The sequence below is a fragment of the Glycine max genome, chromosome 20 (genome assembly GCF_000004515.6).
Source record: "Glycine max cultivar Williams 82 chromosome 20, Glycine_max_v4.0, whole genome shotgun sequence".
Classification (NCBI taxonomy): domain Eukaryota; kingdom Viridiplantae; phylum Streptophyta; class Magnoliopsida; order Fabales; family Fabaceae; genus Glycine; species Glycine max.
Window position 1 is genome coordinate 43,090,316 of NC_038256.2, and position 102,829 is coordinate 43,193,144.

Genomic DNA, 102,829 nt, shown 5'->3' on the forward strand with positions numbered 1-102,829 from the left:
TTTTGGGATTTTCTGAGCATTAGGAGAGAAAAGCAGAAGCTTGCACTTGAGAAGAGATAGCATATTGCAGCTAATGAACAACTTTGTTATCTATTTGTCCTTTCAGACTTTGGCTGTAGCTTTTTGTTAATATGTAAATCACAATAGTATAAGGCTAGGGCGTAAAACATGGTCTATATTTACTTCTAAGATTGTTAGGGGTAAAAAAGACCATGTCCATAAGCCATAGCCTTATACTATTTATATTTACATATTAGCAAAATAAACAGTCAAATCTGCATGACAAATAGTTAAGAAAGTTGTTCATTAGCTGCAAATATGCTTCCCTCCTCAAGTGCAAGCTTCTTGCGTAGCCCCTCTTGGTGCTCAGAAAATCCCAAAAACAAATCCCTCTTATTATAGCTATTTTGAATTCTTTAGTTCCTGAATGTACAACCTTCAAATTGTTGCTCGTTCCCCTCTTTGTTTTCTGCAAGAAAGAAAATCAATATCAAACAATTCAGGCTGAATTGTTATCGTTATTATTACTCGAACCATAACGAATAACAACTAAACAAGTCTCTCTTATTCAAATGGAAATGGATGTTGTTCCACCAGCATCATCAGCTTTGGAACAGGATTTTGGTCTCCAAATACCATGGTTGGAGGGGATTAGATCAAGGGCCTAAAAAGCACTATTTTTCTACTTGGTGGGATGACCTAAGAGCCATCATCCAACACCAGAGTATGAATCCTCCTCTTAACCAAATTTGCTGGAAGGTGGGTAGGGGAGATCAGTTCCTCTTTTGGGAAGATCCTTGGGCTGATGAGGGGACTCCCTTAAAAGACCAATTCCCTGAACTTTTCAGAATTTCTTCCCAAAGACTTTGTAGGCTGGGAGACGTGGGGTTTTGCTCTGAAAATGAGTGGGTCTGGAACCTTTCTTGGAGAAGACATCTATTTCATAATGAGATGGAGACAGCTTCAAAATTTATTGATCAAATATCAGCAATTAAGCTTAACATCAATCTGCAGGACACATGGACATGGAGAGCTGAACCTAATGGGAATTTATCTACTAAAACTGCATATCAAGTTATCAAATCTGAGCAATTTTATGAAGGCCAGCACCTGGGTTTTCAGCAACTTTGGGAGATTAAAATTCCTCCTAAAGCCTTAACTTTTGCTTGGAGATTGTTATGGGATAGACTCCCTACTAAGGACAATTTAATTAAGAGACAAATCCTCATTGACAATGGCCTTTGTCCCTTCTGGCATAGCCAACCTGAATCCGCTTCTCATTTGTTCTTCTCATGTGCTAAGGTTCTGCCTCTCTGGTGGGATTTCTTTTCTTGGGTGAAGGAAGATAGGGTCATCCATTGTAGGCCCATCGATAACTTCCTCCAGCATCATCCTTTAGCAGGATCAAAGAGGTCTAATAGAATATGGAAGATGTGGTGGATAGCAGTTACAAATACAATCTGGAAGTTCAGAAATGAGTTGATTTTTCATAATCAACCCTTCGATATCTCTAAGCTGGCTGATTCAACTCTTTTTCTCATGTGGACTTGGCTGTGGGGTTGGGAAAGGGACTTCAAGGTTCCTTTCCAGTGGTGGTCTTCAGCAATGCGTCTAGTATTTAATTAATGTTTTCATTGTAGGGCAGGGTGGGGGCTTGTTGTTTTTTGTTTGTTTTTGTTCCTGCTTGTACAGGATCCCTTACTTTTTATGTTGTAGTACCTCTGGTACTTTTTTAGTAATATAAATTATCTTTGCATTTCAAAAAAAAAAATAAAACTTACTTTTATAAATATTAATAAATTTATAATAAGACAATTTTTTAACATGTGCCTGCAGTTATATAATACCGTGATATGTATTTATGTGTATGAACATACAATCATTAATGCATAATTAAGAATTAGACCTAGGCTGCAGTGATATTATTGTAGAGGATATCAACATATATATGGGTGCTTTATTGTGATATTATTCAATATATCTGTTTTTTTTTTATGTTCTGCCAGTGCTATGTCTAGTATTATCTATTTTCATATCTAGGATGCTATTCTAGATAGACAGAAATGTAATGCAATTAGTTTGGCAGTGCACACATTAGTAGAGATTTGTTTAGATACAGACCATAGTGATATTCTGTTAGATAACCCATAGTGGAATAGTTAGTTACTTAGTGGCATTAGTTCGTCATGTAGGAAAAGAAGGAGACTGCACCTGCAACTAATTAAGCCCATTAAGGATGGGTTTTGGTTATGAATTGTAGACCAGCAACTGCATATAAATAGGAATAACTGTAAAGCGCTTTATATTGTATGGATTTTAATAATTCTGAAGTTGGGTGGGTTTGAAGCAAATTTAAGTACAGCCCCGATGTGCTTGGGTGTATTGTTAGATACCCTGTTATGCCCTGTTATGGTTCAAATTTTTTTATTTTCCATTAGTATAGTAGTTTGTAAAGTTTCCTTTTCAAATCATTTGCCCCAAGGGCAACATATCCCAATTCATTCATATCTTTCAATAATTTCTGTCTACAATTATTTAATATGCTGAAACAATATTATGCCACCATCAGCTGGAAATACCAAATTAACACACATTACAACAGAATCAAAGATAAAATTAGATTTATTTAGCCACTTTAGAAAAGCTACATATGGATCAAACTATATGCAATGCACTAATTTGGTAAATGAAACTCAGAGTAAGCAAAAAAGCCTAGGACCCACCAATTGAATACATAAAACCAGCCGATCCACCACACCACATACAAACCCCAGGGCAAATTTAAGCATGCTGACTTAAACCAGTTTGTGCAATATTAGTAGACTATTGAACACCTCTACTGCAATATGTCCACAAAAGAATTGAAACAAGATCACAATGTATTCATTAATTCATCTCCTTTTCAAAGACACACAGTTGCTTTCTAGTTTTTTATAATGCAGTCAATCATTAAAACTAACTATAGAATATGGCAAGTGACTGCTCATGAAATACAGGGGATAACATAGCAAGTCAACAAGAAGATGCTACAGTATCAACAACAGGGGTACACCAACCAAACAAAGAGGTGCAATTAGTGAGTAAAACTAAAAAGAGGATTGTCAGTCCCACGTACCTAAAAGACTTGGTTTGAAGTTCTGAAGCCCTGCACTCGTGTCAATGAAATGGAAATGCTGCAAGGATTTGGTGGTAGTAATTAGGGAACAACAATAACGAGTTGCTGATAGTCTGAAATGACAAAAGACAAATTCTGTTATGACAATTTCAGTTTACATATACCATTACTTGTTCAATTTATGTTCAAATTAATAGAAATAAGAGTTAATTGGAGTCTAAATTGGTTGAATCTTGTTTAGCTTTGACTTTTACGATTAAACTTTGAAAAATTTTGTTATTTCTTTTGGCTCTTACTCTTGTCAACATTCTTTCATCCCTTGCAAATGATATTTTCATTTATTACAGCTTCATACATTTATATCATATAGAGTTAAAGTGTTGGACAATATGTTGTTGAATCATCTATTTACTTGCTATTTGAGTATATGGTGTATGACTTGAATGATATTTTTGTTTCGCTGCCTAATAAGCGGACTTGTTTTAAAAAACACAATCTTCAAATGGGAAAGTTAGATATGAATGTAGGTATAAAATCCCTTGATGTTCGTCGGTCTTGCCGTGCTAATCGCTTGTAAATCAGACATTAAAAAAGATAAATTTTCTTCCTAGTCATTTGTCATATATCATATTGGCTAAAGTTTTGACAGTTTCTGCGAAGGCTGAACCATGTTCTTAACAAACCATGAAAACAAGTTTTGATAGGAATTCATACTTTAAGGCAATAACTGTTATCAGTTTAACAAAATTTTTTATTACATTTATTATTTCTTCAATTTGGATGTTAAATTTGAAGGCTGTCATTGCATGCTAAACTTACATTATATGCTGATTGCATGCTTTTGCTTTACTGGGTGTATTGTGGCAGAACATTATCATTGACTACTTGTTAATCTGGCTGCCTTTAACCCTTTATTTTGACTAATGTATTTATGTAGGCAAAGTTTGATATCGGAGAAGCTACGAAGGTGAAGACGAAGGTTATGTCAACAGTAGCGACGAGATGGCGGCAATTTAAGTCCACATTGACTAGCAAATTTGTGTTTGCTAAGAGTGAAGGTCAACAAACACAGGATGTTGTCACAAAATATGGACTAGATCCTGAAGCATGGAAACAATTTGAAGAAACCCGGCTCACACCTAACTGGGAGGTTAGTTGAATCTGTTTATGGTAACTTAAAATGAATATTTGTTTACCAATTTGATTATTTAAATTTGGAAAAAATCTCCGCAATTATGTATGTCACATTACAGGGTATTAGGAAACGAGCACAATCAATTCAAAAACACAATGACTGCCCCCACGTACTTTCACGTGGGGGATATGATTTGCTGGAGAAGAAATTGTTAGACCAGAAACGAAAAAGGATACAAGAGGAAGCATTGTTGAGTGAAAATGCAGCAAGCCTTGATGAACCCCCATCTCCAATAAAAAGACATGTTAAGTGGAAGGTTGCTCGGACCAGGGCTGTTGGCAATATGACATCTGAGTCCGCACAGGAAATTGCAGATAAAATAGTAGGTTCACCAATATGTTGCAATGTTCATATGTTTAAGTATTTTGAATAGAACAATGACTGCACGTGGTGTATTTTTGTGTCACTTGTTTTGTGTAGGACTCCTTAGAAGAGCAGGTAACGCAGGGCTCGTTTGTACCCCATGGTCGGCAAGACATTCTGAACACTGCGATTGGCCGACCTGAGCATGGGGGTCGCGTTCGGGCAGCAGGCTCAGGTGTCACTATTACTCAGTACTACGGAAGGGCATCAAGGACATGCAGCAGCTCATCCACATCCATCAGCCAACAACAACTAGATGAAGTTGTTGCAAGGCTTAGGGAAGACATGACTGGGCAGATTAGGGAAGAATTGAGGACTCAAATTAAGGAAGAATTGAGGACTCAGCTAGAAGAGGAAAATAAGAGGAGCTTGGAAATAATGACCAATGCATTGAAAGAGGCTATTAAAAAAGAGTTGTCAAATAAAGGATCCCCAGAGCTACTCCAAATTCAGTCGGACATACAACAAGTAGCTGCGCGTGTCAGCACACAGGGAAGTAATGTTGTTACCAATGTCCAGGCTTCACAAGAACATCATGCTGATGCCATACCATTGATGGGACTGTATGTGCAGCTTAAGGATGGTACAACAAGGTTTGTAGAAATATTACCTTACTTACAATTTAATCGGACTTTTGTTTTTTCTTGCAGCTGTAATTGTTGGGTTTGGTTTGTGTTTTGTTCATCGTTTAGTTTCTGTTTTATATGCATTAATTTTTGCTTTGTTTATGGTTCATTTAAGGTTGGTGGCCATGGGGAAAATAATGGAGGGGGATTCAGTCATACACACAGTGGCATATGCAGATGATGTTGTCAGGGTAAGTGTAGAAACAGTTATTGATCCTGAGGCTGAGGTCCCCTATGCCACGTCAGAAATACAATATGTGAAGCAGGCCGTCGATACATTTGTAGCTTGGCCCACACACCTTGTGAAAGCTGTATTAGATGAGGTAACATGTTTGATTTGACATACATAAAGTAAAACATTGAGACATTACAGTACAAATACTCACCCACTTTCATTAACCATGTAGGTTCCACAAAGTATTCCACACAACGAGGATGCACATGTGCCGAAGCCGACTAATGTGGACGCAGATGATCCGTTGCGTGGATTGATAAAGTATAGTTTCGATATTTACGACAACCCACTTGAAATCAACTTTGATGGGAGGTTTCTTGGAATTGTAGATGCATCTGCATCGATATTCATTACATATTCAGATGTTAGTGAAATAATAGCAGGAGACAAAAGTCTGAACATATCTGTCATACAATTATGGTTAATGTAAGTCAAATCCTTCATTTATTTATTCGTCATTCATTCTATATCATGATCCACTACAATACTTTCAAATCATGTGAATAGGTATATTCATGAGTGGAGTCAGATATTCAGTCAAGGTTTCATGTATGCATTCCTTGAGCCACAGTCGTTGGTTTGTTCAAAGGAAAGACGCAGCGAATGCGAACAATATCTTCTAAGATGGCTTAAGGAATCTGACCGAGAGGTGTACATTGGACCTTACTTCCATCAGTAAGTGTTATTTAACAAACATACTTCAAATGATGTTTGGGTGTATACGTATCTAATGTGCATCACATGCAGGGCACATTGGCAACTCGTAGTTTTGTGTCCTAGGCAACATGTTGTTGTTTGGTTCTGTTCCTTGCGTAGGAAACCTGATATGCATATCAAAGCTACAATTAATAGGTTATCTCATACCATATAAATTTTTACAAGCCTTCTTTAATGGGCATTATTGATTGACATGTTGTATATGTGTTGATGTGGTTTTTTAAAAGCAGTGTAATGACGAAATTGAAGACGACCTTGTCTCCTGAAACTAAGGCAGTTGCACCTAAGTGGATTGAAGTAAAGGTTAGTCAGCTATGTACCATGCGTTATTGTTGTCTAGGTAAGTCATGAAATTATGTAATGTATACGATGTTCAAATGTTTTCCATATGTAGAGTCACGTTCAAACCGGCTGTTATGAATGTGGATATTATGTAATGCATTGGATCTGGAACATCATAGCCAGCGACATAAAGAGTGACTGGTCCATGGTATGCATAAACTTCAGTGCAATTGGAACTGAATTTTTATATTTGCAGTACTAACTAACAATTATGAATACTTGCAGTGGTTTGCTAATGACACACCGTTGGACATCGACATGATCACCACAATTCGAAAAAAATGGGCAACATTTTTTTTAAAGATGGCAATAAGTAAAAACGGCTAATGATGGCGTAGGAGTATTTCTTTTTTCCTGTATTTGAGACAATTGTTATGTTATTTTACACAGCGGCTATTTTATTTTCGGTCATGCTACTGTGATTCATAATGAATCACAAATCCTATAATGGTGATTGCGTGCAATGGTTTTCTGTTCATATAATTGTAGTAATATATTGTCTTTACCCCCTTCTACTGCATTGCATCTGCATTTGATTACCACAGCAACAATTAAGTGCAGCTATAGTACCACCAAGCTTGGCACTACAGCAGTTAACTGAACAAATGAAGTGTCCACAGTCATTGGATGGTTGCCTGGTAGAGGTACATGTTATAAACTAATAAGATTTCCTACGTGTTAGGTATAATTATTAAGAAGAGGCACTATATATATAGACTTTTATATATAAAGCTTATTAGAGTTTTAACACACTCTCCACTGTTGGTCCTCAATTTATTGAGAATTATAAAATCAGAATAATGACTCATCATATGAGTAGTTGGACCTGTAAAATTTGTGATTTTTAAGAAATTTGAGCCAACAAAAAAGAGTGTTCAAGAGAATGTGTTAGAGACAGTGTTGCTACCATTTCTCTGTTTAGGAATGGTGTTTGTAGTTATTAGTGAAAATAGAAATAGAAAATACTTTCCTTATGTCAAACAGGCTTCTGCATTACTATTTTTAGTTTTTACAACATTATGATAGATCATTATATATTTTTTCTTTCTCTAAAACAAATGATTTGTTTATTGTCTTGGGGTGGTGTATATAAAAACTGATCAACACATTTTACTTTTCTTTTTTTGCCTGTTCATTCCAATGTACAAATGATTGGCTTATGATGCAACAAAATCTAAATCAGGAACTAAGTAGCTCTTTTAATATAAAACATGTTTTCTTTATCTTTTACTTTTCTACAACATTCATGTCCCTTTCCCTTGATGTCTAGGCTGATGTGCTTGTTGATATATTGAAGATCTATTGAAGATTGTTGATATAATGCTCTCTCATCAGGTATGAAATTTTATAACATGTTCTGTTGGGTGTTTTGCTTCCTGGATTTTGTGATTTTCAGTGAATTTCATGTAAAAATAAGCTGATCTTGCAACTGATGGATAACTTGGTATAACCCAAATTACACTTTATGTTTATTTTAGTTTATTTCCTAATATAATTATACTTTCTGCGTGAATGGTATAACCCAGTTTTGTAAGCAGGGCAACTAAAACAACGACGGTCGTTAGTCGACCCGTCTTTATAGCCTTATAAAACAACGACGGTCGTTAGTCGACTCGTCTTTATAGCGTTCTCCAACAACGACGGTCGTTCCAAGACCCGTCTTTATACCTTCCTTCAACAATGACGGGTGTGCGTAAGCCCGATGTTGAAATTTTTAAAAGCAACAACGGGTGCAACTTCCACCCGTCTTTATAGATTTCTGAAACAACGTCGGGCCCAAATCACACCCGACGTTGAAATCGATCCGAACAACAACGGTGCTCCTGAAAATCCGTCGTTGACTTATGTTATATAACGACTATTGTTAATTGCGCACTGACGTCGTCTTCTGACATTACAAAGACGGTGGTTAGGCTGACCGATGTCGTTGTTGTCGACTTACAACGACATCTGTAACAAAGACGGTGGGAGGCCCGACGTAGATAGCTTAGTTTGACCGATGTAGAATCTGCTTTTTGTAGTAGTGAATAAAGCTCCATAATAAAGATACTTACGATTTATTCTTGATTTTACACACTTTAACCATAATAATATATTATTTTGATCAAACCCTTAGACATGTTTATTTCTCTTTAAAATCTTTTAGATGTTTCTTTTTGTTTTACGCACGCCTTTTTAAGGAGATCCTTGCTTTATCAAATACTTAAGAAACAAAATACAGGGCAAGTGTGAACGTACTAGACAATAAGGGTTAAAACTAAAAAGGCAAAGGCAAAGAAAGGTAAAGGAATGTTCAATTATTTCTGTAAATAAGAAGAGATCTGAAAAGTCCATGTAATGTTGATAACTGAATCAAGAAGGGTAAAGGCCAAAATGATGACAACAAATGTAAATGTAAAACAAAGCTTTTATTTATAGTTAGTTGGGTTTACTTCTTTAAGAAGCAAATTTATGGGTCGGGTGGAGAAAAACTAAACCCACACATACTATTATATATTAATTTTGTTTTGTTTTGGCAACATTTACAGTATTTATACATTATTGACCCTGGATCGAGCACGGTCGGGTCATTATGTAAATAACCTAACATGTATATTCTATTATTAGTTTCTTGTTTTGGTCACATTGCCACCTCCTCATCCTTTTCTTTTTCTTTCTTTCTATCACGGATACAGAAGGGGTGAGAGAGGCAAGTGAGTATCGGGTTTTTATTTATTTATCAAGTAACGATGTTTGGATATTTACTTTCTATACATTTCAGTAACATCTTTTTTTTTTTTCCTACAACACTTCTCCTGTTATAGCTATATGTATCGAATATGTTATTGGCTGTACAAGAACCATGCATTTTTGTTTTTCAAGTACAGCAATTAATGAGCAACCTCACCTCACTAGCACGTACACTTTTTCTCTCACCCGGACATGATTTTCTCTGTCTCTCTTGCTTCTATTTTCTCACAAACAGAATGACATTAGTATTATATCACATTACATACAACACTCACAGTCACAAAGAACACATGAATGTGAAGACTGAAGAACTTATGCATTGAGCTGGCATGCATGGCCCTGCATCGCATCTTTTTGTTTTCTTCATTTGGTTAAATACCACATTGTGTGTTCCAAGGCCCTGCAAGTCATTAGGATCATTTTATAATAAAGCCTGAATTATGTCATTTGAATTAACTAGCGAGGATAAATGACTCTTATATGAAAATGTGTGCTTTCTATATATAATACGTGTTCTTGTGCGCAGCTGAGTTTCCATGCCACTTCTTTGTTTCTTTCATTTCACATGATGATGATGATGTTAGTTTTATTCGTTTATTCACTGTGTGAGGTCTCATGCATCCTTTATTTGGTTAATGTTTGTCATATATATGCGTCATGTGTCTTCTCTATTTACTTTGTTTCATCAATGCCCTCAGTCCTGTTCGTCTTGGATAGAACCTTCTTTATTATTTTTTTTTACTGTAGTTGCTTTCATTTTCTTAATTATGCTTAGTGAATACAAGAATAAATCATCAACTTTGTATTTAAAGTATTATTCTCTCGAATAAATATTTAAATGTTAAAAATCATCTTCACTAATCTAATATTAAGAAAATGGTCCTTGAACATTAGTAAAAAATGATATTTTTTGAAATTTTGTTTATATATATACATACATATTATTAAGTTAATTAATATAAAATTATATAAATTAATTTTACATATAAATTATGTAAAATTAGTTGCATTTATGATTTTATTGTAATGATTAAAGTGATAACTAATATAAAATTGTATAAAATTACTTGTATGTTTGTCATTTTTATAATAATAATTAAGGTTATCATCAATTAATATGAAAATTAGTTTTAATTTATGTAAAAGTAATAATTTTTTTAAAAATAATTATTTATTAAAAATTAGACATTTAAATAATTACAAAAGAAGAAAAAAAATTTCAGTCTCCTTTATAAGGTTTGGATCCGTCATCCCTGAGTAAATTAATAAATAAACTTAGATATTAGATTGATGAATATTCAACGATCTAGAGACATTTTATAAATCAAACGTGGTTCATTGGTAACAAACGTGGAACTTTCTCCCTTCCCTTCCGGTGTGTATGACGTGAAAGCAATACGAGTGTATAATAAACATTTTGTTGTTATTTTATTTTTATTTAATATTATTTTATAATGTTAAATACTAAATTGAATCTGTTTTTGTTATCATGTTGTATGTGTGCAGAAATTACTAAAAGAAATAAGAAAAATATGAATCAACATAATAAAAATTTAAAACCATTTTTAAGAATGCTTCCTTTTTATAAAATAATTATAAAGATTGTGGTAAAATTTATATTTCAGAAGTATGATAAAAAATTAGAACAATTAGAATCAAGTAATTTTATGAAAAAATAAAATAATCAGGATATTTGTATCCAAGAAAATAAAAACTGTACGTTATCTAAAAAAAATACCGAACCAAAAGATAATCAGGATCTACTTTTTTATTACTTGATCATTAAATGAATTAATGAAATATTTAAATAGAGAAAAGGTCAGTTGTAGTAATTTAATAGTCATAATTTTTAAAAATATTTTATTATGGCTATTAAAATTCAGCTCTTATAGTTTTTTTTTAAATTAATTAAAACAAAGGTTCAACGATTACTTTGGCAGTAAAAAAAAAAAAACTATAGCCACTTTGATGCAATTCTGATTTAGTTGCCACGAAAGTCTAATAAGATCAATGATAACTACTTTGGATATCTATTTCTAAGTTGTTTATCATGGGAGCCTTTAAATAAAAGATTAAATATTTTTAAAAAAAAACATACAAATATTTTTTACAAAAGAACGTATAACTCCAAGTTTTTCATTGTCGAAGCATACATAGGAACAAATATTATCCTGATCAATGTCAAAATATATTTTCAAAAATTATTTTTATTTCATAGATATTTTCATAATCTAAAAATAATGAAAATCTTCCTTTTCATAATAATTTTGCAAATAAAAGGGGTTAATTAATGTTTTTCTTACCGAATGTCCATACGAATATGTTTGGATGAGACAATTTAAAATTCTAAAAAATTTTAAATTCTGAGAATTTCAAATGCTTCAATTTAAATTCTTTTATTTTTAAAATTTTGTGTTTGGATACAACCTCTCTCTTCAATAATTACAAAATTACCACCAAATCACAAAATTACCTCCGGTTAAACCTCTCCGACGACATCAGTGCCTTGGGATCTTCGCACCTCAGCTAGCTCGACGAGAACGCCACTGCGGCTGCCACCCCCGACGACCGCAGAAACATCGGACTCAGCTCCCCCCGCTGCCATACCTCACGCTCGACTCCGACAACGGGAAAAACCCCTCCTCCGGAAGAACGGTGACTTCATCCCTCTATAATAACTGAACGAAAACACCCTTGACTTCTCCAATGATCCGAATGGCGAAGGCCTCTTGCTCCAGAAACTACTACTCCCTCTTCGGTACCGCCACATCGACGCCGTTGCTGATTCCATCACCATCCTCTCCGACGCCAGACTCCATTCAAATCCAAACGAGTAAGACCTCTTGAGCAGAAAATCCCTAAAACAATTCTCTGAGTTAACGTTAGCCGGAGAGCATGTTGTTGGAGAGGTCGTTGCCGGCAAGCTTGTTGCCGAAAAGGGCAAGGTACTAGAGGTGCTACCAGGTGTCATACTCGAGAGGGATCTGACCGGAGAAGAAGTTGTCGCCGAGGTGAAGGTGGCAGAGGAGGGGCATGGTAGCAAGGGAGAGAAGAATTTCCAAATTCACTCACTTAAAGATAGAATTTGAAATTCTATTCTTTCAACTAACTAAAATCCCTTTTAAAATTCTAAAATTTTGAATTTCTTTTACTAAAATATCCAAATAGTTACTTTTAATAAAAAAGAATTTAATTTCCTATAAAAATATATTACCTAATTAAATTATCCTATCCAAACACACTCTAAAAGAATTATCGATTCTGCTATTTTCAGCTATCAAATTGAGATGCTAACATGGCCATATTTTCACAACAATGGGAAACTGAAAGTCATATGATACACGATGACAAGTTTAAAATAAGTTTAGCCAAAGAAACGAACTACAATTCTTACTCAGAAAAATAAGAAAATATCCGGAAGACTGAGCTTCATTACTCAGTTGTAACTAACTTACACTGATACAAGGGCATGACATTGCCAATTCCTATGGATTTTGGGCCACCATCCTCTTCAAATCCTCATTTTCTTTGCTGAGAACGTCGATGCGAGACTGGAGAATGTTAATCATCGCTTGTGCGCTCATCATCTCAAACCTTATCGTCTCCTTTTCAACTGAAAGCTTCTGCATCTCACTCTGCATTTGCTTGATGAACTTTGCGCAACTTGGAGGCATGGATGACTCGAGATTTTCAGTGTCAAAATCCGGTGCCTTAATTGAAGCAAGGTTGTCCTTTGATTCAAGGGATTCTAGCAGGGAAAACTCCACCAGTGCAGACAGAAAATGTTTTTTCGGTGCAGTGTTGGTGGCTGTGCCAGCAACAGTTGCGGTTGGGAGTGCAGTTGCAGCGGTAGTTATTGTAGAGGAGCACGGATCCTGGCTGGTTCGGACTGAATCTCCAGAAACATTAGAGTTGTTGGAGTTCAAGTTATGACGCCTTCGTTTGTATATTTGAGAGAAAGGCTTTGGATTATCTGTTTGAGGTGAAGGGTAGTCATCCATGTGCTTACAATTATTATCATCCTTTTCAGGTGATGGATACTCAGCCATGCTTTCCCTCTTGCACACAGCTAGAAGATTTTGAGTTTCTATAGGAAGCTTGTTCACATCAAATGGAGCTTTGTTGAAAGATTGAGTGTCCTACAACAATTAAAACAAAAAGACTATATAAAACAGAAGTTGTATTGCAATGGTCAGAACAAAGAAATATTTCTTTATAAAACAGCATATATGTGCGAATAGACATGTTACAAATAAACTTAAGAATCCATCATCCACAATTGAGTCACTCATCTTTTAATAAGTTGTAAAAACTGGAAATCTTAAGAAACAAGAAAGACTACTAAAACACAACTTGAAAAATACACATTTGATGAGTCAAATTCCAAATCAGTGAATCAATGTTGGCAGATAAACCACAAAAATGTAGAAGCTAATTCTTCTACTAATAAAATCAACAGCATCAAACGTTCTTTGTGATAGAAAGGTGACTTTTAAGCTTAAAGGGGAATTTTACCAAACAACAATAAGACTAGAGCTGTATCACTATACTAAATGTTGGGTGCTTTTGAAATTATAGGGATTTAGATAGAGAAGGAATAAAGAGAACAGTAATATCATTTAATATTGATATATGATGTGTAATGATATGATACAGGCAGAGGATAAACCCATATTAACTGGTACTAGACTCCTAATCCTTATCAAATCAAATAAGGAAGCATAATGAAATCTAGAAACCAGTCTTAAAAGGGTGCTATGAATCTAATGATGATGATTGACATCTGCAAGATTTCTTGTCCTGTGGAATCCTTAGGTCTTGCTTCTGAAGACATGATTCCCATAGATTCATACCTTTCTTATTACACACATAAACTTTAGAGTCCTTTCCAATATACCCAAAAAACGATTATAGTGAGCTCAAGATTCACACCAATGGCCTTTTTCATCTCAAATACAAAACTTCAGATTTTGTCTCATCTAAAATTTGCTGTCACTGAATTTCTCCACCAATCACTGTACCAAAGCCTTAGTAATCTTTATCACCCTTAACCAACCAGCACAAAGACATGGAAGACCCCTACTTGAAATTAGAGAAGAGACAGAAAGACTGAATTGTTTCTCTTGACTAAAATGTAGAAAAACTGTACACACATGTATAAATCCGAATGAGGATACACTAATAAAAGAAATAAGGAAACCAATCACAGATTAAAACTGTACACAATCAACCCCTAATTACAATAATTACACTCACGATCCTACTTAATTACAGGTCGTATCTAATCATACATAGCCATCTGTCATTCTTATCTTGCAAGTAAGAATTTGAAATCATTCTGTGGAGAGACCCGTTTAAAGCACATCCACCAACTGAAGCCCCGAAAAGGATGTGTGCGGTAGTTAGTTATTAGACCACTCTCTAACTTTTCTTTGATGAAGTGTTGGTCTATTTTTATATGTTTGGTTTTGTTATGTTTCAGATTGTGTTCAATATTGATGGCAAAATTATTATCACAATATAGCCTTATAGGTTTCTCATACTTTATCCTGATGTCATCAAATATGTTCTTCATCTATAGCACCTCACAAATTCTATGATCCATAGCTTGAAACACTACCTCTGCACTCAACCTTGCAACCACAGTTTCTTTTTACTCCAAGTCACCAAGTTTCCAACCAAGAACATGTAATATCCTAAGGTGGATCTTCTATCTATATTGGCCTGCATAGTCTGCATAGTATTGAAGAATCTTATTTACTGTTTGTAGATGTCCTTCACGTGGATCATGCATGAATTGAGTGACCACACTTGTCACATAAGCAATATATGATCTAGTATGGGCCAAGTAAATAATTCTCCCTGCCAGTCTCTTATATCATGCCTTCTCTATACCTGAGCTCTCCTTTTCACTTCCTATTCGGTGATTCTACTCAATGGACACTCTAGGGATGATAACACTTGTATCCCTTTTTGTTTGATGCATACCCAATGAAAACAGACTTGACAACCCAAGGGTCTAACTTGCAACGATTTTGGTTGTAAACATAAGCAAAGGAAGCAAAACCAAACACATGAGGTGGAAGACAAGTTGTGATATGAGAGGAAGGAAAGAAGGACAACATGTATTGTATCAAAATACTGCCAATCAGGACATGAGAGATTGAGAGGGCAGCCTATCGATCACACAAGTGGTAATTAACATTGCTTCTCCCTGGTAAACTTTGGGAACAAACATTTGGAAGAGTGTGACATTTTCTCTGAATCCGAACCCTGCTGAAAGTGTGTGAAAGAACCTAAGATAGTAGAGTTGTGCAGTCACTTCACATATGCTTTATTTTTCATGCAGTGTTCAGACTTTATTTGAGAAGAGAAAGAACAATGCAGTCACTTTTGAAATTTCATTTTTCTCCGTCTCTCTTCTTTCTGACTTTCTCATCAGGTGGAAAAGGCCTCAAACTCATCTTCTTTCTGACTTTCTCATTAGGTGGAAAAGGCCTCAAACTCACCCTCAACCTCAACTCGCTATGTCACATCATTGTTGCAAAAAACTTCACCAGATGCAAATCTTCAGCCAGTGGCGACATCCAAAATCGACCATTGCTCGACCTTAATGACACCTAAGTTGAGTATCTAGATATCCTCAGTCACATTACTAGAGACATTAAGAGAACTCTTACCAGTAATGGTGATAAACCCTTATTTTATGCATCACATGGTCAAAGAGCAAGTGTAAGATGCCTTATTAAAGGAGATAGATTTCTTTTCTATGGTTAAGAAATCGTAACCAGCTCAAAGAGGGAGAAACCCAAGGGCTTTCAATATCCAAGAAAGGGGTGGGAGTTGGAGCAAGATGAACCCTGAAATGGAACAATGGGTTGTTGATTTTGTGGCAGCGCGATCATGAACAAAAGACAAGATGGCAGCTTGTGGCTTACATGCACCAGTAGCTCTACTTGCGATTGGCAACATATCAGAACTTCGATGACAACATCTATCAGATCAACCAAGGAAGCAGTCAACGGTGTGGCAATGGTGGTGGTTAAGGGTGCTGATAGTGCTACCTTGGTTGTTTGCACTTCTAAAGGTGCCAAAAAAATCCTGTAATGAAGGAGGGTAGGGTTTGAATGCACAAGCAGAGCCCCCTAGAATCGGTAGCTTTAATACCGACTTGAAGATAGAGAAGAAAGATTGAATTGTTTCTCTTGATTAAAATGTAGAAAAATGCCCCCCCCCCCCCCCCCCCCACACACACACACATAGAGAGAGAGAGATCCTAATAAGGCTACACTAAGGAAACAAGACACAAATTAAATGTACACAATCAACCCCCTAATTACAATCACAATCCTACTTAATTACAAATAATATCTAATATTATCATATACAACCACACCAACACCCCTAACACCCATGATTGTTAAAGTCATCTAGGTAACTTGGTTCTGTGATATTTAGGATGAGATACCTATGGCTTCTTTAATTTGTTAGCAACAAAAACATTATCAATCCATGCAAGTTGCAAACTTATCATAACTAATGGCACCCTTAGTATTTACTCTGGATAATATCCAAAATTTTATGGATTTTATCCGTTCTATAAAGGAACAATTCTTCCCCAAAGTTCACTTTTCCTTACCAACCTAACTCCTACAGAGGTACAACCTCACAAAGAAACCACAAAATTTTCTAAGAATGCAAAAAAGAAAAGGTAAGGTCCTCTTGGTCACAAACTCACAATTAGGACTCTCAAATTCTCGATGTTGGGTTTGTTGGTAGAGCTAGAAAGGTTGTTCCTTGAATATCTGTCACTATATAAAATCTTTGTACATTTATTTCAATGGTGCAAAATGGGTCTCTTTAGTACTCATCCTTTATAGCCAATTTGTGGATTAAGGTTGTTGGAGTTGCAGCATCTTCTTCATCATTGTGTTGATGGTAACACCACGCCCAACTAAATCAATGGCCTTGGACAAACTTGATAACCACATCTGGTTTTGTCTTTGGAAGGGTTCACACCTTCACAGTAAAGAGGAAGGCCGGTGAAACAGATTAGTTCCTACAAATGTACCCACAAATTTAAGATCTTTCATTTTCACCTTGTTTCAAGCTAAAATGGCCCTTCACTCTAAAATGAGTGCTTGCTCAATTCTTTCCAATTGTCTTTGGAATCCAATTGGTAGTTTAAAGAATCCCATAATCTTCCACAAACTCTTAAATAGAACAACTTTCCACAATTCCACAACCTGCATTGAGAATTTTCATGTTGCAAGATTCCTCTGAAGATAAGTATATAAGGTAAGAAAAAGCAATCACCTATCTTAGAAAGGTCAATGAACATCCAACATTCAAGATGAAAAATCGTGCCACTCAAAAGCAATCACCCATTCAAGAAAGCAATGTGACCAGAGAAAGATGAAGTATTGTGTCACTTGAAAGTGATTCTGGCATACAGTATCTACTAAAATTTTATTAGTGCATGTATCGATTTTCAATGGTCAAAATCTTGGTCTTTTGAAAAACGAATAGCAAAATCCACTGAATCAATTGATCATTTTTATTTGAATTGAATCAACTTATATATAATAGACTAAGACAAATACCCAAAAAAACATAACTTACGGCATATAATTTTTTAGCTTTGGAAAAAAGAAAAAGAAAACATTAAGACAAAAATAGACAAAGTAGGAGAATATGAAGGATAAAGAATCCACCTCGGGGAGAAAAGAGAAACGGACAAAATACCGATGTAGCATGGGGAACACTATTATTGCACATTTACAACTGACATATGATCAACATATTAAATTGAAACTGACTGTTATATTACTATTGTTTTAAAAAAAGAACAAAAGAATCATTATGGCAAAAAGGAAGAAAATACAATGAGTTTGGAGGATAAAGAGTCCTCCTTAACAAGGAAGGCTCAAAATAACTAGAGTAAAAAAAAAAAAAAAGCAACAAAGCTTCTCAAACCCATGGCAGAATGGTTTGGGATTTGTTGCATTTTTTTGCAATAGCAGTGCCATGGCCACCATGGTGGAATGATGTGGCAGATTTTTTGCCAACCACCATAGGCATTTTGTGAAGGGAGGCCAGCTATACCGATGCCATTGGCCGCAATGGCATGTTTATATGATGGAAATTGGCCTTCCACCATTGATAACACTTTTTTTTAACGAATAATCAATGATCGTAAATAAATTAAATGCAAAGCAACAATAAATTTATTCCAAGATGAATCCACAAAATTAATTATTAATAACAAATATTGAATATAAACCCAAAAAACTTGGAGGGAACTAACCTGTACAACACCATTTCTCCCTTCAGCGCATAAAACACCACCATTGCCTTCAACACGTGGTTGGTGGGCAAAAGAGCGGTTATCCACATGGTCTGCCCCTGGAACCATTCCTGATGCGTCATCCCACTCTTCTTCAATGAAGGGCGCATACCGTTGCCCATTTGGAGGTCCTATGTTATTTTTGTGAAACACTCTACACAAAACATACGCATCCTTCTCCATCGAACAGAGAAATGCAAAAAAATTATTAACCATTTGTAACATAATAACAATGTCCATATTGCAGTACATAGCAAGCTATTCTTTCGACATTTACTAAAGAACAAAGCTCAAACACCTGCATCCAAGTGTCATATACACAATTTTCAGTTCGCCAGGGTTCGGGAACCACATAAAATAACTAAGCTAAGCTCCTCATTTTATCAACAAGAAAATGGGAAGAGCTCACAGTTGCAGCAAGGAAACAGCACAAATCCACAGTTTAAGCCTATCTCAGGCTTCAATTTCTAAAAATTAATTCTGTAATCTCACTCACCTGAGGCTGACAGGATCCAGTCCCAGCCCTCTCAAGCTCCTCTTCAACAAGCCTGTACTCATGCATGACCCAGTTAGTCCTCTTCCCATCAGGAGCTCTGCCACTATGAAACACCAACGTTTTCTTCAGCCCCACGGTCCTTTGGTCATGCCTCACCGGTCGATCATTCCCAGTGGCTTTCCAGTACCCTTTGCTGGTAGCCCTGTTCATCCTCCCACCATTCCCATATTTCTTGTCCAATGCACTGAAAAAATACCACTCCTGGTCCCTAGTCTTCAACCTTGACTTGTCTATTCAAACATTCAACCCACAAACATCCACAGGAGTCAAAAAAACAAAAACATCATTGAAAAAAACCCAGAAACCCCATTAAGGTAAAGCACTTGAAAAACCAAAAAAAAAACCCAGAGAAATAAAACAACAAAGATTTCAAATTTAAGCACAGAAAGGTGGAAATAAAGTGAAATAAAGTGGAAACAGAGGGAGTGACCTGCTAGGTCCCAGGGTTCGCTCCTGTATATGTCAACCTCAGATATGGCATCAAATCGGAAGCTTTTGCCAGAAACCTTGCGCTTGAGGTAATAAATAACAAGCTCCTCATCAGTTGGGTGGAACCTGAAGCCTGGAGCAAGAGAGGTAGGTGGTGCTGGTGGCGGTGGCGGCACTGGGTTCACTGTGGTGGTGGCAGTGGTTGGTGGTGGGGTTGAAAGGCACATAGTTTCGCGACCCATGTTGGAGAAGAAGCAGCAAAAGGAGTGTGTGCTGCGGTGGATGGATACGGTGGATTAGGGCTTCAGTGGTGAAGTTCCCTACGCCAAACGGAAAAGATGGGTCTTTGATTGAGGGTCAAGCAACAAAAAGAGGGTACCTTCAATGACAAGAAATTCTAACACTTGGTGACCTCCAGGGATTGAGATTTTATATTTTTCATCTTTTTATATTTTAATTTCTTCCAAATGAAAACTTGTTTTTAGGTTGCATTGTGCTGTCTTTTGAAACTCAACAAATCAAAAATAATCTGACCCCTTTATTTTGTTTGGATTTTTTTTTACTTTAGTTGGATTGCATACTGTAAATGAATAAAATAATTAAATGGTGTGGATATGGATTCAACGGGACTTTTTGGGAAAACGCAAGATTTGGTTTTTCTTTTCTCTTTTACCGTTTTACTGCTATCGAATTCGGAAGTGAATAAATGAGCTGATTTCCTTCTTTTTATTCTTGGGAGGAAATCATTTGGGACCATCCTCAGTCACATTTCCCATATATGGCCCATTCTTATTAGGGTTATCATCTTGTTTCAGGACCAAATAAGCATTGTGCCCCTCAAATTATATTATTCTACTTTTTTTATATAGTTTTATACCTCAAACATTTTTTTTAAAATTTTTACGTAGTCATTTTTTTATATGGTAGTTTTACATGCATACTTCATCTTAGCAAAAAATCTAACTCATTTTTTTACATGGTAGTTTTATAGCCTTTTTGTTGTTAAGAGGAGTTATGAATTTATGATAATGTGATTTTCTTGTGACGAAATTTTTATCTTTTATGCAGCATAGTCGAGTTTGTATTTGAATTATTCTAAATCGATAGAAGATTGTCGTTAATGCTACTGGGAGTTGTTTCAAGCTTTAATGTACAGTTGAGATCAAAGCAGGGGGGGTCAAACTGTTGCTGGTAAAACTTATTAAGTTTAGGATATGTTCGGTTAAGAATAGTCCTTAAGTCAGTAAATCAATGCCAAGAAATGTTGACTTATATTCGACTTAAGGGCTTGAATTAATAGGTTCAAAATATAAGAAGCGTGAATGTGATTTATTCATCAATTTATATTATTTTGAAATTTGTTAAATGTTGAGTTATTAAAAAAAAAGTCATCTAAATCAATGGTTCAAATAATATTGAATATGACTTTTATGGTAAAGTATTTAATGCTAAGAATTCAATTCATATTTCATATTTTCTGGTCTTTTTTATTTTTTATTTTTTATTAGATTGATATGTATGATACGGGACAAATTTAACTATTCTTATCTTTTTTCCTGAAAAAAGCGGGTCAGTTTAGGTTTAAAAAAGACAGGATCAAAATTTTAAAATTCATTCCCCAATCTTCATTCTCCTCAGATTTTTTAGGTTCATGGAAACTCACAAATCTTCATTCTCCTCAGATTTTTTAGGTTCATGGAAACTCACAAAGAAGTAATTATTTTTTTAAAAAAATCATTAAGCTTTGAGTTATTGAAATAATGGTGAAATAATATTAACCATGTCTTTTATGATAAAAAATTTAAAATATTTAATGCTAAGAATTCAATTTCTGTTCGAATGTTTTGCCTTTTTCATTTTTATTAGATTGATATGCACGGAAAGGGATGAATTTGAATATCCCCGTCTTTTTGCTTGCAAAAATGGTGGGGTTAAAAAAATTATAAGATTTTTAAATTCATCCTCTTCCATGTGAAGCTTTATTAGGTTTGAAAAAAGTCCACAAAAATCCCATTACAATAATTTTAATTTTATTGAATATTGAGCTATTAAAATAATAAAATGTCATTTAAATAAATGATCCATATAATGTTGACTATGACTTTTATGATAGAGTTTGTAAAGTATTTGATGTCAAGAATTTAATTTTTGTCTCGTAATTTTCTTCTCGTTCTTTCTCATTTTTATTAGATTGACATGCATGATAAGGGACAAATTTAACTACTTGTCTCTTTCACATTTGATTTTGAAAATCAATTTAATCCGGTACAAACCAAATTTATACATACATGTATTTTTTATTTTTAAATTATGAATTCACTCACATTTTTATTTATTTTTAAAATATTGCATAACTTACGTATGAAAAATATATTTAATGAAATATATTTTTTCTAGTAATTAGTAAAATAAAAATATATAAATATAATTATCAAGTTGCTTGAAGTTTTTTAATAATATATATTTTCAGAGCTATACTACAATCAGCCATACAATGATTTATAAATGGGATATTTAGTATTTTAAATTATTTCCTACTATATTTATTATATATATCTCATAATTCATTAAACATATTCTCTAAAGGAAAAAATAAAAAATTGATACAATCCAAACTGCTTAAATTATATTGGACTAAATCAAATTTAAATTCTAAATGAAAGTGACTACATGATGAATCAAGGAAATCAAAATAATTGAATTCAATGATTTTTTTTCTAACCAACTCAACCAAACCCGCAAACATCCTAAATAGAAGTGTTTTTAGGCATGCCAAAAAAAAGAAGAAAAAGAAGTGTTTTTTAAAAAAAAAATATCGAATAAAATCGTTTCTAAAAAGTATTTTCACTGTTATGGAGTAATTTGTTTTATCTCAATCTTATACATTGAACATCTTATTTGTATTTTGTATTCATTTAAAATATATTTATAAATTTTAATTTTATTTTACAACTAGTCTAAAGAATTTTTTTTTCAATCATCTCAGACGACTATTTTTATCTTTATCGCCATACTTAATCTTCTATACTACTTATTTATAATTGAAAGGTTAAATTAATTATTTTATTCATTTGGTAGGTTTACTTGGTCCTTTATTTTTAAAAATATATAATTAGATCTCTTATTTTCTTAAAATGATTTAATTTGGTTCTATTTTCCTTTCATTAGCTCTGAGCATTTTAAAAAACGAGACCAATTTGTATGACTAATCACGAAGAGTGAACAAAAATATTTGTAATTAATTATTTTTATAACTTTTACCAAAATCACTATACAAATTAACAAAGTTTTAATTTATTGGGATTTGTAATTGAATTACAAAAGAAATACAAAATAATTTTACTCATAACTTTTTAATTTTCAATAAATTCCAACCAACAATAATCCATACATTAATACTATATTTTTTTTACATTACCATTCAACCACAAATTAACATGTATAATAAATTTGTTGACTTCTATCATAATTATCTTAAAATCATATATAATACTAATAATTTTTATTGGTTGACACTGTAATTTTTTTTTTACATTAATATTACATAGCAATTAAATTATTCTCAATAATCACATTAATTAAAATCCATATTTATCATGATTTTTTTTATTAATTTACAGTGTAGTTTTTTATATTAATATTACATGTAAATTGAACTCAAAGTTTTATGGAGTGCTAACAAATACTATTGTTTAACACTGTCAGCATGATATTGTTGTAAAGTATTAATTAGGTTCATTGAAAATTAATTTTTGTTAAAAAAAAATAGTTGAATAATCTCTAGTTGAGTTTTCACTCTCAAATATTTTTTTTTTCATGAGCCTTAAAAACAATACAATATCTTACTTAAAAAATTTAAGTATAAATTTATTTAGATTAATAAAAAAATTAGTCCTAAAAAAAACATTTAATTGTTATGCACTATTAATATAAATATTTTTATTAAAAATAATGCCACTTTGTATTATTGATTAAATTTTATTAAAAATTAAAAAATTATGAACTTTAATTGTTATGCACTATTAATATAAAAAAAATTAAACTATCAATTAATAAAAATATGCGATATATATAATTTTTAAAGATAATTATTATAAAAACCAATAAATTTATAAAAATAACATTTCTCTTACTTATTTTTCCAGCTTTATTTTTGAAAATTCCCCCCGAATTTTATTGGAAAACATTAATCATCCGCATTGAGGCTTGTAAATTGTCGTTGGGCAATAAATAATAATTTGATGCTAATACCCAAAAGGCAACAAAGAAAAGGGTGAGAAATTTTTAACCTTTGGCAAATGGCAATGATCAAAGATGAAAGAAGGAAAGAGTAAAGAGAAAAAGTCACTGGTGGTTGGTTGGGTTGAGTGCAAGGTGTGTGTGGTTGTGTAGCCCTATCCAAATTGTACTACAGCCTTTTCCTACTTGTCTATATGATTTTACTGTTCAGTTGAGTTGTTCGAGGATCTATCCCTGTAATCTGTTATCCAACCATACACGTTCCAATCACTTACCACATTCACATTAGCATTTAGAGTGAGTTTGAAAGAGAAAATATAAAAAATAATATTAAAAAGAAATTTTATATTTTTTATATTTTACTTTACTTTAATTTTTATTTATTTTCATTTTTATGTTTTTATCTTCTAAATCATATACACCATTATAGTAACTATATTCTTTATTCACTATTAAGATTACTATCCATAAATACTCCATGTTTATTTACTTATAATTACAAGACAAATGTTAGCTTGTGTTTTTAAAATGAATTAAGAAATTAAATGATTTTTCTATATTGAAGTAAAATTATGTTATTTATGATTTTTTAAAATATTATTTTAATGATTTTTATAATAAATATTTTTTTAGTTCTTTAATTAAATCTCAAAGATATTGATTAACAAGATTCTAATTATAATTAGGTTATTGGTTAAAAAATTTAAAATTGAAATATTTTTATTAGAAGCTCGAAAAATTATATTATTTATGATCTTTTGTATTTTTTATGATTTAAATAATATTAAAAGATTAAAATCTAAAAACTTTTTTAAAAAACTAAAGTAGAAAATCTTTTATTTATTAGGAACTAAAAAGTTATCAAGAAAAAAAAACTCTTCATATTAGTGTCTTTGTTTTCTTGCTAAAAGATAATTTACTTGTTTAAAAGTAGTGTGAAGTGAAAATGGTGGTCTTATTGCTTGGGAGACAGAACTCGGAAAAATAGTGCCCGTGGGCCTTTGTTGCTTAGATTTTATAATCATGCCTGAGTGGCATGTGTTGCACGTGTACTCATCCTGTTGCATATGCCCCACGTGTCCTTATCCTTATTTTTTTTTTCTAACTCTATCTTTAATATAGTAGTAGTAAGTATTGGTTTAATAAGCTTTGATTAAATAATAGCATATTTTTTTAATATTATTAATATATTTTAATTAAATTTTAAAAATATTATACATACTCTAATATTTAAAATTTAAGTTCATTTTAGTCACATGCTTATGACGACAACTACAGTGGGTCCCAGAGTACTTATACTTGGAATTCAGGTGTTTGACCACAAATATTTACTTGCCCCTTGTTCGCAAAATAATGGATTTTCTTTTAAGAAGGAATTAGTAATATTTTGTATTATTAAGAAATTTTTTCAGAAATGCCGCGATACCTTACCTTCAGGAATATGCATAAGCTGCCCCCTTTCACCATTTCGAATTGATTGGAGCTTAATTTTGATGGTCTAAATTTTTGAAATTAGACTTGTATCTTGAACATGAGTTTATATTATATTTTAAGTTGTCGTAACTCCGTCTGAGATATTCTGTATTCTTTTAAAAATATATAATTTTTTTAATAAGATAAATAATATTTTATTTATTTAACAGATGTTGTTTTGTTCCTTTGTCTCGTATTGATTAGTCTAAAATGAGTGAGAAAAGACGGGTAAAATAAAATGTACAAGTTATTTTTAAAAAATAATTTAGCTTATTTATGTTATAAATAGATAATGTTTTGTTTCTTTGTCTCGCATTTGATTATGTTATTTAATAAATTATTCTTTGTTTCTTTGTTTTCATCCTTTGATTTTTGAAGGATTCTCTTTTCCCTAAATGTATCATGTAACTTTTTTTTTTCTTTTTAAAAGGAAAAAACTAAACCAAACACTAACAAGTTTTATTAATAATTTTGTGTCTTAATAAATTTCAATTAATAAAAAAATGCATTCTAAAAAAGGTTACTACATTACTCATCTAATTTCTTACACAACATAAAATTCAATACAAATGGGTATTTTCAACTCATCTAAATTACTCAGTAAATATATTAATTTTTAGGTCCTTGAAATGAAATATATTTTTTTAGTTTTAATCGTATAAAATTGGGTTCATTCCTAATTCTTATATTTAATAAAAATATCATATATAGTTTAGCTTCATACTAAAAAAATCTAAAAATACATCATTTTTGTAAATTTTAGAAACAACAAATAAATATTTTTTTTTCAAAAAAAAAATCATATCTTTAACAATAAAAATATACTTAATCCTTTTTATAAAAATCTATAAAATTATTTTGTTGCAATCTAGATATAAATTCCATACAATATGAGTGGAAATGGGTGCTTGAGATCATTCTCAACGGGTCAAATATTAGCACTTAAATAGTATAGAAGAGCAGGTTGATTGGTGATTAGTGACGTTGAATAAATGAAACATATATGCCACGTATGTCACTGTCCCATTATATTTCCTGTCCCCAGCACGGCATCATATCTTCATTCTTCAACATCTTAGGTTTCATTTTCTTATTTGTGTATTCTGCTTCCTCTGAAATCGTGGCTTCATTATTATTTGGGCGATGTGGGTCGCTTTCTTCATCTGTCATGGCTCTAAATTCTCAACCCTTAATAATTGAGAAAGATCCATTCATGTTATGTGATAAATCTGTGTAATTGCTGCATCATATAAAATTAATTCAATCGATAAATTAGTTAATGTTGTTTTTTTTAATTTTATATAAATTCAACGTATGTTTGTATATCATCTAAAAATATATAGTTACTTCTGTTTTAAATAATAATATATATCTATTAAATTAAAGTAATATTATGGAGTATTAGTTAGTTCTTGACTTATATAAAGTTTATAATGTTAATATATTTTATGACAGCAGTAGCTGTAAAAAAAGAAGAAGCTATAACTGCAGTTTAATTGTAAAAATTTGATATCTATTACATATTTTAAGGGAATAATTTAATTAAAATTTATACGATTATTATGAGAAAAATATAAACATTTAACCACACTGATTTAACAGTGTTTGTGAGACAAAACCATTAAAAAAAAAGAGTCAAAATATGTAATAAAGATTCATTCGAAAAGAGCTATATTTTCCATTTCTTTTAAAGGTCACACACCTTGAACAACATTTACTTAAAATATAACTTTATTAAAGATTGTTAAACCATAGCAAAAAGAAAAACCATTACCTACTATAAAAAATGAATCCACACTATCGATTTGTGTATAGAATATTCAAATCTCAACAATACATCCCTATCCAAATGATTTATGCTTCTCTCATCCCTAAACACTTTCAATTAAATTATTTTATTCTCTTCCTTTTTCCCTTTTGTTTCCCTTTTCTTCCTTTCTTAGACCTAACCTATACTCCCCTTTCCACCTCTTTGGAGCATTGTGCCTCATCATTAGAGTCGCTTTAAATAAAAGTATTAATAGCTATATAGCAACACCTCCATTATGCTACCCAACCATTGACACAATCGATCTTCACTGTCCAATCTCTTGCTTAGCTTTGTGCATTGCACCCATGGATGAAGCTTGTTAAACCCCCTTAATTGTTGCATGACTATAAAACTGCCCCACCAAGTTGTCGCAGCCTAAACCCTTCTAATCCACTTTCTTTTTTTCAACAAAAGACAATGTCTCTACTATGGAAACACTATCTTAGGCATGGCTAGCTAGCTAAGATAACATTGGCCTTAAAGACAATGCTTCCAAAGCATTATCTTTGTTCGTGCATTTAAAAGTACTTGAAAAAAACAACTTTTAAGGATGATTAAATGTCACATGAAAGCTTCCTTCTTTATTATAAACCTTTTATTTTATCGATATAGAATAACCGATGAATAGGGGTAAGAATATGTTAGACCAGACCAGACTTTGAAAAGTCTGAGCCTAGTCTACGATTAATTTTTGAGGCCTGAGTCTGAAACTTTTTTAAAAACCTTATTCACATTAAATCTTTAATATTCTTTTGCTCAATAATGAGGAATATAAAGGGGCACATGACTCACACCTAAATTATAATTAAAGTCTTACTTGATTATAGGAATAGTTTCAAAAAAATAATATATATATATATATATATATATAGGTCGATCTATCAGGCTTATTAATAAGAATTTTTAATAAATTTAAGTCTGATCTATTTAATTTAATAGACTTAAAAAGCCTAAGCCTAACCTTTTAATTAAATAGGTCAGTCCAGACCAGGTCGTAGGCCCCTGTAGGCCGGCCTGACTTATTCCCACCCTACCGATCAATTAGCCTACGTTTATGGTTAACATGTTATAATTATAAGATTCTTTTTACTAATTTATATTATTTAAGAAAAATAATTAATTTAATTAATTATATTAAAATTGTCAATTATATTATTATTTTAAAATTATTATTTTCTTATTTTTTTATTTAGTTAATTGTTGATTATTAATGTTTAGAGAAAAAGTAATTAAGTAAGATATGTACGGAAATAATTAATACATTTAAAAATTAAAAAAATAATTTTATAAAAAAGGACAAATGAATTTCTGAAAAAAGTTCAAGATCATCCCTTTATAAAAATATTTTTATGCAATTCTTAAATTAATATTTACTCCCTCTGTTCCTTTTTAATTATTATTATTTTTTAGGAATTTTTGTTCCTATTTAAGATCACGTTAAACATTATCTTATTAATTATGTCTTTACTTATTTTCTTATTTTTAATTAATTTATACGTATATTTATTATGGAATGAAAAGAGAAATAAGTGAAATAAATAACTTCACAATTATTTTATTAGAAAAAAATTATTGTATTTTTTTTTCTCCAAAACAATCTTCAAATACATATAAAAAGTAACGGAAGTAGTATGATATAAAACGTTTATACCTAAAAAAAAACTTTTAAAATGAAAAACTTCACTACTAGAGAATGAGACCCCAGAAAGCATGATTCTCTCTATTAAAAATGAAGCACTCAACATAAATAATTCGGAAATGTTTATGAGTATTCGGCGCTTTACTGCCCTTTATTTCTTGTCTATAATGACTTAAAGGCAAAATTTTGCCCACTTATCGCTTAACTTATTATACTTTGTGTTCGAAAATCAACTCAGTATTACAAACACATGCATAACAAATCATAAATGTGTTAAAACATTAATTGTTTTTTTCTTCTCATTAATGTTTTATAGGAGGCAAATTCGATTGAACAAATTAATAGTGTAAAAATTCTTTCACCATCAATGTATTCTAATGAAATTGTATTTTAATAATAAAAGCGACAAGTTTCATATTTTTCTATAATTGCTTATTATTAGTAAGTAAATATATGGATTTTTTGTAATTTGAATACATTAATAATAATAATAATAATGTGGAGTTTTGAGGTTGTTTGTTATTTATTTAGTTTGAGGAAATTAATGATAATTTTTTTCCTTTAAGATGATGGTAATTCTTAATTTCATCTTTTTTTATTAATCTTAATTTCATCTTTACCCTTGGTTGTAGAAATATTTGGAAATTAAAAGATTCATTGTTCGTGTGGGCATGCAAAGTTGTTGTGTGGATATGATGGAGGAAATGAATTTTAGGAAATATAATTTAAGTTGTTGCGTGGAGTCTGTGGACACACAACAGTAACATGTGGTCACAGGAATAATTAATAAATACGATATTCATTTTGGGCAAATTGTGTGGGTACATGGCCATCCTCTATTGTTGCACGAGTTGACTAAAATACATCTTTTTTAGAGAGAGATATAGCTTGCCACAAAATTGGCTTGTGTGACCACAATTAGAAAATATATTATAAATACTTAAATTGACTTTCATATTTTGTACTTTTTACCTTAGAAACTCAATCTAGTACTCTCTAGTCTTTACCATTTTGTGAGGTTGTGCAATGCTTAAAACTTGAGGAATCAAAATGAAGTTATTTCTCAACTTTTCATCTTTTCTACATTATGTGTAATTAAATTCTCATGTCGGGGAAGGATGGATTTTTTTTTTTTTTTTTTATGAATTGATTATGTTTTAATTTAAGTTTAGATCTTTTAATTGTGTGGTTCCTTTCTGCCAAAGTTTCCTTATTTAATACTTAATTAGTTTAGATTCACCCAAGGGCTTAAGATTATTGAGTTCCATAAATTGACGAGGTTAAGTGTTAAGGAATTGAATTTGATCTAATTATTTGAATTTAGTATTCAATTAAGAGGCATATATTGAGTCGAGAGGGATATTAATTAGAATACACACGAAGAAGAGTAAAAAGATTCTAACTCTGATATTTGTTGACCATTATTTCTCAATTGTTGTGCCATACATTCCATAAATTCTTTGTGTGTATATTGTTTATTGTAGAGCTCCCTGATAAAATAAAATTGATTAAATTATCTATTTGGTTATTTAATTTTATTTAATTTGATTTTTAATTTTTTAAATATTCAATTTAGTCATTTATCTTATTTTTGGATTTATTTTAATCTTTTATCTTTTAAAAAAATTATTTTGGTCATTTATCTTATTTTTTTAATTTAGTTTGATCATTTATATTATTTTATTTTTATTTTAGTCTTTTAGTCTAATTAAGATCCATATCATTAATCATTTAAAAATAAACTCTTTTGATTCAATCTTCAATGATATCAATTTTAAATAAATTAAAGAATCTGAAAAAAAGTTAAGATAAATTATTAAAATAAACTTTTTAAAAGATAAAATACTAAAGTAAAAAAATGATCAAACTAAACTTTTTAAAAAATAAATTACCAAACATATAAAAAAGTTAAATGGCCAATAAAATTCTTTCATCTATTATTATTTAAAACAAATGATACACTTGTTAATTTTACGCACATCAAAGAGTTGATTTTTAATAATTTTTTTCTTCAATTTTATTATTTTTATTAATATTCTAATTGAAAATAATGAGGTTATAAAAGTGAAAAAAGACCAAATTAAAATTGAGATCATTATGATCTAATGCTTTGTTTTCTACCGTACTTTATCACTTATTGCAAGATATGAGATTTAAGTTTCAAATTCAAGTAAGATATCATGATATATTAATTTATATGGATTAGTCTCTGGACACGTAATAACTAACATTCTTTTTCTATGTGCCATTTTTAAATTTAGTACTATTCTGTTCATTACTCTTAGTAGTGAAGATATAATGTGACAAAATGCATTGAAGATAAATAAACAGAATACCATTTTATTGGAAAATACGTTTATGCTAAAAAGGTTTACTAATACAAATTTAGACCCTCAAATTGAAGAAAAGGATTTTTTTTGAAACAAAGTATTCCTAATCGAAAAATATTGAATAATCTCTTGAAGTATTAACATTTATTTAAGAAATTAACATATCTCAACGGATATTTTTCTATACATACAAATCAAGAATCAAATCCATAATTATATAATGACGTAAGAAAAGAAAATATATAATATAAAATAACATCAAATATATTTCATCATATTTTATTCAATTTTAAATAATCTAAACGCTCATTAGTGTCATATCATTAAACTTGACCTAATTTGGTTCAAAATTCAAATCCATAATCGAAGCAGTGATATATCAGTTAGCACTGCGCTGTTTGTTGCCCAGAAGGGTTAGTGCAATAGTGCATAGAATCAAACATGAGTCCTTAGGAGAGTATGACGTGGAGTTTCCATGACTTTTGGCTATCCCACTTCAATGGACTTTTCTGTGGTTATCCCAAATGTTGTATAACTTGTAGTATTTCTTTGATGTGCTAAAAATTCTGGGTTTAATATTCTAGTGTTGCTATTCTTTCGGAGTTTGCAAAGGAGGAGTGGATAAAAATGTACAGCATCTTAATCACAATTACCTTGTGTTAATTTTTCTTTCTTTCTAGAAACACCTGTATTTTGATTTTGGACATTATTCGGGCAATTTCAAACACATTAACTGTTAATTTGAATATACTAGTATTTTTTAGTTTTTAATTAAGAATTAGTTTACCAATATTAAGAATCACATTATTAATACGTGTAAAGAGACGAGCATAAGACGGAGAGAATTTTTCTTCCAATATAGAAATGACAAATGTGGAAACTTCCATAAGCACGGAATTGATATTGCTTTTGCTTTAGTTCTATGTTTATTTTTTTGATGTATTAGTTTATATTTGCTTTGTTTCTGGTTTGTTGCGTTGTTTGGAATTTCCTTATAGGAAGGAAATTTCTGTAGAAAATGACGCACTATACGGCTTCCATGAAAATGACATTAATTTACGTCTTCTCAAGAAAAATAAAAATCTGGTGCCGTGGAATTATGTTAATTAATTTCAATAATTTGATAGAGGAAACTAAACATTTTTAGTACATTATCATTTCACTTCTTGTGAGCTTATAAATCACTCTACCTAAATTTTACTAACTAATCAAGTCACCTAGATTTGGTTTAAGATTTAAGAATCATTTATAAAAAAATAAAGAATTGTTTTGATCAAATTTTTATACTAAATTGCAGCCTTTTCTGATAATTTTAAAACACATTCCAACACCAATTCAATACTCCATTCATTTCATTATAATTATCAAGTTAATTTTTTTTATCTCAAAATAATTATCATTTTAATTTTTTAGTATAATAATAATTATTTCTTTTCACTTATATTTCTTATAATAATAATGATAGACTACAAAATTTATAGATACATCAATGATGATATTAGATTATTTTCATAAAATTATTATCCTGATTCATCTATTTATTATATTTTCTTAATCTTTGTAAAATAAATTAGGACAACAATTATTTTTGTATTTTGGAATAAAGAGAGTACATTTTAAAAAATAATTTTATTTAAATGTTGTCCAAAGTTTGAACCAAAATAATAATTGATATAGAACACATTTGTTTAAGCATGAAGTCACCTTTCTATCAAACATGTACGTATAAAACATTTTTAGTGAATGTGGATAAGTATATAGGTAAATGAACCTCAAGGAAGAATTGATTTTTTTAATTAATTGTTATACAAGGACACAAAGGAAAATATATTTTAAAAGTAAAATGGAGGGAGTAGTTAAGAAGAAGGAAGTAGTAAAAATGATGTTGGTGAAGTTAATCAAGTGGGAAGTGTGTTTTGTTTCACAAGAGACAAAACATTACCAATATGGCCGGCATACTTAAAAGAAATGTTGTGTGCAACAAGAAACGGCGCGTGGACTCAATCCAATCTATGACACATTAAAAAAAAGTGCATAAGAAAGAAAGAAAGAGGAGATTTGTCCTAACCATTCTGAATGAATGAATAGATTTTCTTTAGACCAAACTCTCAACCGCTTGGACTACTTGCCAGCTTCACCTTCTTGTCTCAATTCTTCACCCTATTCTTGAAAGTGAGAGATAATCATGGTGGAATTATTCTGATTTCTGGCTCATTTTGGAAGCTGCAAAAAGAAAAAGAAAACATGGGTTCTGATTCAAGAGTTGGAAGTAGCAACTACGATTACTCCTTTAAGGTTTTATTGGTTGGTGATTCTGGTGTTGGCAAGAGTAGTCTTCTCCTCAGCTTCATCTCCAACTCTAACTCCATCAATCACCTCTCCCCCACCATTGGTACTTCTTTTTTTCTTTCTTAGGAAAATGGAACAAGGTGGCCTAGGATCATACTACGTTCTTAAATTCCATCAAACCATGAGAGGGTCTTTTTGTTGACAAGTGAAATGTTTCATAGAGTCATGCATTCTTGGGGAAAGTACTTACACTTCCTTTCACTTTTCAGTTATATTATTATGGACTTTTTGGTCTTTTAGGAATTTTATTCCAATTTGTGGTTCGGTTATTTCATTTTATTTTTCGATATCCGCATCTTCTTGTTGAACCTTATGCCTATCTTGCTTCTATTTGACTTATGCCGGAGGAATAGTATGTCAAAGCCATTTTACAAACAACTTTTCTGATTGTAAAAAAAAATCTCTTTAGATGGTCTACATAGAATTGAAAATTGATGTCTAAAGAAGTACCATATTGTTTTCATTATATTTTCAAGATTTTGTTTTCATTACATTTTCAAGATTCTGTGAAGGAAGTTTTCTTCCCAAAATCTTGAAAACAGAAATTGATGTGAAAAATAACGTGGCATTTTTTTTTATTATCAGTGAAAAGATATCTATTGCAAAAGAAAACATGAAACAGACTAAACACTTGCTTAACTTTTTTGGTGTTCAATGTCATTCGTTTAAATTTGCTAAATCACTCCATTCATTTTTTGAGGATTTTTTTGTTTGTTTTCATGATCACAATATCTTACTTGAAACTTTAACTAATTGATCCATTGCATATGGTTAAATGGTGCATTTGTCTAGTGAGGTGATGTTTAGGCCTTAGACCTTCTTTGTTCATAGTCTTTTATTTGTCTGATACTTTAAGCTGGTTATGGTTTATTAATTTTGAGGCATTTGACTTTGAAGTTTATACTTCCTTTATGATTGAGTGCTTCGTAGCATAAGCTATTTCGCTCTGTAGTTTTTGGTGTCATCACCTTGTTACATACTGAGCTGTTGGTTCTTTAATCATTTAAGGTGTGGATTTCAAGATAAAGCTTTTTACTGTTGGTGGTAAAAGATTGAAGCTTACTATTTGGGATACAGGTAATTGATCACATTTTCTTTTTTTGTTTAGCTGAAGAGTTTTCTTATATGTATGTATGTAGTTAAGTATTTTCCTTTTTCTAACTCAGTTGTCTGTTCATCTGGGAAAATTCTAGTATTAATAATATTGCTTTCTTGTCTTTGTCATTTATAAACTAATATTTCTATTAGAAGTGATGTTTTTAAGATCTCATTTTGTCCTTAGTTAGGTCTTTAGCAAAGGACAGGGAGATAGATGTCAGTACAACATTAGTTCTTTACCAAATTAAATATTGAGTAAGATTGGGAAAACATGAAAATAACTGACATATGAGGATAGAGTAAGTGGGAATGGTAATTCCTTCTACCTCTTGCTGAAACAGAAAGAATTACATTAAATTATACTTTTATCTTGCTGAAACAGAAAGAATTACATTAAATTATACTTTTATCTGAACACTCAGACAATTTTGAAAGGAGTAAAATATAATGTCAATGAAATTCTGTTTTATTAGTAAATAAACTCTAGAAATGGTTCCTCTTCTTCTCTATATCATCTGGGTTGTTAATCATGATGGAAGCAATTAAAGAGCCTTGCACCATACGAACACAAGCATAATTTTGTTGCTTCGATTTGAATATTATCTGTTTCTTAAAACTCACTAGGACTATGGTACTGATAAGTAATGACAAGATGTCATTAGTCTCTTACAAAACAAATTTTACAGGTCAGAGCCTGACTTTTTGTCTCTTCTCCCTCCCTTTCATCCAATACCAAAGCTTTTGAAGCTAAATTTAGTGATGCAAAACTTTATTCTTTTAATTTGAATGCATTTTCAAGTCTGAAGTTAAAGGTTATAGCGTGAATGTGGTAGTCCAAAAGTTACTGAAGATTTAGACCCGGTAAAGTAATTGAAAGTTACTACAACCCAAACATGTATAGGATAATGTTACGGGAAGAAGGTGATATCGTAGTTTAGTTTCTACATTCCAGTCTTGGTTAGGATTAGATTCTGTCTCTGATTGCAGAAGAAGTTATCTTTCCCATACTGTCAAGATCTCTGGGGGTACATGTTGATCTCTATTACTTTCAAGTTGCATTCTGTTTAGTGAAATCTTAGATTATAATCTTCATTTATTTATTTTTTGCAGCTGGACAAGAGAGGTTTGGAACAGTTATAGGTTCTTATTACAGAGGTGCACATGGAATCATTCTTGGTATTCTTTCTATCTATATATGAAAAATAAATTTATTTATTTTAATATATACTTAGATTTATGACCTTTCATATCGAGTGTATAATGTGAGAGGCCTAACTCAACCCCAAAAATTAGCTCAAGGGATGAGGGAAAGAATATTTTTCTCTCCCCTTTCCTTAAGCATCACTAGCTTATATAAATGATTACAAGCTTAAAGATAAACTAAAAATAATGATAGAATATCTTATCTTATATTTTGATAATATATTCTATCAAATACAAATTGATTAGCTAGGTTAAGAATACTGATAGAATATCTTATCATATATTTTAATAATATATTCTATCAAATACAAACTGATTAGTTAGGCTAAGAATACTGATAGAATATCTTATCATATTTTCTATCACATATGTATTTTTATGGAGGTTATTTTTACAATTTGCGCTGTAGATGGCTTTTTTTCTTCTTTTTAACTTTATATTTAGTCATTTATAGTATCAATGTTTATATTTTGTAAAAGTAATTTTGAAATGCACACTTATTACAGGTTATTATTAAATAAAACAGTGAAAAATTAAACATCACTTTTTTTTTTCTTTTGTCTTATGTTTTGATCATTTGTCCTGTAAGCTATGCAGCACTACTCTTATTCGTATTGTAATGCTTGGATGTACTAATATCCTCTGGAGGTGTAATTTTTAGTATAAATGTGCGTGATAAACTTATATGTTTTCTCTAAATAGCTTGCTCCCCCTTCCCCTTTTCCTGTTTCACTGCTTGTTCATGTTGATTACCGTTTTGAATACTTGATACTACTAGACAGAGACAATTTTTAGGCTGTTGGTTGAAGCACTTTGCATTGCTCTCTAACCTGAACTAGTATTCAAAACCTGAACAAGTATTCAATTCACTTGTGTTTATATAGTTATAACCAATCACCGCTTAATCAACTCCAACCAAATGACCTAAAACCCATACTCTTACTCAGTCAATTGCATTTGATTTTATCATCAGCACTTCCTAAATTCATAGAACATTCCTTAATGGTTTTCTATACTATTTAAATGGTTAAGCTCTTAAAAAGAATGCTTGTACTTGCAAAAATGTGCTGCTCATTCTTTATGCTTTTCAGTATTGCCTTTATTGTTGACATCTAATAGTTTTTTAACTTCAATTTTCTATTTAGTCTATGATGTGACACGGCGTGAGACATTTACAAACCTCATCGATATATGGGCAAAAGAAGTTGAGCTTTATTCAACTAATCATGATAGCATCAAAATTCTTGTTGGCAATAAGGTGGATAAGGTAAATTTTATAGTGAATGGTTTACTCCTTTCCTTACTCAGGAAAAGACAGACAGAAACCATACATATTATGCTATCTTTTTTTCATACTAACTGATTTTGAAGTAATAATTTTTTCCACAATATTATTTTCTTGCTTTTCATTGTTTGGATTTTGAAGACTGTCAGTTGTATTACTTTTCAGGAGAGTGAAAGAGCTGTAAGCAAAGAAGAGGGTATGGCTCTTGCACAGCAACATAGATGTTTGTTCCTAGAGTGTAGTGCTAAAACTAGAGAAAATGTTCAGCAATGCTTTAATGATCTCACATTAAAGGTATATATGATCTTATTACATTTCTGGTGCTCTAGTTGCTTCCTTGTACTCTGCTTTAGCAATATTCCATTTGTTATATTGTGTGTATAATAAAAGCTTGATCATTTCTCCTCATTTTCATATAAATTTAAAAGTTTACATTCAGCAGCTTCTAGTGTCCTTAAGATTTTGAACTTTAAGTTTATGTTTCGAAAATTTATTTTACAAATTTAACCCAAATGATAATAGTATCAAATTATAGATCACCAAAGCAAGAGCTGAAATTTAAAGCATCAACCTCCATTTTCATAAAACCCTACTATTCATTAATCTATTGAAATAATAATCTTATTTTTTATATATTTGTGTCTGGTTGGGTAAGTTAGTAATTATTACTTGCAGAGCACAGAGTAATATGTCTTTTCACGGTTATAATTTTAGTAGAAATAAAGTTCTTAATCAGTGTTATTTAGTACTATGATTTAGAGTATTAAAGTGAAATGTATAACATTGTGTTGCCTCACTATCACTCTTTTCCATTCTCCAATTTTTAACAACTTGTCACCTGCTAAATTCTTTGTTCTTCCATTTGACATTTACAGATATTAGATGTGCCGAGTTTAAGGGAAAGGGGGTCTGTTGCAGTGAAAAGACAAAAGCAGAAACACATATATGAGACATCTAAAAGCGGTGGTTGCTGTTCTTAGTAAATATTCTGCAACATGATTGTGCAATAGATTTTACAATAGGGACTACTATAGTTACTAGTAGGTCTTTTGCATCATATCAGGTGTCACAATCACATAGTTTGGACGATCATATGCTCCAATATTTTTTCCAAGCCTATTTCCATAACTTCCACAAGATGATGCTTGAGATGGATATATTGTTCTCTCATTATCTTGTGGAGCCACAGCATAACAAATTTTGTGTTTTTCAATATATTGTGCTTTTTTTCCCCCCTTCTGTTATAGTTTTGGAAACACCTACACGGTATTGTACATCTTGTGTAAATATATCTCCACTATGAATGTATTAGGGCTGGTTTGAGATTTGGTTAGAATAGGATATACAGCAAAGTTACGAGTACTATTTTTGGGTTTGGTTTACCCCCTTATTTTTGGTACATGGTTTACCCCCTGATAACTTTGGCTGAGAAAACATTTTGTATTCATATCATATGTCTGCATTTGTTTTCAAACCTCAAAAGCACTGGAAGTTGATGTCTTGTTTTTAAAATTTCTTCGTAGTACTAAGAATTATCATGGCGTGGAAACGAAGCTCATCAAATACTTGTGTTGAATTGCCTTAAGGATACCAACCATCATTCTCTCTCTTTTTTCACTTGAATTTAATACCTTTAAATTATAACCATAATACAAAAAAGAAACTAAGTCATTTAATTCAAAAATCTTAACATTTTTGTCCAACAAAAATTGTAAAATTATTAACTCTGCGTGAAAGTATGGAACTTCCTCCCTCCCCTCCAACACAAATATAGTGATGTTTTTCCTAAATTTTAAATAAATTCCCGTCTGACAAAGATTCATTCTGGTGAAATTCAAAATGTGAAATAAACATTCATATCTCCTTGGTGATTTTTTTTAATAGTCTTTTTGGTGAAATTGAATATATCTCGTATTCACGTCGGTGAAATTGAATATACTTAACATCTACTCCCTCCATTAAAAAAAAAAAACTGATATTTCAGCATTAAGCAAAAATTTCATATTAATTGATGTTTTTAATTTTCAATAGAATTTGTACCTTTTATTCCAAATTTACCCCAAATAAGTTATATCAATATAATCATTATAAATCAATATAATGATTTTTAAGTCACTGCTATTAATTACTCAATAGTTACAGGTAATACATATGAATGTTTTAGTAAAATTATTTCAATAAATAATATTCACTATTATTCTCTGTCTATATTTTTTTCACCCATCATAATTAGAATCTGACTTCTTGGTGGAACCACTAAATATCCTTACAAACTGTGATACTTTAAGTTTTTAATATGATTAATCCTCAATTCGGACTAAATCACATTTAAAGTTGTTCACTCCTTTTAATAATGTATCCTGTGAAATTGAATCTTGATTATTTTTCACAAACTCAACATATGTTACCATACAGATTAACACCTATTAGTTTCTTAATATCCAAGCTTTGTATCACTGAAGTTCTTTATTTGAAATTTCATACAGATTAACACCTATTAGTTTCTTAATATCCAAGCTTTGTATCACTGAAGTTCTTTATTTGAAATTTCATACAGATTAACACCTATTAGTTTCTTAATGTCCAAGCTTTAATTTGTATCACTGAAGTTCTTTATTTGAAAGTTCATTGTTGGGATATTTTTACGTGGCAACCCGAGACAACTGTTAGTATTGTATAAGCGGGGTGATTAATGGTATTGTTGGGTGGTCGCTGGTAAATCTCTCTCTCTCTCTCTCTCTCTCTGATATAACTGGTAAGTCTTAGTCTGTGTGTATTTGGGTTACTTCTGGTGCCTTTTTTTTAATATTAAATGTAGTACTTTCTTTCGTTGAGAAAAAAAATGTTCTTGATCTGTGTGAATATTTCAAAAATTAATTATTTTAGAACAGGGAAGTAATATTGTTTCAGATTTTTTCCGTGATACAACTGCTATAAATAATATTTTCTATAAAATACAATGAATATTTTTACTCCACACGTTTTTTTATATATATTTTTATTGATTTATAGCAACAACTACAACATTAGTTGTCACATATACCTAGTTTGATACTCCTTTCGATATCGAAAAGGTAAGAAAAAAATATTTTCTTGTTTATTAATTTTAAATATAAATAAATTTCAATATTAACTTTATCTTAATTAACGAGATATTTCTTAAAAATCCTCCATTCATCTCAGTGAGATTGTGTTTTCAACCACTCATCTATTTTTTATACAAGTTTTAAAGAAGGGTATTTTAAGAAAAATTATTTATTTTTTAAATAAAATTGGTATAATTTAATGATGTTAGTTTTTTAAAAAGTACCGTATAAGTTTTTTATTTATTTTACTTTTTATATTTAAAAGACATTGCGCACAAGTTAATAAATTACCCCATCTGTCTGTTTTATTAATTCATGTGACGTGTTTGTGAGTGAATTCTGATTGAAATCTATACACTAGAAATTCTGCATCAAGTTTTAATTATTGATCGATCTCATTCATCACTATTATGAAAATCATATAAAAAATGAGTTTCATGAACACAATTAAAAAAATATGTTAATAAATTTTTTGTTGTTGTTGAATTCATTTTTCACTCAATGTTTATGACATTTTTTGCTTAGAACATTAGTTGTATTCAAAAGTTTTCATGTATGTAAATTTAATGAGACAAAATTCATGTCTCCAATCAACCAAAAAAATTTAAAATTGTGTGTCAAAATAAAAATAATAATTCTTTTGAAAGAAATATTTTGACTCACTTTAAAAACATAAAAGAATATTTTTTTGAAAAAACAAATTAAATATAATTGAAAACATAAAAGATTTAACCAATTTTCTGCCACATTTTCTTGATGGACAATTGAGCACTTGAATTATATTGATTTTCCAAATGGTGATTCTTTTCATTTTTAGAATTTATGGATACTTTATATAAATTCAACGTTTTCTTTTTCTTTTCACTATGATATATTATCCGGTTTATCCCATATCCCTGTAAAACTCGAAAAAGACTAAAATGAAAAGGACTTTTATGCAGATCGATCCAATATATTCTAATGCCTAAAATGAACTTTATGTTTAAGGTGAGCCTTTTTTTTTATAAAATTAATAAAAATAACAAAAAAAAATTAAGGGCTTTATAAATAACAAAATTGATTTTTTCTCGAGCAGTTTTCGAACCCGACCTATTTACCAAAGGAAAAACACATTTTAGTTACTACTACACTCAAGCAATTAATAGCAATTTTTTTCTCCCGGAGAGCCTAAAATAAGGACTTGGATCACCTTATATTTGGCTTGATCCTGCTTTACCTATATGTATAATGAAAACTTACAAATATCTCAAAAAAATTAATAAGCCAAGTTAATGAACCAACATCCGTTATTTCCATAAAATCATAATACTCCAGGTCCTTCTAAAAACTTAATTTACATTACTTTTAAGTATTATTTTAATCAAGTTATAAATAGGTTGATATAGTTTAATTTTTTGAGACATGTCCTTCTAAAAACTTCTAATGATTTTTTTTATCGATTTATGGTACTTTAAAATTCGTTAATGAGCATTTACAATTGTTTACCAACCATTTTGCATGAATTATTTACCAACCATTTTGCATGTACTGCTATGACAGATTCTAGAGACTTAATTAAGTTTCATAATACGGCTGATCAAAATTTATAATTTGGGCATGCACGACGTTGTAAAGAATGAGATCGAGAGTTGAAATCTAGACAATTGTTCTTTTGATTGTTTTTGGTATAAAAAAAAAATCTAGACAATTTTTTCTTGACACAAAATCTAGACAAATTTTATTACCACTGTACTTAATGCCTAAGAAATTAAGTGCATTTTTTAAATATTTATTCTATTTCACAATGAACTCAACCTACAAATTTAAAATAGATCCAAACACTTACTACAAAATTATTTATTATATGCTTAAGACTAATAAATGTACAAAACTATTAAATAAATAGAAATGCTTAATATATGTGGTAATAAGATGCAATCCTCATTAGTTGCACAAGACTATTATAACTGCATTTGCGTAAATAAATAAGGGGCAGAAAGGTGCATAATTGACAACACATGCACCTTCATGGCTTCAACCAATCCACAGTTGCGAACATGTAATCTAGGTCATGCACTACCAAAGGCATCATATATACTATAAGAAACTATAACGTATTTTCTCCAAATTAAACTAATACAGGAGTGATACACCATTATATTAATTCATTAACGAGACATTTAATTCATATGATATCAAACTCCTTATTTGACGAGCAACAATGGTATTACAATTTTTATTAGCTTAATTTACCAAAAAGAAAGTGACTAGACGGGAAAAAAACTTTCAGTAAAAATCTGACTACAAGTCTTCAGCTCTTGCTAGAGATCTATCTTTTACTCTTCTTCAAATGAAAAATATTTATAGGCTAATTCAACATGTGATATGGGACTTGAATTCATTAAATAGGTCAATTCTATTCTGTAAGGACCATATTAAACGATTTATTCCACCAAAAAGAAATAACAGGATCATCCTGCATCCAACCGCTGCTTGAAAACTGATTCCATCACAACTAAAGAACATTCAACATCTTGACTCAATTCAAGACTTGACCAAACCATTGTCATACTTATCATAAAATGTATACTTTATTCATAGTATAGATGGCAAATGCATCTGAAACACAAAATCACAGCCACCAAAGTACGTACAACCCGATTCGGGCATTGGAAAGAATGTGTCAACTGCAGTGACCACATGCAAATTATAAAATAACTGCAACTTATGCAGGCCCTTTTTTTGTGTGAAATGCAACTTAATTTCTCATAGAACCCTGCCATATTGCAATAGAATATGCAAAAAGTTAGAACAAATAGAAGCAACATACAATCTTATAAAATGTGAACATCAAAGACCAAAGGGGGTATGTGTTTAAGCAAAGGGAATAAGTGGATAAAATCCCCTGGCTAGGATGATATAATAAGCCTTTGATTCAATTCAAACTTTAGTTTTTATTAATTCTTACAATTAAGCATCCAAAGCATAAAAATCGGAAAATCTTCATAAAAGTGGAACAAGATAGACCACAAACTTGAAATTAACAAGTGAACAGATCAACGGATCCCAAAGATAATATCTTAAACGTTAAAGATTGCAGGCTAAATTGATATCTTACGCATAATTATTTCACTTCAGCAATAAAACCACATATCAGTATGTTCACAGTGTAGGCTAGACAGACAGAATAAGCCCGCAAGAATTATGGTAAAATTCATCTTATTTTGAGTTTTTTTTAATGAAAAGATAAAGTGGTTATATAGTAAAATAAGGTTTTAAATAATTTTTTTTTTGCAAGGCTTATGTGTGTGTGGTGTGTCCTAGTGTCCTATATTTGGGACGTTAGTCATGTTGGAGGAGTGTCTGTGTCAAAATCCATGCTTCATAGCTTAAATAATTCATTGCTATTCTAGGATATTCTTGGGAAAATTTAGCTCACATCATGTATTTAAAGTATTACTTGGATAAAAAAATGTGATGTAGAGTCACGGTGCATATTTTGCTAATGTTCTAAAGGAGAAAATTTGTTCTTTTACATCAGTGCTAAATACCTAACTTTCTTGATCATAATGACCTTAAGTTTCCTAGCAAGATCTTCAGATCGAATCTTCCACTCCAAGTTCTTTTGAGCACTGAATCGCCTAAACTCATGGTAGGGTTCATTGCTTCCAATTGAGTCATCAACTTGGAAACCTCAAAATGAACCCGTTCAGCTGCGGCGGTGCTTACATCTCCTCAAAAGAGTCAATGTTGTGTGATGTGCAATGAAATCCTGAGTTAGTGCTGAGGCTTGTTGGGACATGAGGAGGCGTTGGAGGAGAGAAGGTTTCATCTTAGGGTTTGAAATTTCGGGATGAGAGAGTTTGAGGGAAAGCATGCCTATTGTGTACGCTGTTTCAGGAGAACAATTTGAAAGTGAGTGTCAACGTGAGAATGAAAAGAGTTTTAGAAAAATTACAACGATTTTTTAAACAACAATTGTTAAGGCGCGTAAAATAACATTGTTAACAAACATCAAATAACATCAATTTTATTAAAAAAATCGATATTAATAAAATTAATTTATATATCACCATATTTTTAACATTAATTTTAATAAAACCAATATTAAAATAATAATGTTAAAAATATATTTTCTTATGCGTGTTAAATTAAATGTGATTGGTAGTTGAGTGTAACTATATAACAATCACAACATAATTTGGCAATTAATTTTATAAAAAGGGTAAAATTATGCTCCATTGGCTTCAAGCTACGTGGATGCATTTATGATCACCTTGCATTTGCGCAAGTTGGTGCAACAAATTAATAACAAGCTTGGACTTTTTGTACCCGAATTTATTTGGACAAAAAAAGAAAACAAAATTCCTTAAATAACACTCTTTAAAAATTATTTGCCCATTCTGTCGAATTATTATTATTTCCACAACTACACTATTCATGCTGTAACAGAAGAAAATGTTGAGTTTGTTGAGAGGGGAAAAGTGGTTTAGTGACAATAGATTGGGCACATGAAATATGAGATTAGTTTGGTCAGGTGTCCATTCTTGTCAATTAATGTTCTTCTACAGCTTACATTGTTTTATTGTCAATTAAAGGGTTATACAGTTTAATTATTTTTAATATTACTTTTAAAAAAATCTTATTTTTTTTATCATCATAACATTGGTGCAGAAAATTTATAAGACTCAAATTCAAAATTTTATTTAAGAATATCAACTTCAATACTATTCAAATCAACAACTTATTAATAAAAAAATTTAATTTAAAACTTTAAGATAATATTAATCATTAATTTTCAATTATATATTATAATCTTCAAGAAGCTATAATATTAATTACTATTTCTAATTAAAAAAATAAATAATAGTGAGGAAATATATAAAAAAATTGATGCCATACAAAAAAATTTAAAATAATATATTGATTATATTTATTAATCTATTTGCAAAAATCTTAAACATAGATTAAAAGAAATAGAGAGAGTCAAAATGAAATTTCTATTGAAAATATCATATTTATTTATTACCAGTGCATTTTTATCATATTTTTAATAAAAATATTTTTTTTATCAATATATTAAATATTGTTTTGATAATTTAACAAAACCCATTACACTCATATGGTGATTCTACCATTAAAAAGGCTTTTTTCTATTATATGCTCATAGAGATATAGTGTAAAACCATTCATTAAATACATCCTATTAGCGTTTTAATTAAATTACTTAGAAAATAAGTTTTGAATTATTTATATAAAATATATATATATTTTAAATTTTGACCTATTATAGGTATTCACGAGAACCACTACCAAAAAAAGATATTCACGAGAATACAGTAAGAATTAACCCTTTAACAAATTAGTATGTGCGAGCTAGGGTTTGTATATATACAGGAATAATTCTTGCATAAAATTAAAAATCAATACCGCTTTTATTTATTAAGTTTATGACTAATGTGCTCTCAAAATTAATTAAGCTATTCAATTATAATATGTTATGGGTCTCCCTAACTATGTCTTTAGGATATAAGTTAAGAAACTAAAAAATATTTATTGTAAAAACTATAGGAAAATATAAAAAAAATTATAAATAACAAAATTTTGGATATCTTAATAAAAAAATTTCTCCTAACCAATAAATACTTTATTAATTATGGCCCTGATTAGCATTTTGCATATTCTTTTTCAATGTTGTGTTAGTCCGTGTTGATCATGACTTTTATTCATCAAATATATATATTGGGATTCTCCGTTTCAACAAATTCATTATTGCACCCGTGCGGAGGTTGAAAATACCAACTAGCTATTCACAACACAATTAATTAAATAACAGTAGTCTTACTAATCATTGTTATTAAAAAACTAGTTAAGGAATTAAAAAAAAACATTTAGTGTTCAAATCATAGGAGAGAACAAAAATAATTATTAGCACAATCTTGTACCTCTCAATAAAAATATTTATATTTTAAGTTTCTTAATTAATATCCCAAATATACTAATTTATATTTGTCATTAAATAATAAATTATTTTAAGACAATTGTTAGCTTGTGAACTTAGGATATTGATTATGGAATTAGAAGGAAATATTTTTTATTAAGATGTGTAAAATTAAATTCCTCATAATTTTTTTAAATTCTTTTATAATTTTCACAATATATATTTTTTTTCTTTTAATTATTTAATCAATGCATTAAAAACACTTGCTACACCCTCAATATATATATATATATACCCCTCTCTGGTCTTTCCTCTTCATCGTGACACACACGGGCAAGTTTCTGTTCTGCAAGTGTATGTGGAAACCTCCATTATTCCTTTGTATTAGAGGCTTTTCTTTTCCAAATCTTCTCAGCACTGCACTGCTTGCGTATCCATCTCTCGATTCCCCAATTTCATTTCATATCGAGTTCGTAATAATATAGCTAGCTAATTTGTTGAGCTTTTACATGCATGTTTAATTATCATAAATATATATATATATATATATATATATATATATATATATATATATATATATATATATATATATATATATATATATAGCTAGATCCAATTCTATAATTTCTACTTCCAGTACTCTATAATCTATATTTCCTCCTATCTGATCATCTGTTTGCTTTAACCTTATATCTTGTAATATTATTTTCTTAATTTGTTAGACCTGTGATTATATATTAAACTTGTGTTTGATGGAATGTTATAAGGTAATAGGGCAGAGGAATATGTGGAAGTTGAAGATAGCAGAAGGAGGAAAGGGGTTGATATCCGTGAACGATTTCATCGGGCGTCAACACTGGATATTTGATCCAAATGCAGGAACGCCGCAAGAACGCGCTGAGGTAGAAAGGCTACGCCATCAATTCACAAAAAACCGATTTTCCATCAAACAAAGCGCGGATCTCTTGATGAGAATGCAGGTACCTACCTACACCTCTCTCTCTCTCTCTCTATATATATAGGAACTAATTTACTCCAATATTGTTATTCAAAATATAATTCTTGTTTATAAATTTCATATGGATGTCACATGTTATATGTTATATGTTATGAGTATTTTTTTTTTCTTCTAAAGTGTTTAATTTATAAGTAATTAAACGTTACGACAAACCTACCTCTTCTTCACACATTATTTTTGGGATTAAAAAAATCGATTTTATCAATAATTAATATTCATTTAAAAACCTATTTGACTATTTTTTACGGGAACTAAAAACCTAATAAAATCATCTTTAATGTGATATTTTTTTTTAATTAATTATATTTTTTTCTTTCACATGACTCAAATCAAAAGATGTTACTTAAATGATCTGAGTATAATTCAACTTGTCTTTAGTATGATATAAATTTGATTAAAATACATAATTAATTAGTATAAAATATTTTATACACACCTTCAATAAAATTTGACTATTTTATTATGTCATTTATAGATATCTTTAAATTGTTAGTGTATGTATTTTTTTTATTCTTAATTTTTATATTTAATTTTCATTGCATATTTAGATGAGCTAGACAAAAAATGATTTGAAATGAAATTAATTTTGAGATGATATTAGTAATATTTGGATATGTATATTTTAAAAGTAAGTTGGTAACAAAATTTAATATAACCTTTTGATTCAATATAAGAGTTTTAACTCAAAAATAATTTAAAACCTAAATTAATTCTTTAATATGAAAGTGTGAAACCAAACATCTACTCTGATTTCGGAGTAGTGTATAATCTAAAACACGTGTGAGTTATAAAAAAGGTTGATGTAGATCCCTTTGATTTGAAAGTGAAAGCAATTAAATTACATTAATTTCAGTAGGGCATGGCGTTTGGGCTTAATACGTGGAGTATAAAAAGAGGTGAATGTGGATCCCTTTGCATTGAAGCTTGAAAGTGAAAACAAACATGCTGTGTCGAGTTCGATCCAATCTTAGAAAAGCATTTATTACTACCTACGCATTTTGCCGTTTCTTTTAAATTGGCTTTTAACGTTAGTTATCGAAGGAAGAAGCTACCATAACTCCAAAAAGCTTTAAGACCCGTACTGTCATTTTCCTTTTTCCTTCCCAACTGCCAACTAACACGAAGGAGAGCAATAACTACCATACTTAACATTTTTTTCCCGTACAACAAATACAATTAATGATGAATAATGCATTGAACATTCTAATTACATATAATTTATAAGATGTGGATTTTTCAAAATAAGATACATTTTAAAGATAAAATGTAAAATCATGATTATTTATTAAAACATCAACAATTGATATTTTAACCGTGCATATAATGTGTAGTTTTTGAAAAACAAAATGTATTATCACTTCAATATATGTTGACAATTAAAATATATTTCTTCACTTTTGAAACAATTTGAAAGCGTTTAAATCTGCTCATATATTATAGATTTAAATCTTCATCTTGAATGAGTATTTTTTTTATAAGTTATTTTTAAACTACAACGTTATTAATATTGAACTTTAAACTCTAAAGTGCATTTCTCTCAAAACTAATTAAATCCCATATAATAAAATATTCTTACAATAATATCTTTAACGGTTAATTAAGACTTTTTTTTTTATAGTTTTTTTTCCCCTTTACCATTTCCAATTATGGTGGTGTTTAAATAGCTCACAAAGGAGAACCAGTGTGGTCCCATTCCACCAGCAGTGAAAGTGAGAGACACAGAAAATATAACGATGGAAGACATGATTACTACAATTAGAAGGGGCATCAGTTTCTATTCATCAATTCAAGCCCATGATGGGCACTGGCCTGCAGAATCAGCTGGCCCTTTGTTTTTCCTTCAACCTTTGGTGAGCTTCAAATTCAACATAATTTTGTTTTTCCCTTTCCTTTTTTAATTGATTGGAGCCTGGTTTTAACATTGATATTTGGAATTATAATGTATATAGGTAATGGCATTATACATTACAGGATCCCTTGATGTTGTTTTAGGACCTGAACACAAGAAGGAAATTGTTCGATATTTGTACAATCATCAGGTATAAATCATGTGTTGAATTTTTATTTTTTTTAGAGTAAATAAGATTCCATGTTATCTCTCTTACTTTTTTAATAAACGGGCAAAGATCCAAACACGTGCAAATTATGGGATTTGGATTGCCTGCAGTCGGCGATACCATACATTCACGCAATCAGCAATTTGTATTGTGTACTATTGACAAAGATCGGATGGCTCACATTTTATCTAGATGAATCATATTTAAAACATGTATTTAAAATTTACAGCAGCTTTTTTTTTTACAAGAACAAAAACAAAAAAAAACCGTTATATATTTTAATAACTAAAATATATTTAAGTTTATATATTATATTGATTGTTTTTGTCAAATTTTATTAAAAATATATATTACATCGAATTTTTTATTTATATGAATGAAGTATCAAATATTTTTTATAAAAATAAATTTGATAAATGATTAAAGTATATTTTTTTTTACATAAATTAATTCAATTAAAAGTTATCAAATGAATAAATTACACATAAGATCAACCGTGGACCTAGGTTAAAGGATAATTGATAAATATACATAAGCTCAATCATGGAGTCTATGATATAACATGTTTAAAGTTTGACTATTCGTCTTTTTTAATAAAAAAGATAAGTTTAAACTTTTTAAAAAGTTTATTTAGTTAAATAGGTTAAACTTGGACTTATAAAAAAGCCTATTAAGTCTCATAGGCATAGGTTAACTTGTTTATTTATTTAAATATAATATATATATATATATATATATGTTATTTTTATATTTAATATCTTAATAAATTAATAATCTTATACCATAAATTAAATAAATATTTGAGATAAAGATCTTTAAGTAGGTTAATAAGTTATATCAAACTTTTAAAGATATCAAATCAAGTTTAGCGGAGAGTCTTTGATAAATTAATAAAATAGGTCATATCTTAATTTTTTAAATGAGATCAAACGTATTTATGCAAAGTTTAATATGACCTTACTTATTCTCACCCTTAATGGACACACATACATACAAGAAGCACATATATACTTTTCTTTATTACCTATTCATTTTTAAATTAAACTTAATCTTATATCACAATTTAAATTATTTATCAAAAACTAAAATGTCATTTATATATTTAAAAATATTTATTCGCTATAATTTATAATTATATAAAAATGTTTATCTTGTGCAAATAAAATACTAGTTAAAACTAAAAAAATATTTTAATTTATAAATTTTTATAATTAGATAAAAAAATTAATTACTTGTGATGTGGTAGTACATAAGAAATATTGTTTACAATATTGATCAAGGAAGAAAATGATATAATGGTTCATTCTTTTGTTATTGTCTTTAAGATCATGGGTTGAAGTCCCTATGATATTTTGAACCAAAATTACAAATTCAGTATTATAAGAAGGACCAAAAGTAAATGTTAGCTTAAATTATATTTATGGTTCTTATTTTTCGAAATGGCAAGAGTTCTCACTTAGTACGTTTTCGATATATGGAATTGGTGGATCAAAACCCTAGTAATATGCAAAGTTTTCTTGTTGTTGTTGTGAATCAAACCTTTTCTACGCACACTACAATTGCAAAAATGATTTTGGGATAACGAAAAGGTGATGTACCTACGAGAACTCTAATGTTTAAGTAAGCAATTACTTAATTAAGGAATTATAAGGTTTACCATAATAGATTGGATGATCACATTTATGCAACCATTTACCATGATGGAATAAGGAAAGTAGTGTCCTTATATATCGATAAGAAAATTTATACTATTCGATGAGACAAGGATTTTGAAAAGGTAAGAAGGTTTATCTTTAAATAATTAATTGATAGCTATAAAGTGATTATCCTTAATCAATAATGAGAGTAAAGTTAAACATGTTTCCACGAGACATCACTTCTGTTGACCAATTATTAATTGACATTTTCTCTTGAGATAGAATGAAGATGGTGGTTGGGGATTCCATATAGAGGGTCATAGTTCGATGTTTGGATCAGCATTGAGCTACATTGCCTTAAGGATACTCGGAGAAGGGTCTCAAGATGGTGAGGAACGAGCAATGGACAGAGCTAGAAAATGGATCCTTGATCATGGTGGTTTAGTGGCTATTCCATCATGGGGAAAGTTCTGGGTCACGGTAAATTTATTATTTGCATGTCGCTTTGACTTTTATAGGAACATCAAAGTAAGCACTCACATGTAATATATATGATTTTTCTATAGGTACTTGGTGTTTATGAATGGTCAGGCTGTAATCCACTTCCACCAGAGTTTTGGTTGCTACCCAAATGTAGTCCTATTCATCCAGGTAAGCCTCAGAGACATACTTTTGGAGTTCCTTTCTTCTTACAAATTTGACTAATTTAATTCTTTTTTTTATTCAGCTACTTATCCTTATTTTGGTCTTATATATAAATAAAAATAATTAAATTTATACTAATTAAAAAAGTTAATTGATATAATTTAATTTTTTAATCTCAAATAAAAAATAAGATTATTATTAAAATATCATTTACTGAAACTTACTATCATAAATAAAAAAGGTCATTAAAAATAAAAATAAAATTAAATAAAGAATATTTTAGGAATAATAACATTAAATACAATAGAATTAATTAAATTTATTTATATTTAAATCAAATATAGAAGACTATTTTTTTTTTGGTTATATAAGTTCAGTTGAGGAAGTACTGTATTTCATATGGTGTACAATGGAGGTGTGAAGAAAAGTGACATGAGACAAATATTTATCTTCCTTTTCCAACCATTTCCTATTCTCTTTTGCAATGGACATTTGTCAACTATGCAGGGAAAATGTTGTGCTACTGTCGCTTGGTTTATATGCCTATGTCATATTTATATGGGAAGAAGTTTGTGGGCCCCATCACTAGCTTAATCAGATCCTTGAGAGAAGAAGTATACAACGAGCCTTATGATCAAATCAACTGGAATAAGGCCCGGAACATTGTTGCTAAGGTCCACAAAATCTTTATATTTCATCTTTAATTAATGTATATTTCTTTTTTTTTTTTTTGTTACGTGGCCAATGTCCCATAAAAGTTTCAGTATAAAATTTACCACTAACGAACAATCCTTTGAGATGGAATATAATAAGAGGAATTGACAGTATGTTGATTGATTATCTTTGATCAAGTACATAATTTAAGATTATATTTGGTCCAATTTATTTATAACTTTTTTTTTCTCCTTAAATGGAGAAACTGAGCCAACAATTTTCAGAATAAGTTCTTAAAAAAATAAGTTAGTTATTTTTTAGTAGAAAAATAAAATATAAGTAGCTTTTGCAAAAGCTGTTTTGAGGTACTTATTTCTAGCTTGTGCGGACCTTCAAGGACCTCCCTTCGACTTATGCTATTAACATTTTGTTTTTATTTTTTTTTATTTTTAACTAAAACAAAACGTCACATCTTCCTTCTTTGTGATTTTTTTTAAAGAACTTTATTTGTGAATCAAAACACTTAAATATGGTAGCCAGCTATAGTTAATAGTTATGTTCTTTTTCGTTTTCTAATTTATTTATTTTTTGCTTACTACTCTTAATTTCTGTTGTAAGTTTTTATTTATTAATTTCTCAAATATCTCATTTTGTAATCAATAAACTTCAATGAATATTAAATAATTTATTTGGATCAAGCATATGGTTGAGTATTTAAGTAACTTTTGCCTCAACTAAAATATATAATTTCTAAAAACAATTAGTAAATGAATGTATTAATCAAGAATAGTTCAAATAAAATTAAACATCCTATTTTGTTCACTAAATAGTTTTTAGTTAAGGAGCTTTTAAGTTAAAAGAAATAAAAATTACCAAACAACTTCTACTTTTATTTTTAAGCTCTTATTTTGAGATTTAATTTTAAAGTAGCTTTTAAGCTTGAAAAAGCTATGCCATTTGAGCTCTTATTTTGAGTTTTAATTTAAATTATACAATAAGTGATAGGGTCATAGGGATCACAAATTGATTTTCTAACTAGATAAAACTACATGTACTCAAATATGATAAAATAATTATATTACAAGTTCAAGTTCCTGATATAAACTTCACAAGTTGATTTTCTAACTAGTTAAAAGTTTATGTACTAAAAAATAGTGTGAGTTTCACTTATAAGCTAAACTTAAGTTATGCATCTTAATTTTTGGAAAAGTTAAGTGAAAAGAGTTTTTATAAAAGTTAAGTGCACAAGTAGATTTTAATTTAAAAAAGAAGTTCAATTTATTTTACTTTCTTATTCCTTTTCTTATAAATATTTATAAAAGAAATTATTCAAATAGAACTAGTAATTAAATTATTTACATTATAAATAATTTTTATTCTTGACTAGCTGCACTCCTGATCACTAGCAACCAAACCTCGATCTTATCCTAACTTTGGGCATACTTAATTAGGACAAATTTTGGCTTAAATATGGTCTAATTCTTAATAAATTAGTAAATTTTATTTTGAGTTTTTAATAATTTTTTTTTGTGTTGAGTGTTTAATGAAACAGAATTTTTATTTTTAATCTTTGTTATTTTATTTTAGTCCTTCTAATATATTTATTTTTTTACTTTAGTTCTTATAATACTTTGTTCATTTGTATTAATTCTTTTGAAAAATATTTGATAAAGACTAATAACAAATAATCTACATATTTTAAGAACTAAAATGAAAATATATGAGAAGTAAATAACATAAAAAGTCAAATTCATATTTTTAATGTATCAATAAAAATTTATGGATATCCCAATGCTATTTTACACTTTAAGAGAGAAAGAAAGAAATGTAGGTAAGATAAGTGATATATAATTTGATAAAAAGAGAGATAGAAAGAAATAAAGAATATTAAATAGATATGAATGATATATATGACTGTGTATGTATATATGTGAAACCCAAAATGGAGTGCAATTTCAGGAGGATCTCTACTATCCCCATCCTATGATCCAAGATATGCTATGGGGATTTCTTCATCACGTGGGAGAACGTGTTATGAATTGCTGGCCCTTTTCTATGCTTAGACAGAAGGCATTAGAAATCGCAATAAATCATGTACGTTACGAGGACGAGAATAGTAGATACCTTTGCATTGGAAGTGTAGAGAAGGTAAAGAACAACCATTGCCATTAAATAATTAATAGAAGGTTGATCCATAAGCACAATTTGTCCTTACAAATTGGAAATTATTTAGGTGTTATGTTTGATTGCGCGTTGGGTTGAAGACCCCAACTCAGAGGCATACAAACTTCATTTAGCCCGAATCCCTGATTACTTTTGGCTGGCTGAAGATGGCTTGAAGATTCAGGTAGCATTACCCTTTTTAATAATTAATTCAATCAACGAATATTTAAGTATGTTAAAATATTCTTGACATTAGACTCGTAAAAAAATATTTATAGGTAAATATTATTTACTTACTTCTTTTGAATGAACTCAACCTTTAAGTCAGTATTCACTATAAATTTGACGCCCTTGGTAATTGTTATCTAGTTTTCCTAGTGTAAAGTGTTTAATTTTGTTTTTTGAGCTTATAAAATGCTGAATTCATTAAGAAAAAAAAAACTACTCCACAAAGGACGTCAATTATTTTGAAATGGAGGGAATAGTTATGTAATAAGAAAAGTAATTTTTTATTTAAATTTAGCTATTGTAATTATCATTAGGAAACTATTATAATCTGTTAATAAAATATTTATCTTAACAAGGATTAAAATGGAATATTTGTTTGACTCAACTATTTCACTATGAGTATTTTAGAGAAAGAAAAATAAAAGTTAGACAATTAATAATAATGGACAAGTTATAATTTTAATAATTATTAATTTTAAAAAAAATATAAATAGAGTGGTTTGTTTGGAGTTAGCAAGCCTCAAATGTCCATTCAACGGAAAAATGACAAATTGTTATTTCTCATTTTGCGTATTGAAAAATGGAAATTTCCGTATTGAAAACGGGTTCCTAAACATACTTAGTGTAGTTAGTAACTTGGATGCACTAAACAAAAGCATTAACGCATCATTAAGACATTGTAACACTGAAAAACAAGTATTTCTATGTATTATTATAGTTGCTTTATTCTTATCACATCATTCGGTTCAACAAGTAATTGTAGATTATTGAAGGGGTTGAACTTGAACTAAAGTTCTATTGATTCATTATCAAGTTTGATTTAAAAAACATTTGTAGGGGTTTATTCATGAATCTCTATAATCATTGAAGAATGTTACTAAATGGCACTACTTGTTAATTAAATTGAATGCAGAGTTTTGGGTGCCAGATGTGGGATGCAGCATTTGCTATTCAAGCAATACTTGCTTGTAATGTGAGTGAAGAATACGGGCCTACACTTCGGAAAGCACACTCCTTCGTGAAGGCTTCGCAGGTAACTGACTAACTATTTGTCATATAATATTCCGACTTATTGACCAAAATGGATTAAAAAAGAAAACTATTTCCTGATTTAGCCTAATTTGAAATAATTTATCTAACATATTCTGTTTTTGTCACATAGAAAATCTTATCTTAAAAGATATTTTATACTCATTTTTTAAAGTGGCTTTACTATAAGATAAAGTAAGCATAAAATGATATTCAGAGTGACTCCTCCTGTATGTCTCAAAAACAATCCATGTTAGGGGAATTGTTTTAAAACTGCACCAAATCAATAAATAATTTTCTTTTTTAACCTATGTTGGTCAGTAAGTCTAATATTCCTTCTTGACTTGGCATAATGGCGGCTGAAAGAGACCTTAACTTAATGACATGTTTAAGGTCCGTGAAAACCCATCTGGTGATTTCAAAGCAATGTACAGACACATATCCAAAGGATCGTGGACATTCTCAATGCATGATCACGGTTGGCAAGTCTCCGACTGCACGGCAGAAGGACTCAAGGTTCACCTTAATGATTCCATGATACGATTGACAAACAAAGAATGAATGTGATGTTTTGTTTTTATTTGCAAGAATTGAACTCTAGTATTATTGGAGGTTTATAATAACTAACGCATCCTGTTCAACCAACTAAATCAGATTGACCATGCCGAATGAATGTGAAGTTTGGTAATATATATTGGGAGGACTAAAATTATAGATGTTGTGGGAAATTTTTTTAATATCATGATGGTTTTGAACAAGGACTAAAGTTTGACATTCATGCACAGGCTGCACTCCTATTGTCAGAAATGGCTACTGATCTAGTTGGGGAAGAAATGGAAGCAGAGCGATTATATGACGCTGTTAATGTCATCCTTTCTTTACAAGTACGGTTTTCTAATTAGCTCCTTTGTGTTAAAATTTATGGACGTAACTTTTAATAGGTAATTAGATGCAACTCACACATATCCCGTTTAACTACAGAGCAGTAATGGTGGTTTCCCTGCTTGGGAGCCTCAAAGAGCATACCGTTGGTTAGAGGTAAGAAAAATATAAGGACACTCTAATTAACTAACAAAAGATTAAGGATTTTGCCATAACTAAGTGAGAACTTTTCATGTGTATTGCCTACCAAAAAAACTTTTCATGTGTTGCAGAAATTCAATCCAACTGAATTCTTTGAAGACACCCTCATTGAGATGGAGTAAGATTACAGTGGCACAATTGACAGACATGTTGCACCTGATCACTACATTGACCAACTTTGGCACTGACTATGTTCATTGTTACATGATGTCAAATAGGTATGTGGAATGCACTGGATCAGCAATGCAAGGTCTGGCTCTCTTCAGAAAGCTATACCCAAAGCACAGAAGAAAGGAAATAGATCACTGTATTTCCAATGCAATCCATTACATTGAAAACACACAAAATCCTGATGGCTCTTGGTATTGCATCTTGTGTATTTTTGTCTTTTCTACTTTGCTAATAATATGTTATGCACCATGCTCTAATCTACATCTACTGTACAGTTCTAGGTTCTAGTTTTACCATTCGAATTGTTGCGTATTAGGTGTTATATAGATATTGGTTGGGACGATGAAAAGGTGGTAACCCAGGGGATTACTTACAACTGCTACAATTATGCTGTCTATAAAAAAAAATTGTTACATGAACACCCACTATGTTATTTGACACTTGAAGAGAGGGAGAAAAAAAGAGAAAAATATAGGTATGATAATTTATGATATAATAGGAAGAAAAAGATAAAAAGAAATAAGAGATATTTAAGGGATATTTAAAATAATAAAGTGTTTGTGTATCATACTTCTATTTAACTTTGTAGCAATAATTGGTTCAGAAAAAGATGAAATTCATTGGTAACTTACTATAGATAAGGACTTGAACAGGTACGGTTGTTGGGGTATTTGCTATACCTATGGTACCTGGTTTGCTGTAGTGGGACTAACAGCCTGTGGAAAGAACTACCATAATAGTCCTTCCCTACGCAAAGCTTGCAAATTTTTGTTATCAAAGCAGCTTCCAAATGGTGGATGGGGAGAGAGTTACTTGTCGAGCCAAAACAAGGTACATTTCATTCTTTTAGCTTTGAATATATATCCCCAAACTATGAAGATAAAATAAATGAAATAAAGATTATACATGAGAATTATGCTCACATGTTTTACCCTGTCAAATAGGTTTATACAAACTTAGAAGGCAACCGTGCAAACTTAGTTCAAACTTCATGGGCTTTGTTGTCCCTTATTGATGCAGGACAGGTTAGTAATAAAGCTCTATGTTTTGAATTTTTAGCATATCATAAATTTAAACCTCCTCACTCCTTAGGCCCTATGGAAAAACCCTGCAAAGTGCAATGGTCCTCTAGTTAGTAAAGTGCATTGTACCCCTTGTCAAAGATGGGACTATTACTTGAACAACTTAAAAAATATTTTATATAATTGGTCTTGAAATCTTCTATTTACCTGATTACAGCTTAGTTTTTGTGTAATTATGTTCCATTCATGGACAAACAAAAACAAGGATGAAGAAAAATATTGAAATATATGCTAAACAGAGAGAAATGCATGATATGAAAGGAAGTATAGGATATTCCAAAAAAAAAGTATAATATAGTTCTGAATTGGAATGAAAGAACCATGCTTCTTAGCAAATTTATAGAGTATGTTGTTGTGCTAATTGTGAATGTTTTGTTTGAAAAAAAAAGGCTGAGATAGATCCGACACCCATACACCGTGGAATAAAGTTACTAATCAATTCACAAATGGAAGATGGAGATTTCCCACAACAGGTAATTGATAGATTTAATAATCATATGCTTGCATGTTTCTCTTCTCTGATCAACATTTTTTTTATTGGGTGATAGGAAATCACAGGAGTATTTATGAGGAACTGTACCCTTAACTACTCATCGTATCGAAACATCTTTCCGATATGGGCCCTGGGAGAGTATCGTTGCCGAGTCTTGTGTGGTTAAGGTCTCCAAATTCCTCAAACTTGTCTGCAAGTGTTTGGTTTGGTTGTACACATCAAGTCGTTAGATGTGAAATTTAATTTCTATTTCAATGAATTTTATGTATGAATGCAACATATAAAATAAATCGGTGTGATTGTGATCACTCAATTAGTCTTTCCTCGAGAACAATGTCTTTAACTGCAAGCATACTGTTGCTATATAAATATACTCAATTTCAAGTTAATTTCCTTTTCAGTAAATAAATGGCATGATTTCTTCAGCATTTTAGACTCTTGGACTTTGATTAATTCCCTAAATTCAAAATCCCTGTGGTAGGGAAGGGAATTCGATATGAGTAACACTTTTGTAGAAGGGAAAATGGTAACAACAATGAAATGACACGTCATTAAAAACATTAAACAAAGTAAAAATAGTTTTTGTTGTATTTTGTATTTATTTATTAGAATAATAACAAGAGAGGGAAAAAATCAACTAAAACTATCTCTTAACAAAAGGGTGCTTTCATTCTGTTCTCTCAACATAATAGAAATATCATCATAAAAAAGTTATATGTAAATATTCCTCAACACATATCGGATGTTCCTCTTTTGCTCGTAAAAAATCCATTGTTCCTCCATCTCCATATTCACCATAATGCTGAAGCCAAAAAAAAAGAAAAAAAGAGCCATGACTTTAGAATCGATTTGACTCTTATCCAATCAAGCAGATTGTTGGAAAGGAAGTTGGGCTTGGAAACAAGTTGCAGCTGAATCCAGATTTTTGTTTTGCACAAGACATACACTCATATATCTATAAAATTGATGATTAATCTTCTGACATGTATCTCTTCTAATAAATATTTTTTCATAAGCATGAGCTCATCTCTTCTAATAAATATTTTTTTTATATGCATGAGTTCGGGAGCACAAGGGTGGATGCATTAATTTGATCGGTAACTTGACAAATATATTTTTAAACACGCGTACAAATAAAATTTACTCAATCACACTCTTGAAAAATACCATTTCATATTTGGGGATATGAGAAAAAATTGTCTTGACATGGATGTTATTTGAGTTTTTACTTGATACGTGTATATATATATATATATATATATATATATATATATATATATATATATATAATAAGAGGAGAAATAAAATTATTTCAAGAGTAATTGTAGAGAGTAAATACATATATATCATAACAATAAAGTGGTATTGAAGGCTTTCAATATTGAGATAGCAATGTTATTTACATAATACTATAATAAGAAATATTATCATAGTTAAGAATCCAAATAATACATATCTTAAATATCATTAAATTAATTAAATTTACATATACCATAATGTTCTAAATAAAAAGAATAATTACTCCATATGTTTTCTATTTTTGTTATTTCTAACTACGGTTAAGTTTAAAGAAAAAACAGTTAAGGTGCTTGCAAAATGCAAGCAAGTCTATATCTAGTTTTGTGATTATTCTTATGCCATTGGATAAGATGACATAACTAGGGAACAAACTGTAGGCTGGCAAGACGAGCACTAAATTACTTGCACGTTGGGGTGTTACTTTTACTTCTTTACGTGCACGTTGGGATGATATGATAGTATATTTTAATATTTAGTATTCTATCAATTTTTTTTTTCTTTTTGTTTGGACAGGGATGGATGTTTGAACCACGATTCTAATGAACTTCCAGTCTTAAAATTACAGGCACTTTGTCTGATCTATCAAACAGATATATTAATTGAAAACAGGTTATGATATGACTATTTTATTTTTCACAGGTTCAATTAATATATATATAGAGAGAGATGGGAGATCAAGTTAGGTATGTTGTTTTTCAGTTTGGACTACATTGAACATTGTTTTTCCACTTCCCAAGATGGAAAAGGAGAAGAAAGTAAGAGGTTAATTGGATTCACGGTGAATTAGTTGAAACTTGAAATTATCAGAAAAATAAACACACATTTATTCTAAAAACATTTTGTTGATAACGTTAATTTTCTAATACTAACTATTTATATGTTAACTAAATTGTTGCACATACCAAGTCTTAGATAAACAAGACATTGGTAGATATGTTATTTTATACTCTTTCCGTTTCTGTGTCTACTTTATTTTTTTATAAGATTTTTTTAAGTTGTCTTTTACATTAATTATTTTTTATTTAAATACCTTTAATTGCTTTACAATAAATACTATATATTAAAAATATAAATATATTATTTTTCTTATAAGAATTAAATAAGAAGATTAACACACAATAATTAATTAAGTGAAAATAAAGAGATTGAGTAGTCTCAATAATTTTAATGATAATTTTGATAATATAATACAAATTGTTAACCTATTTAATGCCACAAACTATATTAACCAACTTTTTTAAAGGGTGTAAATTAATTAAAAGACTATTATATTTAGAGATAGAGAAAATAGTAAATATTTACTTATATTTTAAAAAAATGTATTATTACTCAACAAATTTTATAAAATTTTAAAATGATTGATAGTATAAAACTGTTTTATACTTTCCCAGCATAATCTTTCTTTTCATATCATTAAATAAATTCAATTTACGAAAACCAACATTGATCTGATATATAATGTTGCACTTTGGCCGGCTGTTGTATTTAAATTTAACTGAACCTCTGGAACTTTTCTCTCTAACTTTTTAGCAGTTGATAAATTCAAAGCTATTTAAACTGTTAACGCCTTGTTCTTCAAGTGTAACAATCCAAACCAAGAAGCTGTGGTCACGTCTCAATGGCTGCAGGTTCTGCTGGTCCTCAACTGAAACATGTTACATGTGCAATTGTGCTGCTACCATTCTTTGTTACAATGACCACTAGTGCTGATATATTCCTTGATTGGCACGTTTCCGCTGACTTCAATTTAAAGCCTGTGTCCACTGATCAACCGGTGGGGATTATAAATGCCTTTGATCTATTCATCTTTATATTTGTTTGAGTCATGCATTGTTGACTAATTTCATTGCTTATATGATTGGCAGGTAATTACAATCAATGGCATGTTCCCTGGACCCCTTATAAATGCAACAACAAATGATAATATTCATGTCAATGTTTTCAATGATTTGGATGATCCCTTGCTGTTTACATGGTATTTATTATTTAATACGTACTCCTCTCTTTCTTTCCCGCTTATAATAATATTAATGGCCTTGGACAAATACTCAATAGTTTTACTATTTGGTGAGGCATTAGAAAGCCACACCTAATGGTTTCTATACAAAAGGAGGAACAAGTCTGTTATTTTCTATTCCGCTTGATGTAACAACCCTTTGCTATGCCTTAATTTATAGCAGCTGCCAAGGGTGCTTTTTGCTATACATTATCTCACATCTCATTTGATATGAGATAGGTATTTTTTGATGTATATTGCAGATGTATTTCTTGTACTTATCTGCTTTCTCTATACTTATAATATACTTCCTTTGCCTTTGAAAAAAAATATTTTGATTGTTTTGTATTGATTCAGTTTTAGGAGTAGCGCTAAACTTAAAGAATTTTGGTTCTGGTGTAGGAATGGCATACAGCAAAGGCTAGACTCATGGCAAGATGGAGTGTCTGGCACAAACTGCCCTATCCAACCTGGCAAGAATTGGACTTATGATTTCCAAGCCAAAGACCAGATTGGCACATTCTTCTACTTTCCTTCCATCAATTTCCTTAAGGCTGGTGGAGGGTTTGGTCCAATTCGAGTCAACAATCGACCCTTGATTAGCGTTCCTTTTCCAAAACCTGAGGCAGAGTTTGATCTTCTAATTGGTGACTGGTACATCAGTAGCTACAAGGTAACTGGCCGCTTTCTTGTCATTTGACCATTGATACTCACTTTTGAACATTCATATTATTATGCTTTTATCAATTCCTTAGAATGCTACTTCTTTTACTTATCTTTAATTTATAGTAGTTATATTTTTGGATTTGCTATACTGAAAAATGAAATATATTTGATATAATTTCAACTAGGACATTAGGTCCAGGTTGAATACGGCAGATGTTCCTTCTCCTGATTGGATGCTAATAAACGGAAAAGGACCATATATGAACAATCTTTCTCAATCATATGAGACCTTCAATGTTACACAAGGTAAAAAGTCAATAAGAGAAGTATTAGTGACTCACACTCTATAGACATGGTGTCAATTAATTTAATTCCTTTATGGTAATGTCTCACAGGCAAGACATATTTGCTTAGGATATCAAACGTAGGGACAGCCTGGAGCTTCAATTTCAGGATTCAAAATCATCAACTGGTTTTGGTTGAAACTGAAGGTTCTTATGTCAATCAAATAGAGCTGGAGTCTCTTGATGTTCATGTAGGCCAATCCTACTCAGTTCTTGTCACAGCAAACCAAAATGCTGTTGATTACTACATAGTAGCCTCTCCTAAACTGAGTAATGCCACAAATAATAACACTCTTGTTGGCGTTGCTGTGCTTCATTATGACAACTCTACCACACCGGCTAATGGGTCTCTTCCAAGTGGTCCAGATCCATTTGATCTGCAATTCTCCATCAACCAAGCAAAATCCATTAGGTAATTGCATTTCACAAAATGGTGCTCTGTATGCCAAAGAAGAGTTTTTCCAATTTTCTTTCTTTGCTTGCTCAATGTCAACATACTATAAAGTGAGCAATATTAATAATGCCTCTAAACAGTTTTGAGCAGTATGAAAATTAAATCTGACTTTGAGTTCACATTTAGAACATATGCAAAACATTCACATTGTGGGTTTATTTGAATTGAAGGTGGAACCTCACCACTGGAGCTGCAAGGCCTAATCCCCAGGGAATGTTCAATGTAACAAATGTGACAATAATTGAAACTTTCATTCTAAACGCATCAACAGCAACTATTGATGGATTATCTCGCTATTCTGTCAACAATGTGTCTTACTTGATCCCAGATACACCACTGAAACTAGCTGATTTCTTTTCCAATGGAACTGGTGTATATGAACTTGATGCTTTTTCTAAGAACACTTCAAATGCTAACGCCGTGCGTGGAGTTTTCGTAGCTAGTGCATTACATAAAGGGTGGACTGAGATAGTGCTAGAAAACAATTTAGACATCATTGATACTTGGCATTTGGATGGATATAGCTTCTTTGTTGTTGGGTAAGTGATTATGTAATCTTCTTAATTTGAGAAGTGTTACTATAAAGTCAGGTTCATGTAGAATGAAGACCATACCTGATGACATTAGATAATTTGGAAGGGCACGTCAAAATTATAATATAAAATTGTCTCTCTCTCTCTATATGTGTGTGTACATTGACATGTTATTATGAACTAGAGTTCATTGGTAGCTCCACATCAGCATATTTTGTTGTATATGAAATTTTCTAGTTGATAAATAACAAATGTTTCTGTTTAGAATGGGGGAAGGAGATTGGAATCCAGAATCCCGGTCAAGTTATAACCTTTATGATCCTGTTGCTCGCTCCACTGTGCAAGTGTACCCTGGAGGGTGGAGTTCAGTGTATGTGTACCCTGACAACCCTGGAATGTGGAACCTAAGATCACAGAACTTGCAAAGCTGGTATTTAGGTGAAGAGCTCTATGTGAGGGTTTATGATGCTGATCCCAACCCTGCCAAGGAGAAGCCACCTCCACAGAATCTCCTTCTATGTGGTTAGTCATGTTAAAACCTCCAAGTTTCTTCTACTTGGTTGTCCTCTTTTACTCCTTTACAAACTTTCACTATTGAACGTTCTCAGGCAAGTATCAGCCACCAACCCCTCCTCCCTCAGTGTCCCCAGCACCAAATGCTCCATCATCCAACGCATATGCATATAATCCACATAGAACAAGGTATTAGTGCATTATGTGTTGTTACATCATTTATGTTAAATGCTTATAACTGATATGCTGACCTCAGGAGGTGTGTTGGATGATTAAGGAAGAAGGAAAGAGGGGAAAGGTTGCTGGTTTGATCCCCTTTGCTAACAAAACTAACATTCTAACAAATTCTAACAAATTAACATTTACCGATATAAAAAAAATAAAAAATATGCTGATCTCACCTAATGACATAAGGCTTGGTTATTGTTATTGTTATAGACTAATATGTGTTGTTTCTGTGTATTCTTTGTTATAATAGGTCTCTGATTGCTATGATCACCACTGCTATATGTTTGTTCTATATTGATCTCCATTAATTGAGACGGTCCACCCTTTGCTAAGGAGTTGGAGATATGCACAGACCAGCATAAGGATAAAATTTCTACAGTATTCTTTTTTTTCTTTTTAAGTTTGAACTGTCAAGAATGAAATGTATACATAATATTGGTTACTTATTACTACAGTCATGCTACTTGTTTCAATATATACATGTTAAGATTTGCAGTGTCATTCTTTGGCCACACTTGTTGGATGTTTCTTAATCTATAGAACGGTGGAAAATGATGCATGTTTTAGGTTCAACATGCAAGGCCATCTTGGTTGACATATTACTATGTACTTGCAAACATTTCTCTTTGATACATTCTACATTGTCCACTGTCACTAAACTGATCTAATAACTCACTACAACCTACAATCATAGGTAGAAATATGGTTTTAAGCTATTGCTAATGCAACTGTTGCCCCTTCCCCCCTCCTCTATACTCTTGTTCTCATTAATACAGCTGCAACTATATTTCATTCACACCTTAATGAAATCGAAATTGATCTTGCTATTACCGATTGCAACTATTTCAAGACTACACATGGCTGAAAATAAAACTGACAGCGAAATCCTAATATCAATTACCCGCAACTAGATCTGTTACCTAGACTGAAAATAAGTTAATTTGCCGCAAAATTAAAAAATAATGACAAGTTCAGGACCTAATTGAAACAAAAAAAAATGTTTAGAAACCTAATTAAAAATTCTGTAAAAGTTCATGGACCAACAGATTAATTGAACCTTAAAATTACAGGCACTTTGACTCTATCAAAGAGATATATTAATTGAAAACAGATATGATGCATGTGTGAGAGAGGAGAATGAACTGCACTTTGATGAAAAAGAGAAGAAAGCTTGAAAAATATCAAATTTATGAAATGCTCTAAAGTTATAATAATAATAATAATAATAATAATAATAAATTAAATAATTATACAATTTACTACTTTGACAAGAACTGAGACAGAAAGAGTAAACTCACACTGCAATCGTCATTTTCATCCTTACTTTACTAGTTTCATGACTCTACATGTATGTCTGTGTAAATTTACACACTCATTTACTTAAGGAGTGGAAAGTGGAAACTAACATACTTGTTTGTGGGAAATGTAAAACAAGAAGGCACTTCTATGTTATAAATTAGAATATATAATTTGAAGATTGAAACTTTCAGTTTTTTAGTCCTTCGTTTAGGCTCTCACATTTGGATGTGCATTTCATTTCATATGCTACTTTTGTTAGATACAAAATTTAATCAATCTCTCAATTATCTTCATTTTATCTTTATTTATATTTGATCTTTTTAATCGTTTATACCTTTAAATTTATCAACTTTTATAATTGTTAAAATTTAATTTCTATTATTAGAGGATGAGAGATGGCAATCAAGTTTAATAAAGATAGAGAGGAACTTTTTTTTTACGTTGAACCATTAATTCTTTATTCTTTAAGAAAGCGTTTTTAGGCATTTTTCTTCCACAATATTGTTTTTAGGAATTTTCTTAACCTTTAATATTTTTTAATATATCAATTTCTTCTTTATTTTAAAGTTGAATTTTAATATTTGTTTAAAAAATATCAATCAGTATAAATTATTTATCAAATTTAAAATATAATTCATATATTAAAATATATTTTTTTATGATTTATTATTCATATTTTAAAAAATGTTTACGTGTGATTTTAAATCAACTTATCCTTCTCTTGACTTATATGATAAACACAGATTTTAAGAAAAAACGGTGAATATCAATTTGATAACAAAACATGGAGATATTGTGAAGTTACGAAACAAGTCCATGAACTGGCATGGGAAGGAGGAGGGTAAATCATGTTGGAGGCAAAGTAGTTTCAGGAGATTAATTAGACCAAGAACTCATGCAATACATTTTTTTTTTATAGATAATAGGCTCTTCTAACATAAAGCTAAAAAATTAGTAATTTTAAAATTATCAAAAAGAGATTACTTTTTTTCCGATAAAAGATTACAAAAATTAACATTAATCCAACAAATTCAAAATGTTACACATTGGCCGACTATTCTATTTGAATTTAATCAAATATTTCGGACTTTTCTTCTTTATTATTTTAGTTTATGTGGTGTTCGTGATAAATGTTTATTTTAAATGATTAAAATATATAATAATTTTTAATTTTAAATATATAGATTATACTATAATTAAAATTTATAATAAATAATATTTATGAATATAAATTATGTTTTAGATTTATGATAAATAATTTATATTATGATAAAAAGTATTTTTACTGGTGATAGTTGCTTTTAAAATTTTAATTTAAAGATAAAGATAAAAACGATACATTAGAAAGATAAGATATTAAAAAAAGACCATATGTTGTTAAATATATCTATTGTACTTTATATATTCAGGATTCAAAGCTATTCAAATTGTGAAGGCCTGGCTCTTGAAATTTAACGATTAAGAGGCACTAGTAGTCACATACAAAGCAAGAAGAAGGTGTGGTTGCGTCTCAATGGCTGCAGGTTCTGCTGGTGATCGACTCAAACTTGTAACATGTGCAATTGTGCTGCTACCATTCCTTGTCACAATAGCCTCAAGTGCTGATATATTCCTTGATTGGCACGTTTCCACTGACATTAATTTAAAGCCTGTGTCTACTGATCAACCAGTAGGGATCATAGCCTTTGATCTATTCATCTTTTTATCTGTCTTTAGTCATGCATTGTTTCCTAATTTCATTGCTGATATGATTGGCAGGTCATAACAATCAATGGCATGTTCCCTGGACCCCTTATAAATGCAACAACAAATGATGTTGTTCATGTCAATGTTTTCAACGATTTGGATGATCCCTTGCTGTTTACATGGTATATAATATGCACTCTCTTTCTTTGTCTAACAAATAATCGTTTTACTATTTGGAGAGGCATTCTAATGGCAACTTCCAAAATTCGTATATTTTAATTATTTTTGTATTGCTTTAATTATAGTAGTTGGATTATGCACTAAACATATGGAATTTTGGTTCTGATGTAGGAATGGCATACAGCAAAGGCTAGATTCATGGGAAGATGGAGTGTCTGGCACAAACTGTCCCATCCAACCAGGCAGGAATTGGACTTATGAATTCCAAACCAAAGACCAGATTGGCACATTCTTCTACTTTCCTTCCATCAATTTCCTCAAAGCTGGTGGAGGGTTTGGTCCAATTCGAGTCAACAATCGACCCGTGATAAGTGTTCCTTTTCCAAAACCTGAGGCAGAGTTTGATTTTCTAATTGGTGACTGGCACAGCAGTAGCTACAAGGTAACTGGCTGCTTTCTTATCATTTGACCATTGATATTATTGTGGCTTTAGCAATTCCTTAGAATGCTACTCAACTTTCTGATATTTTTATATTTACTAATCGTGAATAATGAATATATATGAAATTATTTCAATCAGGATATTAGGTCCAGGTTGGATGCGTCGGATGTTCTTCCTCCTGATTGGATGCTAATAAACGGAAAAGGACCATATATGAACAATTTATCTCTATCATATGAGACCTTCAATGTTACACAAGGTAAGAAGTTCATAAGAGATGTGTGAGTGACTCACACTTTATGATCATGTTGTCTGTTAATTTAAATCCATTTATGGTCATGTGTCACAGGTAAAACATATTTGCTCAGGATATCAAACGTAGGGACAGCCTGGAGCTTCAATTTCAGGATTCAAAACCATCAAATGGTTTTGGCTGAAACTGAAGGTTCTTATGTCAATCAAATAGAGTTGGAGTCTCTTGATGTTCATGTAGGCCAATCCTACTCAGTTCTTGTCACAGCAAACCAAAGTGCTGCTGATTACTACATAGTGGCCTCTCCCAAAATGAGTAATGCCACAAATAATAACACTCTTGTCGGTGTCGCTGTGCTTCATTATGATAACTCTACCACACCGGCTACTGGTTCTCTGCCAAGTGGTCCAGATCCATTTGATCTGCAATTCTCCATCAACCAAGCAAAATCCATTAGGTAATTGCATGCCACAAAATGGTGCTCTGTATGCTTAAGAAGAGTTTTTCCAATTTCCTCTTTTTCTTTCTTTACTTAATGTCAACATACTATAATGTTAGCAATAGCATTAATGCCTCTTAACTGTTTTGAGCAGTTATGAAAACTTAATCTGACTTTGAGGTTATAGTTAGAACATATGCAAACATTCACATTGTGGGATTATTTATATTGTAGGTGGAACCTCACTACTGGAGCTGCAAGGCCTAATCCTCAGGGAACGTTCAATGTAAAAAATGTGGCAATATCTGAGACTTTCATTTTCCAGGCATCAACAGCAGTGGTTGATGGTTTATATCGCTACACTGTCAACAATGTGTCTTACTTGACCCCAAATACACCACTGAAGCTAGCTGATTACTTTTCTAACGGAACTGGAGTATATGAACTTGATGCTTATTCTAAGAACAGTTCAAATGTTAATGCTGTGCGTGGAGTTTTCGTAGCCAGTGCATTACATAAAGGGTGGACGGAGATAGTGCTCAAAAACAATTTAGACATCATTGATACTTGGCATTTGGATGGATACAGCTTCTTTGTTGTCGGGTGAGTGTAACAAACAAATACTTCATTAAGTCTATTTTAAGGCAAGTGGTTAAGTAAATTGTTTTTCTTAACATGTCGTGTCACTATACAACCTGATCATATAAAACTTATACATGTAAGGAAACACATGCATGGCATGGCATGACAACATTTAGATAATTCCAAAGGACAAGTCAAAGTTATAGATATATTGACACATTATTATGAACTTGAATTCTTAGTCAGCCCAACATCAGCATATTTTGTTGTATATGAAATTTTCTAGTTGCTAAATAAATGTTTGTGACTAATGTTTGTGTTTAGGATTGGGGAAGGAGAATGGAATCCAGAATCACGGTCAAGTTATAACCTTAATGATCCTGTTGCTCGCTCCACTGTGCAAGTGTACCCTGGAGGGTGGAGTGCAGTGTATGTGTACCCTGACAACCCTGGAATGTGGAACCTGCGATCACAGAACTTGCAAAGCTGGTATTTAGGTGAAGAGCTCTATGTGAGGGTTTATGATGCTGATCCCAACCCTGCCAAGGAGAAGCCACCTCCACAGAATCTCCTTCTATGTGGTCAGTTCATGTTAAAACTTCAGAGTTTCTTCTACTTGTTTGTCCTTTTTATCTCCTTTATTACAAACTTTCATTCTTGAATGATGATGAAGTAGAAAGCTAAGGCTATGGTATTGACTATTGATGCTTGTGAATGTTCACAGGCTTTTTTCAACCTTCACCTCCACCATTAAACGAACATAATCCAAATGCTCCTTCAGTGTCCCCAGCACCAAATTCTCCATCATCCAAAGCATGCAAGCAAAATGCTCCTTCAGTGTCCCCAGAACCAAATGCTCCATCGCCCAAGGCATATAATCCAAATTCTCCCTCAGTGTCCCCAGCACCAAATGCTCCATCGCCCGAGGCATATAATCCAAATTCTCCCTCAGTGTCCCCAGCACCAAATGCTCCATCATCCAAGGCATATAATCCACATAGAACAAGGTATTAACGTATTTTGTATTGTGACACCATTTATGTGAAATGCTTATAGGCTAATATGTGTTCTTTGTAATAACAACAATAGGTCTCTGATTGCTGTGATCACCACTGCCTTGTGTTTCCTCTATATTGGTCTCCATTAATTGAGAAGGCGCACCCCTTTGCTAAGGAGATGGAAGATATGCATACCAGCATAAGGATAGAATTTCTACAGTGTTTTTTTTTCTCTTCTTTTTTAAGTTTAGTACTTGGTACATCAAGAATTGCAGTGTTAATCTTTGGCCACACTTGGTGGATGTTTCTTAATCTGCAGAACGATTGAAAGTGATGCATGTTTTAGGTTCAACAGTATGCAAGGGCGTCTTGATTGGAATATTACTAACAAACATTTTTCACATCTTTATGCTTCATCTTGTATCTTTTAGTTCCCATGTAATTATCTCCATTCTATAATTAAGTCTTGATGTTTCCATTTTCTTTTGATAGATTCTTTTAATGTTCGCTCTCACTAAACTGACTTATCAACTCACTACAACGTACAATCATATAGGTAGAAACGTGGTTTTAAGTTATTTCTAATGCAACTACCCTTCCTCTATACTCTCACATTAATACAACTGCAACTATATTTCACCAATACCTTAATGAAAACGAAATTACTCTATGCTATCGCCAATTGCAACTATTTCAAGACTACACAAGGCTGAAAATATATAATAAAAAAATATTTGTGACTAGCAATAGGTGGTTGAGATGTTGATATATAAATTGTATGCACGAGTACAATAATTCGTGATTATTTTTTTTTTGTTTAGGACCACTTGTATTTTAACACCACCATGTTGGACATCAGATTTAGCCAGATCGTCCCAACGAATAGCGGTTATGCAGTTTTAGCCAATTCTAAATTTACATATTGTATAAGTAACCCTGTTTCAATAACTTATTTACAAAAGACCAGTAAATTAAATAATATAATTTGCTGTAGTTGTACCATATTTTGAAAATGAAATGGTATTTATGATGCTGTGTAAGTTATATATACCCAACTGAAAAAAGAAAAAGACCAAGACACCTGTAACTTGAAAGAGATTCTTAGCGATGAAAAATATACTAATATAGTTATTAAAACAGTATGCTGAGTAAGACATGCATTCTTAACACAGAAAAAATGGAGTGTCTATATAGTTAGGAACTTAGGATTTGAAGAATCATTCACACGCAAAAAAGTGGTGGGTAAAAGTGTGCGGTAGAGGCAAAGTATATTGAAGTGTGATGTATTGTGTATACTCTGCGTATAGTCTACAGTTTGCCTTCAGAAATAGTTTTGAGTATACTCTTTTGTCTTAGCATAAATGTGGGTGTAATCTAAAGGCAAAGTATGCTTCAACAAAAAAGCTTTGTCTACTCTAAGTATAGCAGTAGCTGCAAAAGCAAGCTCTATAATAGTTTCACAAAGAATGTTTTTTCTAATAAAATCAAGAACCCAGAAATATGAATATAAATAAAAGAAGGGGTTAAACAAGGTTAGGAAAGTAGTATAGCTTCCATTTTAGATAGCACCGCGCGTATTCGTATAGGACACTATGGATACTTCAAATATTCCCAGGTGTATTTTGTGTTCTTTTACTTTCAATTTTTTACATCAATATAAATGGAAATATTATAATTATAATATATTAAATAAGAATTATAATATGAAAACGATTTATGTTTATTTTAATATATTAATCTTTTCTGGTGAAATTAAGATTTATTTTAATTATATATATTACATTTTTTGTGTCTTATATTTTTAAATTTTCTGTATGTTCATGTTTTTTTTAACCAAAAACATATCGAAACAAAAGTGCTATCTTTCCTTGTCTGGATCTCATCGTAAAACGACATCGTTCCGGGTCAAGTATTGAGTATTCTAGGTAGACGAGCTTGATGAATCAAGAGGACCACATGACACCAATTAAATCTGACACATAAAAGTTAGACTTCAATTTTCATCCCCATCCAACTATATAGTGACTTCAATCTTTTAAATTCATTTTATTTGTAGGGAAAAAATTCATCCGATGTTTTCTTAAATTAAGAACTGATCGATTTATTTCTAATTAGAAAAACCGAACTATATTAAAATAATCTCATTTGATTGCATTTGGTTCCATCTATTTTTGTCCAATAATTTTTTTTTCTTTAGAAAATATTATCCAAATTCACCTTTTTCTTTTCATGATCATTTATAAAAAATTGGCAAGTGAACCCCTGATTAGCAACCTACTCAACTTGGTAAAAGTTTAGTTAAGTCACCAGTGCCCTTCTGTTCAATTTTAGCATATTTATTTGTTATAAACTAATTCTGAGTAATTATAAATAAATCCTCAACTTGTATTGACGTGATCTCATGCTGCGTTTGACTTCTTAACAAAAAAAAAATCATAAAAAGAAAATAATGGAAAAGGAACTTTGGTTATACAATATTTGCATATTAATTAATCTTACAAATACAATGACCTAAATGATAATAGGTTGAGTGTAAATCTACACTTGCGGAGTAACACAGTTTTCTTCAACGCCTCTTTATACTTCATCAGAAAGAAAAGAAAGCAATGAAATTTAAAATCTCACATAGTTTATTAATATGTTAAATAACTTAATTCAACATAACTATGATCTTTACTTTTGGTTTGTGGATTTGATCCACTCCAATTTTGACACTTGTTATTAGCTGTATCTAAGCCAATTGTGAGGATTCGGAGAAATTGAGGGTCGTGAATGATGAATGATGAAGCACTGGGTGGTTTCATGAGGTTGCTTAGGTAATTAACTAGCACAGGGAGAGAGAACAAGCAAAGAAAAGAACAAAATTATCTGAACAATAATAATATTTTTAATGACAACATATTGGTAAAGGAGAAAAAGGACACCTTGAGGATTCATGTGAGAATAGCAGTTACTTACTGGCTTTCGCTACTTTTATTCTATTTCCATGACCAATATGAGGGGACACACACTGTGAAAAAGAGAGAGAGAGATAGAAAAAAAATGTTGTGTTTAATGTTTTCTTGTGGACAAAACAATGAAACTTAAACAAAGACTTTTTTGGATAGTACCACTACCAACACCCTCTCTGCCTCTCTTTCTCTCTGCAGTCATAATACATCACATTCTTTGGCTGGCCTAACACCAATGAAAAAAGAAGTGAAAAAAAGATACCCCAACATGCGCTATCCATGAGTTGGAGAGGTCTTTGCAGAGAAAATATTAAAACTTTTCTCCAATAAACAACTGAGCTCACCCTTAATCACCATGGGCCATGGCTTCATCAAGTTTACAAAGAATCAAAAGAATCATGTAAAGTAAATTTTGATTATCAAAAAAGAAATAAAGAAAAAAAATCAAATCAGACGACAACCGTATCGCTAAACTTGCACATCAACCCCGGTTTTGTTTTGTGATCATCTTGGGAAATGCCAATCTAAAACCTTGTTAGTAATGGCAATCCACCAAAGCTGGTGCGGGGAAGACAAGACTTGTTTGTGGCTGTTGCTGTTGTTGTGGTTGTTGATGTTGTTGTTGCTTGGATGTGAAGGCAAACTTGGATTCTCTATGATCATCTTCTGGGGCAGGAAGGTTGAGATCCAAATCCAAATTCAACACATTCCTTTTCTTTCTGGGGTGATCTTCTTCTGGTTCCAAAGCCAAAGGGGTGAAGGAGAGTGTGGCGGGGGTGGTGGTTCCGACCGGAGCGCGGTGGCGTCTCATGTGACCACCCAATGCCTGTCCTGATGTGAATTCAGCACCACAGATGGAGCACTCGTGCACCTTGGACTTGTTGTTGTTGCTGTACAAATTCCCCTTTGTATTCAATTGAAGGGAAAATGGTGACTTATTGGTCTTCAATTGAAACTCTTCCTCATCTGTTGACAAAAGGTGTTGCTGTTTCTTCTCTAGGCCAATAGCCATCAATGCCTTAGGCTTCTTGTGACTGGCCCTGTGGCCTCCAAGTGCTTGAAATGAAGGGTAGGTTCTGTTACATGTCTTGCATTCATAGACATAGTACCCTGCCCTGCTAGACCCCAAGGTAGCAGCTTCCAAGAATTTTCTACTGCTGTACTTGGCGGAGTTCATGCCGGCGTCCTCCTCCGCGTGTTTCGGGGATTCCCGTGATTGCCCTTGAGCTAGAAGGATGAGGCAATTCGCCATGTCCTCCTCTTCATCTGTGCTGTCTTGTAATCCTGCAGAAGAGGTGGGAGAGCTGTTGATGTTATTGATATCTTCATTTTTCATGTTGTTGTTGTCATCATCACCGTTGTTGCAACCTTCTTCTTTTTCTCCTTCTCCGGTGGAAGAATTGGAGGTGATGGAGAATGGCATAGGGGATTGTGGCCTTACCCTTTTGGTTCTTTTTCCTTTGACAATGTTGGTGTGATCTTTTGAGCCCCCCAAAGAGAGTTCTTCTGGTGCTTCCATGTTGATTCTTTTCTGACACCACCAAAGAGAGAGAGAGAGAGAGAGAGAGAGGCTAGGAGGGTTGTAATTGTAAGGTAGCAGAGAAAGGAGAGTGGGGGTTGGATATTATATATAGATAGGGAGTGAAGGATATAATAAGTCGGGGGGAGTCAAAAGCCACCCCATACAACAGTAACTGTGAATAAGCCCTGCAATCCAAGTTTTGGAAGCGTTTATTTATAGGCCTGTGGGGATTGGAAAAATTTAGAAATGAAAAGAGAGAACATAGCACTCGAGAAAAAGATAGACCAAAAATAATGCAATTTTAACAGAAAGTGGCCAAATTTGGAGAGTGTGGTGAAGGGGGGAACAGATTGGAAAAGAGTGGTTGTTAAAAACACAGAGTCCGTCTCACACTCTCTTTCTCACACTTTGCCAACGCACTTTCACGAAATGAAAAAACTACCCCAACCAAAGCTTATATTAGCATGCTTCTTTATTACCTTTATTTATTCAATTTCATCACATTACATTGGACTCCTAGTCCAAGTATTTACTATTTACCACCCCCACTCTCCATGGGATGGATTTCCCTATTTCTCATTCTATATATAACTCGCATGTGACTCCAGCCTCTCAATCTTTTTTCACTACCTATTTGGTTCAATTGTAAACCATACAATACAATCCAAATTTTAAATCTACAAATTGAAGCTCTCTTCACTCAATGGCTAATCTAAACCGCATAAAGGTTCAATTGTAAAATTCATGCCCACAATTAATTAACCTTGTTAGTTACTAGAACTACTAAATTGAACTTCTCATCAATCAATACAATGATTGTTTGTTTCACTTTAATGGCATCTACTTTAATGAATGTGAGATATGAGTTAGCACAAAAGGATTTGTTGTCCTGAAGGCGCGTGAGGGGCAATATATTTGGTTTAGTTACTAACACGTATTGGTGAAGAAAGACATATAGAGTGCAAGATAGAGGTTGATATACATGTGTGTACTAATTTTAGAGAGAGAAAGAGAGAGGGGGTGGGGGTGTGAAGGAAGCAATAGCCCATTACTTTGGCTCAACGATTTGTGCACGAGATGATTGGAGTGCAAGCCTGGAACCACGGAATCTGCGGTGCTCCCTTCACTTAACTTTTTAATTTATATTTATATGACTCTTTCTTATTATGCTTTTGCATTCTGTCATGCCTGCATGACCACACATTCCATGGACTTCTTGTGCTTCCCACTCTCTCTTCTCTTTTATTCCTGAATTCTAGTAAAAGACACATCTCAAAGAGGGACTGTAACTTTAACTAAAATTTCAGCCCTTCTTTTCCCCCTTTACTTTCCAAAATTCGGTTTCTAAAACACTATTATAAATAAGCCAAAACATATGTAAGATGTGTAACATGCTCTAATCTTAATTTCAAACAAGATCTCCTCTCCTTCCATACATTTTCAAAACTATGATTCTTCACAATTTATTCAGGCATGGTCAAGGTAATTGATTAGTTGACAATGTTGTTTTAAATATAGTATACTAATATTAGAATTCTAAATAGTTTGTTTCTCTTATAAAATTAAAATATTTTTTACTCTTTTTTAAATAGCTATGGAGATAAGTGTGTTACTCAGTATCCACCCAGCTAGCTACTAAAACAGGGCAAGATAGGGACAAGAGATTTTTTTTTTCCCAAAAGATTTCACTGAAATGTTTCACTTGTCGAGTTTAAATAAAGTACAATAAGGTAGACATCACTTCCTAATTGTCCTTTCATCTTCAAGTTATTTTCAGAAAGTGAGATTAGAACACGAGTTAACTGATATTTCTTTCCATCTTATGTCACAGAAGTTTCCAATAATTTTTGCATATAAAAGAAGATTCAGATCTCTGTTTTCAATACTTTAATTAGGAAAGAAGAGTTGCTGGATACGAAACATGCTTTATGAGTCTATCACTCCCTTTATTTGTAACAAAAGGTTAACATCAAATTTGGATTAACTTTTCATTTATAAGAACTTTTTAATCAAGACGAGTTTTTTATTCTTAACTTTTTTTTATAAAAAAAAAGTACTCATGAACTTGTGACTTGTAAGTGATTATAGGAAAGTTGGACGTGGATTTTTTTTTTTTATAAAGGAAAACAAAAATATAATTTATTTTAATTTATCTGAAAAGTTTGATTTATAATATTTCTTTAATTAATTTTATTTTCCTATAAATATAATGTTTATTAATAAGTTTATCCAAATTAATTTTAATGATAAATGATAATAATAAAAAGCTTATAATCAATCAAGAAATTTAACACAGCTAGTTGAATAGAAAGCATGAGTCCATTATAAATCTGTGTTATATCTTCAATTCTTACAAATTATAATATAAAAAAAACTCACGATTAGTTTTCCTCCCTTCCTTTTCTGCAGAACTACATGAAATATTTTTATACAAACATTTTGCTCCCAATCATTGAGTTCATGTGAAGTTTACTCACATGTAGATCTAATTTTATAAACTATATCCTGACATCCATCCTCGTACTATATGATTAATGACCAAAACCTACTTAAATTCATGTGAGATATTAAAAAAAAAAAAAGCATACCCAGATTAATCTATAAGGATCATCAATTTATTGTAGGATGAAAAGTACGTGACTCAAAGTTGTTCTGCCGTTTTCATTTGAGTAACGTTACTTGGTTAACTCAGATTCATGAAACCCAAATAACTAAAGTGAGTGAATCCAATCATGCAAGTTGTATTCACCTAAACCCAAATTGCTTTTCAGTTTTAACTAACAGGAAACACTTTTCTATAATTAATGGGCATCTCTTTATCTTTTTAGCATGAGCCTTTTATTAATGACATTTCCCCCCTCAAAACTATAGTAATGATATTGACATCATACACAGTAACCTTAAAGTATGAGGTATTATGAGAAACAAGTTGATCATGAAATTAAGTGAGAAATAACGTACACCTATGGATTTGAAAGAAAATGACTACTGCATTAATTAGTCCAAAATCATTGTAACCAAGCAATATGAGAATCTCTTCTAAATAATTTTCTCAAAACACATATTCTAATTAGAAAGAAGGCTTTTCTGTGTTTAGGAAAATTAATAAGGTGATGTTTTGGCTTTTTTTTTTATCAAAATGGATTAAAAATGAAAATTAATTATCATGAGGTCAATAAAGTATTTATTAAATATGAGGCGTTATCCTAAATAATATCTTATATTTTTTGTTTGTCCTGTAATAAGAGTTGTTAGTTCAAATTTCTCAAATTTTTAGGGCAATCAAATCAACACTAAATACATATTTAATAATTAAAGTTTAAGTATATTTTCATTCAATATAATATCGGCTAAACTGACATGACACAAAATACAAGAATATTAACACTTGAACTATAGTATTTCAATTATTATTTAACCTTTCACGATATAAATATATTTATTGGTAAACTTTGAAAAATATAACAATGAATCTAGTCATTAAATATATTTTCACCAACGTTAAGTTTCATTTTCACTTAATTTGCTAGGGTATCACCTCCTATATTTCTATATGACAAAAATTACTCATTTTGCTAAATATTCTATTGAACAACTTATTATGATAATTAGTTTTAGTTTTCAACCTATTTTGGTTTTATAAAAAAAAAAAGCCATATGTTTCAATGATATGAATAAAAAGAAAGAAAATTATTAGGAAAAGGGGTGAAGTATTCTTCTCCCTTCTTTCAAATAAAATATATTTGATCCGGAATAAGGATATAGGCAGGCAAAGAGCTTAGAAGACTGCAAATAAATGACAAAAATTGAATGCAGACTCGTGCATCCTAATGGATGACTTTTTTTTTTTTTTTTCCTGCAAATTAAGTGTTTGACAACGATGAAAGAGAAGGTGATAGTTTACTTGCAAACTAGGGGAAAAGTCAGATACAAAGGACAGTATTCTAATATTATTTTATTCAAAGAAATAGTTGGGTAAGAGGATAATATGTTTTTCTTTATTTCTAAACTTGATTATGTTAAATAGCTATTATTATATGGGTAATATAGAATAAAGATTTAGCAAATAAAAAATACTAAAAATAATGTATACTAATAATTTTAAATGTTTATTTTTTAACAATTTTTTATTTTTATAATTACTACCCTTAAAACAACAGTTAATGATTTTTAAATGACAAATTTTCTTCTAAAGATTTTTTTCTGTTAAATATATAAAAAAAAGCTTGATTTGATGAAATAAATTTATTACTGTCTATATTATGTCAAGTTTTTCTTAATATATCACTACTTCTTCACGAATGTCATATAGAGTGAAATTTTTGTCTTATCATTAGTTACTTAATTATTTTGTCTTTAAAGAATGTGTAGGCCTTTGAAAAAACTTTTATAGAACTTCTGTAGACTTAAAAAATAGTTTAGAATTTCTAAAAAATAATTTATTTCAATAATATTTTGATGGAATTATTAAAATAAACTCATTGCAACTTATCTTAATAAATTTGATCTCGCCCATTAAAAACAAGTAGCAATTATAATATCATTTGGTGATAAATGTTTTTTCTGTGATGACCTTTTAGTGCGTGTTTCGTGTAAATTAAGATTGGTCTATTTAGCACCGCAATCCTCCATGATTCAACACTGTAAAGCCAACATGCTAGTCGCTACCCTGCGTTTACTTGGGAATTTGAACAACTTGTTATATATTGTTATCATTTCTGTGAAGTTATTCTTTTATCCCTAAATTATCATCACTATTTTTCTTACTACTGTCTTTTGTATAAATATTTTTTTTCCTTCCCATTACGTACTTATTTTGGAACATAAAATTTTTCTGAATTGTATCCTTGTTTTTAGTCTTGACATCATTCTTCAAATGGATAACTTGTTGTCCCAGTTGACAATTAAATTCTGTCATGCATCCCAATCTAAAAATCCGCTTACAAGTTACAACTAACTCAAATTATTTAACTTGGGAATTTCAATAACCTTTCAACTTGGATTTTTTTTTAGATCAAGTTGAACGAGTTTTTAAAATATTTTATAGAAAGGCTCCTCAAAAACCAAAAATAAAGACTTCATAAAAATATAATATTCAAGGTTAAGATTTCCCAAGCGTATGTTACATTAATGTCACGAAATAGACGAGTTTACAAGATGTGAGATTATATCTTTTTAGCATGATACCAAGATGCTGCAGCACGTTATGACATCGACATCCTGCATATTTGCTTGATTTTACATCGATGTACCTTTTTGTAAGGTAACAAAAAAAAAAATGTAATAGAATTACACCTGTAAAATATTGTAAGAAGTAAATAACAAATATATGGTAGTAATTAAAGCAACGGAAACATACAAGAAACACTAAGTCTCAATACAAAAAAACTCTCTTAATGTGAGAGATAAAAATCACATGTTCAAAACTAATAAAAATAAGTACATTAGAGTATTAAACAAATGTGCGAGTGTGTGTTGATAACAATCAATCAAACAACAAAGCACCAACATGCCGTTGGCCCTAGCAAAACAGGACTCAGATCCCTTAAGATGACTAAAAAAGGTAGAGCATAATATTAGAGATGCACAAGGACTATTAAGTTGAATCAAGTTTAATTAGAGTTGCCATCTAAACCAAGTAAAATCTTTTAGTTGAATTTGGGTTAGGCTCATTTTTATTTTTGAACCAAACCAATTCAATAATGGTTTGGGTTGGATCTATGAGTGAGGGATCATTCTAAAACTTCTAGCATTTTATAGAATCAAACAATTCTAGAAATTTAAATCATACAACAAATTTAAAAAGTAATAATATCTTTAATAAAATAAATGAAGTGTAAAAAATCAAATATTTTTTAAATAATAGTTTATGTATGATTGGGTTAAGTTATAGTTTATGTAATTATATATGATTGTCAGTCGGATTTGTCACTAACAAACCGAAGACTGGAACAAAACAAAATTTGGTTTGGACGAGTTAGATCAGGTTGGACATGAACAACATAAAAAACTGAAACAATTACATGGCTAGGGTAAAAAAAATCTACATGAAATATAATGATACAAAATTATTTTGACTATTTCTTAATGCCGAGCCAATCATTGAAATGATTCAATTAACGAGGCCCAATTATTAACATGAAGAATTGTTTTTGGCGGTTGGTTGTGTCATGTGTGTAGCACGCAAAAAGAAAACCATAACCAAGAAATTGTACTTAGAAGGAAGAAATTATTCCCTTTTGATTATGGATTCCTCTACTACGTCTGGCTTAGATCTTCTACTTCTTTATTGCCACTACTTCGTACTTATACTCAATCTTCAACGCCAAAGCATATTATTGAGACGTGGAATCTTAATAAAGAAACAGTTCCATATCAGATGATAAATAACTAAGAGGAAACTAAGAACTACCTCCAATGCTCTTGCTTCCGAAACATTGTGAAGTATTCTACTCCAGTTAATGTAGCTGACTTTCAAATATTTTATGGTACTATTATTATTCTGCTTGTGCCTCAGAAACTCATCCACGAGAGAGATTCTTTAGTAGCTTCTGGGACACTCAAAAAGTCACCATCTAAACTAGGAAAGCTATACAAAAGTTACTAAATAAATGAATTTCAGAATAGATTACAAAAGGAATCAATTAAACAAGTCCCAAGTCAAGCGCTACAATAATTCCTTGTTGGGTATAAAATACTTGTTCATTTAATGGATAATTAGATAGTCAATTTAATCGAAAATAACGCAGCCAAGTTTGTGTTACTTCTAAGTTGGATAAAAAGATAAAAAATAATTAAGAACATGAAAATCAAAAACCACAAAAAAGAAAAGATCAATCAGATTTCTTCGAAATTATGTTTCAATGGTGGAGACGTCCAGCACTACAAGCTTCTTATACATTAAAAGCTTGAAGCGTAACCATGTTCTTAACATCAAAGTAAGCAGCTTTAATGCACACATCATCTAAGAGCTAAGATCAAAGTGAAGCTAGTTATAACCCCAAAGTTTAGAAAAGTGCACATAAGAGCTTTAATTAAGCATCAATGATAAAGTAAATTAAAACTACATGGAGAGGAAAATGGGAAAGGGATGAGGTGAAATTTAAAACTAATCATCCTATAATATTTGTTTCAACCGTTAGAAGGGAACAAAAAGAAAATGAGACTTTCAAAATAATATTATATCCTTAGACAAAATATCTCAACAAAGTAAGATAAACGCTGAAAGGTACATATCAATCATACAGAAGCAAAAAACTATTGTTATTTCAAAGCATACATGATTACCATAATGCTATGTTCAAGGATTCCAAAACTGAAACCGTTTGAAGGCTAGAGAGACCTAGAGTGAATCATTGAGCGGACAAGGTGTAGCCAATGTACATCTGAGTCCTAGACTTCATGAAATCACCTAAGATTATTTGAGTTATTTAGACTTCTTTCCTTGTTTTTTCTTGATAACTTCATCAACATACATTAAGCCCTTGCCTTTGTAAACTTCAGGTGGCTTACAAGTCCGAACAGTAGCAGCAAACTGGTGCACCCTTTGTTTGTCTATTCCAGTGCAGCAAATTACATTGTTTTTGAAGCAGAAAACACGGACAGCAGGAGGGACAGCTAGTTCCACATCATGACTGTACCCCAATTTGAGATACAACAGACGCCCTGCAGCTTCAGCTCTGGCTTTGTATCCAACACCCACAATCTTGAGAAAGCGAAAAAATTTGGCCTCCATCAATTCCAAAGCAAATATGTTGCCTAAAATTGCCAGAGAACCAAAATTATGGTTGCATTTGTTTCAAGGAATAATGCCACATTCTCAGGAATAACATGCCAAGGAATGATATTATTGAAAACATACTATGCCCATGTTTTGGTATTTTGTATCATTTAAAACTTATTTCTAGGAATATGTAATTATAAGACAATACATATCCCTATAAAAAAAAATTCTCTTTTCCTCCCAATACTCACTAAAACCACCCACTACCTATTCTTGTAAGAGTTCAATCATTCCATGGTAATAAATTATACCCACCTCTATGGGAATGAATTGGTGAGAAATTGGAAAAATGCTCGAAACATGTCTGGGAATCAAAATTCCTGGGAATGTTATATAAAACTTAAAACAAAAATAGGAATGTTATATACCCATCTCAAAATTCCTGGGAATGTAAATCTAAACCCTCAAAGAAAAGTCCCCTGTAGAAAACTAAAAGTTTTTCAAATGAATCAAAGCAGAGGGAAGAAAATACAAGAGAGCAAGAGGCTGCATCCTATCTGGTATAGAGAATGTCATACCCATCATAACATAGAAATATATTGATTATCATTTTCGAGTAAGCCATTGCAGACAAGAGATCAGGCACAAGTAAAACAAGTAACAATTATCAAAATCATAGTATGCTACAAGGTAAATACTAAATAGTATGCATTCTATAAGAGCAGGTGTAAATTACTATATAAAGGGAAGCAGATGTATAATCGAAAATTTGCATAATCAAATGCATCAATAATAATCACAACATAGCTCTATCAGAATGCTCATTCTCAACTAGAGCAGGTGTTGTTGTTTCTTTTCCCCATAGTTCATTCAAGGATTGAACATCCAACTAAACAGCACAGTCCTTGATTTTCTCACAGGGGAAAAAAGATTGAGAAGAAACAAAAAAAAAAAAAAATTGAAGACAAATCGGAAAAAAATAAAAATTCTGTCACGTGCTGAGATTCCAAGGGTTTTATCAGACATTGATTCATTCAGTTGCATTTTAAGAAAGAACTCTCTGGAGTTGAGATTTTCGAATAGAGAGAGTGAAAAAGGGAAGTTACCTCTGAGAGGTGCAGCTCACGTCTCACGAATCGCATCGCACGCTTCCTACGCTGCACTCTCGCCTGAACACACATAACTATTTGGGCTGGGCCGATAGTCCAAGGGCCCACTTCGGCTTTCTACTTACATGGCAATTACTTAACGCACCTAACGCACCAATGTATTTGTTATGCAATCGGGGTGCACCAAAACAATATACTGGTGCGTTAAGTAATTGCCTACTTACTAAGGACAAAAACAAAAATCTTCGTTTTTAAACATGGGTCTAGGAGTCTCTTATACACTCACCGTCATGATTTCGTTTTAAAACATTTTTTCATTGACAAAAATAAAATAAAAATCTTAGAAAATTCTTGAAAATAGAAAGAAACGTGTATAATACGTTTGTCATTATACACAAGAAAAGGTATTAATGAAGCTATGCCAACAATAGTAATGCCTAAAAACATATCAAACACACCTTTAAGAAAGAAAAGTAAAGAAAATGCAACATCTCAATAAAAAAGGAACACATAAAACGTAGATAGATAATATCATTATTTATACTTTTTTAGAAAAATGATTTTTTATATTATTGAAATTTATTTTAGAAAAATATTGGATGTGTTATTTTACATGGAATTTGAGAAAGAGTATTGGAGAGTCGATAGGACTTAGATACTGTTCAATATTTCCAATACTATTAGAATTAACTGCAATGTAAAGGCCCGATAACCCCCACGAAATTCAGGTTGCACAGAGAGGTTACTGGCACTGTGGCAGCAAGCAAAAGGTGACCAGAATTCATAATGGGAAGAAAATGCCACATAAAAACTCAAAGCAAACAGAACTTCCAAGTGATACATGTAAAAACTAAGCACAATAATTAATTGCTTTAAAGATTATGGAAATAGGCTCATATGTTGTGACTACAAGCAACATACTAGGAAATACAAGTCTAAAGCTATCTGGAGAAGTCAAGAGAAATGAAAATCAATAAAACTAACAGAGAAACAACAGAAGTTATTTACTTTCCCCTAAAAATTGTATACTGTGTGTCAGAGAGCTACATGGCAGCAGAGCTTGTCTCTTTGTTCTTTCTAAGGAACCAAACTACAAAATCACAAGTATCCATTTCAGTATGTAGGAGTATTCAAGAATAATTTTTTGGGCATTACGCTAAAAACAGAATCATAAATTTCAAAGAGATTTTCATATCACATAATGAGAGGGCATTATGAAAATTCTATTTTCATACACGAAATTTAAAAAATTATTTTAATTCTAATTTGAAGGCTCAAGGCATACTCATTAATTTTTCAAAGTCACCTAGATCGTCTGGATTTCTGGATTCTAGAAAACATCCAATATTTTAAACTTTTAAAAATAAAACACAAGATTGATCCTCAAATAAAATTACAGATGTCATTAAATAGTTACCTGAAATCCCATACATAAAAAGAGGGGTTAAAACACACAAATCATTTAGGAAATTAAACTTTATATTAATCTAATCATTTAAAATATGTATCACTAAATGTTACTCATGAATGCTAGAATCCAGATTGTTAAAAAACTGTTCCAGAATTATTAATCCAGAATATATAAAGAAATTTGTAAATGTGTGATTTTACATTTTAAGTAATTCACCGTATTTAATTCATTATTTTGGATTATGTTTACCCAGATTATATTTTTTGTATTTTGGATTGCTTAATATGAAATTATCGAAAAGTAATTCTGAATTTGCTTTGGAAGGCTTCACCAATTTGTATGTGTTCCAAATTTGTCGTTCTAAAAATAACCAAATAGCAATAATTATATGCTGCAAGTTAGTTTTGCAAATATGATTTTTTTTTAAGTTAACAGATGTGCAAAAAGCAATTTATGGGTGCAAGAAACAATTGTCCGATTTTGGGACCTGTTACCCTCACGTGAGATAGCTCGAGGCCCAACCACAGGGATTGGGGAACAGCACATCGTTCCTTACTCCACAAAAGAACAACCTTTCCAAGTTCGTTTTTGGAAGGCTAAGGTTAAATATAACCCTTAACTGATAAATGTACCTCTTTTATAATTTGGGTAATTTTTTTCCTCTAAAAAACACTCATTTCCATAACCTAATTTTTTAAGGTATTGAAATAAGCTACTTTTATAAGAATGTGCTCTATTCAATTTTTTTTCTTTGTATATTTTAGTGACTGGAATAAAATTCTATTATCGATGTAATATTTGTTTACTTGACTAATATAATTTATATCATATATTTATCATTAACCTTCTTCTAATATATTTATATTTTTATTGAAGAATTTTAATATATACTGACCTATATTAAATTAATATTTAATATTATTAATAGTTATAAATTAGAATATGATTATAGGATATTAACGAAAGTGTGAGCATGCATGTTAGCAATCCATATATATATATATATATATATATATATATATATATATATATATATATATATATATATATATATATATATATTGAAATTGAATTCTAATATTCAATTACATAGTATTAAATCATTCAATTGATATTAAAATTTTATAACATAAGAGGATATATTGTATGCATGCGTGCTAGTAGAGTGAAGTTCACCATTGATAGAAGGTATTCACATAAAAGTGAATGTGAAAAAAGAGTGAGAAGAATAGAGACCTAAGAAAACAAAAACTTATATATATATATATATATATATATATATATATATATATATATATATATATATAGAGAGAGAGAGAGAGAGAGAGAGAGAGAGAGAGAGATTTAGTTCTAATAAATATATGCACAATTTCTTTTGATTTTTATAGTTGCAACAACTTTTCCATTTAGTTCTTGATTTTCTATAGTTTAAAACATCCCACTTTGGTCTCCCAATAGTCAAATTTTTTTAATTCTATTAATTAGTCTTCGGTGTCGAAAATCACCTAACGTCGTTATATTTAAAAACATCTACAAAACTAAAATGGAAGATGAAAAATCATAAAAATATTAGATGGTTGCAGGTTTATAACATTTTTAAAGGATTTCAATAAAATGATGTTAGACTGCAATGACCAAAAGAGTTAAAAAAAATTACAATTATAGAGATCAAGAGGAGATATTTTAAACTATAAAGAATAGAAAAAAGTTATTAAAACTGTAGAGACTATAAAGAGAATTAAATCATACAATTTTCATTTACATGTCAAATAAACACTTTGTTCAGTGGGTTTGAAAGTGAAAACGCATGGGTTCAAATTATACCATAAACACTTTGTAAATTTCTTGCGACATAAAATTCATGTTTTTTTTAATCTCTGGTTATGTTATGTAACCTTTTAAAATTATTTTGTATTTTTTTCTTAGATTAAAGATCACAAATGTTTCTTAATTTACTGGGATAAAAATTAATTCTACTTGCACCGTGTGTATTGTAGCTGACCAATAGGAAATTTATAGAATGAACAAATTAAACACAAATTTTTGTCATTAAATAGATCATTTATCATATGTGAACATAAAAGAATCTTACACTATGGGACAATAATTTTTCTAATTTATTCATTTCATGTTTTATTTAATGACTTTTGCTAAAAATAGTGATCATCAACTACAACAAAGAATGTAAGTTAAATTGGATAGTTCCCATTAAATGTCATATAATTTGTTATAATAAAGGAATATATAGACAGAGAAAATTAAAAAAAAAAATCTAGGGAGACTTTTGCTCAATAAAAAATTATATGATTACCAACTACCACATACAAGGGTACAAGTGTACAACAATTGTAAATTAAGTTTGATCCGTCCCGTGATCTGCCATATAATAAACGAATAGATAAAAAAACCAACAAATTGAAACTCTAAAATATAATTTCAAAGGAGAGTTTTGATCAATAACTAATAACATCGTAAAAAAAACCCAATAATTGTAAATTAAGTTTGATCATTCCCATGGCATGCCATATTTTTTTTTTATGGTAATGCCATATATTATTATTATTATTATTATTATAAATAAACGAATAGATAAAAAAACAATTGTAGTGCGCACCTGTGTTTGTGCTATATCATGGTGTGGATTTTTTTAACAACTTGACATGAGGGAGAAGGCAAGCATGAGCAGAGTTAGAAAAAGTTTTTTTTTTTAATAATAACATTACGTCACGATTTAAATATTTCTGCACCTCGGATTCTTGTGTTTTATATTAGTTTTTGTTGCAACTAAAACTAATATAGTGTTATTTCTATCAATTTAAATTCCGGTAAATTCAATGTTCTGCCAAAATTCATTGACTTTTCTATCTCTTAATTCATTTTTTTTGTGTGAATTATGTTAATTCATTGAAGTCTTTAAAAAATATTTTAAGGAGACTTCAATTTGCTCAATAAACAATGATATGATTACCAACTAGCATGTAAAACAATTGTAAGTTATCCTTCCTTGTTAAAATAAATATTTATTTTGATAAAATAACTAATTTTTTATTCTTTTAATGTATTTATCTAAATTACTTATACTTTTAAAAAATAATTTTTTATTTATTTTAAAAAATAAATCCTATATATTTCTTAAAAAACTTATTTTAAAATTATTTTTTAAAAATTTAAACAAACTCACCATATATATCATGCATTATTATAATAATAAAATCAATAAAAAGAAGGGAAAAAAAAAAAGAAAACTTTAAAATATAATTTAAAGGAGACTTTACTTTGCTCAATAAACAATGATATGATTACCAACCAATGGCGGATTCACATTACTGTACAACCCTTGAAAGAAAAGAGACAGTGGTAATATAAAGTTATGAAAGACAATGACAGATACAAATTCTCATCATCTTACAAACTTAAAATAATTATGTTAAAATTTAAATATTAATTTAAATCGTTAAAAAAATAAAATGATAAATTTAAAAAATATAAAACATAAAAATAAAAATTTAAAAACTTAATATATCAAAATAAAATTAAAGTAAAATTTAATGGATGGAATATATTAAGTTTAGGGTTAGATTAAAACAAAAAGAATAAAACGTAAATAAAATTGAGAATTTGATCAAAATTATAAATTTTTTAAGATAGGAGAATTAAATATTTTTATTTTAAAATAAAAAGACAAAAATCATTAATCTTTTAAAATAAAAAAATTAAATGTCTCAATTTTAAAATGAATGATCAAAATTGTGGGTGGAGAATAAAATAAGGGACCATAGTTGTAATTTAAGTAAAAAGTTTAGACAATTTTACTTTTAACTAACTTAAAAATATATATTTATATACATTTGTGTGCTTACGTTTTTTGTGACTCTTCGTTTACGTTTCTTGTTGATTTACTCTTCTTTCAATTAATATCAATTTATATTCCGGTAAAATTACTTTTATGTCAAATTCGCTAAAAAAAATTCTAATTTTTTTTCGGGTAAAGAAAAGTTTAAGTAAATTGGATCATAAATGAAGAATACAAGCTGATTAAACATGCAAGAGATTATTATACATTACAAAATATCATTATTATTGGATACAATACACAAATTACAAGTTACTATATTAGAACACAACATATATAGTGTGATACGGTTAAAAGGTTTTTTAAATTGTGGCCACTTTCTTGACATTGTGGAAAATTAAATATGATCAATACAGTCACAATTGCAACAGCAATGCATGGACGACACACATAAACCTTAATGTTGTAGATAAAATGGTGGTCGAAGGCCGTTCTTTAAAACCTTGGACACTGCAGATAAGAAATGTTCCGAGTTAGAGAAAAGCATAGAAAATCTAGAGTGAGCATAATAATGGAAGTGACAAGAGCTTGTTTAACCATACTCACCAAAACAATTTTAGCTGTGTATCAACTTTGCCCTTGCGTGACCTTGTGAAATCTGAAACTGTTCAGTTATACCTAAATGAGCCATTAAAAACCAGACATGGGTAAGCAATTCGCCACCTCTGCTAAGCTGCTTGGCATGATGAAACCCTCTACACTGGCTTGCTGCATGACACAACATCTCCACCCAAACACGACTTATCATTTCCCATTTCTGTTCTTTCGACCATTTCTTTTCCTCTTCTAAAGACTTTATCGACTTTGCAAGCCTACATGCATCAAACAGCACAGACTTGCTTCTATCTCCTTTAACCTTTGACGGTAGGAACTTTTCATCTACACTCACTCCACCAATCACTTCGCAAACTTGATCTGTTTGCGATATGTACTTCCTTTCTTGCAAAAGTTCACTCGCCTCGGCACACGTGTCTTCAAATCTGATCTGTCCTATTCCGTTGGGTAACATAAAAGGACATTTAACAAGGAGATATAACATATAATCTGACATCAATCTGCTTATTTCATAATTTTTGAGCTTGTCACAATCTTTATCTGAATAACAACAAAGATCTGTAGCAATATGCCAAATCAGAAGGCTTTGATCAAACTCCACCTCAGTGCTCCAGGCAATGGAACGGCACTTCCATTTGTTAAGAACTTGATCACCCCTGTGAGCGCAAAAGTTTTTACATGCCTTAATGTGTTTTGCACCCTTAGACTTCTCCCGAATGTGTTCAAAAATGAGTTCTTTCAATTTCTCGGGGACAGTTTCTTGGTCTTGGTGGTAAAGTATCCTGAAAATCTGATACATGAATTGGTAATTCCAGATTTTGATGCGTTTTGCTGGCTCACCTTTCAAGCAAAAACTTATGAGATTGAATTGTGATATAAGATTAGACCACCTCTTAGCATGTGAGAGTTTATAGCATGTTTGAAAACATGAGATGAGAAGATTCACGATCCAATTCTTATGCTTGCTTAACCAATGCATTGTCCAACTTGAAGAAAGTAAAACGATGCCTGCGTATATCTCAAGAAAAATAGCCCCAGCGAAAAGCACAACAGTTATAATTTGGTCACAATCTATGTGTGCTTTATCTATCAGACATAAAAATGCAATAAATGCAGAGAGGGTGCAGAAAAAGGTCACAATTTTGAGGAAAAGGCCAAGGCGAGAGTATGTTACCACTGCCTTTGTATATAGCTTATCATACATCAATCCAAGCTCAACCTCAATTACTTTATACGCATGTTCCCATGATTTGTTCTGAAAGAAATGTTGGCTTTCTTGGAGTTCTTGAAAACCAAGGATGAGATCTGCAAATAGGCACTCGAAAATTTCAAGGAAATAGAATCCATAGTGCAAACGCAAAGCATCTGGTACACTTTCATTTGCTATTGCCGCTAGAGAGTGATCCGACAATATGGGAGTAGATTCAACCTTCAATTCAACTTTATATCCTTCAGCTATTTTTGCAGTGCAGTCATCCATGAATTTGGCATAATTTGGTCCTGGGTCTGGTGGACGGTGAATGGATTCTCTGAACTTTTTGCTGCTTCCCAACCACAAGGACAAAGTCCTCTCAGTATATTTGATTATTCCTGCCACCATAACTGGAATGGTAACATAGTTAAGGTTTCTGTCATTCCATGAACTGTAAACAACATAAACTGCTCCAAATAGCTGGGAGATTAACCCAAGAAAGTGTCGTAGCCATAGCTCATTATCCTCGAGGGAGTAGGCAGTGATTGTGTCAGGGCCACCAAGATGCACAAGAAGGAAGGGTGCCCAGATGGCCATGATTATGGAGTTGGTGGGGTCTGTTGAAGGATTTTTGCTGTCTTTGGAAAGAATGCCCAGCACAAAGGTCGCAGCCCAATCTGCTGACAGATAGGTAAACCACACACCGAATTGTAGCACCCAACCTGCTTTGTACTTTCTTTGGTTGCCACAAACTATAAGGATTATTTGCAAGATCAAACTGAATAAAACCAGAACTCGGATTTCCAGTACATTCCAGACCACTGAAAAACATATGCAATCACCATCAATCAATTTGCATACAAAGGAAATCAAGGAGGATCTAACGTTAATTTCTGAAACCATATAGAATCATAAATCGTTAATTTTGCAACAATCATAGTCATTCATTTTTGCATATAATGGAAGAATTTAATTAAAATACACTATCATTCAATTACATTTTCATGACAACTTAGTCTTACCAGCAAGCAACATAGTTTTTGTGCTTCTCTTTGATTGCTAGTTTCAAGCAATGCACTTGCTGCTTAAACGGTGTAATTAAGATAAGCCACTTTAAGAGATCAATTTGACCAATCATTACAATTTTAAAGATAAATTAGTGATTTTCTCATTTTTGAAAATAAAGGGATTAAATTAAATTTTTTAATAATAAGAAAAGTAAATTGAACTAGAAAAATGAGCAGACAGATTCCTTCAAGGAAAAAAAAAAAAGAACAGACAAACAAACAATAATTCAACCTTTTTCTATACTTTTCTTCATTTAACCGCATGATACAGCCGAGCAAATACCATAAAAATTTTGCCACTTGCAACTTCCAAGTGAGCTACTATGTAGTTTACATCTCTGCTTTCATGGCAGGGTCTCTGTCACCGTGATTATTAAAAATAAAAGTCTAACCGAATAGCTTAATTTATTTTGTTTGGTTTGACTTGATTGTACTAAGGTATTTCTAAAATTGTGAAATTAACCGAAGTAGCCAGGAAGCTGCTGGATCGCAGAAAATCCAGTTGATTTGTTGATAATGAGTAATGCCTGTTAAGATCAATTTGCTTTGATTAGAAACCAAGGATTCCTATACGTAGCATGATGAAGAAAGAGGCATTGGAAAGGCCATCTCCAGCAAATTAAGAAGAGCAGAGGTTGAATCACATCGTCAGCATGGCTCAACTTGCAGTAAGTTTCATCGTACCAAGGGTTGCGAGAAAACTATCCGATGTCCTCATTCAAGAATCGGCACGATTGGTGGAGGTTGCGGATCGAATTCGTTGGATTGTAAAAGAGCTGGAGTACATGCAGAAATTCGTACAAGACCTTGAACGCTCCAATTCCAATCAGTTGGAGGAGATGTTTGAGGAGATAACAAATGTTGTTGCGCGCCAAGCAGAAGATGTCATAGACACTTTCCTCAACAAGTCAGTCAATAGAAGGAAGAAAGGAGTTCAGTATTTGTTAGAGAAATACGACATTGCCAAAGAACTGGAGCCGATCTGCGACAGGGTGCGAGAAATCTCTGAGAGAATAAGTAACTATTTGAATGAGCCAATAGCTGTGACCATTGAAACTCCACGAGTAAGAGCCACCACAATAGTATCCCCAGCGCTGGAGGAGCTTGATCACATTCTGACCCAAAATTTAATTATCCTGGATGAGGAGCTGATCGAGATAGTAGAGCATGTGAGAGATAAGGACCTTGGCGACACACACAACATTGTGTCTAAATTAAACTCAGCAGAGGAATCCATTCACAGTCAGAGTCAGAGAGCAAGGGTGTGGTTGAAAGATATAGAGAACATTTGTGCTGATACAGTTGCTGTTGCTGAAAATTTCATCGCCACAAGAAGAAAAAGGCTGTCAAGAACCGGGTGGCTTTGGCAGGTTTTCTATTTTTTTGAGCAACGTGTTTCCGAGAGGAAATTTAAGCAGCAGATGGAATATATCCGCACTCAGCTTGAAGATGCACTTTACAGAAGGTGGACTTTCGGAGATGGAGGGAAGGACATGGGAGACAAAATAGGATCAAGATCAAGACCTGCTCCGAGTTTGTCACTAGTACGGTTGACACTGGCAAAAGTCCCACTCTTCCTTTTCAACAGCTCCTTTGCCCCTTTGTTGTTTGTCGCCGTTATAACTACCATCGACTTTTTCATGTTTGGTCGAAAACGCAGAGCAAGAGAGCATAAACTTAAGGAGAAAAAAAAATCAAGACAGCTTACCCCTTTCTTGTGGTTCGATTTAGTTGATTTTATGGTTTACGTCTTCTTCTATGCTTTTCCTGCCGAATTATGGATAGTCTTACAATTCGTCTGGATAGTCTATACAGTTATTCCCTTGTCTGTGTCTTTGGAGAGGAGTTTGGACGAGAATTTGGAGACAATCCGAAGATACTTAGCTCTAATGGATGCGTTATTCAGTGACATAAACACTGAAAGCGCAGAGGGCCTGAATAAAAGACAGCAGGTGTGGGTGAACCAATTAAGACTCGTGGCACATAAGGTTCATTCTCTTTCTGCGTATCCAAAGCCAAGGGGTTGGAATATCGTTAACAAAATTATATTTGCGGAGGACATCACCGACTTTTTGAATGAAATTCTTGATATTTCAGACAAGAAAAACATTTATGGATTTGCAAGTATACAAGGAAGAAAGGAGTTGGTATCAACAGTCCAAAGGAGCGAGAGCAAAGACATTGCTGAACATTCCGGTGCCCATCCACAGCCGTATGCCTCCTCTTCCTCATATCAGCGTGTCACAGGGCTCAGATCGAAATACCAATTAATCAAAGACGAAATGGACTTGATGAATGCACTGATTGATGATGTAGGAGAGCTTGGAAAACTAGAGGGAAGATCCGAAATCTGGGTTGAGCAAATGAAAGGTATTGCCTCAGAGGCCGAAGCTGTCATCCGCGAGTGTGATAGTGAATTGGAGAGTAACCACTATTTCAAACACCTGCTGGTGCGGTATAAAATTATGGGCAAGATAGACCGGATCACAGAGGAAATTGAAGATGCCTCGAGAAGAAGAAACGCATATGGCTTGGTTCAACTTCAATCCCGAGATGAGTCACTGTCCACGGTTCAAATGTTACGTCGAAAGTCAGAACAACCATCTCTCATTGGCAAAGAATCCATAATCGTTGGTAAAGAATTCACAATCATTGGCTTCAATGAAGACGTGGATTTTTTGACGGACCACTTACTCTCGAATGAGGAAAGTTGCTGCGTTACTTCAATAGTAGGAATTGAAGGCACGGGTAAGACAACACTAGCCAGATTGATTTTTGACAACAAAGCTGTTGAAGATGGTTTTACTTGTCGAGTACCAGTGTCAGTGTCTCCAGGTTGCACAGTTGACAAACTTTTAGAAGAAATAGCGAAGGAGGCTGCCACACAAATTATGGGAGGCCAACGGAACAAATGGACAATACAAGAAGCACTCAGAGCCTTGGGGAGTACAAAGTATCTCATACTTGTTGATGGCATTGAAACTTGCCAGCTTTTGGACAGCTTGACAGAGGCCATACCTGACAAGTCAAAAGGAAGCAGATTTCTTCTTACCACTCGCAATGCAAATATTGTAGCCCGACAACCAGGTACAAGATCCTTTGTTTACCATCTACAGTTATTGGACGATGAAAATAGTTGGATTCTTTTCAAAAAAAAGTTGAAAGTTCCCATTCCCTCAGAACCAAAACTAATAGAGGTTGCAAAAAAAATTGTGGCCAAATGCGGGGGCCTGCCATTGGAAATATTAAAAATGAGTGAATTACTATCAAATAAAGATGTCACAGAAGAGCAGTGGTCAAGGGTGCAAGAGCAGCCCAATCCAAGTCAAAACCCATGGTCTGAAACACTTAGCTCAGTCACCATCAGCTTACCTTCACATCTGAGGAGATGCTTATTTTATCTTGAATTATTCCCTGCTAATTTTGGGATTCCTGCAAGAAGATTGGTTGTCTTGTGGGTTGCAGAGGGTTTAGTGCAGCATGGGGAGAACCAAGAGCCACCAGAGCAAGTCGCAGAGAGATACTTGACAAAGCTGATAGATCTGAACTTGGTTCAAATTGCCAAGAGAAGGCCCAATGGCAAGGTCAAAACATGCCGTCTCCCTAATGCTTTGCGTGAAATTTTGGTGGAAGAAGTCCAGGCTAGAAAGGATTTGAATTCAGTCTCAAATATTTCTAGAATACGTCAGGTGGCTGATCGTCTTGACAGAAAAGATAAATGGGACAAACATATGCATGGTATCACTACAAGTGATTCAGCTTCCTTGGGAATCTACAAGGATGTTTTCTCCTTCCTGTCCTTTGATTTTCGAGAAGGAAGTAAACCTGGCCAAGACATAAGTAACTTTCTGAACCTGTGTATTTCTAGCAAGTGTCTTTTACTGCTTCGGGTGCTTGATCTCGAAGGCGTTCACAAGCCTGAGTTGCCCGAAAACATTAAAAAGCTTGCTCGATTGAGGTATCTTGGCCTAAGATGGACTTATTTGGAGTCACTTCCATCATCTATAAGCAAATTGCTGAAACTCCAAACTCTTGATCTGAAGCATACTTACATACATACTCTAACCAACTCCATCTGGAAGATGGAACTGAGACACCTGTTCTTGAGTGAGACTTATCGTACCAGATTTCCACCCAAACCAAGAGCTGCAGGTGATTCTCTGTCTGACCTCCAAACATTGTGGGGACTTTTTGTAGATGAAGAGACTCCGGTGAAGGGTGGTCTGGACAAATTGGTCAATATCAGAAAACTGGGAATAGCATGCCAATCAATGTCACCAGAACAAGGGGCAATGCAATCACAACTTGATGCAGTAGCTGACTGGATTGTGAAATTAGAATACCTTCAATCACTGAGGCTAAAATCAAGAGATGAGAAAGGTCGACCTTGGAATTTACACTTGAAGTCTTTGAAAAATCATATTAATCTCACTGACATATATTTGCTGGGAAACTTGAACGGTCCATCTATTCTGACTCAGTTACCTCCAAATCTTGTTGAACTTACCCTATCACATTCAAAACTTGAGGAAGACCCCATGAAAATTTTGAAAGATCTTCCAAATCTCCGCTCATTGTCTTTACATGCAGAATCCTACATAGGAATAAAATTGGTCTGCAATTCTAAAAGCTTTCCTCAGCTTTATGTTCTAAAAGTTTGGAAGCTGGAACAATTGAAGGACTGGGAAGTAAAGCAACAAGCACTTCCCTCTCTTAGACAACTGGAAATCCGATCATGTCTGCGCATGACAAAGCTTCCTGATGGACTAAAGCATGTTAACAGTCTCCTTGAGTTGAAATTGACAAATATGCCAGTGGAAATTAATACTGACAAGCATAACATTCCGCCCAATTGTGAAGTCCACAGAGATGACTCCGCCCAATTGTGAAGTCCACAGAGATGATTCCACCCAATTGTGAGTTGCCTCCCTTTTGTATGTTTGTTTTCTTTCTTTTTCAGCTGACACCTTACTTACGAAAACTTGAATATGTTTGGCAGTGAGGAGGGTTTGTCTACAATGGCTTGTCATGAAGGAAGCCTTATGGGCATCAGTGATTGAAGGTAAGTTTGGTTCTTCTCATTGAAGGCTATTTCTTGAAAGAATTTGTATTGGGGCATGTATTTTCCTTGACTATGTTGTGTAATCCAAATCCTGATTGAGGGAGTTGTTGTCATTTGTGTGTGGGACAAGAATTTGTAACAAGACATATTTTCCTTGCATGTGTTGTGTAATCCAAATCTGAACTGACTTTGTGCTAGTTGTTCTGATTCTTGTGAGAGACAAGAATTTGTGTTTGGATGTGTTTTTTCTTTTATTATATTGTGTAATCCAAATCTCTCCTGATGACTGAAGGCCGGGAGTGATGGTTTGATTGTGTAATCCAAACCTTGATTCATGAGTGAAGTGTCTGAATTATTGAATTTTCTTATACTTTATTAGTCTGTAGTGTTTAATAACTTTCTGTGTTGAATTTCCGTAATCAAACATTTAGAATGAAAATATTAATGTGGATCAAGTTTACAACCTACAAATTACAAATTATAAAATTTAAAATTAAATAATACATCATTGCAATATTTGATTCCAACAAATAATTTATTATTGTTATGTTTGAAAGAAATTATTTTCTTTTTAAAATTAAACCGCATGATTTATCTTGTATTGAGTATTTTATTTTATTTCTATTTATAACTTTTTATTCCTTTTAGACACCATTACCTAAATTTATAGGCCCAATAGTATTACAAGAAAAATAATAGCAATATATTATTTTAAACATACTTTTTTAAAGATTTTTAAACATGTTTTTTTTTATTTAAACATACTTGACTATATTAGATCAAATTTATCAAAAACTTTTAAAAGTCTTACTTCATTTATATTCAAACATAAGTAAAAAAAAAAAAAAGATATTTTGTACGGTGAGCTTAAATATAAATAGATATAATCAATTTAATCCTATTTTATGATTTTATTATTAAAATATCTTTCATTTAATTAATTCTATTTTTTATTATTGATATCAAGTTTCAATGCATAATATTTTAAGATAAAATTATTTTCCAGTAAAAAAAGAATAATATCATTTTTTTTAATTGAGATAGTGAAATTAAATAATACGAACTAACTTTCTAAATTAATATGAAATTATTTATTTTTTGTTTATATTTGAATCTAAAAGAAATAATTCTTACTTAATAACTTTTTGTTATCAGTAAATTTTAATCAATTATAAAATCTATATTAAAAAAGTATGTTAAAAATATGGGATAAACTACCACGTAAAAAAAGTAATTTCAAAGGAGACTTTTTGTTCATAAATAATGATTGGTCATCAACTATCACGTAAAAAAAATGTTAAAGTTGTTGGATCTTCCTCCTTAGATGCCATATATTATGATAAATTTATAATAAAGGAAGAAGATAAAAATAAACAAAGAAAACTACAGTATTAAAACTTTAACAATAATTTCTACGGAGACTTTTCCTAAATAAATAACGATATCATTACCAACCTACCGTACGGAAAAGACACTAATTAAACACCTCGTACAACAATTGTAAATTAAGTTTGATCTTTCCCATGATATGTAATATTATAATGATGGAAATAAATGATATTGAAACTTTAAAATATGATTTCTAAGTTAAATAACTAATGAACTTTTTTCTAAGTTAAATTTATCTTATACACTTAATTGAGCTCTCATGTCTAGCTCTCACTATCACTTATTGCATTTCATTCAAAATGGTAACATATATAAATACACATGCGAATATGCTCAAAAGACATAATAACTAACATGGAAACCTACAAGTTCTTGTTAGATTATAAACAACTTGATTAACTTGTCTCTTAACTAAACTTATTCTTGCGTTTGAAAAAATCACTTTAAAAAAAATGGCAACTTGCAGTCAGATTATAAAATCATGGAACTCCTCTAACATTGACTTGTAAACCATCAACTTGCTCTTAAAAAAATAAACAATGATGCTCACTCTCTGCCTTTGTTGTTATTTGTGTTTCGGCTCAACGTCATTTGTAAGTAATGTGTATCCGTATCCACAGCAGGATGATAGAGGAGCAACATAGTTATTTACTTATATAGTTTTTATGTTTATCTTTTACGGGACTATGTGCTTTCATAGATTGCCACATTGAGTATCTTATGGACAATGATTTGATTTTAAATTGAGATGTATGACTTTCGGAGTGCCAACTTTTGTTAATTATGTTTTTGGTTTATGAAGTTTAAGTTTATTTTGGACTTGAGATTAGAGTAACCATGTATGTGATGTCTTCTACCGCAAAAAGAATTTTAAAAAATTTAACTTTAATTATTTTCTTAATATTTTATTTTTAATTAAGAGAAATATGCTGTTGTTCCTTAAAAAAATTAGAGATTTTGCATTTGATCCTTAATATATTTTTTTCTTAACTTTACGTTCTTGAAAACTTTTTTATTTTTTATTTGATTCCTACTTTTATATGAATTCTGTTAACTTAAGCGTCACTTTCTCATAAAAAATATGACAACAATTGGAATAAAAAACATTTAGTGATCAAAAGAAAAATTCAAAAACATTTTAGGAATCACTTAAAATAGAATAAACTTAATGACTGACCAAATATAAAAAACATTTTTTAGGAATCAAATATAAAATTAGTAAATTTTTCAAAGAACACAAACATATCTTAAGTCTTTAATTAATTAACTATGGATACAAGGTGTTACCGTAGACATAACTAAGGAATCCCATATTTAGAAAAACTACACTGACTCTTTGAACATTTGCAGACAAGTAGCACTGGATATTTGATAATCCAAACCTTAAATCAAACGATTCATGAGAAATTTAACAAGATAGTACAAGACAAGAGCATAAGATTTCACCGGCCACCGCCATCTGTCAGTAACAAATCAATAATCCAGCATTGTACAATGTCACGCTGAATGCAGCTGAACGCAGAATACAAGCTAAACACACAAGGAATTATTTTACATCATTATATAGTATTATTATTATTGGATACAACACACAAATTACAAGCTATTATAATAGAACACAACATATGTAGTGTAACATGGCCAAGGCTTTAAATTGCGGCCACTTTTGTCATTGCAGCTTCATTGTGCTTCTTGATATTATGGATAATTACAGACAAATGCGATCAATATGGCCAAAATTGTGGTTGCATTGCAGTGGTAGACACTCACAAAAATCTCAATCTTGCAGATAAAATGGACTGTTGCAGATAAGAAATGTTGGGAGTTTAGAGACAAAGCATAGGAAATCTAAAGTGAGCACAATAATGGAAGTGGCAATAAGAACTTGTCCAAGCATACTCACCTAAACAATTTTAGCTGAGTAACAACTTTGCCCTTGCGTGACCTTTTGAAATCTGCAACTGTTCAGTTATACCTAAATGAGCCATTAAAAGCCAGACATGGGTAAGCAACTCGCCACCTCGGCTAAGCTGTTTGGCATGATGAAACCCTCTACACTGGCTTGCTGCATGACACAACATCTCCACCCAAACACGACTTATCATTCTCCATTTCTCTTCTTTCGACCATTTCATTTCCTGTTCTAAAGACTTTATGGATTTAGCAAGTCTCTGTGCATCAAACAACACAGACTTGCTTCGGTCTCCTTTAACCTTTGTCGGTGGAAACTCTTCATCTACACTCACTCGATCTAGCACTTTGCAAATTTGATCTGTTTCTGATATGTACTTCCTTTCTTGCAAAATTTCACTGACTTCAGCACACGTGTCCTTAAATCTGATCTGTCCTATTCCGTTGGGCAACATAAAAGGACATTCAACAAGAAGATATAACATATAATTTGACAACAATTTGCTTATTTTATAATTTTGGAGCCAGGCACAATTTGTATCTGTTTCATTTGATTCTGATTCATCTGAATAACAGAAACAGCAAAGATCTGTAGCAATATGCCAAAGCCATAACATACAATCTGTCAACAATTTGCTTATATGATAATTTTGGAGGCCGGCACAATTTGCATCTGATTCTGATTTATCTGAATAAAGGCAAAGATCGGTAGCAATATGCCAAAGCAGAAGACTTTGATCAAACTCTACCTCGGTGGTCTTGGCAATGGAATCAATAAGCCGAAGCAGAAGGCTTTGATCAAACTCTACCTCAGTGCTCTTGGCAATGGAATTGCAGTTGCACTTCAAAGCACGAAGAACTCCATCACCCCTGTGAGCGCAAAATTTTTTACATTTCTCAATGTCTTTTGCAGCCTTAGACTTACCCCGAATCTGTTCAAATATGACTTCTTTCAATTTCTTGGAGACAGTTTCTGGTTTTTGGTGAAACTTCTTGAAAAGCTGATACTTGGATTGGCAATTCCAGATTTTGACGCGTTCGTGTAGCTCACATTTCAAGCAAAAACTCATTAGATTGAATTGTGATATACGATTAGACCACCTCTTAGCATGTAAGCATTTATAAAATCTTTGAAAACATAAGATGAGAAGATCAACTATCCAATTCTTGCGCGTGCTTAACCAAAACATTGTCCAACTTGAAGAAGCAAAAATGATGCCCGCACATATCTCAAGTAAAATAGCCCCAGCGAAAAGCACAGCAGTTATAATCTGGTCAAAATCCATGTGTGCTTTATCTGTCAGACATAAAAATGTAATAAACGCAGAGAGGGTGCAGAAAAGGGTCACACTTTTGAGGCCAAGACCAAGGCCAAAGCAAAAGCCAGGGCCAAAGCCAAAGCCAAGGCCGCAGTATGTTACCACTGCCTTTGTGTATAGCTTATCATACATCAATCCAAGCTCAACCTCAATTACTTTAAACGCACGCTCCCATGACATGCCATTGTGCTGAAAGTAATTTCGGCTGATTTTGAGTTCTTGAATGCTAAGGATGAGATCTGCAAATAGGCGCTCAAAAATTTTAAAGAAATAGAATCCATCGTGTAAGAGCAAAGCATCTTGTACATTTTCATTTGCTATTGCTCCTTTAGAGTTATATGATAAAGTGGAAGTATCTTTGACCTTCAATTCAACTTTATATCCTTCAGCTTTTTTTGCAGTGCAGTCGTCCATGAATTTGGCATAATTTGGTCCTGGGTCAGGAGGAGGGAGAATGGATTCTCTGAACTTTTCACTGCTTCCACACCACAAGGACCAAGTCCTCTCACCATATTTGATTACTCCTGCCACCATAACTGGAATGGTAACATAATTAAGCTTGCTTCCATTCCATGAACTGTAAACCACATAAACTGCTCCGAATATCTGGGTCATTATTCCAAGAAAGTGTCGTTTCCATAGCTCATTATCCTCCAGGGCATAGGCAGTAATTGTGTCAGGGCCACCAAGATGCACAAGAAGGAAGGGTGCCCAGATGGCCATGTGTACTGGATGATCTTTGCTGTCTTTTGAAAGAATGCCCAGAACATAGGTAGCAACCAAATCTGCCAACAGATAGGCCACCCACACAACCAATTGTAGCTCCTTACCTGCTTGGTACTTTCTTTGGTTGCCAAAAACTATTAGCATTATTTGGAAGGCCAAACTCAGTAAAACCAGAACTCTAAGTTCCAATATTTTCCAGACAACTGAAAAACATATGTAATCACCATCAATTTGCATACAAGGAGGACCTAATGTTAATTACTCAAACCATAATCATTCAATTACATATCATTATAACTTAGTTGACTTTAAAAATGCAATCATGATTTCTAATTGAATCACGTAATAAAGTTTTTCATACTGAATGACAATTGATTTTCATACTGGAAAGAATTAATTTTGACTGCAGAAACAAGCATTACTGCATTAATCTTACCAGCGAGCGGCATATTTTTTCTGCTTCTCTTTGATTGCTTTTGTGTTTAAGCAATGCCACAAATTGCTGTTGATTGGAGCCTGCGTGTCTCAAGTTTGGAGGATTGACTTCTTGTTTTTGTGGAAGAAACAGACAAGCCATTGAAGGAAAAAAAGATATGTATTTTTAGATTTACTTAAAATTATATTTATTGTGATTGCGTTTTTATTTTATCCAAAATAAGATTTCAATTTTTCAACTGAAAATGAGGTTTTATTATTTTCATTTTTTGGTTCGTTTCGAAAAATATTTTTTTACTGAAAATCTAACCAAATATATTTTTATTATCATTTTCTATTTTCAGTG

At 31.5% G+C, this 102,829-nt stretch overlaps 10 protein-coding genes across 13 annotated transcripts; 5 read left to right on the forward strand and 5 right to left on the reverse strand.

Annotated features, from left to right (window-relative positions):
- Window positions 1-12,605: 12,605 nt before the first annotated feature.
- On the reverse strand, window positions 12,606-20,164 carry LOC100808783 (NAC domain containing protein 50). The gene is made up of 4 exons (XM_003556255.4): window positions 19,656-20,164; window positions 19,166-19,455; window positions 18,631-18,843; window positions 12,606-13,462 (listed from the first exon to the last, which is right to left on the reverse strand). The coding sequence occupies exons 1-4, from the start codon at window positions 19,894-19,896 to the stop codon at window positions 12,809-12,811; spliced, it is 1,398 nt and encodes a 465-aa protein (XP_003556303.1). The 5' UTR covers window positions 19,897-20,164; the 3' UTR covers window positions 12,606-12,808.
- A 13,012-nt stretch (window positions 20,165-33,176) lies between these two features.
- Window positions 33,177-38,470, forward strand: LOC100809867 (ras-related protein RABC2a). The gene is made up of 6 exons (XM_003556257.5): window positions 33,177-33,537; window positions 34,503-34,571; window positions 35,703-35,768; window positions 36,941-37,062; window positions 37,246-37,374; window positions 37,956-38,470. The coding sequence occupies exons 1-6, from the start codon at window positions 33,390-33,392 to the stop codon at window positions 38,058-38,060; spliced, it is 639 nt and encodes a 212-aa protein (XP_003556305.1). The 5' UTR covers window positions 33,177-33,389; the 3' UTR covers window positions 38,061-38,470.
- Window positions 38,471-46,395: 7,925 nt separating this feature from the next.
- On the forward strand, window positions 46,396-58,654 carry LOC100810400 (lupeol synthase). 4 transcript variants are annotated; one of them, XM_006606246.3, is made up of 19 exons: window positions 46,396-46,440; window positions 46,861-47,066; window positions 48,769-48,954; window positions 49,054-49,143; window positions 51,081-51,278; window positions 51,365-51,449; window positions 51,951-52,117; window positions 54,057-54,245; window positions 54,331-54,444; window positions 55,402-55,521; window positions 55,911-56,033; window positions 56,303-56,401; window positions 56,499-56,555; window positions 56,672-56,718; window positions 56,819-56,962; window positions 57,425-57,602; window positions 57,716-57,796; window positions 58,243-58,326; window positions 58,402-58,654. In XM_006606246.3, the coding sequence occupies exons 2-19, from the start codon at window positions 46,872-46,874 to the stop codon at window positions 58,510-58,512; spliced, it is 2,268 nt and encodes a 755-aa protein (XP_006606309.1). In that variant the 5' UTR covers window positions 46,396-46,440; window positions 46,861-46,871; the 3' UTR covers window positions 58,513-58,654. The 4 variants fall into 4 exon arrangements, with proteins under 4 accessions (XP_006606309.1, XP_006606308.1, XP_014627770.1 ...); XM_006606245.4 differs by having other exon boundaries at window positions 46,397-46,440; window positions 46,854-47,066; XM_014772284.2 differs by having other exon boundaries at window positions 46,414-46,555; window positions 46,854-47,066.
- A 2,452-nt stretch (window positions 58,655-61,106) lies between these two features.
- LOC100798339 (monocopper oxidase-like protein SKU5) lies at window positions 61,107-64,978 on the forward strand. The gene is made up of 9 exons (XM_006606857.4): window positions 61,107-61,419; window positions 61,511-61,620; window positions 62,044-62,314; window positions 62,493-62,613; window positions 62,703-63,063; window positions 63,276-63,644; window positions 63,904-64,160; window positions 64,247-64,340; window positions 64,630-64,978. Exons 1-9 carry the CDS (start codon window positions 61,264-61,266, stop codon window positions 64,685-64,687), a joined length of 1,797 nt encoding a protein of 598 aa, XP_006606920.2. The 5' UTR covers window positions 61,107-61,263; the 3' UTR covers window positions 64,688-64,978.
- Window positions 64,979-67,191: 2,213 nt separating this feature from the next.
- Window positions 67,192-70,776, forward strand: LOC100798864 (monocopper oxidase-like protein SKU5). Its single transcript, XM_041013574.1, has 9 exons — window positions 67,192-67,347; window positions 67,437-67,559; window positions 67,711-67,986; window positions 68,125-68,245; window positions 68,336-68,696; window positions 68,913-69,281; window positions 69,585-69,841; window positions 69,985-70,267; window positions 70,350-70,776. The coding sequence occupies exons 1-9, from the start codon at window positions 67,192-67,194 to the stop codon at window positions 70,405-70,407; spliced, it is 2,004 nt and encodes a 667-aa protein (XP_040869508.1). The 3' UTR covers window positions 70,408-70,776.
- A 2,728-nt stretch (window positions 70,777-73,504) lies between these two features.
- Window positions 73,505-75,152, reverse strand: LOC100799383 (zinc finger protein ZAT5). The gene has a single exon (XM_006606247.4). It carries the CDS (start codon window positions 74,726-74,728, stop codon window positions 73,745-73,747), a length of 984 nt encoding a protein of 327 aa, XP_006606310.1. The 5' UTR covers window positions 74,729-75,152; the 3' UTR covers window positions 73,505-73,744.
- Window positions 75,153-81,892: 6,740 nt separating this feature from the next.
- LOC100811303 (60S ribosomal protein L6, mitochondrial-like) lies at window positions 81,893-83,610 on the reverse strand. Its single transcript, NM_001252906.2, has 2 exons — window positions 83,561-83,610; window positions 81,893-82,489 (listed from the first exon to the last, which is right to left on the reverse strand). The coding sequence occupies exon 2, from the start codon at window positions 82,464-82,466 to the stop codon at window positions 82,158-82,160; it is 309 nt and encodes a 102-aa protein (NP_001239835.1). The 5' UTR covers window positions 82,467-82,489; window positions 83,561-83,610; the 3' UTR covers window positions 81,893-82,157.
- Window positions 83,611-89,006: 5,396 nt separating this feature from the next.
- On the reverse strand, window positions 89,007-91,780 carry LOC100799916 (uncharacterized). The gene is made up of 3 exons (XM_003555431.4): window positions 91,597-91,780; window positions 89,374-91,395; window positions 89,007-89,277 (listed from the first exon to the last, which is right to left on the reverse strand). Exons 1-2 carry the CDS (start codon window positions 91,607-91,609, stop codon window positions 89,384-89,386), a joined length of 2,025 nt encoding a protein of 674 aa, XP_003555479.1. The 5' UTR covers window positions 91,610-91,780; the 3' UTR covers window positions 89,007-89,277; window positions 89,374-89,383.
- A 135-nt stretch (window positions 91,781-91,915) lies between these two features.
- On the forward strand, window positions 91,916-97,063 carry LOC102663592 (putative disease resistance RPP13-like protein 2). The gene is made up of 2 exons (XM_006606858.4): window positions 91,916-96,557; window positions 96,641-97,063. The coding sequence occupies exon 1, from the start codon at window positions 92,295-92,297 to the stop codon at window positions 96,528-96,530; it is 4,236 nt and encodes a 1,411-aa protein (XP_006606921.1). The 5' UTR covers window positions 91,916-92,294; the 3' UTR covers window positions 96,531-96,557; window positions 96,641-97,063.
- Window positions 97,064-99,315: 2,252 nt separating this feature from the next.
- LOC102661509 (uncharacterized) lies at window positions 99,316-102,624 on the reverse strand. The gene is made up of 3 exons (XM_006606248.3): window positions 102,485-102,624; window positions 99,996-102,251; window positions 99,316-99,891 (listed from the first exon to the last, which is right to left on the reverse strand). Exons 1-2 carry the CDS (start codon window positions 102,495-102,497, stop codon window positions 100,006-100,008), a joined length of 2,259 nt encoding a protein of 752 aa, XP_006606311.1. The 5' UTR covers window positions 102,498-102,624; the 3' UTR covers window positions 99,316-99,891; window positions 99,996-100,005.
- Window positions 102,625-102,829: the final 205 nt, after the last annotated feature.

Coding starts and splice junctions, on each gene's coding strand:
- LOC100808783 (XM_003556255.4), bottom strand. CDS start 19,896: ATGGGTCGCGAAACTATGTGCCTTTCAACCCCACCACCAACCACTGCC. Junction 19,456..19,655: donor CGAACCCTGGGACCTAGCAG/GTCACTCCCTCT, acceptor ATGTTTGAATAG/ACAAGTCAAGGTTGAAGACT. Junction 13,463..18,630: donor GGAGAAATGGTGTTGTACAG/GTTAGTTCCCTC, acceptor TAATTGTTGTAG/GACACTCAATCTTTCAACAA.
- LOC100809867 (XM_003556257.5), top strand. CDS start 33,390: ATGGGTTCTGATTCAAGAGTTGGAAGTAGCAACTACGATTACTCCTTT. Junction 34,572..35,702: donor GCTTACTATTTGGGATACAG/GTAATTGATCAC, acceptor TATTTTTTGCAG/CTGGACAAGAGAGGTTTGGA. Junction 37,375..37,955: donor TTAATGATCTCACATTAAAG/GTATATATGATC, acceptor TGACATTTACAG/ATATTAGATGTGCCGAGTTT.
- LOC100810400 (XM_006606246.3), top strand. CDS start 46,872: ATGTGGAAGTTGAAGATAGCAGAAGGAGGAAAGGGGTTGATATCCGTG. Junction 49,144..51,080: donor GATATTTGTACAATCATCAG/GTATAAATCATG, acceptor CTCTTGAGATAG/AATGAAGATGGTGGTTGGGG. Junction 56,402..56,498: donor ATGTCATCCTTTCTTTACAA/GTACGGTTTTCT, acceptor GTTTAACTACAG/AGCAGTAATGGTGGTTTCCC.
- LOC100798339 (XM_006606857.4), top strand. CDS start 61,264: ATGGCTGCAGGTTCTGCTGGTCCTCAACTGAAACATGTTACATGTGCA. Junction 63,064..63,275: donor AACCAAGCAAAATCCATTAG/GTAATTGCATTT, acceptor TTTGAATTGAAG/GTGGAACCTCACCACTGGAG. Junction 64,161..64,246: donor ACAGAATCTCCTTCTATGTG/GTTAGTCATGTT, acceptor GAACGTTCTCAG/GCAAGTATCAGCCACCAACC.
- LOC100798864 (XM_041013574.1), top strand. CDS start 67,192: ATGGCTGCAGGTTCTGCTGGTGATCGACTCAAACTTGTAACATGTGCA. Junction 67,987..68,124: donor GGCACAGCAGTAGCTACAAG/GTAACTGGCTGC, acceptor TATTTCAATCAG/GATATTAGGTCCAGGTTGGA. Junction 68,246..68,335: donor GACCTTCAATGTTACACAAG/GTAAGAAGTTCA, acceptor CATGTGTCACAG/GTAAAACATATTTGCTCAGG.
- LOC100799383 (XM_006606247.4), bottom strand. CDS start 74,728: ATGGAAGCACCAGAAGAACTCTCTTTGGGGGGCTCAAAAGATCACACC.
- LOC100811303 (NM_001252906.2), bottom strand. CDS start 82,466: ATGGAGGCCAAATTTTTTCGCTTTCTCAAGATTGTGGGTGTTGGATAC.
- LOC102663592 (XM_006606858.4), top strand. CDS start 92,295: ATGGCTCAACTTGCAGTAAGTTTCATCGTACCAAGGGTTGCGAGAAAA.